We start from the raw sequence: 107,984 nt of genomic DNA, 5'->3' as shown, positions 1-107,984 counted from the left end.
ATTTTTATGGCTGCTTCGTAGCGCATGAAAAACCATATCTTTGGTTTTTTGTTCATTGAAATCGGATAACAAATAAAAAAGTTATGGGTTGAGGCATTTTTTATCAAAGAGCCTGTATACTAATCGACAGAATGTATTCTTTAATTGGAGGTTACCTCTGTTGAATAATAATAATAATAATATGATCAACAAAGAAAGAGATAAGGGGCGGCCATAGCGGACAAAATGTCTGCAAACGTACGGTGTAACTTAATAAACCTGTCGATTTTGACATTTGCTTGAAATTTATTTAAACAATTATTTTCACTCGAGAACACAAAATATTTACGTCAGAAATCTATTTTTGAAATGAGTACGAAGAAAATGGTGACTAGGTTTACCATAAACAATCTCTGTGCATCCGTTGTCTTTTTTTCTTTTGGTTGATCATATTGTTCGAGCATCACTTTTTCAAGTGTGCGGAAGATGCAGATTCTTTATTAAGTTTTCTTAAATTGGAAATGGCGTTGCTGTGATTATGTTCAGCGATCAAATTAATTTGTAATGTAATCCATGTAATCCATGGATTTGAATCCGTATACAATTAAATTCGGTGTAACTTTAACCACCGTTGTAATAGTTTACACGAAATGTCGACTGTCAAGACCTAACCTGTGTTTCACGCTGTGTTTATTGGAGCGTTGAGTTCAAATAGCCACACACGATTTCGGATTCATGGATGACTCGATTACAAATTAATTTGATCGCTCGACACAAGGGTTCGTACAGTCATTTACAACGATTGTATAAATAAATGTGTGGTGAAGGAGGCCGTGGTTTTCTTTTTTCCAAATGTAGGTCGTCCTTTTGGTTGATAATTTTTTTGCTGTGATAATTAACTTTCCCTACCTCTTTCAACGGTTTCTGAAATTCGTATTGATAGTCACTCTTTCGTCCTGGATTTTGACAGCTGATGAAGCTACGCCATATGTTAACAGAAACAAAAGCAAGCTAGACCACACATTTTTTTGGACACACATTAAAAGGGTTCCTATAATCGATATCGCCATAGCTCCTGAAATATTTGTTGCAATACATGGTAACTAAGGAAAGTCGCGCATCTTATTCGTTTTATAACCTAACGAATCATATAGTGAAAACAGGTTTTCATTATCAAGTTTTTTTTCTTTTTTGTGAATAATTAAAACTGGTTTGTCGAACCAATCATTAATTTATATTTGAATAGAAGTAAAGGCTTAAGACTAATGTTCACCCGTTGATGTCTAATAGATTCTGTTAATGAATATCACTGACAGTATACATTATACTCTGCTTTTGTTATCTCTCACTGCACTAGATCGCAAGGTTTTTTCCTTTTCAGTCTTTGGGTTGAACCGTCATTTACGAGTAGTTGTGGGGCCTCTGGGTTGATATGTTGACTAAGTCTTTGTTTATGTTTGTGGGCTAGGTGTTTTATTTTTTCGACAACTTACGGAATGTTTAAGTTCCGATGCGTATCACTGTTTCTTGCATACCACGGTGCATCAACAATATTACGGAGCACTTTGTTTTAAAAGGTCTGTATCATTTTTATATAGCGTTGACTAGTACAGTCTCAAAGCTGTATACCATATAGCCAAGACGGCTTTAGCGGCTGGTTGTATAATAAGACTTTCTTATACAGGGTATCTATAAATGATTGTCTGGTCCAACTTGCTAAGAAAACTTGTCGAATTTTGAATGTGCCGCTTAATATGTACTGAATGCCACATTTTTAAGTTATGTTGTTGGTTTTTAACCTGAGACAAGTTTCAACTGTATTTAATATCTACACCATCAACGGGGAAACAGTAATCCTCCCATAATACTGCCACACCTATTCAACAATTGGCATGAGACCAAATCCTAATGGACAAATTTTGATTACCCCTTGTCCTTGTGTGCCACTATACAATACTGCCTTTTTATCTGCTTTCACATTTTTTATACGACCTAGACTGGATTGCCAAATATGGTACTGACTCCATCTTTTCTTCCAATTCATCAGATGCTGGTGCCCATCCTATTGATTTACCCTCATTCTGGTTGTTAAAAACCTGTTCACAATTCGTCCAATGTAAGTTAACACAGAATCATCGTGATTGTTGTCGGTATTTCATTTTTACAAAAACAAATAATGAATATGTTCATTCATCATTAATCATTGATAAATCTTCCAGTTGGAAAGTAAGAAACAATGAACGTGTTCCGTTCAATACAATGAACAATCTTCAAGAAAATAAAGCTACAATAAAACACAAAACATTAATAGTAGTTTTTGTAATTTGCCTCCATTTTGATTCTCTAATAGACATATTAACGAACGCGACGTCATCATCTGGGATATCCTTATAGCCATTATTTCACGGAACATTTTACGAAAATTTTTAGGTTGGCAAAACTTGATTCGTCATGCGTGTCAGTTTAAATTACAAAATGTGCAAAGAATTATTTATCAGGATTTATCAAGCAACAAATTCGCGACCGTATTTTTGGGAATTTCACGTATTTCAGCGGGCGTACATGAAAGATTACACAAGTCAGCACTGATTTCGATGTTTGCATAAAATTGACAGTTTTTGAACAATTTCGACCCCCTGATTACGAAAATAATTTTGGTTTTGGGCTATCACGTCTAGTTTTTTCACACTACGTTTTTTCTTAAAATGAATATTCTGGAATGTTCTGGAATGTTCACCCAGAATGAATGAATTATTTCAAAATTTCGATATTGTAATATCGGACAACAATATGGATATTCGAAATTTCCTTGTTTTATTTGCGAGTGGGACAGCCGGGCACGAGACAAGCATTGGACTCAAAAGAAGTGGCCTTTAAGAACTAGACTTGTACCGGGAAGCAATAATAAAAAATAATTTAGTTCTACCCTAAAAAGTAGTTTTAGGTACCACCAATGCATATCAAACTCTGTTTGATGAAGCAGTTTGTAAAGCCTCTTGATAAAAATGGACAATGTTTCAAGTATTAATATACAAAGTTACCAGATCTCTTCAATGCCAGATTAAAAGAGGTTAGGACCTCAAATAAGATCTTTGTGCAAAGGTAATGGTTTTCAAAATTCTATGAATGTTGTTGAAAGGAATGCCTGGACGACATTTAAGAACGTCATAGAAAAATTGCCTGGCAATCACAAAGATGAAAACTACGAAAATATTGTAAGAATCATGTTTAAAAATGTTCACATCTTGGGATGTAATATGAGTTTGAAAGTGAATTTCCTCTTTTCGCACTTAAATCTTTTTCTTAAAAATCTTGGTGCTGTCAGCGAGGTACAAGGGGAAGGTTTTGACCAAGATATAAAACAAATGGAGTGGTGATATCAAGGAAGATGGAGCGTATCAATGATGGTAGACTTTTGCTGGATGTTACAACGCGATGTACCCAAAAAAAAAAAACATACAGCAGACAATCAATTACAAGAAGTTTCCTCACAAAGCGTCAAAGATGCTATTCTCATAAGAAATAAAAAATTTAGTTAGATTTTTAACCAAGAATTATTATAAAGATCTTATTTTCCGAAATAAATAGCTCATTTTTTGTGTGTTAATTGTGAAAAAACCTGACGTGATACAAAAAAATGAATTGTATTTTTGTAATCAGGGTTCCAATGTTATACAAAATCAGTTATCAAAATCAAAACATCGATTAAAAAGTTTTGTTTTGTAGGCCTGTGTTATCTTTTATATTCGTGTTTTGTGACAGAATTTGGATAAAACAAAAGGCGACTTTGAAGACTTGATCAAATTTTCACTTTTAAAATTAAGACATTACCAACCGCCACGAAAATCCCTAAATCGAGGAAAGTAAACATTTTTGTTTAAAAACGGCTTAAAAAGGGCAAATTACAAAAAATAGTACAAAAATTTAAAAAACTCGTTTCATAAGACCTTGAAGCACTCAATCTTTAAAATAACTCGTGGCTACGCCACTCGTTTTTTAATCTTGAATTCGTGCTTCAAGACTGGTCTTATGAAACTCGTCTTTTAATATACTATTATTTAACGAGTATGTGTGTAAATTCACACTCGTGGGCCTTAAAACTCATGCCAAAAAAGGCCCAATTACACACGAACGAGTTGAATAGAACGTTTTTTTGTTCGACGAGTCCCTTAAAGACTCCAAATCGCTTAAAATCTTTAAAATTAGCTTGACGTTTCGTTTGGACAAGTTGTGACATTTATCAAAATCCGTTCACACAGGAGAAAATTCTCTTAATTCTGACAGTGTCGAACAAAAAAAAACCTATTTCCAGTTGATTTATATTTATTAGTTGTACATTTAGTTGAATATTTTTTTCTAACTCAATTCTAAAACTTTGCCAATCTGTTGCTCTGTTAGTTAAAGATGGTTTCGTTTCCTTTTTTTATTAATTGCTGCGAAGGGTTAGAATTACAGGTGAATGGTCCGAAGTGAGATCGAAGTTATCATTCACGCCTATGCAATTTGGTGCTACTTTTTTATATAAAGAAATCTAGAAGATCTGGTGTTTTTTCTGGGTCTGGCAAGTATGTACAGTTAATTTCAAAATTATAGAGTATACCCAAGGCGTACACATAATTTTCTACAGTTACATTTTTTGTCAATGATCAATGTCAATTTTGACAAACAAAATGCCTAATCTAACCGAAAATGCGAAAATGCTCATTCTTTCCAAATTAGAAGAAGGGTGGTCGATCCGGAGGGTAGCCCAGTATTACAACACCGCGAAGAGCACCGTGTAAAGGATAAAACAGACGACGTTTTATGTTGTCAAACTTACCTGACCTATATAAAACATATGACGTTCAAAAGGCATCTTTACATGTGAAAAAACTATAGGGATAGGGCATTCTTTTTCACAGAGTACTGCTTTTAATTCTCAACCTTTGGTCGTGGTAATTCTTGAACCCCAGTTCAGAAGTTTGGCGTTATCATATTCTTTCTTGAGGTTCTGGCTAGATTGAAAAGTTAATATAAAGATAGGTTGTGGTATTCTTTTATATTTACCATTTTCTTTGATTGTTTTTCTTTTGTTCTCTACATCTGTAATTAGAAATCCTCTTTCCTTCAGTTCTTGTTGCATTTCCGTTCGTTGGCAGGATGAGTGTAGGTGTGTTTTAGGATTACTCGCAATGGTCTGATTAACTTGTTGTCATAGGAGTGCCACTTAATGCTCTTTACTACCGTTCAGTGTGTACACGTACATTCACCTTTACTTGATTATTATTTAACATATACTCCATTCTTTATCTTGGTGAGTGGTCGATACGATCAAGCAAGCTATGGGTAGTTTTGTAAGTTTTACTTTTTCCACCAAATTTGTGTGTCGTGTAAATCAAATATTAACTGTCATCGCTGTCATTCAGATTCAGAATCTTCGTCAAGCATTCATGTCCAAATCTCGCGATCTTATGTCGCGAAATGTAAATATAGAAACACACCGTATAAGCCGTACACATCGATTCTTAAATTTAATCGTTGCCGATCTGAAAATTATCGGCGTCCGTCGTCGGTCAATTCGACCGAACATTATGCCCGTGCCGGGCAATATTGCAAAGAAGTTTGGGTTTGAGAAATTAACCGGATTCTTAAACCATAAACCGGACCTAATTTGACCGGAAAGTGTGTGACCGGTCTAGAACATTTTGAAATTCCCAAGTAAGTTATTAAAATTTTAGAGAACGATGCGATGTGAAGATGATTCGTTTAAGGTTATGTCTCGGTGCATGTAAATTATGAGCAATTTAACTTGGAAAAAATAAATAGAAAGACTTTGCGGCGTCTCTATAAGTACATTATTTGAATATTTTTTAACAACTACCAACGCACTTTTCCATAGGAAATTTCAAAAATCCCAAAATTCAACTTGACGGTTGAAAATTTCCCTAAGACCACTCACCAAGATAAAGAATAGAGTATAGTGCTTTTATAATTATTTTTTTCGTTTTTATTCGTAAGATGTGTATTTAGTTGATTATATTTGTTTATATTACTAATTATGACTGGTGGTGGTTTTTGTCATTTCGTTTCTAGTTTTCTTTTCACTTTGTTTTCCTACAATAATTATTCTTTCTTGTTTTTGCAAAAAATATAAATCACTTTGTTTTTTCTCTTTGTAGTAGATATTGGCATATAATATTAACAATAATGTACTAAGCAAATATGCAAAACATAATATTGTTCAACAATTTAATTAGTATCCCTGTCACGTTCCTATTTGTCATTAGATGTAACATTGAGATTAGTTAGTATTAGAAAGCAATATAGAAACAATGTTTCAAAAAAGTATTCTTTAGCAAAATTTTGAATTTCTGGGGCATTTTGTGGGTATCAGAACCGTCAAGTGTTTAGAGTGTTGTTACTTGAACTCCACGCTCCAATAAACACAGCTTGAAACACAGGTTAGATCTGGAGATATCAAGAGATCGTTTGATATAAAAATAAACTCTTATAAAATAGTTGTCGAAAAATTTGAAATTGAATTAATTTAAATAGCTAAGTGCGTAAGTTAAGTATCAAAAATTCGTAACGCATAAAAAAATCAACTTTTTATTATTATTATTATTTGGACAAGTTGACCAACAGGATGTCCCAATTACAGGTCAACCAAATAAAAGACAAAGCAAAAAAAAAAGAAACAAAACGATCAAACCACCAAACAGGCAATCAACAGAACTATTCCAACCCATACCAAGCAACTAGCATCCTATTTCAGGTCTCTAATGAGAGGGTTGAAATAGCACCTCTTAATAGCATCGATGCCACAACAAAATATGTCCACCATATCCTCAGTGTTCTGATAATAATTGATCATCATCCGGACGACCGGCGACGAGAGTTCAGTATTTGTACTATTCCGGACACGGAATCTTGGCCACAAATGACATTTAACTGACAAATAGGTGTGAATTGGCCTTATTGAATATAACCCAACTTTTGACTCGATAATGCAATTTCCCTGCTTTTTTGATGTCACAAGAAAAACTTCAAAGTGATTTTTAATAATTGTCATTTATTAATGACACTAATGCTTGGTTTACATAATTTTTTTAGAAATGTCTAAAAAATGTTGGCCAAGATTCCGTGGCCGGAATAGTACGTCTGGTCGGAAGAAAGAAAGTGTTTTTCGTGCGACAAGCTGGACGATTTACCTTAAAAGTAACTTGCGACAACAAATCTGAACAATCAACAAGGCCTTGGATCAATTTGAACAGCAAAACCACTGAGTGCTCAGCACGTCTCGACAGTAATGATGACATTCCGAGTTGTCCCAAAAGAAGATCATTAGGATAGCCTCTGGATGGGTAACTACCAGTTAACATATGTACCCCGTTCTTCAAGAATCTGCGCTGAACATATTGGGTGATTCAAAATGATTGTGGCCAAGTATGGCAACTATGTACGAAAATGTATGTGGCAACTGTGTGAATGAGGTAGAGTTGACATTTGTATGACATTTCATAACCGTGCATTTGATTTTTTCAATTCCATTACACATTGATTTGACAACTTACAAAATTGCGCGACTATGAACTGTCAAGGAAATATCAACTCTACCCTCCCCACACAGTTGCCACATAAATTTTCGTACATAGTTGCCCTACTTGGCCACAATCATTTTGAATCACCCAATAGGTGACCAAACTATAGAAGCGTACTCCAAGCGAGATCGAGCGTAGATGAAGTAGAGCAGCTTTAACGTGTCAACATCCGAAAATGCTCTGCCGTTTCTTAAAATAAAGCCGAGAGACTTAAAGAGGAGTTGATATGGTTAGTGAACGACAGCCTGGAGTCAAAAACAACACCAAGATCTCAAACTGAATTACTGCGAGGAAGTGTTGTACCGTTGATGCTATAATTATTGAACAGGAGAGGTTCCGTTTTCGTAGTGAAACTGACCAGTTTGCACTTGGCGCAGTTCAGAAATAGATTATTATCAGCGCACCATCGGACGATGTTGTCATCCTGTAGTCGTAGGGCGTCATCATGGCAACCAATCATGGAGTACACCTTCATGTGTACTGCACAGGCCTCTAACATGAGACCGGACAGAAAGAGGAACCGCGAGAAGAGACGGAAACATCACCCAATTCAGTATGATCGTTCGCCGCATCTTTTAGTTGCTATTTGTCATTGAACATTCGATCTCTTAATATGCTTAACTGAGTTTTATACGCTGTACAATTAGTGGTATCCCATGCAGCATGGCTGACATCGATATCTGGATGTTTAGCCTTCAAAGAATTAATTACGTTAAATTGGTGGCCGTGCAATTTTTTAAAAGATGGTCTGACAACATTTGGGACATGTAGGTTCATTTTGAGAGCAATGCTGCGAAAGGTGATGAAAGCGAGAGCAGTTGAAACAACATCGAGGATCGACAGCATCCCAGACCCTACAATAGCTGTGTCCGACTAGCAATTTATCAAAGTCCAAATAGTATATTAAAAGACAAGTTTCATAAGACCAGTCTTGAAGCACGAATTTAAGATCAAAAAACGAATGGCGTAGCCACGAGTTATTTTAAAGAATGAGTGCTTCAAGGTCTTATGAAACGAGTTTTTTATACTATTTTTTGTAATTTGCCCTTTTTAAGTCGTTTTTAAACAAAAATGTTTACTTTCCTCGATTTAGGGATTTTTGTGGCGGTTGGTAATGTCTTAATTTTGGGTGCACCGAAACTGCCGTCATGGTCAGGATCGTTCACCGAAACTGCCGTCACGGTCGTACTAACCCTACAAAGGGTTCTTAATCCCTTCAATCAGGTGTGGTAGGTGGGTATTTTAGTTAGTTTTATTTTAACTTTCGTGGTAGCAACACCTCAACAAGAAATTAATATGTATGTTTAGTGAACGAGGCAGTTGATTTCAACAAATTTTATCATTATCGTTGGCCGATGATTTTGAAATTTGGTACAGGGGCCTAAACGTTAATTATAAATTATAAACAACTTTTCTTAATAACTTTTTGTCGTATTTGTTACATAAAAGGAACTTTACAGAAAAATAGAAAAAAATTTTTTTTTGAAAATTTTCAAGGCATACTTGATTTTTCAAAACAAAAATTATGTTAGAAATTAGTCTTTAACCAAACAAAGTCACAAAAGTCGTTTCACATATCCGGGCACACTGTAGATTTTATGTGTCGTGGTGACATATTTTACGCGGATGGAACATTTAACTTCTGCACTAAGTATTTCCTCCAATTATTTGTATATGTGAACGACAAATGTACATATTTTCCTAAGTTTAATTTTTCCAAGTTTAAATTTCAACATCATTATGACAAAAATACTCACGAAAAGAGATAGAGACCATACATTTTTATGCTAGATCGAGCGAGGTTAGATCATAATGAAGTATAATATATATTTGCTTGAAGCATAATTTGACTTGCAATTGGGTACGCATACATTTGTGTGGCATGTTTATTTTTTCAATTACTGAAATTAATTGTCTTGTCAAAAAGATTTTTGAATGAACCGTCTTTCTATGGAAGTGCCAATATTTTTTAAACTCAGGGTGCTATGGAATGGCCCACTAAGAAATTTGGCAACACAGCCAGTGTCCTGGCCTGTAAAAATATGTAGAGACCACGTTGATTATATTTTACCTGCACATTTTTCTGACGGCAGTTTCGGTATGGGATTAACTATCCCTTTGACCGCGACGGCAATATGGGTGCGCCCTTAATTTTAAAAGTGAAAATTTGATCAAGTCTTCAAAGTCGCCTTTTGTTTTATCCAAATTCTGTCACAAAACACGAATATGAAAAATAATCTTTCATGTACGCCCGCTGAAATACGTGAAATTGCCAAAAATACGGTCGCGAATTTGTTGCCTGATAAATCCTGATAAATAATTCTTTGCACATTTTGTAATTTAAACTGACACGCATGACGGATCAAGCTTTGCCAACCTAAAAATTTTCGTAAAATGTTCCGTGAAATAATGGCTATAAGGACATTCCAGATGATGACGTCGCGTTCGTTAATATGTCTATTAGAGAATCAAAATGGAGGCAAATTACAAAAATGGATTTATAAGACTTGAGATCCACCTCAAGAACGGCCTGGAACCGAGAAGGATTGTTGCGCAATTTACAAAATTTGATAAATTTACAGATGTAATTCGTTCCAAAAAGCGATTTATTTTGATTTACAACGTAATCCAATAATTATTGTTCTTGTTTTATAGAATCATCAGTAGACGAAACTCTTATTTTTGGCTTTAAAGTGGATAACTGTTTAAAAGTGTAGTTAGGCAGATTATTAGAAATTATATCTTTTATTTTGTTGGAATCATCGGAGTTATCGCACGTGATTATCACGCTTCCATCACGACCATCCCTAACCTTGCTTATTTTAATATTAGATTTGACCGGATCGATATTAAGCAATAGCTCTTTTTTAGTTACAGAAACAGACTGATGACTATCAATTTTAGGTTTGAGAATCACAGAGGATTTATCAGATGCGATTTCAGCATAAGATGGCTTGACAGCCTTATTCAACGAGTCGGACTGTTGCTCTGTTTTTGGCAGTTCCATATCAGGACTGATAAGTTTTTCTACCAACGTCATGCACCTACTCACCGATTCTATAATCCGATCCATCTTCGACGATCCCTCAATCACCAGACATTCGTCGCACACAAACCTAAAATTTTTGAGCGTGCTTACAAATTTAAACGGGTCATCCTTTAACTCCAAGCATTTTATGTGCTGCTTGATCCCGCATAAAAAACATCCAACACATTTATCAAAGTTCCTCAGTTAGTCCAGTCAATAGAGACATAAAAATGGCTTCACCTTGCAAAAGGTACAGAAAAGTTTATACTTGGCAGGTATAGTTCTCCCAGAGCTGCAGCGGTTTTATGGCAGGGCAATAGTAATTATTACGCCTGTTGAGATGCCGATAAGCGACATAAACAGACCCCTGTCAATCATCATTTTCATTCTATACCTGTCAGTTTACAGGGTAGTACTTGGACGAATTTACGATTAGGGGTTGTACATGCGGTTTAAACCTATTGTCGGTGTTGTTAACGTTTATACAATGGTACCCTGCCATAAAACCGCTGCAGCTCTGGGAGAACTATATTTTCTATTGGGCATATTATTAATGTTGCCAAGTTTGCGACTTTGGGGGGTTGCCGCTCGCCCCGCCATACTGGAGAATAGGGGTGGAAAATCACATTTCTGCGATTATTTCATTATCCGTGCAAGATATGTCTATCTAAGTTATCATATAAAATATAGAGCGTACAATTCTCTATATTTTTTGTTTTTTATGTTTTTTTTGTCAGATCAATAGTTTCGTAGTTACAGCATGTAGAATTCGAGAATTTCTTTTATTTTTGTACTTTTTATTTTTTTGCACACCACCACAGAGGTAGAGCAATAGGGTGCGGTTTTTTTTTACGTAGTGTCCCCGGTGGGCATAGTCGACGATGCAGTAAAAGTTTACTGCTTTACTCTTTTTGATCTCTTTGTAATGTAGACGGATCCAAATGATCTGGATCGATCGATATAGATGAACTGAATTTGTCAGAGTTTATGAATTCGGGAATTCGTCTTGAGAATTTTCCTCTTGTTCCTCGGGGTCATCAATTAATCATCATCAATTAATTAGTCTTTCTTTTATGTTGTACAAAATGGCGTTAGTTTCATCATGTGGAAATCAATAAAGATGAAATTGTGTATGTCCGAATAGTAAACAAAATAAAATAGTTAGAGTTTAGAGTGTAATTTGGTCATATACAGGGGTCCCCAAAAAAGATGACGAGTCCTCCCTTATTAATAGGAGGATTTTAAGGATGAACTGGAGTAACATTGAAAAATGGCGAAAATTGCTTAAAATTGATGCAATAGTCCTTTCATACATTCTGAAGTACTGTGCCAAATTTAAAAAAAATTGATCTAGGAATTTTAAAGTTATTACCTTTTAAAGTTTCGGGATATTTTACACGTGTTCTTATGAGAAATCGAGCAATGGTCGCATAAAAATTGATAAAAAACATATTTCAAAAAGGCCAATTTTTCTTAAATTTTTCACACATAAAGTATCGATATCGTAGAATTTTCTAATGAATTTACAAAAAAAGTTGGTCGAGGATTTTCCATGTAATCGCTAATTATATGTGGAAAAACACGGTTTTTGAGGTTATGTATCTGTTTTAATTTCAATAAAAGTGAACAAAATGCATATAATTGACGTCGGTATGCAACATTACACTCATATCGCACGTTTTACTACAGTTACGTTAAGAACTTTAACAGAAATCAATGAAAATTGAAATTCAGTGTGCTTCTGTTTACTTTCACGTACAGTCTTAGTCAAAAGATTGTAAAATCACATGTAAGTAATTATCTAAATATCAAGAAAATAAACACAAAATTTACTTGCAACTCATTACAATTCGTTTCCAAAAATTAAAAACTTTTTTTTCAAATATTGATATCTCGTAATAAACGTTTCATAGCATAATAAGAATTCCGCAACTTTTTGCTGAGATTGTTACTCCAGTTCATCCTTAACTATTTATACACCAAATTAAATGGTTGTGAATAGGCTACAAAAGGGCTTAATAAATTCATGTAAGGTAATGGTAATGGTAATGGTAAACTGTGAAAATATTTTTTTCGGCCTCCCAATCTGGGAAATATAGCGTTACCTAACACTTTAGGTCAAGGGAGGTGCGATTTCCCGTACAATGTCAAAAATTTCTAGTGGAATGTGGGAAAAATCTAGTGGAGTACGGGAAAAATGTGCGGACACCGTTGATTTATTCTTTTCACAGTTACTTTAAAATTAAAGTGTCCATGCGTTACTTTAATTTAGTGTAAAAAAACACATTTCCCTGTATAATTTTTCCGATAAATGTGTTTGTTTAATTTATATCGATCGAAAAAGAAAATAATCGTAACAGGGAAAATACGACCTATTGGGTTGGCAGCTGTATATGTCAAAAAGTTTGACAATTGTCATAAATATCTGCAAAATTGCACAATAAAACTAAACCACAGAAGTTGATATATGGTTTTGTGTACCTACTTTATCCAGTACAAGCTGTTAGTGCTAAAGTGCAACTGGAAAATAGAAATAAACAAAACATTCTAACCCCAAAATCTTGTATTCACCTGAAGAAAGATGATTCGTTTTCACCAGGAAGTAGTGGTTAAGTACAAGACATTTTAATAATTTGCAACATTATTAACATAATTTATTTTGTAAAATTACAGTTGTAAACATTATTGTTACAATTCTCCACTTTAGAGAACAATGCAGAAACAATTTGGTAACTGTCAGCTTTATTACTTCTGGGTTGAATCTCAATATGTTGTACTGGTGCTTCTCTTACGGTACTGATGATGGAATTCTCAATGTTGGATGGTTACATTGGAAGCAACTGCTAAAAATTCAAGTAGATTAAAGCACTGTATCGAAGTTTGTGACACAACTCACCATTGTTTGAGCTGTAGCTGCAACACAGTACATTTTGTTTTTGATATTGAAGGAAGGCCATCAGTCATCACGAATCATTTTAGGAACTTCAATCTTGTGTCCATAGGGCAATCAAGGTTCAAATATTTGTCAATTTTATTTGAAATTGTTTTATTAATACCAATTTAACCTGACTTCCATATATTTCTTCAGTTTCAACCCAGTTTGGATTGGTAATGGCAAACGATCTACAAATATTGGTTTTTGTGTCAGTTATCAATATAATATCTTCTCTTGACATTTTCCATTTTCACAGTTTATAACTCCTTTCGGAGACAGGCACCACAAACACCTATTACTAAAACTGTCTGTAATAAAATATGGTTTATTAAAAATTTGTGAATTAAAGAATAGTTATTACATACTTTCGTGAGAAAAAATTGTCCTATGTAACGTTGTTTCGATTTTTGTGGTAATAATTCAGAATTTAGTCCTGCCGCTAGTTGTACTGCCTCTGGTGTCACATTTAACTCGCTCTATATTATATACTAGACACTCGATTAATACACTAAAATCAAATGTTGAAGCACGACCGTGAAAATTTAGCCGCCAAATAATTTGTTAGGAATAAAACAAATGAGCGGTCACGGTCGTCAAGGAATTGATTCCACAGCATTCGATTCTTTATTGACGATGTCAAATTCTACAATAAAATTAGTCTTGATTTTTAAAAGATTTAACATTTTGGTCAGCCGAAAAGTCTAATACAAATGTCGTACGGGACGTATTTTCCGGCCCTCCAACTAATCAGGCACTCCGCTGCGCCATCGTGCCGGAAACCAGTTGTCGTGCGGGAAAATTCACATCCCGTACTCTAATGTAAATAACTATTTAGTAATTTTGATAGAGATTTTTATTCTGAAAACAACAATGTATCACAATCACAAGTATACACTTATATAACAAAAAAAAAAGTCAAAAAACGCTACTATCGTCTATGCACCCCATTTTGCGCTAAACATTGGCGGCATCTTTGCGCCCTATGTTATTATTTGTCATTTATTTTTCTTACTAACAATTTCGTTATTACACGTTATTACACGCGCAATGCATTTTGATAGCTTCTCACTTGGAGCTCGTCATTTGTTTCAAAAGTTTGTTGTTTTCAGAATAAAAATCTCTTTCAGAATTTCTAAAAAAAAGTATGTGTTCCCATTCGAAAATTTTTTTTAACAGTTTAACCTTCAAACCCTTATACGTGGATTTAGTAGGCCATCTTGTAGCCTATTCACAACCATTTAATTTGGTGTATAGATAATTAAAATCCTCCGATAAATAAGGGAGCTATGGACTCGTCTTTGTTTTTAGGGACACCTGTATAATATGTACAATAAATGGTGAAATTTTGTCGGAAAATTTTTCAGATTGTACGTGAGTTTATTGTATAGCAATTTATCGAGTGGCATTGTTAAAAAATCACGAGACATTAGTCGAGTGGTTTTTCACCAATGTCACGAGATAAATTGGCAACAAACTCGAGTAAATCAATCGTAAAATTTTTCCAGACAAAATTTTATCACGAATAGTATTTGGAGGACTATTTCATGAATAAAAACGTTTCTGTTCATTCATTTTAGACACATTTTTTACTTTTTATTTGATTGTCATATTAAACCTGTTGCTATGACAAAAATTTTGAAAACCCTCTAGCTTCGCGATTTCATTAGACCATACCTGCAGCTTCGGGATTTCATTGGACTATAGGATCTGGCAAAACTTTGATTGGATTAACTCAAAAAATTGTCAGAAAAAATTACTCGTCCTACGGACGGACGTAATTTTTTCAGAGGCATTGAAATGTCAAGTTTACTTCGACAAAAAAAAAGCTCTCGTGTAATTATAAGTGAAAAAACACTGAGCAGTGTTTTTTCGCTGTGAAAAAACAACGGGCAAATTTTTTCCGCGAAAAAAATTATGTCAAAATCAAACGTCAAATTTATTAGATCAAAATGAAATGTCAAATTTATATTAAATTAATATTAAATCGATACACACGTGTAACAAACAAGGCCCTAAATATACCGGGACATTTTTTTAACATTGAACATAGTCCATACTTATTCCCTATGTTCAGTTTTAAAAAACACAGGTCAATACATGTATGTAATCACGTAACCAAGGTAACGAAAATAAGTACTTGACAGTTTAACAAAATGGTCAAGTTGTTTGAAGAAGAAATACACATAATGCAGTTATTCTGTGCCAATCAGAGCATTAGAAATGTGCGTGACATTTCCAATGCAACACATGATGGACCAATTCCATCAATCCGAACAATTTTTAACATTATTTCAAAATCTCTGGTGTTCGGTATAGTTTGTTGCATAGCAACTCAAATGCATTGATCTGTGTTTTTTAAAATTGAACATAGGGAATAAGTATGGACTATGTTCAGAGTTAAAAAAATGTCCCGGTGTGATTAGTATTACATTCAACATTATTCTTTACTAAAATAATTGCTGGTACTAATGGTTGCGTACATGCGTCAACTCGATAAAAAAAATGTCGGTAGATTGTCAAGTCGAATACAATTCGGGGTCTAATTTTTTCTGCAAAATTTGTCATTTAAGACATTTGTAGCTTTTACTTTTGGAAAATTACAATATTCGTTGCAAAAGCTACTCATGTACAATGGCCGGTAAAAAAAACCAACCATCATTTAAATGTCAGTATCAAAAAGCATTAATTACACATTTGGATTTTGACGTAACACAAAAATAATGGGTAATTTTTATTGCCGGCCATTGTACTTAAATGACAAATTTTATTGGAAAAAATTAAACCACTTATAGTTGAATAAATCTAAAATTAAAAACTGAAATATTGTCGCTTATAATTCAACTTAAGTACAATTTTGTGTTTTAAACATCTTCAACATAAAACACATCAAATAGGATATAGGTTTGTAATATTTGACTATTACGATTTTATTTTCAGCTTTACGCGGAAATTTTTGTATTGTAAAACTAAAATGTTATGTATTATGTTATTATAATACTTATATAAAATTTTTAACTTACGTACTATTGCGGGCAAAAAAAGTTGGACATCAACGTCATTGCCTTGACTTTTAATGTGAAATAACCCTTATCTGATTCTAACTCTACTTTGAATTGATTGACGTTGTCATTAAGTATTATAGGTTGTAGGGAATAATTGTAAGTAAGCACGTAGTGAATATTTATTTAATGCAAAGTTCCAATCAAAATCTACGTTCATCAAAAGAAGAGGGCATTTGGAAAAGGAAAATAGGAGTATAAAATAAAATTTTAAACTGTCACATGAAATAGTGTCAAAAAAAAAATGACAATAAAGCTTGAACCACATTGAATTTTTCAAAACTGACAGAAATTTGATGTCCCACTTTTTTTGCCCGCAATAGTACATAACATTTTTGTTTTACAATACAAAAATTTCCGATAATAATGCGGAACCTGGAAAAGTGCCCCGAATGCTTGCAGCGTTTCCACGTTGAATGGCAATTCTCTCGAAAGAGAATTTCATTAATTTAACTGAAATAATTCCAAAACTTCTGTTTACAAAAGTGGAGCAGGAGAATTATTTGCCATCTAATGTAGCTGTTAGTATTTTTAAACCCGTGACAAAGCATCAATTACTAAAAATGGCAAATACAAATTAGTTTTATTTGAAGATGTTTAAAACACAAATTTTTAAATAGGTTATACTCGGGGGTTTGTAATATTTGACTATTACGATTTTATTTTCAGCTTTACGTGAAAAAAATCTTACAAAAATTTAGTTTCTTTGAGTAAATTGAGAAAGACAAAAATTATTTGTTTAAAATATGTAATAGTTAAACTTTTTTAGATTTTTTTGTTGCAGTTCAATACGTAGCGTCGCACAGTGGCGTGTTTTGTACGAAGCTAAATGAACTTACAAAAGCATCCTAAAATAAATTTTAAGCAAATTGCGATTTACGACTGTAATGGCTCTTTAAATTGCATCTATTATTCCACATTGAAGTGGAATGTTAATAAAATTACAGGACAAGACGTTTCGTGCATATCAAAACACAAAATTATTTAATAACGTCCAAGGTTACACACAGATTGTTAGATATAATTTTTATGTACTCTACTTCTTAGTTGTATATTTATTGTCTACAAAGATTTTTATGCCGAACAGGAAGAAGAAAATGAGGCGATTATTTTGTGAACATTTCAATATTTGACGTTTTATTGGAAGTTGAATTTAGTCGTTTTAAAGTTATTTTTTATCGACACTGCCAGAATTTGAGAATTTTCTCCTGTGTGAACTGATTTGGAGCCTTTAAGGGGCTCGTCGAACAAAAAAACGTTGTATTCGACTCGTTCGTGTGTAAATTGGGCCTTTTTTGGTACGAGTGGGCCTTTAAAACGCTCGTTTCACTCGCGTTGAAGAATGGCCCACTTGTGAGAAAAAAACTACTATTAGAGTAGTAAATCTAAATCATTCACAGGACAACATAATGGGTCATATGCATAAACCATTAGCAAATGCTTTTACTTGTATTAGTGAGAAATAGAAATACATGGACTCTATTAGATAGAAAAAGACAAATATATAGTATAAGCAAATGCTTATTCTTATGCATACTACCCAAAATGTATGTAGTATTCGCTCACAGTGCTTACTGATGATAAAAATCACAAAATTAACGAATCAGTTTATAAAACTAAAGTACATTTTAGAAAACAACTAATGGACAATTTATACATTATTATTTGTTTCAGGTTATAAAAGACATGTCAGTTTTCGTAAATACAAATATGATTTTTTGTAATAATGTGAATATGTGCTTTTAACCTAAAGTTAGTTCTATAAACCGATTGCTGAAAGATCAACTGTTGATTAAATAGATATACGAGTGTCGGTCATTCACGAAACTCGGTAAGGTTCGATAAGGCGTTGCAAATTCAAAACCATGACCACCGTCATTGTTGAAGCATTGTATTTGCCGTTTCGTTAACGATTTGTAAATTTGCAAAGTTTCGTGAATCTCCCACTTAGTCAGTACAAGTATAAACTATTCACGATTATTTCAAATTCGGACTATCTATGAAAATCTGACATTTTAGTTGGCAGTATTGTGATTTGTCTTAATAAATCTATTTTAGGTTATAATTCAACCGAACACTGCTCCTAAGTTGTTACATTTTTTTAAATAATTGAACGCATTAGGAACAATAATCGTAAAATTGTAATTGAAACGAAACATACATATTTGTAGGGCAGTTCTGGGTAAATTCTTATTAACTAAATTAATGACGGAATTGACAACAATGCGAATATTTAAAAACGGAACATCATATGACAGGACCTGACGCTAATCTAACAAAAAAATATCGCGGCCTCCTGCGTGTTTAAAATAATCGTGAACGGCATTATACATACTTACCTACTCATAGCACAGGAAAATATAAAAAGATTCACTCAGTTAAACAATACTTTACAAAATCAAAATATAAACGTGCAATTACTGTTGTTCATTGAAAATATTTAACATTTTGTATCACAAAAGCAATTGACTTGAATAGGTATAAAGTTGATACGTTAATTGAAACTTGGTTTCGGATCCGTACGCCACTGAATGCATAATTCAAATTTCTAGATTTTTTTTAACGCTTGGATGACAAAACATTAGGTATGGTTTATCTTAAATTCTTTAAAAAGAAATTAATAGTCATGGCTGAATTTCGACTTTTCAATATCAGCAAAGTAATTTTGATGTTAACAAACTAAAGGAAAATGCAAAATTCACATTTCTGAAACTAGAAAATATTTTCCCAACACAAACAAACAATTAAAGGAAAATTCCAAACTGATTACCATTTTCCTCTTGACAGTTCGGTAATGTTTTCAGAACTCAGTACGAACGTTATATAGACACTTTTGGCTAGATTGTTCTTATTTTATCCCGGATCCTTTCTTTCAGTGGAGTGGTAGTTGGTGGATTGAAGTCAACTTAGCTTTTGAAAAAAAAAAACTCTGCAAAAGTTTATTGGAGTGAAATCGGATGATCGCGCAGGCCTCAATAAATTCCCTTCCATCAATTTGTACTTGTTGCATTGCTTTATAAGTTTAAAAAATAAATAAATATGTATACAGGGTGTTAGGAAATGGTCTCCCAAGAAGTTTAGGGTGAGTTTATCAGGGAAAATGTGATCGAACACCTTTATACCGTTTTTGGATAAATTAAGCCGTTTTCTGAAAATAAAATTGTTGCCTGCTGTTTTGGGACTGCTAAAATATTGCTTTATGCAAGAAAAAATCTTATACTGGGTGCCCCAAAATTCGCGGAACAATTTAGCAGTACGTTGTTAAGTAGTCATTAAAATATCAGGTAAAAGTGTTTAAAAAAATTAATCTTCTTTTTTGTCGAAGATATGGACCTCTTTGTTACACTAAGGGCCGGTTTTTCAATCGATAATTAACACTTTGATTAGCTAATCGTTACTTCTTGATTCATTTCAAATTAATCATGGATAGTGTTTTTCAAACCAAAATTCAATATGATTAACTAAAAACTAATCGAAAGTTTGTTACGTTGGTATTAACTTTTCTGATGCTTTTCTGTCAAATATGACAACTTGGCGGTTTGTGATTTGTGATAATTTCAAATTTGTAATTTTGGTTTATGGTAATTTTAGTTAAAAACCATTTCTTGGATAAGTAAATGTATTAAAGATGTAGGATTTATCAAAATGAAAGATCATTTTGTAGTTAGCATGGCGAGTACAAGTGTGAGTAATTCAGCTAAGCGATCTGGCAGTTTCTCTGAAGAGGAAGAGCAATTGTTTGTGAGCCTAGTAGCACAAAATAAGCATATTGTTGAAAATTGAAAAAAATAAAAAGCACAAAACAGTTTCACTGGCTGGAGATTTGTGTGCACCACAAAACTCTCCAACCACGAATGATCCGTTGCATAAAATCGCAGACTCAAAAGCAACTAATTTTGAGGCGAATTGACAACTGTTACAATTTACAAAATTGAATTAACAAACGTTGGTGGCCACTTTCAACACTAGCTGTGACTTGCTTTTGTTAGCTCCTTTTTAATTTCAATCTCTACTTTGCCTTTATATCATCCCTTCGCAATAAATCACATTTGGAATTTTGTAATATTTTGAGGTTAGGCTTTCTTTTTTTTGTAGAGCGGCATTTCGTATTTTTACAAGGGTAATGCAAAGGTAACTAGATGTAAATCATTTTATTCCACACTGTATAAGCTTTGATTTTACTGACTTGGGGTATTACATGGATTATACAAAATGATCTTTCATTTTGATAAATCCTACATGTTTAATACATTTACTTATCCAAGAAATGGTTTTTAATTAAAATTACCATGAACCACAATTACAAATTTGAAATTGTCAAATTGTCACAAATCACAAACCACCAAGTTGTCAGATTTGACAGAAAAGCATCAGAAAAGTTAATACCAACGTAACAAACTTGCGATTAATTTTTAGTTAGTTAATCATAATTGAATTTTGGTTTGAAAAACACTATCCATGATTAATTTGAAATTAATCAAGAACTAACGATTAGCTAATCAAAATGTTAATCATCGATTGAAAAACCGGCCCTAAATGTGGCAACATTAAAAAAAAAAACATTCTGTATCCCAATAGTCTGCAAATATTTCATTTTTGTTGTATCCATGGAAATGAGAGAGAAAAATCAGAGCCATGTTGCCGTACGTTATTTGTGGTAAATCGGACATAAAATTACTACAGTCGTTTTCAGTAACATCCGTGCTGTCACTATGACACTATGTTGGCATTACTTGCTGTTTCACTTTAGTAATTTCGAATTTCCTAATCTGGCAATTTAGCTTGACGCGGCAAATTGACAAATTCAAATTATTTTCTATAATTTCAAACAAATGAAAGAAAACATGTAATCTGATTTGGATTCCGGGGGTGACCTAGTTTAACCATGTTTTACACCATGTTGAAGACTGAATTTTACTATTTGATGTTGATGTTTGACGAAATAGCAATTTTCTTTTACCATAACCTCAGTTTCTTGTTTGACATTTTTTTAACTAGGATTTGCTTATACTCTGAATCCTGGTTATGAATTAGTATGTACAATCTGCACCAACATATTAAAAATGACACTGACAGCACGGATGTCGTTGAAAACGACTAAAGTCCGTTCAAAAATCAAAAAACCACCACCTGTTGCTTTAGGTTGGTAAAATTTAAAAGACCCTAGGTAGATATTTTTTCATACTATGTTGGTAACTATAAATTATGACATTTATTTGATTCAAAATAAAATTCAATTGCTTTGAATTTCGTTCATATTGTTTTATTAGCAGCACGTTTCATTTATTTATTGATTCTTATTATTGTTACTTAAACATGCCCAGAAAAACATGACACTTAATAAAGATTTAACCTCAAAATTACAAGTCTCACCAAATTTTACACTAGACAGCGTTGCCGATAGTAATTATCGAGGAAAATGCGACGTTGGTGGTTTTTTGATTTTTGAATGGACTTTATATGTATTTGGAAATGCTGGAAGTAATGAAAAAAATAATTGCAAACCAATCGTGCAGAATTATTATGCCACTGGCTAGTAAAAGATAAATAGTCAAAATCTTTTTTCATATTTAAAATAAATGAGATCAAAGCTGCACCTTTTGAGCCCCCATATCTTCAAATTTAAGAGGTATAGAATTTTTTAATTATTATTTTTCTCATTATTTTCTAACATGAGTTGACATTGCCCCATTGAGTTGTTCCGCGAATTTTGGGGCACCCAGTACAGGTGTCCCCAAAAAAGAAGACGAGTCCATAACTCCTTTATTTATCGGAGGATTTTAATTATTATCTGTACCTACACCAAATTAAATGATTGTGAATAGGCTACAAAAGGGCCTAATAAATTAAGGTATAGCCCCAAGGCTAAACTGTCAAAGTATGTTTTTTTCAAATACGAACACATAATTTTTTTAGTAATTCTGATAGAGATTTTTATTCTGAAAACAACAGTGTATGACAAGTATATACAGGGTGTTTCTGAAATACGTGTGTTAATTTTAACCAGTGGAAGAACGCGCCAAATCATGGAACTTTTGTCTATAACATTTTTACGGAAAAGCAATACAAATTGATTTAAAATTTGGAATAAATTAACTCTCAAAGTGTGTACCCGCCTACGGGTAAGGGCAAAAATTTTCTGTTGTGATAGAAACAGAGCTTTGTTAAAAAGTTCCATTGTTATAGAAAAAAAAATAATCAAAATTTAGATTCTCATGGTTACAAAAAATAGAAACTAGTTAGTCACACAAAACGACTCGTTTGGTAAAAATTGTGGGGCAAAAAATCTTGGAATACTTTTACGAATTTTACAAAATGTTATAGAGAAAAGTTTCATAAATTGGCGAGTTCTTTCACTGGTTAAAATTAACACACGTATTTCAGAAACACCCTGTATGTACTTACATACCAGAAATACAAAAAAACGCTACCATCGCCTATGCTCGAATTGCCCTCCATTTTGCGCTAAACATTGGCGGCATCCTTGCGCAATCCCTTGTGTTATTATTGGTTATTTGTTTTTTCAGCTAACCTAAATTGTAACGCAATGTATTTTGATAGCTTCTCGCTTGGTGCTCGTCATTTGTTTCAAAAGTGTAATTTTTTTTTATTTTTTCTTATTTGAGGTTATACTTGTGATACATTGTTGTTTTCAGAATAAAAATCTCTATCAGTATTACTAAAAAAAATAAATATGTATTCGCATTTGAAAAAAAAGATAGTTTAATCTTGAACCCCTTGGAGCTTTAACCATTTAATTTGGTGTATAGATAAATTAAAATCCTCCGATAAATAAGGGAGCTATGGACTCGTCTTTTTTTTTTGGGACACCAAAATAAAATGTTTTTATTTTATTATTAAAATGATTGCTTGGTAACGATTCGAAATTTACTACTGTCAGAGTCTACTCTTTGACTTAATCTATCTTTTATCTGTTACGTGCGAAGATTACAATCGTATACAATTTCCGAATATTCTATCGAGGAGTATGCAGATAATATGCATTTTGTGTAGCGGAACTGTATGAAACAAATGCGCAGTATCGCCGAATTTTGGTCACCCTTCTTCGCACAAACGCTTGTGACATTTGACGTTTATTTTTCTAATCTCTCTTCTTCACCGTCTAAAATACCCGCATTTTAAATTTCATAAAAATCCGTTGTCAAAAAACCGAGATATTAGGCTCGAAAGTCTTAGGTGAGACAGCCTGTATATAAACTCATTATTTATAATTTAGATGAAAATATATATATATAACATACAAGCAGTTAATGAAGAAACATTTATTTACATTTTTAATAAATTGTATATTGAAACAAAAAAAAATCTAATCTAATCATCACCTTCTATTTATTTGTGATAACTGAAATATGAAATAAATGTCTGGGATATTATTTTGTTAATAAATCTTGAAAAAACTGGATCAATTGTTGTGTGAAACTTTGTCGTCGACACTGCTACAGTTATAGTTAAATTAAATTCAGCAAAAAGAAATTTTACAAGTAGCTCTGATTTTTCATCCGCAAAATTTACATCAAATCACCAGCCAAAATAAGTGAGTGGCATTTCGTGGTAATTGCGGCCAATCCATGGAGCAACTACCTCATTAGTCATTCTCATTAGTCATTAGTCATTATTCTCTGCCAATGCTCTCTTAAGGAACAAAACTTTAACATTGCTCTCCAGTTTACATATTTAGGCTGTTTTGTATCTGTAGTTATACTGAAACAGGGAACAATTTGTTTTTCTTCAAACGTCTGTAAAATATGACATTATACTGCCGGATTGATAATGCTAAAGTGTCACTTCATTGTTATGGCATCTGACGAGCTGACCAGCGGGTGTAAAGTTATTATCTCCGCTGAGGAGCGGCTGTAAAGTTATTATCTCCGCTGACGAATAAACTATCTGGCTTTTGTAAATCATTTGAAATTCCTAACTCAAATTTTAACAAATTCGTTTCTAAATCTGACATATTGAAAGCTGAAGTGAATAAATAAGGTTTAATCAAGAAACTTTACATACTCGTATGTAATTGCAAAACGTATTTTCAAAATCTATCCAAATTAAAACGGATGATTATAAAAAGGAATTTCCGATTTTGTTCACAGCGTTGTTTATACTAGTCATAGTCATACGAGTAGTAACGCTTTCCAAAACAAGCTATATTAATTTATCAGCCTACCCAATCTTTTGTCTGGTTTCTTAACATTTCTTAAATAATTTGTTATGAAAGTTTGAGGAAAAATAGTGTATGTTATTCGGAGCAAAAAATAATATATTTACCTTGAAATTTCATGAATAGCTGCTACAACCCTTATTTGATTTCTACTAAAAGCATTACTTGATTCATCAGTACTACTACACGATGTAGACATAATTAACACTCTTGGTACTCTTTGACACGATAATATTTAGATATAACATACAGTCTGATTTTGAAAGTCGTGCAGATATTTTAACCTGAGGTAGTACGTGTTAAAAGAAGACAAAATAAAATGACCCAACTTGCCTTATACAAATGTTAATGGTTTATAAGAGAATAAACGGAATCACTTTGTTTGGGAAACGCTGAAAAATTTCAAATTTGGCGGGCAGTTTTGACTTACGACCAACCTAAAAAAATCAAGTTTTCATGTCATTCGAGGTTATGTTTGACTTTTATCGTTTAAGGATGAACTGGAGTAACATTGAAAAATGGCGAAAATTGCTTAAAATTGGTACAATAGTCCTTTCATCCATTCTGAAGTACTGTGCCAAATTTAAAAAAATTTGATCGAGGAATTTTAAAGTTATTACCTTCTAAAGTTTCGAGATATTTTACACGTGTTCTTATGAGAAATCGAGCAATGGTCGCATAAAAAGTAATAAAAAACATATTTCAAAATGGCCAATTTTTCTTAAATTTTTCACGCATAAAGTATCGATATCGTAGAATTTTCTAATGAATTTACAAAAAAAGTTGGTCGAGGATTTTCCATGTAATCGCTAATTATATGTGGAAAAACACGGTTTTTGAGGTTATGTATCTGTTTTAATTTCAATAAAAGTGAACAAAATGCATATAATTGACGTCGGTATGCAACATTACACTCATATAGCACGTTTTACTACAATTACGTTAAGAACTTTAACAGAAATCAATGAAAATTGAAATTCAGTGTGCTTTTGTTTACTTTCACATACAGTCTTAGTCAAAAGATTGTAAAATCACATGTAAGTAATTATCTAAATATCAAGAAAATAAACACAAAATTTACTTGCAACTCATTACAATTCGTTTCCAAAAATTAAAAACTGTTTTTTCAAATATTGATTTCTCGTAATAAACGTTTCATAGCATTATAAGAATTCCGCAACTTTTTGCTGAGATTGTTACTCCAGTTCATCCTTAAGTTTTTTGAGTTTCATCATGAATTTTCGATAAAATTTATAAAATACTGCCTGCAACTAATTCAAAAAACAAGTAAAAAGGCTGTAATTGTGAATAAAGTAAAACCATAAAATGAAACATCAATGATAGGTCCCCTGGGTTTAATGCCTGAAGATTTTGGAAGTGCGCCAAACTACAAACTGGAGAAACTCCCAGATTTCCTGCGTATGGGTTCCTGGCTGATTTTCAATTTCGTGAAGAATTTCCTCTTATGCAACTAAAATGGGATCTTCTCTTGATCTCTTGAAAGTAATGAGGCAGTGCATCATCGTGAAGTTACCACATTTCTCCTCGAATTGCCAGAGGGATTTCCTCGAGTAATTCTGGCAAAACTTCGTTTCAAAATTTAAGATAACCGTCTCCATTCAAACGGCGAGGTAACACATACGGAGCTACGAGGTGATTTTCGACAATCCCAACCCACACGTTATGGATATCGCGAAGAAATTGTTCCTCTGCAACTAGATTGCGACCTTCTCCTTGGCCGCCAAGACTGTGCTTATTCATTTCGAAACGCCCGAAATCGCGAAGATGCTACACAACGTTTACAAGGGTTCGTGCCTTGGAAAGTATTCTTTGAAGAAACCTTTCACCGTAGATTTACCATAATCAAAACCATATCAGTTTTCTCCAGGTCGGTGACCTAATTTTGAATTAAATTTCAACAAAGTCTACTCTGATTTTTTTTGACCCATTTTTTCATAAAATTCAGCAGCTCCCAAACTTTTTTTGAAAAACGGCTCAATCGTTACCTATTGTGAAGTTCTATCACTGGTTAAAATATCTCCACAACTTTCAAAGCCAGCCTGTATAGCATTTACAAAAATCCTTAGGTACTAAAATACTTCGGAAATCATTGTATGTATAGGAAATGCGTTCAAAAAAAAAAAATTGCATTTACATGATTGTAAAGGATCGAAGGTGGGATAAAACATAAACTTATGTTAAGAAATGTTTATTTATAACTTCTTCAATAAGAACAACATTATATTTTATTGTATAACTGACCTGCCTTATGCAGTTATAATCTATGCTTGAGTAAATTAAACAGTATACGGAATGTTTATTGTTATATGTATTTGTTTATACTATACAGACTGATTCACATAACTTTCCGACCCCAAACGAAATTTAAATACAGCCAGCAATATGTTTTTCATTCATAACTTGATCCAAAAACATACATTATTTTAATCTTTTGTATGGTTTGGCCATCCCTCACGAAAGTCTCAGTTGTAAAAATTTTAAATTTTTTATTTAAGAAACTGACTCATTATTTATCAATATCAGATCGATCCTTTCGTCATTGGAGGACATTTTAATTACCAAAAATTATTTCAGAATTATACAAAATGGAACTGTCAAGTGATTGTCAATAATGCCAGGAGTGTCCAGATTTCATAGTAAATAGAGTTATCAAGTTATCACTGAATAACGTATATTACTGGCTGCATTTAACTTTCGTTATGGTCGGAAAGTTATGTGAATCAGTCTGTATAGTATACTACCGTGTGAACAACAATTACTGATTGAGTTGGCAATAAATTCTGGTGACTTTTGGTAACTTTTATGTCATGTTCCAACGAGAAAACCATTTTATTAATAAAAGAATACAAAAACCAAGACGTTTAAATATGAAATGTATACCAGCTGTCAATGGTGTCAATAAAACAAACCGAAATAGGTACAATTCAGTCTTGAAAATTTCATGTAAAATTTTTTATAGCCAACTGAAACAGTTATTGTTGCTCACCCTGTATAAGTAAATAAAAAGAATTCTTTTTAAACCTTTGGATGATACAAAAATCTCTATTTTTTATTTATAGTTTTGGTATTGCAAAGACAAGTCAAATTCATTTGAAAATCACAAAATTATCACTATTCACCATGTTGCTGAAATAACAGCGACTGACCGTTGACGAGACATAATAAGAATAGAATAGTTTGGTGACATACGATAAGTAGTGTGTTTCGTTCGTTTAAAAATGTTGATCCCTAATTGATGGGTGTTTTTATTCTGTATTTTACAGAAGAAGTGATATTGTTAATAGATTTCGCTTATCTGAGAGATAGAAATACAACCACATAAGCCCAAAATATTTATGTACAGATATAAAGATTTCAAAAAAGGTGATCATGTGATGTGTGTTCAGCATGAATTAATCGGATACTTATCGTTTAATTTAAGATATAAAATTAACTAGAACCTTTTCTTATCTCACTCATGTGATCATTTTTTAAAAGATAAATTCGTTTCTTAGGCTCGCATATTTGCGAATAATATATGTACAGGGTCATTATAAATGATTGTCCCATAGCAGTAGGCGTTGGTGAAGTATGTAGTTGAATGTGCCGCAAGCCTCATAACATGAGTGAGACTAGTATCGCCGACAAGTGGCGCTACCGCCGGTAGTGGAAATCTGTCTATTATAGTCTATTTTTCCTGGTATTTACAAAATGCTGCAACGAAATGCGACCTCCCTATTGGTTACTCTATTCCACTAACCAATAGGGAGGTCGTCTACCAGGAAAAATATACTATAGTTTGTCTAACGTAACGAGGCTGGCGGCACATCCAAAATTTGTGTGGGTTTTCAATGTCAACTTCGATGGGACAATCATTTATAATGACCTGTATATTAAATAAGAGTGAGTAACAGAAGATTAAATTAAAGAAGTTTATAAAAAATTTCTACTGAAGAGTGCAGGAGCTGCAGTTGCACTCTCCTGAAGCCATCGTTTAAAATCAAATCTAAGTAGGCCATAAGTAATTGTGTGCAATATTTAGAAGTTTGATTTCTACTTACATACCTAAGTTAACATACCTACTCAACAATATATTAACAACAGACTAGAACTACAAATCCACGTTCTTTGAAACGTGTTAATACTATTCAAATACTAGAAATTGTATAATACATATTCGTCTAAATTCTAGTTACCCGCCTGATGATTAAAACATTTGATTTCTAAAATATCCACATTTTTATTAACCGTTTTATAACAAGCGTTGGATTACGTTATTCGGACTCGTCGTCATCTAAAGTCGTCATCGACGAAATACTTGGCACGCACTGTAAAAACAACAAATTTCAATCTGAATTTGCGTCTACAAGACATTCTTACGTCACTAGTTGATATCTTAGGAGCACCTAGGGTAAGTTCGGGAAAAATCCAGGGCTTTCTTAACGGCTCACGCTGTGATTCTTTCCAACACTCGTAACCTTCAGCTGCCTTTTTTAATTGCTTCACTACTTTCGGTGCAAATTTTTGCGTGATTTTATTGACCAGCCAAATCGGTAGTTTACCCCTGGGGTCGGTTTGCGAAACGTACCCTAGAAAACAACCATTCCCTGTTGGTCTAACCACAAATCCTGTCAAATGTGAAATTGCTCTGTAAAATTTTTCGTAATAATTCAGACCTGACCCGATTTTTGTTGTGTACCTTATGAAACCTTTCCGTGGTGGATAGTCCTTGTGGTTGATTGAATGGTTGAGAATGAGTTTTTCATCACCCAAGTCCAGCCAGGATCTTTGCAAAACGAAGTCTCGGTTTTTAACAGGGGCAGGACAGGATACTGAAAGCAACAAATAGTATTTTTTCGAGTTTCAAGATTTCTATAATTTGTTACTTTCCATAAATGATAACAATTTAATTATAAGTATAAAGATTACTGTGTAGAAAATGATTTGAATACCAATGCAGCATTTACAGCTGTAAATGCAAGATTAAGATTGTACGAGATGTTAGACATACAGGGTGTTATTCAAAGTTGTACAGATATTTTAACCACGAGCTACTGACTTCATGCAGAACTCGGAAAAAATATTTAAAAAATTCTATGTCAAAAAATAAAATGACATTTATTTTTTTAGCTACAATTTTTTTAAATTGCTTTTAGTTTTCTACGTTGTCTTACAACCTCGTAGGTAAGATTTCAGCACAATCTTAAGGAGTTATTATTATAAAACAAATAGAGGTACCTAAAATAGTTCGTAAAATTAAAGGATTTAGGTGACTATGAAACGTCCAAAAGGATTAATTCAAATAATCTAATAGTTATTTACATTACAAGCTGCGAAAGTTTACTTTTAGGTGCGCGGTGTTTTTAAATTGCCGAGGCGAAGCGTAACGTAACCGAGGTGATTTAAAAACTCCAAGCACCTGAAAGAGCTTTCGCAGCGTGTAATGTATTAAACTTTCTCCCCTCGCCATTTTTAATAAAATATAATGATTCAGTGATTATAATAAAATTAGTATAAGGCAGCTTGTTGTTAACGTTACTTTAGTAACAATACAAAAACATCATTCAAATATCGTTGAATACTTGGTCAGGTCAGTTTAAAATGAATTTCATTGAAGCAGCTGCATATATTGCGTGCAGAAATGTGTTGCGGGACAAATCCAAAGACCAGTATGTACAATCAAGCTTATGAAATGAAAATTTCATTAAATGGTGTGCAGGGCCCGAAAGTTTTTCATGCTTAGCAACCGATGACCTAGCATGTTTTACTTTCGCTTTCGATTGCCTTATCAAAATAGAAAGTTACACTTTCGTAGGGGGGGAGAATGAAAATGATATTATAGACAAGTCCAGGAGAGCCGGTACGAAATTAGATAACAAGTAAAGATAAAATTCCTATAAATTATCATCGAATTACCAGACATACTAAAAGAACTTAAAGATAAAATAGAATTAAAAGAATTTGGTTTTGTTTATAAGAGAGGTTTTTTAGAAATCTTTGATACAATAATATTTGGATATTGATTAGATAATGAATCAAAGAAATTAAAGTACTTAATGAGTAATTATTATATAGATAATTTATATGGATAATTATACAGTTAATTGTTTTTGTAATCACGGCGGCGCGCCGCGGCGATCCGAAAATTCTGATATTGTTATCAGAATTTTCGAATCAACCCCGTGATTACAAAAACAATTAACTGTATACTTGTGCTCGTGTTTTTGATATGTTCATAAAGCGGAAATATGACTCTTCAGTTATTTACATACAGGTGTCCCAGAACTGCCTCCCCAGAGAAAAAAATGGAGTATTTGGGTAAATGTGATACTGTGAATTTTAAAGAAAAAGAGTCCTACCTCAAGCGATATCGAGAAAAGACATCCTAAACTTGACCAATCATTATTCCACATCAGAATACGTCAAAATTCCAAGTAAACTTTTCGATATCAAGGATGAGCTTTTGGAGTTGGTTTAATTGAAAATTTTTATAACTCGGTTATGTGAGCTACAGGAAAATTTATTTTAGACATCTTGGAGTGTCTTTTGCTGTCGGCACATGCCTGTTTTCTATGGGGAGGCACTTCTGGGACAGACTGTGTAATTATAAGTTTAAAGAAAGAAAGTATATCTACAGTTCACTATAAAGTAAATGATGACAAGTTTGAATTTAATCTTGAGGAAAGATAAGAACTTGAATTGTTAGACCAGTGCAGAGACCAAGTTGAAGATATAAAATGTATATAAAATCATTAACAAATGAAAAATGTGTGACCTAGAATTCAGCAAAGCTTCATGATGAGCGGACAGAGTCCAGGAATTGGTCATATTATAGTTTTCCATTTTTTCTGTTGGCTTTTCGCATTGATATCTGTTTGTTTTGTCTCTGTCGTTCTTGCATTATTAACTGATTCCTTTCTAAACTCTAAATTGAAAAGAAATGAACCTAATTTATTAGCAGATAATGAAACAACTTTGGCATGCAGAGCACTAGTCCCATCGCCTTCGGCATGCTAAGTACTAGTCCCTAGGCGGCGTAGACGAGTTGCTCCAGCGGGTTTTATAGCAGGTAGTGAGGTAGTGAACGATAAGCGGTGGCGATAAGAATTATCTGGTAATTGGGAAGTACATTGTCTTTCCTTGAATATTAAATTTTAAAATTTCTTGGTAATTATGCGGATGTTACAGACAGACTTCTTGCAACCAATGACTGAAATGGTACTGTAAATTCCAGAATTTAGGTTTAGCCTCTGGGTATAGCTAAATTTTATATTGACAGGCAGCCGAATTGCGAAAATGGATAAAACACATTTTTGGTTTGCCATACTTACCTCCAGAAGATGTTGGGGACTGCTTTTTAGAATTAATGGAAGTTATTCCTATGACTATTTAATTCATATGTAATTTAATGTTCATTAACCAATGAAAAAACTTAATTTTAGTCACTCATGTCAACGGGGCTTTCGAATTCGACTCGTGCAAGCACTCGTCAAATTCATATCCCAGCACCGTTGACATTCTCAACACCACCATAAAAATGATCGGCATAACATTGACTACTCGTCGTTTTTAATAAGTGAAAATTTAACAAAATTTGCAAATTATTTAGTAGGTAATTATTAATTACATACTCGTAGATAGAAGATGAATGCGGTTTCAATCCTCATATGTGGGCTGCTTCTTCAGCGGGCACATTTCAAACCACAAATGAAAGCTTTCATTCTCATTTTAAAAATAATTTTTATGGTAGTCATTCTTCTATTTATACAAGATGATTCACAAGTAATAATGAGTCCGATGGAATTGAAAATGCAACCCACAATACATGTGGAACGTAAAGCTGGACGCACTAATGGTGCAAAAATTGTTAGATCCAATATACAGAAAAAGCAAGATTCTTTACATAATCTGATTGCGGATAGATAAATAGACTACAATTTGTAAATGTAGTTATTATAATTTACCCTTGTAAATAATAAATAAGAAATAATAATTTTAATTTAATCCGGCTACGACCTGTCGAATACCTGCCGCAGTAATCCCCCATAACCTCGGGAGGCACTCGTCTGTTGATAAGAGTTATCCAGGTAAAGAAGTGACCACTGGGAGGAACTCGATACGTTCCTTTTAGGGACGCTGTGAACTGGCTTTGTCGGGCTTTTAGGGATGCTTTAGTTTTCTGTATGTTCTCCATTTATAAAAAGAAAAGACCTTCAATAGGTTTATACCACAATTTGTTATTTGTCCTGTATAGGGAATTTGAAACAATAGACAGAATGATAAAAAAAAGTAGGTATGCTTCGTCCAGGGAGATTTTAAATTGTATTAAATTAACCCAACACTAAAAATGCACTAGAATTCATTAATTTGAGCATCATTTCGGGCAAAAATGTTACTGCTTGGAGGATGTAGGTATTTCAAATTTTACGTGCGCTAGGTGCTAGGTACTTTCTCTGCGTAGAATTTAGTGATTTTTATGTCAACCAATCTCCGGCTGGACAAACTAGTATAACTGATTCCGCTTTTAACTCAGCTGATTTCATCACATTTTTCACTATTTTTTCTTCCGTTGTATTTGGTATAAAGAGAACGAATGTATGGTACAAATAAATATATTATGGAAAGTTTAGCAAATTATGTTATGCAAAGGTTTTTGGCTTCACCATACTGATCTTCTCAATTTTAGAATGTTCTTTATCAGTTTTTGGCTCTATAATAGTAGTTTATTTAATAAGTTCGTGTGTAAATTGGGTCTTTTTTTCTCACAAAACGCGAGTCAAACGAGCGTTTTAAAGGCCCACGAGTACCAAAAAAGGCCCAATTTACACACAAACGAGTTGAATACAACGTTTTTTTGTTGGACGAGCCCCTTAAAGGCTCCAATTCGCTTAAAATCCTTAAAATTGGCTTGACGTTTCGTTTTGACAAGTTGTGACGTTTATCAAAATCCGTTCACACAGAAGAAAATTCTCAAATTCTGACAGTGTTGAACAAAAAAATATTAAAATGGTGTACTTTCGTTTAAATAAATTATAAGGGTTGCGGTACGCGAATACAGTTAATTTCAAAATTATAAAGTACACCTCAAAAATGAAAAAATCGATTTATTACAGTTTTTTCCACATGTAAAGATGCCTTTTTGAAATTTGAACGGCATATTTGTTATAGAGGTTAGGTAAGTTTGACAACATAAATTGTCGCTGATATTTTAGAACACCATTATATTGTCTGTTTTATCCTCTGCACGGTGCTCTTCGTAATATTATAAACACTGGACTACCCTCCGGATCGACCACCCTTTTTCTAATTTGGAATGAGCACTTTCGCGTTTTCGGTTAGATTAACCATTTTCTTTATCAAAAGTGACATTGACAAAAAATGTAAGTGCATTTCACACTGTTGAAAATTAGGTGTACTCTATAATTTTGAAATTAACTGTACCTACTTTTAATGTAAAGTTTCCTTACATCTAAAAAGTTTAGAAACCCTTATGAATACTAATAAACGTCCAACATCTGTCACTATTAATCAAATTTTAACGCAAAAATGGTTTTAATTCATGATTGAATCTTACTTTCGTAATGGTGTTTTCAATAACGGATAATGGATGTACACTGTACAGCGTCGTTAATTGCTTGTTTAACCGCGTTTCGGAAAAAAATTCCAAATTTAAATTGAACAGGTATATGCAACCAAAAATACTTCCATGTATAATCTATTCATTTTGATTGTGACCACTCCCTAGTAACTTTTCAGTTGCTAGGTTATTGATAGGGAATTTTAGATAACACTAAATCCAGTCGCAGTTGGCAACTCTAGGAGGCGCCATTTTGGCAGAAACGTCACGCTCACAGAAGACGGAGAACGACTTGCGCAAACGTCTTTAGACGTACACTGTGCGCATATCTATAAAATTGAGTTTTGGTCAAAATTTTAGAATTCAAAAAAAAAATGCCACGTCGTCTTCTTAAAGTTATGACCAACCGGTTAATATTGACTTGTTTCGAGACATTTATTGAAGCCAACGGGAAAACAACTCACAAAGACGAACATCACCAATAAAGTTAACTCTATTTGTGCTTTTTTGTTGTACATTTTGGCTAGTAAGTGTTGTAGTTTGATACCTTCTGCCTTTTCATCCCCTGTAAATCATTTTTTTGAACTTTCTGTCTGATTAGTTTTTATCTGAAAATATTTGTATTAATCAATGTTAATTGAAAGTTCTGATTTCCCCAGGCATTTTTCGCGTTTGTCTTAGTGCCAATTTCCCTCGTTCTTCATTAATATCGAGAATTGCATGAGGTGATTTCGAAGTTTTTACGTTAAATAATCTGTACCTGGATATAACCCCACTTTTCAACAGACGTGATCACAGAATCAGACAGACGTTTTTAGTTTCTCCTACTTCAAATATTGATTTCCGTTATTAATATTGCTAAATATATTGAAATCATTGCTACCATGGTCAAGTTTTGACAATTCTGACATTTTCACATCATGTTCACACCACACAAATATTTAGTGTAAAACGTATGCAGCACACAGCTAAACAGCGCCTACTATGTTTTTCGTTGTGGTCACAATCAAAGTGAATAGATATTACTATGGCAGCCAAAAAATTTTAGCCGTCACTCTCTTGACATTCACATAAAGTGTAAATAAATTTTTAGGAACCGTAACCCCACTTTCAATTCTTGTCATTTTGACATGAATATTGTTATTCTGCCAATCAATTAAAACTGTTTGAAGCTGAGATTTTCCAAAATTCCGACATGAATGAACAAAATTAAAGCAGTCGTACTATTGCGGGCAAAAAAAGTGGGACATCAACGTCATTGTCTGGACTTTTAATGTGAAATAACCCTTATCTGATTGTAACCCTACTTTGAATTGATTGACGTTGTCATTAAGTACTGTAGGTTGTAGGGAATGATTGTAAGTAAGCACGTAGTGACTATTTATTTAATGCAAAGTTCCAATCAAAATCTACCTTTATCAAAAGAAGAGGGCATTTGGAAAAGGAAAATAGGAGTATAAAATAAATTTTTAAACTATCAGCTGGAATAGTGTCAAAAAAATGACAATAAAGCTTGAACTACATCGAATTTTTCAAAACTGACAGAAATTTGATGTCCCACTTTTTTTGCCCGCAATAGTACATAAATAACCTGAGGTAAACGTTCTATGTAGTAGAAAATGACAAAATAATTTCGAGCTTTGAAATTTACCACCCAAAAAATCCAATCATAATCAAGACGGTAATCATAATGACAATAAAGTATGGATTACATTGTTTTTTCGTTAATGACAGAAAGTGGCGGCTAAAATTTTTTGGCCGCCATAGTACTCCGAAGCATCTGAACCTAAAGAAGATCAGACCAAAATCTAAAAGTTTGATCTAAATAATTGTTGATCGCACGGTATTTTGTACACTTCTGTTTATGGAAAAAGCATACAAGTCTTGAGGGAGATTTTTGTAATTTTTTGTATTAATGATAGTATACTCTCGTGTCAAAAATGGATTACTCCCTAGAATTCGAACTTTTAGGGAAATAACGTTTTTCATGTTGTGTGTAACTAGAATTTTCAAAAGTTATTTTGAATCTCTAAGGTTGGTTACTTTGAATTGAGAGATTAAATCCAAATAAATATGCCGCCAGTAACCAAAATTGATTGTGAAATGAAAAATCATCGATCACTTGGCGAGAAATTAGTCATTTGCAAGTGTTACAATTAATTTGCTGTCTTACATTTTTGGGATATCTTTTGTTTGTCACCAGAAACCACATAGCCTCCAACCTAACCAAATTTATGGCAACCTAGTAGCGAATATCCCTAAATCCTAGGGAGTAATCCATTTTTGACACGAGAGTAGTAATTATAAGTATGAGACTTAAAAGAACCCATAATAAACCTTGAAAATAAAGAATAATACTTATAGTACATTAGAGGGGGCATTAAGTACACTTTTACTGACTGAATTTCAATTATCTGCCACTGACAATGACAGTGACATCAGGTACTATGGCGGACAATAAATTTAGGCCGGCAAACTTCTGACATTTCAAAAAAGTCAATGCAAGCGACCATTTATTGTCATTATGACTGATGTGTCAGTTTGTCAAACTGAAGGTTTTCAAGCTGTTTGGCGTTTCCTTCTGCTTTTTTGTAACTTACAGTGTTGCGCGTGAATCAAAGGCGAATAATTATTCTATGATTTATTGAGACACACACTAGATGTTTGCCGATCTCTCGCATACATGAATGACTTACACTTTACACTTGATCTACTGTCAAGCTCTGAATTATAAGTGTACAAAAATGACTTACGCTTGCTCTAATGTCAAGCTCTGAAATGCAAGTGAAACTTATTCTAAAACTACCACTATTATATAACTCCGAGCGCGGGGGGTAGGGTGGCAGATGGCCGACGCCTCAAGCCAAGTTCAGGTAAACTGAACATACAGATCATGACGCACTAACATAACTGATTTGTAAAGTAACGCTTAAGGTATAAGATTATATGGCAGCACTAAAATTATCCCAATAATGGAAACCAATATTGGCGTTGAGATGGTCGTCTCGGCTCGTGCAGCTGCATCCCTTTTCCTTGGTTCAGGGCAGGGATTAAAAATTTGTGATAGAACATGTTTTTGATGTTTATTGTAAATTTTGTGATTGTAACGAAATTCCCTTTAGTACTTTGTGTCTTGAAAACAGTAAAGATGATTTGTAATAGTATTGTAATATTTAATAAATAAATATAATTTCATCGGTACGCATTTGTTTTGAGGCCGGCTCTGGAATTCACAACAGAGAATTGCTTGAAGCATGATTTATGGTTGGGCTGACCGCCTACTGCAATTGCCACAAAAGGGACGTTTATCTCCGGTCAAATACTTTTAAAGGGCCATATAATCTTATACCTTAAGCGTTACGTTAGTAGCACTTCTCTCTGGTGCACGCTTCTTTTCCCAATTTTAATTTTGATTATTGCTGTCATGATGACAAGAACGACAAATATCGAAAATGGGGTTAGTTGAACATAATGCCAGCTTCACATTTTGATGTCAACTCAATGACAGGCCGGCCTAAATTTATTATCCGCCATAGTACTGGTAAATCTGATTTACACAAGCAAAATGTATATGTATGCTTTTTCAGTGAACAGAAGTGTAAGAAAAATAGTTTCTGAAAGTATTTTTCGTGTTCGTTTCCTGAGATACATAACCGGGAAAGTGGTATATAACTAAATATATAAACTTTTCCGGTTATATACCTAACTTGACATCTGTCAAAGATAACCTCAAAATGTACAATAAATCAATGTTTTTAAGACTTTGCCTAAACGAACAACACGAAAAATGTTATTCAATATTCGTGGGCTGTCAGTTTTCAGGTATTCGGCCTGTTTTGCAGCACTTGCCTGACGCCTCGTGCTTCAAATTTCGGTCTCATACCTGAAAAGTGATCTGACAGCGCTAATCATATGAAAATAACTACTTCCTACTACGTATCTAGAAAGTTTCATCTACTGCCCTAGCAACACACTTGTAATCGAAAGTGAATCCTATCTTGCGTGTGGTTGCTAGGAGATTCCTTACGGGACGAGGAGACTTTATTTTATTTTGTGACAATTTCGATTGAGGTACGGTCGGTGGACAAATAAAACTGGGACACTTAAAATTTAATCAATGTAAATTAGACCATTGAATTGTCAATATATTTGTCAGTCTCTATACAGGGTGGTCCAACACTTACCATTTTTGCGATTACACGTTTAATAATTGTCCAAAAATTCTGAAACTCGGTAGGCACAATCTACAATTAATATTCTATGATTGAGCATGATCAATTTTTTTCAATTAAATTTTTGTGATGGAGCTAACTTTATAGCGATTTAATATCAAATTGGTCCAAATATTGGAAGCTTTTTTTTGCTCTACTAGTTACAGAACTCCTCACCTTTTTGATTGATCCACTTCCGACTTTGAATTATAATTAGGTAATAGTGAAAATTGCGATCAAATATCAAGTTAAAGAAAGCTGGAATCCAAGACCGTTTATGGTAGAGCTGAATAGGACAGCTCGTAATGTGATGGCCCCCCAATAAATCTTTTTGACGCAGGGCTGTCGGCTCCCCCGAAACCATTTTTCAGGTCAGTACTGGTGAAATTCCAGTTTATGATAGAAACGATTCGCAGCAAGTAAAGGATTTTTCTTTAAATGAAAAATAGATATTTTAGAAAACTGAATATTCAATAATTTCAACTTCATTACGTAATTTATTTGAAAATTTCTTCAGAATGTTTGCCGAAATTGCTAGGCGCAAAATAGTCGAGTTCGGCCCTGACAGGCTAAGTACCTGCAGTTTGGCGATGGGGTATTGTAAATCTTACTTCTGGTTTGGTTTGTGATTAGGCACTTAGTGTACAATTGCGGCCACGGAATTTTGGTCGTCACTTGTCATTCCATTGACATGAGATGTAAAGCGGCCCTTACGTATTCCTAACCTCACTTTCTGCTATTTCAAGACTTGTCATTTTGACGCTGACTGACTTGCATGAAAACGCGCTTCCTCATTGCCTGCAACAAGTCAGGCACACACATATTTACATGTATATGCAGGAATAAGGCAAAAAGATTCATTCCCCTCGGATTCAAGACAAGACTTTCTTGGATCTTCTTGAATCTTAGCTCTCTGTAGTCTCGGTAAGATCTGTGCACCCTAACGCAGGTGCGCATGTGCTGCATAACGCCTTTCATTAAATAAGCACAAACATGCCTTCCTGCACATAATGCGATATCTTGTAAAGCTACTTTAAGAAACGATCAAACAATGATATTTTATTAACCTAATGTTGACAAAGAGAAAGAAAGCGTAAATAGGTAGGGAGGATAAATATAAAAATAAAATAAAAACATAATAAATAGGTAGGTATTAGAAACATGCAAAGAAACTAGTATTTTGTAACTGCCCGATTTGCGTCTAAAACTTTTCTTAGTCTATTGGGCATGGAAAGGCATAGATTTCTGATGTAGTCCTGAGGTAACGCGTGCCATGCATCAGTGATCGCAGTAAGGAGTTCCTGTCTATTACGATAAATTTGTCTCTGTTTTTGCAAATGCCTTACCAAAAAACCCTACATATTCTCTATCGGGTTCACATCTGGACTACGACTGGGCCAGGCGAGGACGTTTATATTTTGATCCTGGAACCATGTTGCTACCCTATGAGACGTATGCACGGAGCAGTTGTCCTGCTGAAAGATAAAGTTTTGATTGGGATAAACCCTAGTCACTGAAGGGCGCATCACATTTTCCAGGATCCTAATATAAACGACAGAGTTCAACCGCTCTTCTACATGGAGCATTACCCCAGGACTAACAGCAGAAATCCACCCCCATATGTTAACAGAAAAGCGACCGAATCGTTCGGTCGGTTCAACGTAGCGTTCATCATATCGGCTGTTTCGTGGTCTACTACACCCTAACAAGACCATTGTGCGACGACTGGAAGACCTTTTCGTCTGAGAACACAACCTAGCAGCTGCGTGGTTTCGAAGTTCAGTATTCCTCAGACGACGACGTGAGGTTTTGACGGAGCCCGGGAAATTACTAATATTCACTGCTGCAGTAGCAGTAGTAAAAGGACTGTTTCGTATCACAGTTAAAAGTTGTTCGTCTTGATTACGTATAGAAATTCGACGTCCCCCGGAACCTGGACGTCGTTCCACTGTTTGATCTTGCCTCCATTTTTTAATAATTGCACTTAGGTATCGTGCTTCTTCCTATACCCAAACGTTCCGAAATTTTAGAATGTGATAGACCATCTTGGAACAGGGATATTATTTATCTGCACTTTATTAAAATAGGGTATTGGTGCCATGTTCGCAACTATTTGAATGAAGTATGACAGTGACAAATTTTTAGATGTCAATTCCAAAAGTCAATCATAATGACAATAAAGCATGGACTACATCCATTTTTTTTGAAAAGTGACGGCCAAAATTCCGTGGCCGCGATAGTAACTGCGTCATAAATTCCTGTCAGTTGTGCGGCACCTTCTTTAATTGCAAATAAATCGGCAATGTGATGCGTTTTAATTTTTTTTATTTTCAGATTTCTGTTTTCTGTATTAGTTTGAACCTATTTAGATTAAAAAATTTTTTTTGAATTTTGATTAATTTCACTTTATCGCCTCTTGACGCGAAACCCAATTGATAATAAATAAAATAATGGGACAGGCTTATAGCTCCATAATGTGTGTCTCTTCCTAGCCAAGCGAAAAATTTTTTCGATAGTTAGAAACCGCGTAATCGCAAAAATGGTAAGTGTTGGACCATCCTGTATAATATGTCATACTAAAGTTAACCTATTTGTGATAAAGTCGTAATTAAACGATGCAAATTTGTAAATTTTGACTTATGTGTCTGTCATTTTTGTCCCAGTTTTATTTGTCCATCGATGGTACCCAAATCATTAAATGGAAAACAGCAACACATTTTATAATAATATGTAGTTTAATTAGTCCAATTGAATACAACAAAGGAAAATTAATCTACTTATTCACATTTATTGTGATTTATGAATTGTTGGAAAGTTAGGTTATATCGCTCACCCGACTTGACAGGCGACAATGAGCCTAACGTAATTCCAGCGGCTCTTTCAATTCCGTCACATTCCATATTTTGCGGGAAGACTTGTTGCATAAATACCAATAACCGCAAACTATCAAACTAACATTATTACGGATTACACGCACTTACACAATTCACGCCGTTTGAAGACGAAAAATAAAATGTTTGTAAAAGCTGTTGCTATGGTTTTTACTTCCAAGATCCAAGGACGGTCGCGATACGGCACGATTTTTGCTATTTTTTTTTAACATTATAAAATGTTGGTGCTTCGTAGTAGGAAAAATTTAATACAATACACGATGCGCAAGTTTCTTCTTTCACCGCGGAGGTTTCACGGCCCTCGGCTGTCGCCTCGGGTCTTGAACTACCTCCTTGGCAAAAAAAGTTCACTTACGCATCTGGTAATGTAAATAACTATTCTCGCAAGGTTATAATGTAGCTGTATTTCTCTTTTTTAGACCAAATTCTATTTTTTTTAATTCTTGTTTTCGACATGCTAGTATTGTAGATGTAAACCGTACAACACGTAATAACTTTCTTACAGTCATCTTGGGCATTAACATGCCTACTTCAATTTTTTCAATGTGCACTATCAATGTCAATATTTATAATGCTTACACACTCACTGGAGTAAACTCCTTCGCATAGAATTTCTCACTTCCTAAATTTCCTAAACTCCTAAATAAAATTGTTGGTTTGTCGCGCGGGGAAGAGTGTCTGTCTATGGCTACCTTTTACAGGTAAAAACTTTACCTTTGTTTTAGTCGCATATACCGCTGCTACCAGTGCTACCACAATTATAATTAAACTAATTTTTATTTATTAGCGTTTACTTTTCTTTAAATTAAAAAGTGAATCAAACAAATTATGCAACAATACATTTAGAAATTGGAACTCGTACTATGCCGGCCAAAAAATTTTGGCCGTCATTGCTTGTCAATTCAAAAAAAAATATTTGTAATCCGTACTTTATTGTCATCATGATTACCGTCTTGATTATGAACGTAATTTTTTGGGTGGTAAATTTCAAAACTCAAAATTATTTTGTCATTTCTACTACACAGAACGTTTACCTCAGGTTATCTATGTACGATTGCTCTAATTTTGTTTATTCATGTCGGATTTTTGGAATATCTGAGCTTCAAACAGTTTAAATTGATTGTCAAAATGACAAGAATCGAAAGTGGGGTTACGATTCCTAAAGGTTTATTTACACTTTACTTGAATGTCAAGAAAGTGACGGCCAAAATTTTTTGGCCGCCATAGTACTATTTACCGAAATTGTAACGCTAATAACTATTTGGTAATTAAGTAGGTACGTACTATGTTGATAAAAGTTTGGCAACTTTATTCACATTTTAACATCTTTTTAAAAATATTTCCTTTTACAGTTGTCAAAAAGGTATAAAAATAAAAATAAAAGCCTAATCTGACCCATTTAACTAACCTAAAGTCGAGTTCATTACTATCCGTTTTACTAAACAAAAAGTAAAGTTGGCAGATTTATCTAGTACTGTTTGCTTTATCATGCAGCTTTGGTCATTGTCCGCAGAAACATTCAAACAATTTTTATACGTTTGAGAATTTATGTGCTATACTTAATTAGATATTGTTGCGTTATTTGATTAACCCTGTTTTCTATTTGTCAATGATTCAAAAATGAAAAGTGCATTTTAATAATTCATAATTAGAAATTACTGAATGTACAGATGTAGTGTTTGTTTCATTTTCTTCAACGTCATCGGTAGTTACAATAATAGAGCAACATAATATCAATTTAAAAGTAACAAAAGAGACCAGCAGAACATTCTGCAATTAACCAAGAAACGTAATCATTATTATTGTTGGAACTAACCACTTTTAATACAGTATTATTCACGTAAGGTGACGAGCCTGACCAAGTAAAAATGCAACCCAAAATACAATTCATAAAGCTATCTCGATCCCTATTACATTATCATAATGCACATAAAACATAGATAGCTTTTAACGTCAGCCTAATGAATGTCAAGTTCTGACAGAAAAATACCTCTCTCAACAAAGTATGATTTAATAACATTAATAAGCAATTAAATAAAGTCACAAAAGCAATGGGTAAGTAGGATCAAGCATGATTTATGGTTGGGCTGACCGCCTACTGCAATTGCCACAAAAGGGACGTTTATCTCCGGTCAAATACTTTTAAAGGGCCATATAATCTTATACCTTAAGCGTTACGTTAGTAGCACTTCTCTCTGGTGCACGCTTCTTTTCCCAATTTTAATTTTGATTATTGCTGTCATGATGACAAGAACGACAAATATCGAAAATGGGGTTAGTTGAACATAATGCCAGCTTCACATTTTGATGTCAACTCAATGACAGGCCGGCCTAAATTTATTATCCGCCATAGTACTGGTAAATCTGATTTACACAAGCAAAATGTATATGTATGCTTTTTCAGTGAACAGAAGTGTAAGAAAAATAGTTTCTGAAAGTATTTTTCGTGTTCGTTTCCTGAGATACATAACCGGGAAAGTGGTATATAACTAAATATATAAACTTTTCCGGTTATATACCTAACTTGACATCTGTCAAAGATAACCTCAAAATGTACAATAAATCAATGTTTTTAAGACTTTGCCTAAACGAACAACACGAAAAATGTTATTCAATATTCGTGGGCTGTCAGTTTTCAGGTATTCGGCCTGTTTTGCAGCACTTGCCTGACGCCTCGTGCTTCAAATTTCGGTCTCATACCTGAAAAGTGATCTGACAGCGCTAATCATATGAAAATAACTACTTCCTACTACGTATCTAGAAAGTTTCATCTACTGCCCTAGCAACACACTTGTAATCGAAAGTGAATCCTATCTTGCGTGTGGTTGCTAGGAGATTCCTTACGGGACGAGGAGACTTTATTTTATTTTGTGACAATTTCGATTGAGGTACGGTCGGTGGACAAATAAAACTGGGACACTTAAAATTTAATCAATGTAAATTAGACCATTGAATTGTCAATATATTTGTCAGTCTCTATACAGGGTGGTCCAACACTTACCATTTTTGCGATTACACGTTTAATAATTGTCCAAAAATTCTGAAACTCGGTAGGCACAATCTACAATTAATATTCTATGATTGAGCATGATCAATTTTTTTCAATTAAATTTTTGTGATGGAGCTAACTTTATAGCGATTTAATATCAAATTGGTCCAAATATTGGAAGCTTTTTTTTGCTCTACTAGTTACAGAACTCCTCACCTTTTTGATTGATCCACTTCCGACTTTGAATTATAATTAGGTAATAGTGAAAATTGCGATCAAATATCAAGTTAAAGAAAGCTGGAATCCAAGACCGTTTATGGTAGAGCTGAATAGGACAGCTCGTAATGTGATGGCCCCCCAATAAATCTTTTTGACGCAGGGCTGTCGGCTCCCCCGAAACCATTTTTCAGGTCAGTACTGGTGAAATTCCAGTTTATGATAGAAACGATTCGCAGCAAGTAAAGGATTTTTCTTTAAATGAAAAATAGATATTTTAGAAAACTGAATATTCAATAATTTCAACTTCATTACGTAATTTATTTGAAAATTTCTTCAGAATGTTTGCCGAAATTGCTAGGCGCAAAATAGTCGAGTTCGGCCCTGACAGGCTAAGTACCTGCAGTTTGGCGATGGGGTATTGTAAATCTTACTTCTGGTTTGGTTTGTGATTAGGCACTTAGTGTACAATTGCGGCCACGGAATTTTGGTCGTCACTTGTCATTCCATTGACATGAGATGTAAAGCGGCCCTTACGTATTCCTAACCTCACTTTCTGCTATTTCAAGACTTGTCATTTTGACGCTGACTGACTTGCATGAAAACGCGCTTCCTCATTGCCTGCAACAAGTCAGGCACACACATATTTACATGTATATGCAGGAATAAGGCAAAAAGATTCATTCCCCTCGGATTCAAGACAAGACTTTCTTGGATCTTCTTGAATCTTAGCTCTCTGTAGTCTCGGTAAGATCTGTGCACCCTAACGCAGGTGCGCATGTGCTGCATAACGCCTTTCATTAAATAAGCACAAACATGCCTTCCTGCACATAATGCGATATCTTGTAAAGCTACTTTAAGAAACGATCAAACAATGATATTTTATTAACCTAATGTTGACAAAGAGAAAGAAAGCGTAAATAGGTAGGGAGGATAAATATAAAAATAAAATAAAAACATAATAAATAGGTAGGTATTAGAAACATGCAAAGAAACTAGTATTTTGTAACTGCCCGATTTGCGTCTAAAACTTTTCTTAGTCTATTGGGCATGGAAAGGCATAGATTTCTGATGTAGTCCTGAGGTAACGCGTGCCATGCATCAGTGATCGCAGTAAGGAGTTCCTGTCTATTACGATAAATTTGTCTCTGTTTTTGCAAATGCCTTACCAAAAAACCCTACATATTCTCTATCGGGTTCACATCTGGACTACGACTGGGCCAGGCGAGGACGTTTATATTTTGATCCTGGAACCATGTTGCTACCCTATGAGACGTATGCACGGAGCAGTTGTCCTGCTGAAAGATAAAGTTTTGATTGGGATAAACCCTAGTCACTGAAGGGCGCATCACATTTTCCAGGATCCTAATATAAACGACAGAGTTCAACCGCTCTTCTACATGGAGCATTACCCCAGGACTAACAGCAGAAATCCACCCCCATATGTTAACAGAAAAGCGACCGAATCGTTCGGTCGGTTCAACGTAGCGTTCATCATATCGGCTGTTTCGTGGTCTACTACACCCTAACAAGACCATTGTGCGACGACTGGAAGACCTTTTCGTCTGAGAACACAACCTAGCAGCTGCGTGGTTTCGAAGTTCAGTATTCCTCAGACGACGACGTGAGGTTTTGACGGAGCCCGGGAAATTACTAATATTCACTGCTGCAGTAGCAGTAGTAAAAGGACTGTTTCGTATCACAGTTAAAAGTTGTTCGTCTTGATTACGTATAGAAATTCGACGTCCCCCGGAACCTGGACGTCGTTCCACTGTTTGATCTTGCCTCCATTTTTTAATAATTGCACTTAGGTATCGTGCTTCTTCCTATACCCAAACGTTCCGAAATTTTAGAATGTGATAGACCATCTTGGAACAGGGATATTATTTATCTGCACTTTATTAAAATAGGGTATTGGTGCCATGTTCGCAACTATTTGAATGAAGTATGACAGTGACAAATTTTTAGATGTCAATTCCAAAAGTCAATCATAATGACAATAAAGCATGGACTACATCCATTTTTTTTGAAAAGTGACGGCCAAAATTCCGTGGCCGCGATAGTAACTGCGTCATAAATTCCTGTCAGTTGTGCGGCACCTTCTTTAATTGCAAATAAATCGGCAATGTGATGCGTTTTAATTTTTTTTATTTTCAGATTTCTGTTTTCTGTATTAGTTTGAACCTATTTAGATTAAAAAATTTTTTTTGAATTTTGATTAATTTCACTTTATCGCCTCTTGACGCGAAACCCAATTGATAATAAATAAAATAATGGGACAGGCTTATAGCTCCATAATGTGTGTCTCTTCCTAGCCAAGCGAAAAATTTTTTCGATAGTTAGAAACCGCGTAATCGCAAAAATGGTAAGTGTTGGACCATCCTGTATAATATGTCATACTAAAGTTAACCTATTTGTGATAAAGTCGTAATTAAACGATGCAAATTTGTAAATTTTGACTTATGTGTCTGTCATTTTTGTCCCAGTTTTATTTGTCCATCGATGGTACCCAAATCATTAAATGGAAAACAGCAACACATTTTATAATAATATGTAGTTTAATTAGTCCAATTGAATACAACAAAGGAAAATTAATCTACTTATTCACATTTATTGTGATTTATGAATTGTTGGAAAGTTAGGTTATATCGCTCACCCGACTTGACAGGCGACAATGAGCCTAACGTAATTCCAGCGGCTCTTTCAATTCCGTCACATTCCATATTTTGCGGGAAGACTTGTTGCATAAATACCAATAACCGCAAACTATCAAACTAACATTATTACGGATTACACGCACTTACACAATTCACGCCGTTTGAAGACGAAAAATAAAATGTTTGTAAAAGCTGTTGCTATGGTTTTTACTTCCAAGATCCAAGGACGGTCGCGATACGGCACGATTTTTGCTATTTTTTTTTAACATTATAAAATGTTGGTGCTTCGTAGTAGGAAAAATTTAATACAATACACGATGCGCAAGTTTCTTCTTTCACCGCGGAGGTTTCACGGCCCTCGGCTGTCGCCTCGGGTCTTGAACTACCTCCTTGGCAAAAAAAGTTCACTTACGCATCTGGTAATGTAAATAACTATTCTCGCAAGGTTATAATGTAGCTGTATTTCTCTTTTTTAGACCAAATTCTATTTTTTTTAATTCTTGTTTTCGACATGCTAGTATTGTAGATGTAAACCGTACAACACGTAATAACTTTCTTACAGTCATCTTGGGCATTAACATGCCTACTTCAATTTTTTCAATGTGCACTATCAATGTCAATATTTATAATGCTTACACACTCACTGGAGTAAACTCCTTCGCATAGAATTTCTCACTTCCTAAATTTCCTAAACTCCTAAATAAAATTGTTGGTTTGTCGCGCGGGGAAGAGTGTCTGTCTATGGCTACCTTTTACAGGTAAAAACTTTACCTTTGTTTTAGTCGCATATACCGCTGCTACCAGTGCTACCACAATTATAATTAAACTAATTTTTATTTATTAGCGTTTACTTTTCTTTAAATTAAAAAGTGAATCAAACAAATTATGCAACAATACATTTAGAAATTGGAACTCGTACTATGCCGGCCAAAAAATTTTGGCCGTCATTGCTTGTCAATTCAAAAAAAAATATTTGTAATCCGTACTTTATTGTCATCATGATTACCGTCTTGATTATGAACGTAATTTTTTGGGTGGTAAATTTCAAAACTCAAAATTATTTTGTCATTTCTACTACACAGAACGTTTACCTCAGGTTATCTATGTACGATTGCTCTAATTTTGTTTATTCATGTCGGATTTTTGGAATATCTGAGCTTCAAACAGTTTAAATTGATTGTCAAAATGACAAGAATCGAAAGTGGGGTTACGATTCCTAAAGGTTTATTTACACTTTACTTGAATGTCAAGAAAGTGACGGCCAAAATTTTTTGGCCGCCATAGTACTATTTACCGAAATTGTAACGCTAATAACTATTTGGTAATTAAGTAGGTACGTACTATGTTGATAAAAGTTTGGCAACTTTATTCACATTTTAACATCTTTTTAAAAATATTTCCTTTTACAGTTGTCAAAAAGGTATAAAAATAAAAATAAAAGCCTAATCTGACCCATTTAACTAACCTAAAGTCGAGTTCATTACTATCCGTTTTACTAAACAAAAAGTAAAGTTGGCAGATTTATCTAGTACTGTTTGCTTTATCATGCAGCTTTGGTCATTGTCCGCAGAAACATTCAAACAATTTTTATACGTTTGAGAATTTATGTGCTATACTTAATTAGATATTGTTGCGTTATTTGATTAACCCTGTTTTCTATTTGTCAATGATTCAAAAATGAAAAGTGCATTTTAATAATTCATAATTAGAAATTACTGAATGTACAGATGTAGTGTTTGTTTCATTTTCTTCAACGTCATCGGTAGTTACAATAATAGAGCAACATAATATCAATTTAAAAGTAACAAAAGAGACCAGCAGAACATTCTGCAATTAACCAAGAAACGTAATCATTATTATTGTTGGAACTAACCACTTTTAATACAGTATTATTCACGTAAGGTGACGAGCCTGACCAAGTAAAAATGCAACCCAAAATACAATTCATAAAGCTATCTCGATCCCTATTACATTATCATAATGCACATAAAACATAGATAGCTTTTAACGTCAGCCTAATGAATGTCAAGTTCTGACAGAAAAATACCTCTCTCAACAAAGTATGATTTAATAACATTAATAAGCAATTAAATAAAGTCACAAAAGCAATGGGTAAGTAGGATCACGTCGGTTCTGTCATTGTTCGAAAACATTTTTAAATACTAAATATGAACGAAAATTGCAATGACAGATGTACCTTGCAAACTAATCGAATACCTACTTACATTCCTGATTTAATTTTTAAATACCAAAACACAATGAATGCTTTGTAAAATGTACCGGGTGATCAAGAAGGACTGTTTAAGTTGGCAGTACAATTAAGAAAATTTTTTAATTCGGTTATTTATAACACTGCAACCGGATATGTTTTGTTGGTTTATTTGACAAATATCTGATGTAGGTATAGCATTAACAACGACAAGCCATCAACAACCGAAAGTTACTCATGTTATACGATTTAAAATACAATTCAGTGTTACCAACTTAAACAGTCCTATTTGATCACCCCGTATTTTGGGTTGCATTTTTACTTGGTCAGGTTCGTCATCTTACGTGAATAATCCTACGTAACAATTGGAGCCGTATGAATCAATCAAGGAATTGAATATTGTTTCTGATGATCAACTAGGTTCTCAATTTTTTTTTTTCATCCTACGTTCTATATTTTTCCGATTGTCTACATTTTCTGTTGTTCAGTTCTGTTTCAACTGCATTTCCCGATGATGTACTTAATCCATTTATAAAATATGATCAAACAATAATGATACTTACAAGCGTAGTAACCGACGTCATTGTTAGGGTTGAGGTAACCTATTTCTATGGAGGCCAGCATGTGTTCGTCCCAGTCTTTTCTGTAGTCCGGGTCATGTAAGACATCGAACATGGTGTTAGCTGATATATTATGGAAGACCGTTTGAACTTTGACCATTTTAAAGTTACAATTCGAGGTCATCTTGGTCCACACCTGCGAAAAATTTGAAATTTATCAGTGGCGCCGTAGTTATTTCGTCGGACGCTTTCGAGATGGCGCTCCGGCGACCTTATCGAAAGAATCGACCGATCGCACCTCCTTGGATGACACGCGGCTTACGCATCGTCCTCTCTTCCTCTTTCACACACGACATCGAACACAAACAATAAACAATAACCGAACACGTGAAAATTACAGACCTTTACGTCCTCCGCTTTGTCGTACTCCAGCCTCCAGTTGTTGTGGTCGTCGACGAGCTTCTTCAGCATGTCAAAGTCGCTGTCCTCCGCAATCTTCACGACGCCCGCCTCCATTTCCTGCAACAAGCACCGGTGAATGCGACGACACGGCGTCCCGACGGCGACGGCCGGTTCATTTTCTATTCTTGCGTCGCGGCGCCTTCATCGTGTGTACGTATTATCTGCCGCCCCACGATTGTGTGCTGTTGTGTTATACTATCGATTTAGTTCTAGTTTGCAGGATTTTTGTTGTGTCACGTCTATTATAACAACATATCTGCTGTAGATACGCGCCGTGGGGTTAGGGGTTCGATAAGCGTAAGCCGCCCCCGCACGCAATTAATTAATTCATTTCCGGAACAGATGCGATCCTGCTGATGTTGCAAATATGAGATGGTGATTTTAAACACGACTAAAATTAGGTGGGTACTGACCTAGCGTACCTGTTTTGTTGCACTTTGACGCATTTTTGCATTTTTTTGTATGATTATTGTTGTCACTGCGTTTTCATTATGCGGATCTTTTCTATTGGCTCCCTAGACACCGAAACGTGTACAAGTCCGAGGACCGACCAATAAGACTTGATCCGGTCAGGATAACTTTGCATGACCTGTCTACGGTGCTTGGAATATATAATTTACTCAATTTTAAATTAAAATGTTTCTTTTTATTTATTTTGCCTTCATTTGTGCTTCAAGGTTGAGTAAAATTCATTTTAATTGAGGCCGTTTCTGGCACACGATCGTGCTCTTGCAACAGTTTATCAAATCACAAATCACAAATATTTGATTTGGACAGAACGTAAATTTATACTTCAAATGTAAATACACATGTCTAGATACCTACCGATTCTTATCAAAATAAGTATCACTCAGTATTGATTCGGCGGCAATGTTAGTACAAGATATTTTTTAAAGAATTTCTCAAGAACTTTTGTTATGTCGTAACACCTTACCTGTTGTGTTCTGTAAATGAAACAATGCGGAGTTCTTAATTATGTATTTCTAAAAATAAAAGGAAAAATTATCCGTTTTAACACTAAAGATAACTTATTTTTTTAAACTGCTCCATTTCTGGACGTTTTCAGGTAGGCCCGACTCTTACTTTGACCTAGTAAAATTTATTTAGAGGTTTGCAAATTAACTACCCTTAAAAAATGGATTTGATCAGTTTCCAACTCGGTATCGAATAAGACAATCTTATCTGCTACTCATGACGATGTTTCTCTCTTTTTTCATCTTGAAAGAAGGGGCAAAAAAAGAATTCTATTTAGGGAAAAAGCTCATTCAAAAGAAAAATCTCTCCAAGAAAGATGTGCATTGCCGAAGAAAATGTCACTGGTGGGAAATAAGATTAGCGGCGAAAAAACAAAAAAAAAACAGTTTTGTCGATTTTACAAGAATATTTTGATGGCAACAAGCTTAGAACAAGATAAAATAGCTTAGATTATTATCGATTTGGGAATTGAATCAAAAGAGATGGTTCATACTCAACTATGGTGATTACTGAACTTCATTGATACACCATTTAAATTAAGAAATGCTATTAAAGAAAAACAGTGTGACAAAAACATAAATCCAATGGGGAATGACGTTACAGCTTTGAACTAACCTCAAGAGAGTACTGTTTCTCTTTGAAATTAAAGTTGAATGTATAGTTAGCAGTAGGAAACGATATTTGGGAACGGCTTATGCAGGAGCGCGTTCATAAAATATGGGCGAAGGTAGAGTGTGGGGAATATCACGTGACTGCAGTGTCACTCCGGCATTGTAAACGGAATCGGGTAAACGCGTGTTTTTTGTTTTTGTAAATGTCAACATTGTCAACTCACATTTAATTGTCATCTATTTAACCACCTGCTTAAATAGGTAAATTGCGCACATGGTTAAAATGGGCGCACTCGAATTCCCGTCTGACTTATTTCTTGTCATAAAGTAATGCAAGAATTCCCGTCAGGTAATTATCAACTGATATAATCCATAACTCGAGTTCCCGTCAAGGGTAAAAGAGCGCTTCAATCCCTTACTTACCTACCTCTCTAGCCGTTGCCAGGTACCATTGTTGTTTACCATTACGTGGACCAAAAAAAAAATTTTTTTAAATTTTAAAAAGTTACAAATACCCTGTGATCAACAATGATATACCTAGATAAGGGGCAGCTGTGACTTTGACAGTGTCAGATTTTTTGTATCTGTGCTAAGTCAGCTAATAAACATCAAACAACTGTCACTATTAACCAAATTTTAACGCAAAAATGGTTTTTACTTCAGAACATAGAAGATTCATCATTGAATCTTACTTTCGTAACAGTGCTTTCAATAACCAAGATTTTTTCTAACGGGAATTCGAGTCTAGAATTTGTGATGCATTTTTGCCTTGACGGGAATTCGTGTGCAGGATTAAAAGGGCTATGTCCAAGCCCAGGTATAAAATATTATGCTGACGGGAACTCGTGTGCACCGGTTAAAATTGTTCAGGGGTTTTGGCCAGGTAGCTGCAACCAAGGGATTAGCATCGTTCAAGTGTTGCTCGCATTTCCGACGTATGTGAGTCATTTTATTCTATCACTTCAGTAAAAACTTTTCCTCGGCGCATCCAAATTACTTTAATTTTGTAAATGTTCTTATTACATTTCAGACTAGCGTCTAAATAAAAATTAGAAGTGCCAATATTGAGAAAAAAACTACGTGGCAAAATAATAAAGAAGCAGTTCTTAGAGGAATGCATTAATTTATATAAGAATAATTCTACTTCTGAATCACATGGGTTCCTGAATGTTAAATTTGACAAGTGTGCGCAATTTACCATATCCCACACTGATCAGGATTGTCAAAAATATCGTTCTTCATAATTTCCCTCCACCAACCACCACCCGGCGGCACGGCAATTTTGCCGGAGTACTATTGCGGGCAAAAAAAGTGGGACATCAAATTTCTGTCAGTTTTGAAAAATTCGATATAGTTCAAGCTTTATTGTCATTTTTTTTGACACTATTCCAGCTGACAGTTTAAAAATTTATTTTATCCTCCTATTTTTCTTTTCCAAATTCCCTCTTCTTTTGATAAAGGTAGATTTTGATTGGAACTTTGCATTAAATAAATATTCACTACGTGCTTACTTACAATCGCTCCCTACAACGTACAATACATAATGACAACGTCAATCGATTCAAAGTAGGGTTAGAATCAGGTAAGGGTTATTTCACATTAAAAGTCAAGACAATGACGTTGATGTCCCACTTTTTTTGCCCGCAATAGTACATACTATTGGGGGCAAATTACTTTGGTTGTCAAAGTCAGTTGACTGACATAAAGTTGTAAAGCAAGCATTAGGACGGTTAACCTTATTTTTTACTACTGTCAACCACTGTCACTGTCAAACTTATCATTGCAAAATGTTAAATACCGAAAAATGGACAACTGAAGGAGATATTCCAAGGAGGAAAAATTGAAAAGGTTTCCACAAGGCAATTTGGCCCATGGACTACCCCCAGAATCAAGGGAGATAATTCTAAATTTTTGAATTGTGGATGGTGCCATATTTTTGACAAGAGAAAATTCAATAATTTGAAATTGTCATCACTATCGACTGGCCACTATGCCTGGTTTACATTAATTTGTTTTGAAGTGACAGAAAAATGACGACCAAAGTATTTTGTCCCCAATAATACACTATTACGGATATTACTATCAAGTAATAGTGCAGTGCTAATCAACATAATTACCGGCGTCTCGCCTCCACATTTTGACTTTGTTGTGTTTTATTATGTTCTGTGTCAATGTTAAGGAACTTCCTCACGATATGACATGAGTATTGGGTGATTCAAAATGATTGTGGCCAAGTATGGCAACTATGTACGAAAGTTTATGTGGCAACTGTGTGGATGAGGTAGAGTTGTCATTTGTATGACATTTCATAAGCGTGCATTTGATTTTTTTGATATCATTACACACTGATTTGACAGTTTTCAAAATTGCGCGACTATGAACTGTCAAAGAAATATCAACTCTACCCTACCCACATAGTTGCCACATAAATTTTCGTACATAATTGCCATTCTTGGCCACAATCATTTTGAATCACCCAATATAATAATATACCTTTTTGAATTTCAACTACCAATGTGTTACCTAAATCCAGAATTTTTAAATTTTTAAAAAGAGATTGCGGTACTATTCCCGTTGCTGAAATTATAAATGGTAAAATCGAAATTTTTTCTAAATAAAATATTTATTAATTTTTGTGTTATATGTCTGTGTTATACCGAGCGATCATTTAAAAAATAAATCGAGTTTGCTTTGGAGCCTACACCGTAAAAAAATTTTACAGTACGGATTAGGTGAAATTCATTTACCCATTATCCGTAGGGTAATTTTTTAGAAAATAGTAAAATTACATTTTACAGTATTTTCGATAAGCGAAATTACAAAGCAGGACTGTATTTTTGCTTTTTAAATTTACAAAATATTTTAATTTTAAAGGGTAAAATTAGAGAAAATAGTCATTTTAAAAGGTAATAATAAAAATGATTTTACTAGACCCAAAATATTTACTAGGTAAATTTGAAACAGAACATTGATTTTATCAAGTAATTTTACTGTGAATAGAAACAATCCACTTGTAATTTGCTTCTGAAGAAGTTTCTAATTATTTTAATAACCTTGGAAATTATTTGTTCAAAGAAAAATCACATTATTTATGTATATAATAATAGTAGTTGATTTAACGAGTTCGTTTCACTCGAGTTTTAAACTGGCCCACTCATGCCAAAAAAAGCCCAAATTACACAAGAACGAGTTAAATACAACGTTTTTTTGTTTGACGAAACCCCCCCCCCTCAAGGCTCCAAATCGCTGAAAATTTTTAAAATTAGCTTGACGTTTTGTTTTGACAAGTTGTCAAATTTATCAAAATCCGTTCACAGGAGAAAATTCTCAAATTCTGAGTGTCGAACAAAAAAATAATATTCTACTTCAAAATTTGCAAAATTTTTTCACACAGTAGGCATTAGGTTCATATTTTGAATGAAAGAAAAAGAATTTAAATAAATAAACTTTATTTTGATTATAACTACTGTGTTATACAAAATATTACTTATATATTACGTATATAAATTTTTCGAAAAATTATGTAGATATACAGTAATTTATGAAAACAAGAAAAAACATCAGTAACTAATCTATCTATACTCAATGTTTAGAACGGAAAAAAACTTTCTTTAAATTCTTCAACAAAATTAGTTCTCCTACAAAAACATAATACTAGTAAAGAATAAATTATAACAGTCAGTAGGTACCAGTGACTGTAAGGTTGACTTTCGTTTATCACTATTCTTACGGAAAAACGAACCCACCTCCACCCTGCACCCTGATTAGTCCTTTTGGTGTTTTGACATTTTAACAACTGACCAGACTTCCTAGTTTGAAAATAGTATAGGAAGTTGTTAGTGGAGGTTATGTTCGAAACCATGCAAATATTTATGTTCAACTTGCGACTCTCCACAACACAATACCAACAACACGCAAAACTTAGGTTAATGAATTAGTACTTATTGTAATATTATTGTACAGGGTTATTCTAAATGATTGTAGTCGAAATAGACCATGCCCATGTTATTACATTTTTGCCGCTTTCATGTGAACTGTCAGTTTTGTCGTTGTCACTGTCATTTTTTATGTGATAAGTGCGGTGATGAGATTTTTATTTATTTTCGTTAAGTTAACCATTGAATCCAGACATATTAAGTTGTTTTGCACCCAATTTAACTCACGTATGTACTCACTTATTCACATCATTTTGATGTTTTTTTATGTGAAGCGGCAACCATAATTTTTACATTCAGTTTTCACGCCTACTTCGACTACAATCATTTAGAATAACCCTGTACTTACCTGTACTTTCGAGAATAGTAATGGAAAAGCACTATTAAAACTATTGATAACACCTCGATTTTCTGGCGGTCAGTGGCGGTTTTGTCAGTGCGTAACAAGCATGCTCATTAAACGATCGATTCCAGTACGAATTGAGGTAATTTTACTATTTTGTTTGTATTTTGAAACGTAAAATTAGTAAAATTAATTAAAATTAAAAATAGAGGTAAAGGTATACTGTAGATTTATACTTTTCAATCAAAAATAATGTTTTTAAGGAAATTGTTAGTTCAATATTATTATTTTATGTCGAAAAAAAGATTCTACATCAATATTACCTTAAAAATAAAGTAAATTTTCATTTTTAATGAAAATTCGACAACGCAAAATTAATACAATTTTTTTCAGTGTATGCTATAGCATGGGTTGCCATAGGTAACACGCCGACTCGATTTATTTTTTAATTGATCGCACCGTATTATGTGAATTTGGAACAGCTATATCTAAAAGATATGCTTGCTTTTGTTGTTTATTTAAAATAATAATGTCTGGTCTGTTATGCTTAATGTGAATGTCAGTTAAAACTGTTCGATCAAAATATAATTTGTAATTGTCATTTTCCAAACAACTTTCTGGTTTATAACTATAATAATAATTTAAAAATTATTCATTTAAAATTAAATTCACATTAAAATTTTTTCTGTGCTATTCAATGTAGATTCACGTGACATAAATATTATGGGCCATTTTTAATTAGTGGTCCTAGGTACGTACCTAGAAGGGCCCGGAAAATCCAATAATCCATTTGTTATCGAAACTGTCAAAATTCCTGGTACACATTCTAAAATTTCGAGTACGGACCATCATGCTGTAAACGTTCGGAGCGTGCCGAAGCGACCGAAATCAAGTAGTATTTACGACATCTTTACGGACAAGCCATAAACCATTGTAAGAGGCAATCGGCTTATTTTATAATGAGTTCCAAATATCGTTTCCTACTACTATACAAATGGGTTTTCATATTTTGAAGTAAATAATTTAGACAAATTTTGATAAAGAATTTTATTAGGAAAAATTTTTGTTATGCTTCCGTCAGTAAATAAATGTAATGAATTCATTATTATAATAGGAAGTAATTGAATAATAGAATAACTGAAGCATGCACAGCTTCACTGAACAACGTTTCGTAAAGAAGAGGAAGTGCTTGTTGGAAGAGTCTGCCATGCAGTACCTGTAAGTACGAGTGTTGTGGCGAAATCACACAAATCACGACGTTTTATTAAAATGAGAAAGTGTTGCATGTAAACTTGAAAGTCTTCGAAGAAGAAAATATTGAGAGATCTGCATTTCGAAGATACGCATGGAATAATTCGAAACCAGAAATGGCGACTAGATTCGTGATATCAAAAATGTATTCGCACGAAAGAAAAATGTAACGAGAAGGCTCTTTACCGTGAAGAGGAACAAAAAAAACAAGGAATAAAAAAAAATATATATGCTGTGGCTAGACTGCGACGAAAACCTAATTATTTCCAAAGGAACAATGAGGTATTAGGGTACCTATCCAGAAACTTCTAAGCGTAAATACCTATTAAGTACTTAAAAAATTAAACAACAATTAAAGTAAATATTCGCCGGTATTGGCAATAACTTCCAACCATCTTTGTCCCAAAAGCTCAATTCCACAACGATAGAAGATCGGCTCTTTCGTCCCGAACGATTCTTCAGAAATTTCGCAAACCATCGCCGACAAGTAGACTCTTTTATCGTCCCCACATCTTCAATTCTACATATACGAGTATTTCTTATAGCTGCTGCCGCTGAATGTCCACATTTAAATTCATATACTCGTAACATTAAATTACGATTTCGTTCTTTTTCCATGTAAACAATCAATTACCAGAATGTAACCAACTGAAAATTATTTAACTGAGAAACATCAAATTGTTTAGACAAGTGTACTTCGTATTTTAAAAAACTAACAAAAATTACCAATTGATTTTACATTTATTTTGTATCGAGAAACAGAATACCACAAAAACGCTCAGAACTTTCTGGACACCCTAATATTAAAAACAAGATGATCCCTTTTAATGTGAACGTGATGACCTCGTTTGGTCAAATCTGGCTTCCTCACGCCTACGATTATATCGTGTTGATAAAGAAAACAAAGCCGCAAACTGTGGCGATAAACTCTTTCGAACGGATTTAGAATCCATTTGCTAGAAAAACAAATCAAAAAATCAACTGGTGAAAGAGCCGTGTGTGTAACGTGTAAAGCTTTTGACATTAAAATACAATTTCTCAAGTTTTGGTTCTAAGTTAATAGCTAACATTTTTGTTATACAGATGTTCCACCTAAGATTTTTTCAAAATAATAGAGATATAAAACCTCTCTATTATTTTGACATTTTTAGCCAAATTACATACCTACGTTGATTACTAAATTAAATCACATTATAAACGGTATCAAGTGGTCAGCGTCATTAGTATTTTTGGTTGCGTACAAAATAAATTCAGAAATAAGCCTTATGTGACTTACCCTGTATTTACATGTGAACGTATCACGGTAATCTACGCAAATATATTCGAACTTTTTCGACAAAAACACTAACATACAAATCAGTAAACATTTTTGTTGTTGTTACTCTTGCGTTAAATAGTCCTCAAAAATAATATTTTTGATAGTATTCAGGTTTACTTTTATGCTTGTAAAATTAGAGGGACATAAAGTGAGTCACTTCTAAGTACTTTGAAAATTTTAACAGACATTTCACTGGAGTCATATATTTAAAATTAGATAAACAAGAGAGATATCAAACCCTTTTATTTACATAATTGTGTCATGCGTATTTAACATGTTTACTCGTTAGTATTTTTCTAGGTTATTTCACTTAAGCTTATAAATAAATGAACATTCTCGGTACTGTTCTACCAATTTAGATCTAAAACAATAGGTAACTACCTAATAACGATTACCGAGTGACGTATAAAATTTACCTAGAAATCTACTACCGAGACTAATATGCGACAATCAATTGTACTGGATATGAAATCATTTGATTGAGTCATATTTTTTGGGTATTTGCCAATATTTAAATATACAGAATACTCACGATATTTTCGATCGATTATTATCGTTTGCGAAACGCAATAATCTAAGTGATAGTAATCAATTTCAAATTAATTGTGAGATCGATACGCTATTTTACTGTTACTAATAAATTAACGTACCTAAAAGAAAACTAGTTGAATTTCGTGGCTGATGATAATACTATTTAAGGACGGCTGGCAATAAATGTATAAATAGAAATGCAAATAAATGCGCTACCTGTGATTTATTTGAAAAATGCGATTTCGCCATTAACACACGTTTTTATTGTTGTTCCGAATTTTTGGCTCTAGTTCACCGATTGCGATTACAACAAACATTCCGCCACAATTAATAACCATGTAGTAACTTAACAAACAGTAATGCATGTACATATTTTTTTACGGTAGGGAACATTTCACGCAGTTTGTTATTTATTTGATTTTTATAGTTCAGTGGGTGATATTTTTTACGCCTAATCTTACGTCACCCAACAAAAATATTGCCATAACCCTAAATAATATGTAGTAACGACAATTTAAGTATCGATGTGTCAAACACAAAAAATCAGATACGAACTTCAAAAAATTAAGCGAAAATTTGTTGCAACTTACTTTCCGCGCATCCAAACAATAGCACATGTTCTTGCAACAACACCGAGTTAACTTTAAAACAATTTGACCTATCAATTTACAGTGATATAATAAATTATGAATGAATTGTCACGATCGGTTTTGTGATTGTGAAGCTAACACAGTCGACCTTACTAATTAATATTGCGTTTTTATTAGTGCAAGCCGGATTCGCTCTTCTCGCATAAGGACGCTTGAAATTTGAGTCTAACACCACACCCAGTGCACTTTTCACGTGGCTTTTCCGACCACAATAATGCAGTTACACTTCATTGTAGACAGAAGTTGAAAAACTGTCGCACACTCGGTTTGTCAGTCGGACCGAAAAATGTCACCACAATTTCGCGCACTCACAAAAACAAACTGGAAGCAAAGTAAACCGAGAGGATGCTAATAGCGTCGTTGTAAATTTTATTAGCAGAAATTAACGGGGAACTTACCATGTTGTGGGGCTGTGTTGCACTTTTTTGCGAACAGTTTTTAATTGAAAAAAATTCACTTACATTTTATTTTGACATTTTATTTTTTGACTGTACTTTACGAAACATTGTCGCGAGTTGTCACTTGCGTGTTGTGGGTTTTGCACTTATTGCAGGGCCCGTATATTACTTTATCAGGCCGTGATAAGATTCAGTACTTTCTCACTAAACCGAACATAGTATAACAAGTGACGCTTCAGTGCAGATGGTTTTTTATTTTTAGGTGTCTATCGCCGCATTTATCTACAACTAGGTTCTTTTACCTTTCATTTTACTCTTACATGAATCACTTTGTTGTTTCTAGTCGAAATTGCGACATTCCAATAAGCGGTGAGTACTGACTAGGTATACACTAATTAAACCGTTTTCTAATTGCGACAGCTTTGCCCATGCCATTTGAGTTACTAAACAGCAAACCATGTAACAATGCTAAAAGGAACATTTCAATTTTTCTGTCACTTTAAAAGGGACTATAAATGTAGGTTTAGAAAAGATTAAATAATGTCTGTAAATTTATTAAATAATAAATGTATTAAACTTATCAGCGTGGTTGAACCATTCAGCTTCGCTACAGAATTAATGTTTATTATTAGATATCAGTTTGTTTTGTAATCACTAAAGATTATTTTTTCAAACTTTGTATTAAAATGTTTAAGAGCGAGATTATATTGGGTGATTCAAAATGATTGTGGCCAAGTATGGCAACTATGTACGAAAATTTATGTGGCAACTGTGTGGGTAGGGTAGAGTTGATATTCCTTTGACAGTTCATAGTCGCGCAATTTTGAAAACTGTCAAATCAGTGTGTAATAATATCAAAAAAAATCAAATGCACGCTTATGAAATGTCATAAAAATGACAACTCTATCTCATTCACACAGTTGCCACATAAATGTTCGTACATAGTTGCCATACTTGGCCACAATCATTTTGAATCACCCAATATGTATGAACATATTGATATATTCTGTTTCTGAGCCCGACTGAGGCGCTGACAGATTCCAGTGCGTTCAAAACATTTCATGAATAATTAATTATAAGCAGCCGAGACCATTCTACTGGTAGTAAAATGTTACAATTCAACTTTTTGGATTTCCTGCTCTAAAGTAAAGGGTGATTCAAAATGATTGTGGATAAATATGACAACTACCTATGACATAGTGTGTTAAGCGGTGATTATTATTGATTTATGACAACCCGGTTTTACAACTTACCGGCATCGAACTGAGAAACGGAGTATAGCTGATATGCTGGTCAACAAATTAAAACCACCTTGATTTCATACTTTGCAACTTAATCACTGCAAGCTACAGTTGGTTGCAAAAAAGAACGGGAAATGAAAATTTTCCTAGTGTAAGTTTGGTTTTGTACATTTGTTGTAATTTAATACTCAAGTTAATTAACATAATGTCGGTCAAAATCTGTCACTTCAAGTTGCACAAGATTGCCGTACTGTACAGGGTGTTTTTGAAATGCGTGCAGAAATTTTAATCACGAGCTACAGGCTTTATGTAGAACTCGGAAAAAATATTTAAAAAATTCTATGTCAAAAAATAAAATGACATTTATTTTTTGAGCTACAGTTTTTTTAAATTGCTTTTAGTTTTCTACGTTGTCCTACAACCTCGTAAGTAAAATTTCGGCACATTTTAAAAATACACCCTGTATATCATGTTTTATAAAATGTACGCCAATGCGAAGTAACCTATAGGAAATATGCTTTAAAACAAGGAAACCGCATTGGTGTACGTTTTATAAAATATGATATAGGTACAGAGTGGATTTTTAAAATGTGCCGAACTTTTACCTACGAGGTTGTTTGACAACGTAGAAGACTAAAAGCAATTAAAAACAATTGTAGCTCAAAAAATAACTGTCATTTTATTTTTTGACATAGAATTTTTTAGATATTTTTTCCGAGTTCTACATGAAGTCAGTAGCTCATGGTAAAAATTTCTGCACGCATTTCAAAAACACCCTGTATATTCGTGTTTCTCTATTTTTTTGAGCATTATTGGAATTATCATTTAATGACGAAACATTTTTTACGTACACATCATGATAACCTTTGGCTCTTAGTTTCTCACATGGCTAAATACACGTCACTCTGTTGCAGTGTAAAACTGAGTGAGAAAAATGGGCAAGCAAGATTCCCAACTCGATGAAAAAATTCAAGAATGGCTGGCTTGGGACAAGAACCCGACCACTTCCGCAACAATCAAGAAGTTGTTGGAGGAGAAGAAGTTTGATGAGCTTTCCGAGAAGCTTCTCAAACGTTTGTCTTTTGGAACAGCCGGTTTGAGAGGGAAAATGGATGCAGGGTACTCGGCAATGAATGATTTGGTCATAATCCAGACGGGACAAGGTTTACTTAAGTATTTGGAACACTGTGATAAGAAACTGTTAAAAGGTAGTGGGATTGTGATTGGATACGACGGACGACACAATAGCAAAAGGTAAAAGAAAAAACCTTGAGGTTTTGTATTGATTTATGGGTGGTTGAAGGTTTGCTGAATTGACAGCAGCAATTTTTCTTCATGCCGGATATCCTGTCAGACTGTTTGGTCGCGTAGTGCCGACACCTTTTGTGCCATTCGCCGTGTCAAAATATAAAACTGCCATAGGGGTAATGGTTACTGCTTCTCATAACCCAAAAGAGGACAATGGATATAAAGTATGGACCACACAAGTGTTAAAAATTGGTGGTTACTGTTAGGTTTTAGGTGTATGGACCAAACAGCTCTCAGATTGTTTCACCAGTTGATAAGGACATCCAGAGAAATATTTTAGAAAATTTGGTACCCCTAGCAACATCTTGGGATACAGGAATACTGAAAAGTACCAAACTTCTTACTGATCCTCTTGAAGAAACACTTGACGGCTACTTAAATGTGATCAAAGACACAATTTTACCAGAACATATCGAGTACAATAGGAAAGCTAAAGTACTTTTTACTTACACCGCCATGCACGGTGTTGGGTATGGCTACGTCAAAAAAGTATTCGATTTGATTGGCGTCCAAATGGTACCTGTAGAGAAACAGAAAGACCCTCATCCAGATTTTCCCACAGTAAAGTAAGAAAGATTTACACTCGTTTTTGTGTAGTCTGTTTGATTTGTTGTAGATTCCCAAATCCTGAAGAAGGTAAAAGCAGTTTGGAGCTTTCTTTTAAAACTGCAAATGAAAAGAATAGTAGAGTGATCATAGCTAATGATCCGGATGCTGATCGGATGGCTACCGCTGAGAAGAATGAAAAGTAAAATAAGGGTTTAGGTTTTATTTAGTGTTAACAAGTTTTTGTAGAACTGGAGAATGGAAAGTGTTCACTGGAAATGAGCTGGGTGCTCTATTAGGGTGGTGGTGTTTGTACTGTTTTAAAACAAAATATCCGAATGAAGATTTAAAAAACATATACATGATGTCTAGTACAGTCAGTTCCATGATATTACGGTCAATGTCACAGAAAGAAGGTTTCAATTTTATCGAAACGCTCACCGGTTTCAAATGGATGGGCAACAAAAGTTACGAATTGTTAAAACAAGGGAAAAAAGTCATTTTCGCTTACGAAGAAGCTATTGGATACTGTTGCGGTACAGCCGTTTTAGACAAAGATGGGATTTCGGCGGCTTTTCAAGTAGCTACTTTAACCTCCTTCCTCCACTTTCAGAAGAAGACGTTAAGTGAAAAATTGGAAGAAATCTATAACGAATATGGATACCACGTGTCTCGCAACTCATATTTTATTTGTCACGATGGAGAAAAAATTAAGCGCATTTTTGAAAGAATTCGAAACATCAGTGGACCTAATACTGTAGGGTCTAAGATTAGTAAATGTACATATGTGAGTTTAGTTTGTTTTTTCAGTATCCGTCTGGGATTCTGGGTGCTAAATATAAAATCAATACAGTACGAGACTTAACTACAGGTTATGATAACACTCAGCCTGATAACAAGGCTGTACTGCCTGTGTCTAAGAGCAATCAAATGGTCACTTTCAATTTTACAAATGGTCTGGTTTGTACGCTTAGAACCAGTGGGACAGAACCAAAAATTAAATATTATACAGAGATGTGTGCATCTCCTGATACCACGTAAGAATGTTTTTTTAATTATTAAGTTAAAACTGATTTTTCTATTTAGTGACCGTCAAGCTATTGTAGCCACTCTAAATGAGATGGCTGACGGACTTATTGAAGAATTACTACAACCAGTTCAAAATGAGTTGATACCAAAATCCGACTAAATGTTACCTCTAACAAGGCCCCTTAAGGATATATAATTAACATACTTCTGTGATTTATTGAAATAGTTAATTCTGGTGAGACAAAAGATGTTGTTTTTTTAATAAACAAATGGTATCTGTATATATTTGTATTTTTTAGGGAGAATTTATAGTTTGTTTTTTTTAGTTTAAATTTCTGATTTTTTTCTGATCTTGTTCCGGGAAATTGATTCATAATTTTTGCTTTCGAAGGAATTTTGAAGTAAGCGCATTGTCCTTTGCAGGATTGCAAAATATTTTCAAAGGTTATGTTTGAGCCAGGTTTAATTCTTATGCCGGCACAAATCTCTTTCCCGAGCCTTGCTTGCGGAATTCCACAACAAAGGAACTGACATGACTCTTTAAAATGATTTGTGTGTAAATGTTGATTTCCTTTTGGAAAAATATTGTGCTCACCTCTTATCACGATCTCAGCTAACCTATCAACAACTAGTCCGTATTTATCATCTTCAAGAATGAATTGATCTCTTTAGAAATAAGATTGGCGTAGATAATTTTATACTTACTTGATATTAAACAAACCCTGTTTTAATCAGCTACCCTGCCCCATTACATGGGTACCATTTTCAGCAATCACTTTCGTTTCAACATGTTCACTAACTTAGCCGATTGTTGCTATACTTTGTCCAGGGAGAGATTGGTTGACATAAAAGTCACTAAATTCTACGTAGAGAAAGGAGTAGCTAGCGCACGTAAAATTTGAAATATATCCTTCAAGCAGTAACATTTTTGCCCTGAAATTATACTCTAATTAATGTGTTCTAGTGCATGTTGTAGTGTTGGGTTAATTTAATACAATTTAAAATCTCCCAATCTCTCGTTGGACGAAGTTTAGTAATTTATTGTTTGACATAAGGGTCATAAACAAAGTTGAATTGATCAAAAATATGTAGGTTAGTATTAAATTTCAAATTTGTTGACAATTGCTTTGATAGGTCATACAGGGTCATTATAAATGATTGTAGTCGAAGCAAACCATACCCAAGTTATAAAATTTTTGCCGCTCTATACAAACATAACTTTCATGTGGCGTGAACTGTTACACTAGTGTCAATTGTGTATTCACTATTCACTTATTGCTATAGAAGAACAACTCAGAGGTCGCGTTCAGGGAGCTTTTGCCACAATTGTACTCCTGAAATGGTTACTAAAATAATCCTAAACTGAGTCTTTTGCGACGGGTACGGTTATGCTTTCAAATGAATGGTGGTCACTTTGAGCACTTGCTCTGATTGTATTTATTTTTTGTTTCATAATTGCTTTTGGCTTACCTATGTTATACCTTTTCTCCTGTTTTTTACGATAAGTTCACGTGCATTAGAATAAACAAGGTTGTTTTCAGAACCGCCATTTGTTGTTTTATTAAAAAAAATAAAAATAGATTCATTTCGTGCGTTCATTTAAATGTATCCTCAAAGTTGGCGTGGGAGAGTCGATTGAGAACGCACCACTCGTGTAAAAGCGTAAGATTTAAGCTGATCCTTGATCCGTTACCCGTATAGTGCGTTCACAATCGAGTCTTTAACGCCAACTTTGAGGAACGCACGATATGATCGATGGCGAGTGTGACATCTTTGAATGACATCTGCCTTAATCTAACATGTTGATACTTTGGCAGAAATGTCATTCTGACAGTGTGATAACTGATATATACGCTTAGCAACCGATTCTATTAACATTAACACCTGGAGTTCCCTTTCTGGAATTGGTGGATCTTTCACATCTCACAATTTTGTTATGCAACCCATTAATTTTTCTTCGTTTGCGTTCTTGGGATCTAGATTGTCGTCGGCATTGGTCAGTTTTCTCTAGGGAGCGAGTACTAGAACACCTGTATAGGGTGTCTCAGCTAAGACTTTCGAGCCTATCTATATCTGGGTTATTTGCCAACGGATTTTTATGAAATTTAAAATGCAGATATTTTAGACCGTGAAGGTCCAATTAGTAATAATAAAATTACCTCAAGTTAAAAAATGTACTTTTAACACATGTTTCCTTTATCGAAAATTATGCGCGATTATTATTAGATTGTTAAATATTAAAAAATAGGGGTCTACACAAACAATTAAGTAAATCACTTGTCTGATTCAACGAAAAGATTAGATTTTGTCGTTAAAAATTTAATGTAAAATTTGAAGGTATCTGAGCAGTTACCTTTTGAAACAATTGAGGATTAATTGCCAAGCAACATTTTGTACACCCTTTAAAGTCTGTCAAAATTGGGCGCGCTTTATTAGAAACGTCAAATTGTGAAAATTTATTGAAAATACTTTAAAAATAGACTACAGCGGCAGAAATTCCAATATTGTTGAAAAAGGAAAAAAAATTGCCTATGGAGAGTGTCGTAAGAACTTCAATGAGTTGAATGACGTTTTCTCGTGGAACACTATCCAAATGTAGGCTTTACAAAATGTAAGGTTAAGAGAGTCGTCAATTTATTTGAAGACACAGGAAACGTACTATGGCGGACAATAAATTTAGGCCGGCCTGTCATTGGCTTGACATCAAAATGTGAAGCTGGCTCATTATGTTCAACTAACCCCATTTTCGATTTTTGTCATTGTGACAGCGATAATGAAAATTAAAATTGGGAAAAGAAGCGTGCACCAGAGAGAGAAGTGCTACTACAAATCAGTTATACTAGTACGTACTAGTTACGAAAAGGGCGAAGGAAACGCTAAACAGCTTGAAAACCTTCAGTTTGACAAACTGACACATCAGTCATAATGACAATAAATGGTCGCTTGCATTGACTTTTTTGAAATGTCAGAAATTTGCCGGCCTAAATTAATTGTCCGCCATAGTACGTGAACTAAATTATCTTGCTAAAATATCCCGATCGTGTTTTAGTCCTTTATGGAAGAATTAAAGCATCCAGTATAATAAATTACGTCCAAATGTTGTTTTTAACTTTGTAAGTGTTTGTAAGTTTAGCAAGATAAGGGATGACCAAAATTCTGCAAAATTGCGTGTTTGTTTCATACGCGTCTACGTTTTTGCATTTGCAGCCACGTTTAACGCAGTTTTTTGCTTTTTTCTTGCAGACCAGACGTCTTTCAAGGACGAGTTTTTCCCTACAGAATTTTTTATTGACGATCATTTTTTTATGTAAATATGAATTGACTCAACATTTTAAAAAGGCATGTAAAAATTACGTTTTTAAGACTTGGGTGATTGCATTAATGGGATTTTATTCTTCACCCTCTAAAATATGTGTATTTTAAATTTCACAAAAGTCCGCTGGAAAATAACTGAGTTATTAGGCTCGAAAGTCTTAGCTGAGTCTGAGACACTCTGTATAATCTACTGAACTGTGTAAGTTGCATCCTATAAAAAACAAACTCGGATTTGAAACTCCTAAGTTGCCTGAAGAATGCATTCGATTTGTTATTTGTCCAAGGATAACTTTGGTTTTGATTTTGAACATTGTCACAACTACATCACCATCTCGTAGAGACCTGTTTAGCTAATATTCTTCGAAAAGTACACTCGTTAGCTTTTTTATGGATCTGTATTTACCTTAGCATATGTTCCACCTAAGGCTTTCAGGTGTTATATACAGGGTGTTTGACTGTTTGGTGTTTAAGGTAACAAACTTTTCTGAGATGCACAGCTAGGCTTAGTGACATTTTTTCAATTTGCATTTTTTATTTTGCTGAGCTAAATTCTGTTTTCACTGTTTGAGAGCCACTGTTCGTATCTATAAACACGTACTTAATTATTAATACCAAGCTAATAAAGATTTCTAAAGGAAAATGCGTGCCGCCTTCATAATTTTGAAATCTGCTGAATCTCAAACAATAATTCTTCAAATTGAAAAAATGATTACTAGAAAATTATAACATACAAAAAAATTTTACTAGAATAAAAGTTTTATTTTGTCCAGTTCTTTACACAGGAGAAGTTTGTTACCTTATACCCCAAACACCCTGTATATAGATATTCTGGTGAATGAAGAAAAAATTACTGGTAATAAAATGCCCGATTAATAAAAAATGTAATTTTAAAACATTTTCTTTTATTTGAATATACACAAAACTAGTATCCGATTGTTACTACATAGTTAGAAAATATGTGTCTACACAAAAAATTTAATCAAATTAACAGTTTCTACTTCAAGGAAACATCAATTATTTTGTTAAAAATGTGCTAAAATTTATGAGATATTCAAATCAAGTCGCTTTGAAACAATTGAACGATTCTGGAAAAATTAAATGAATTGACACATTTTTTCCTCTTTTTCTTGTAGTACGACTACCTCTAGGGGACGAATTTTTGCTGAAGTAATTATTTATTGTTGTTCTACAGTTTAGTACTTTAGTATACAGGGTTATTCACAGAAGATGACGAACTTGACCAGGTAAAAATGCAACCCAAAATACACTGTACAAAGCATTCATTGTGTTTTGGTATCAGGAATCCAAACGCTTTATGATAATGCCGGATAACAGGGATCGAGATTGCTTTGTGAATTGCCTTTTGGGTTGCATTTTTACCTGTATATCTTAAACGATTTAATTCACAAATAAAAGGAGTTAAAATGGCATTTTTAAGACTGGAGGTACTGTCGCGAGCAATAAATTTTGGTCGTCAATGTCATTTCAAAATTTGGTTAGATTATCACAAATTAAAAAAAAAATCCCTGCCTGATTATGCCCACGTCAACAAAGTGTCAAAAAATTGAGAAAAAAATGACAATTAATGTCATACAACATGATGATAGGTTATGATATTTACGACTGTTTTACAATGGAGCATTTTCGATTACGTCAAAGAATGACCTTGACGACCAAAATTTATTGCTCGCGACTGTACATACCTATGGAGTGTTTTTTTAAATTTCACCTCATAGTAGGCGTTGAAGAGTCGATTGTGAGCGCACTACACAGGTTACGGATCCCGAATCAGCTGTTTAAATCTTACGTTTGCCAGGAGTGGTGCGTTCACAATCGACTCTTCAACACCTACTACGAGGTGAAATTTAGAAAAACACCCGATACTTGAGTAACGCAATATTAATCTGCACCCTTTAATTATCTCTCTGTTAAATTTCACAAAAATCGATCCATAAGTAATAGAGATATAAGACCCAAAAGTCTTAGGTGGGACACTTGTAGAATGTAGCTGCTAGCGGCGGAGCTGTCAAGACGTGGTAGATTCCAAGAAGTTCAAACAAAAGAATGAATAAGGGAATGAAATATGTATAATCTATTCATTTTGATTGTGACCACTCCCTAGTAACTTTTCAGTTGTTAGGTTATTGATAGGGAATTTTAGATAACACTAAATCCAGTCGCAGTTGGCAACTCTCGGAGGCGCCATTTTGACAGAAACGTCACGCTCACACATCTCACAGAAGACAGAAAGAACGAAGAACGACTTGCGCAAACGTTTTTCGACGTACACTGTGCGCATATCTATAAAATTGAGTTTTAGTACAAAATTTTAGAATTCAAAAAGAAAATGCCACGTTGTCTTCTCAAAGTTGGGACCAAACGGTTAATATTGACTTGTTTCGAGACATTTATTGAAGCCAACGGGAAAACAAAGACGAACATCACCAATAAAGTTAACTCTATTTGTGCTTTTTTGTTGTACGTTTTGGCTAGTAAGTGTTGTAGTTTGATACCTTCTGCCTTTTCATCCCCTGTAAATCATTTTTTTGAACTTTCTGTCTGATTAGTTTTTATCTGAAAATATTTGTATTAGTCAATGCTAATCGAAAGTTCTGATTACCCAGGCATTTTTCGCATTTGTTTTACTGCCAAATGACCATTTCCTTCGTTCTTCATTAATATCGAGAATTGCATGAGGTGATTTCGAAGTTTTTACGTTAAATAATCTGTACCTGGATATAACCCCACTTTTCAACAGACGTGATCACAGAATCAGACAGACGTTTTTAGTTTCTCCTACTTCAAATATTGATTTCCGTTATTAATATTGATAAATACATTAAAATCATTGCTTTATTACCATGGTCAAGTTTTGACAATTCTGACATTTTCACATCATGTTCACACCACACAAATATTTAGTGTAAAACGTATGCAGCACACAGCTAAACAGCGCCTACTATGTTTTTCGTTGTGGTCACAATCAAAGTGAATACATAGATATTACATATATTGCAATTATTTTAGAAAGTCTAAAAGGGTTCCAAAAAAAGTATGGCCCTATGTTTACAAATTTTAATATTATTCGTTATTATTTTATTACCATTAAGCTGAGCGGAGATCAGATGATCTATCAGCTCACACGTAAAAATAAGAAGGGTTAAAGTTGGCTATCCAGTCTGTTTTTAAATACACCCACCCGCAGAAAAAGCGGAACACCATTATTATTTAATCTATCGTCGCGGTGTGCGGTTGCTCTTTTTCGACCAGATCCAAGTCGTCTTGAGTGCTGACCAGTCTCTTAAAACCTTCTAACAGCTCTAAGACCAGTAGCAACCAGTAGTAAGAGGAGCCTCAATATCATTAGCTGCATAACGAATGCTACGACCATCTTCAACCAAAGCTAACGCTCGGAGATTCCGGATGAGTTAAAGTAAAAATGTTATAAGTACGACACTAGGGGAGTTAGGTGACATCCAGGAAGTCGTGGGGTTGTCTAGTAAATTTCTGTGGAGGCCACGATTGGTTAGGGCCGTTAGCGGAGGGGGACCTAAGCCCTGCCGGATGCGGCTCAAGGATGTTGACGCGAACCTCCCTCGCGGTTCTAGGGACCTCGTGGTTTGTCGGTAAATGGTTGGTTGGGGAAGGCGGACCTAAGCCCTGCTCGATGCGGCTCTGGGATGCTCATCGTACAGCCCCGAACGCTTATATCACTCTTTCTTGGTCGGTAAAATAGTCCGACGTTCATTTACCCGAGTATCTAGAAACGTCGCTGGTCTCAAGCCGATTCAGATTATTCTTCTGAGTCCCCTCGCGGCCGAGAGTTTGTTACCTCCAGCTCTAAGCTCCTGTCGGCGTACCTTGACCGCGTAGTTACTAATTAAACTTGAAATTGTCATAACTCGAATTGTAAAATATGAGTATGTAATGGGATACGGTTTTGGAGAGGGTTTTTATCCGTCCCTGTCTGTGATAGCTGCATTATAAATTAGTCACTTGTGTTTTTTTTTTGCAACCTTTAACTTGTCATTTTTGTTGTCATGTACCCGTTCTGTTTGTTTTAAATGTTGCTGTATTAATATTGTTGTTTGTTTTTGCAATGGCCTCAGCTAGTTAATTTATTTTAGGCTCTGTTATACTTGATCCCCGTTAATTTTGGATTCGTTTCATTTGTTCGCCGAAAATCAACGTTATCACAGGCATTTTTCAATAAAAATTCACATGTGTGTTTTATTTTGCGGTACTCTTCCAACTGGAACCCTCATCGTTTGCATTCCGAACCTTTTCCGCCAAAAGAAAATCACAACGTAGGGCTCCTCCGCTTCGATGACGATCACGACCACATTTGTTTCTGTTTGCGCAGGTTCGAATATTTGGCGGAAAGAAGTAATGTATTCAGATCATTACAGGGTCATGCATTTTTGTCTCGTCAAATTCAGATACGGAGACTTAACCTATGTTAGATGAAGCCAGAATTAAGCTTCTTGAGGAGCTGCAAAAAAGTTTAGAGAAAGGCAAGGGTTATTCGATTACCTCGATGTACAATAGGTATTGTGATCTGGGAGGACAAACTTCTAAGTGACATTTAACAGAAATCTTAATCAAATATTGTGGATATGAAATAGACATCCCCGGTTCAACGAAGAATAACGAATCTGTCATCATTATTTGTTCTAAAGATTCCAAAGAAATATATCTGGTGTTTTTTAAAATTTCACCTCGTAGTAAGCGTTGAAGAGTCGATTGTGAATGCATCACTCATGTAAAACGTAAAATTTAACAGCTGATCCGTGATCCGTAACCTGTATATTGCGTTTACAATCGACTCTTCAACGCCTACTATGAGGTGAGATTTAAAAAAATACCCGATACATTCGTTTTCATCTTGAGGGTTCTGCAATTGGAGATGCAACGTTCGTGTTTTTAACGGTATTTCTGAGTTTTCTTTTATTCAATTCATTCACTGCAAATGCTTAAACGTAAGCAACTTTATCCTCGATACGCTTATTTGGATTGTAACTTTACTTGTGTGAACGTAACAACATACCTATGATTACATTTACAATTCAAAAGAATGGCGCACTTGTAGAAGCAATAACCCTAACTCCACCGGATCCTGCAGATGCATGGGGCAATAAGAATGCATGGAAGAAAGTGATCCATACAATCTAAAGTAATATTTTATGAGTGTGATTTGAACATTTTATGCCAAAAATAACGTAAGTATAAGCATAATATAAAACTCTTGCATTATTATTATTATACAGACATTCACATAACTTTCCGATCCTAACGAAGTTTAAATGCAGCTAGTAATACGTTTTCATTCATAACTTGATTAAAAAACATGAGTAATTTTAAATTTTTGTGTGGTTTGGACATCACACTCAAAAATCTCAATTGTAAAAATTGTAAAATGGCAGTAAACGACAATATATTTTTTTTTATTTAGGAAACTGATTCATCATATATCAATAATTCAATATCATATTGCCCCTTTCGTCATTAGAACACATTTTATTTAACAAAAATATTTTAGAATTATACAAAAAAGAATTGTCAAGCGATTGTCAATAATGCCAGGAGTGTCCAAATTTCATAGTAAATAATTGTATCAAGTTATAAGTGAATAACGTAGTACTTACTGGCTGCATTTAAATTTCGTTAGGGTCGGAAATTTATGTGAATCAATTTGTATTATTGGATATTTACATTAGAGATTTGAGTCCACAATATTATTTTTAGTGATGTTGAAAATGCCAAAAAGTCCAAACAAGTAAATATATAAATTATTGAAAGTTTTATGGGTAATTAATCAAAGATTATATTATCATTGCATAACCATATTATTATTTTACCCTATCAAACTAGGTTTGTATCTTTAGTTTGATGGTAAAACGTGAAGCGACGGTAGAGAGGGTGCTTGATAGACTGGGCACACGGAATAACTAAGTAATTTTGTCATTGGTTTTTATTAATTGCTATATCTCGCTTATTATTAATGATAAAAACATAAACGAGATATTGTTGTAATCATAAAGGACAACACAACAACTTTATAAAAGAAGATTTTTTTTATTTAAGGTTGCTTTTTTTGAAAAAATGGAGTGTGATATGGACTATTCATCCATGTTAGTAACTCAAAAAATTTAAATAGTAACCTTTTACAGAGGACTCTCTTTTGACCAATTTAAATTTAAGCTATTTGGGGCTAATGCCTTCGATTTCGCTACATGCGAACTTTTAGCATTCTAGGGTTCACGGAATGACAATTTAAAAACCTAAAATGCGTCTGGCACTTTCTCCGTAGCTGCGCGTGGAGTCGGGGAATTTTGAACACTATGTAGTTCTACACATACTTACGTGTACCTACTGATTATTTGCTTACGTCCTACGCTAAATGTTATTTGTTGAAACAAGACTGGCAGTTGATTGACGAGTTGTTTATTTTTAGCAATAATGAGCATTATCATTTGAAAAACTTTAGTAGAGTTATGTGTAATAATTATAATTAGCAGCTTTTACACAAAGAGCATTTTTGTCTAAACATTTGTCTATAGCAGTCCAACATTTAACATCTAAGCACCTAGATCTTATCTGCCCCATTGACTTAGATAACATGAATTGCAGTTTATGAATTATTCAGTCCAATAATAAGGGTATATCGCTTGCATCGAAGAATAGCCAAATAAGGGCTTTTAATTCTATGACTGTGATGTTTTATGAATATGAATACGTAGTCCAGTCAATATAAACATAAAAAAAGGGTCCGACCTTGCAAAAGGTCATGTAGTTTTGATTTTTTAATATGTTGTTTGGATCTCAGCCAAGAGTAAAACACCAAATTTGCAACTTCGAAAGACTTGTGCGCGTTGCGTGGTAGCCAAAGAACAGCAAAATTTTAGCACTATTTTCAGTTTGCTCAATATCTCCTAAGATATGAGTCTTACAGAAAAAGTTGAAGTTACCTTTTTTAAACTTAATTAAATTCGCTACAGTTTGAGGCCCAAGCGAACTTTGTGCATGCAGCAGTTTCCGAGATAGAGCTCTTCAAAAATTGGGTATTTTTTCCAAGAAGTGAAATTTTTTTGTTTACGTCTCTTATTTTATTAAATATCGTCAAAAATACTCGCCCCATGAGAAAAGTCATGGGCAATGAACTTGAAGTGTATTTATTTAGCTTTAAATTGAGATCTGACGGGCAGCTGCAGGTCCAATGCTTCTCTCAAAAGTGGCATATAACCGAAAACCTCGAAAGATGGAATTTGGGAAAAATAAATGAAAACAAGTTTTCAGCGCATCAAACATCACGTATAGGGCCTAAACCGATTTAGTATGTGTGGTTAACAACTTGAAGAGAGTCTGTGAAGTTGGTGGAGAAATACTGCCGTCAGCGCCAGACTTGTTCTTGTTCTGATTGTATGGAAAATCATCGAATGTTTATATTGACTGGACTAACGATGCAGTTTCTGGAGATAATCGAGTACTTTTTTAAACTTCTTGGTTGACGGAGTTATTTTTGCGATACATACTACGATCTGTTCAAAAATCAAAACCCGTTATATGATGTCTGTAATTTATTGAAATAGTAAATTATGTTACATAAGTGGCGACAGATAAATGCTCCGAAATATGCTTACCAAACAATCAAAAGTCAAAAGCTCTGTTTTATAAACAGATTTTCAGTTACACAGAGTTTATTATCATTTCTTTCAGTTTAAATTTTTGAACCTTTCCTGACGTTGTTCTGGGAAATTCGTCCATAATTTTTATTTTCGATGGAATTTTGAAATAAGCTAGTTGCCCTTTGCAGAAACTGACAATAGTTTCAGATGTTACATTTGATCCAGGTTTAATTCTTATACAGGCACAAATCTCTTCACCAAGTCTTGCATGCGAACTACCGATGACCTAAAATATATACATTTGTAATTGTAACAGTTATTTGACATTGACAGTGGGAGAGCTCACGTGGGTTTCTAAAATGTCTGGATGTGTATTTAAGAACTCTTCAATTTCTTTTGGATATATATTTTCTCCACCTCTTATTATCATTTCTTTAAACCTACCAACAATTTGTCCATATCCATCTTCGTTAAGAATGAATTGATCTCTACATAAATGAGATTTAGTAACGTGAATAGTTTCGCACCAGAAAAGAAACAAACCCTGTTTTTAACCACCCATCCTGTCCCATTACATTTTTTGTTGTTTCTTCATCTTCCCAATAACCTAACATATTACTGTAGGTTCTTACGCAAAGTTCACCGGCGGTACCACAAGGTACTAGATTACCATTGTTATCAATCACCTTCGCTTCCACATGTTCACTGACACAACCGACTGTTGATAGTATTTTATTGTTTGTATCTGTCTTTAAACCTTGAAATAATGCGCCACTGGCCTCTGACAAACCATAAACTGACTGCAAGAACATTATTTAAGAATTATGGTTTTACTCAGCAATGAGTCAATTTACTAGAATTGTTTTTAAATTTAATACTCTTAGCATTTTTTTCATCAAATCGGACGTACATAGAGCTCCTCCAATGGAAGCTATTTCCAGGGATATCTTCAATTTACGTTCTTCTTGTAAATGAACTAAATCAACGTACATGGTCGGAGTTCCGACTACAATAGTACATCTACAAATAAAGAGCGCTCAAATTCATTTGTAATCGAGTTATCCATGAATCCGAAATCGTATGTCGTTACTTGAACTCCACGCTCCAATAAACACAGTTTGAAACACAGGTTAGATCTCGGTATATCAATCGTAAAAGACATACGGATTCACTTTCATGGATGACTCGATTACAAATTAATTTGATCGCCCGACATATGTATACGAGTACACTGTTAATTTGATAATACACATTTTTGTGACGCTTACCGTTCTTCCTTTATTGCAGCGAGCGATTTATTTGGATCATAACCGTCCGTTGGTAGAACTATAGTACTCCCATGAGACAGGGGAGCCATTATAGCAGCCACTATCCCAAAAATATGGAAAAACGGCACCAGGCTGCAGATTGTGTGTTCTTGTGACAATTCGTTTCTTTTACCATATAGATATCCATTATTGACGATACTGAAATGACTGCAAACAACTGCTTTTGGTTTTCCAGTGGTACCCTAGATCAGAGAAGGTATTGGGAAATATACCATGGTAACCACATATCACATATCAAAGATCCACCAACACCGCAATTCACGTTGAAAATGCACATGGCAACGCTGTTGAATTTTAATACAGAGGAAAATGAAAAGAGTCAGGTTAATATTTTTAATTCGAAACATTCCCTGTTAAGACAGCTTAAACATTTTTGTTAAAAAAATGGATATGTCAATATAGCAAAATTAGACTGGCGTTTCAGTTGTGATAACACTGATGAACATAAGTCAACAGGTGGTGGAACTTTGTATGTGAAAAGGATGTACACATAATAAATTTACTTACGGAAGTGAACTGTAGGTTGCAGGCTTCGTCTGGACTGATTTTGTTTTGTAGATTATGAATGTATGAAATGTCGTTGTTATCTGCCAAATTTATAATTTCTTGGAAATTATAAGTACCCCTATAAAGAATAAATAAACAGTAATTTAATAATTATTATTAGGTACGATAATGATGTACCGTTTTTGGTCTTCACTCATTGTTATTACTGTCCGTAAAGCGGGAACCCTAGCACTTTTAAGTTTTCCGGGATCACATTTCTTTAATTCTGGGGCAATCACGAGCAAAGATTCATAATAATCTTGACTTCTAAACTTATTGCCACATACCATCGTTGTTATTCCAACTTTATTTACACAATATTCAATTTCAGATGGTTCATTAGCCGGACTGAGACCCACCTCAAAAAGAAAACAGTTTTGCTACAAATTATAATAAGACTTTTAAACTACCATAATTAATCCTGCTCTTGCACACGCAAGTTTTGTGATGTACCATTCTATTAAATTTGGCGCCCACAAACCTACACGATCTTTTCTTTGTAAACCAATTTTCGTAAGCCCAGCCGCTAATTTATCTGCTTGTACCAAGATCTCAGCAAAAGTTAAAGATTTGTTCTGGTGTCTAGAAATTATCGCTTTTCTCTCACTAAATTTGCAAGCTGCTTCTTCCAAAAGATTACCGATGGTGATGTAGCGTAATGGTTTTTCTCCAATATTATGTACGTAGCTTAATTTAGTTGAGTAGTGTTTGTATTTTCTGAAATTTATCATTTGGGGATAATGAATTAATGAGGTAAACTTATAAATTTACCCATTTTTCACCAATCCTAAGAAATGCACTGTACGCTTCAACATTTTAATAATGATGCACCTAAACTGGTAACTTTATTTTCATTTACCTAATGAAGGAAACTGTTTTCCTTGACCTTAATTACACAGTCGTTAATGGCATTTACAAATCAAAACAGTTGGTAGTAAAATGTCTATAATAGACTTTATCGTATCTTTAACAATTATGATCACTTCATGTTACACATTTATTGCTAATTATGAAGTCGATAATATTCGAATAACTCAGCTTCCTTAGTTACTTACAATACATTAGTTACTCATAATAATACATTTGTTACGCGCTCATAATACGTTAGATACAATGATACGATAAAGCTTTGAATACGACTCGAATATTAGCAATTTAAACCATCTCGGACGTTGCTATGAGCATGACTCGGCTAGCGCCTCGTTACCTCGCAACGTCCTCGATATTATAAATCGCATAATATTCTCGTTATATTAATAGTTATTAAACTTAAATTAGGAGTATAGTCCATGTTACCATGTAATACCCCAAGTCGGTAAAATGAATGCTTATATTTTTAATTATAAAATTCATGTGCGTGATAATATGTTATGCATAATATTATATATAAAACAACAAGATTCAATTAATCTAACAGAGATACGTTTTTTTTAGTAGTTGTCCGTTTTTTTTTAGTAGTTGTCTGTTTCATCCAAAATTCTTATATTAGACAAGGACATTTTACTGACTTGGGGTTATTACATGGACTTTAGTAGTTTATTTAACGAGTTCATGTGTAAATTGAGCTCGTTTCACTCGCGATTTAAACCGGCCCACTCATCCCAAAAAAAAAACCCAATTTACACATGAACGAGTTGAATACAAGGTTTTTTTGTTCGACGAGCCCCTTAAAGGCTCCAAATTGCTTAAAATCTTTAAAATTAGCTTGACGTTTCGTTTTGACAAGTTGTGACATTAATCAAAACCTGTACCACACAGGGGAAAATTCTCAAATTCTGACAGTGTCGAACGGAAATAATAGTATGTTACACACCAAGGTAGAGAACATATTTTTCTAAGCCGAGCAGAGACGCGAAGCGTCGAGGGGAATAATGTAAACGAGGCTTAGAAAATGTTCTCTACCGTGGTTTATATATAATTTTTTTCACTACTAGATACGTCAAAAGCGTTTCTGATAATAATTATTAATTAAATTATTTTGTCTGATGCGACGATCCGAGTTGTCATTTTTCAACGGTTTTGTTGTTGTCGTCGGCCTTTACAACGCTCGTTTCACTCGCGTTCACTGGCCCACTCATGCCAAAAAAAGGTATAGAAACGAACAAATTACGATGACGAGTGGCTCCATAATATTAACAACTAAATTATTCAGTGCAAAATACATTTGTTCGATACCTCCCTAGAAAGTGGGTCTGTATCCATGGTTACCAGTGGGTGAAGGTTCCACTTTAGCTCATTCTCTTTCACTCACGCACTTTCGCTCACGGACTTTCGCTCACGCATAATTGAAATTCGATTTTATGAAAAAGAATTTGTATATTGAAAATAATTACATGCCAATAATAACTATAACAATTCATCATTTTACATAATTCATCACAACAACAGCCACCGAATATGCCCATCATCGGGACAACTTTCTGAAGGATCCCCTCTTGGTCCGCCGCTTCCAGTACAAACTTGCAAGCATCGTTTCTTGAAAAAGTTGCAGCTTTTTTGCTGATAGTTTCTACATTTTGTTTTCAAAAATGAGGTGAGACTGCTGAACCTGTACCATTTATTATATTATCACGACCGCGCTGATGCTGCTTCTATACATATTTTTAAAATATGCCATCACATTTTCGTCTTTTCCTTGATCCGTTTCTCGCTCTGCCATTGTGTAAATATTTCCAATTCTTTCTGGTATCGTAATTTTGATATCGTAGACACCATTTGGTACTTCGCGGCATGGCACTTGCCTCGTCCAGGACATCACCAGGAACATAGAATTCTTCAACATTCATTTCCACAACGTGTACACAATCGCTTTATTGATTTTATAAAACTTCGTTTATTTTGAATTTTATTTTTTCCATAGCAACAGATCTCTTCGAAAATGTGATTTATTTATTTAGGTATTTTGATTTTATTTAAAATTTTGAATGTAAGGTTACAGACTCATTTTCCAAGGAGGTATCTAAGGTATCGAACAAAACCAAATACAGCACTTGAGAGTAAGGGCGCTTTTGTTCACTTGAATTGCGTGTTCGGCCACGACGCGCAGCGGAAAGCTTTACCTTCTTCTCTCATAATGTAAATAACTATTTTCCACTCCTATGTTTAAAACGGCATTTATTGCATATGTTTCCATGACGAAGTTAGTTGTCACTTGTCAACTGACGTTTATCAGGTTCGAATTTTATGTTTAAATTAACGTTGAATACACAGAAGTTACGTGTTATATTTGCGTTGTTCATTTGATCGTAGAAAAAGTATAGTATGCAACTCGTTTATAAACTTCTCTAGAAGTCTAAACTCGCTCCGCTACGCTCCATTCGTGCCGAATAAAACTCGTGTCTAAAGTGCTGTTTATAAATCTTGTTGCATAATATACTACTGAGTGACTATAAATGATTGAAGGAAAATAGTGGATTGGCAACACTGATGCTGTTGGTAGTGCAAGTCTTCTCGTGCATCATATGTCAATCATTTCTATTTAGGTTAGGTTAAGTCACGAAGTACATTGTCGATTTAGATTTTTTTGACGTTTCTTTCAGTTTTAAAAATTGCGTGTGTCATGCTAACGATGTTGCCAACTAAAGATTTCAAATGTGTTGCCAACATAACAAAATAATTTGCAATCATTTATAGTCACTTGGTGACTATTACACAGTGTAGGTGTAAATATGTCCCCGTTCCTCATAACTTTTGAAACAGACAAGATATAGACATTGGAGAAACACTGGATAAAATGGTATCGCGTTTACTGCTATTTAATAAAAAACAACATTGAACCGTGAATCCGCAAAGATGACTCAGGGGTCACTATCAACTTTGAACTTGGAGTTACAATCATTTCAATGCAATCTAATAGGCATACTGAATATATTGTTTACTCTCGTATTAAAAATTATTTTTCAAACAAAAATTATATTCAAGAACATGTGCCTCCGCCTTATTTTAGGCCCACACGAAATTTCCTGGACGAAATACAGTGAAGGACAAAAGTAACGCAACAATTCGATAAATCATTAAACAAATATTTTTATTATTTTTTGAAAAATTTATTAAAATTTAACATAAAATAACATTTTTAATTTACAATGGGAAAATTTCCGATAATAATGCGGAATCTGGAAAAGTGCCCCGAATGCTTGCAGCGTTTCCACGTTGAATTTTTTTAGTTTTCAACAATTTTTTTTCTCAATTTTTTTATGTAAGGGGTTGAAATTTTTATATTGTCAGGTTGACAGTTAAAAGACCTATCAAAATGATGACGAATAAATTTAGATTACTATTAAAAAAAAAAGATGATAACGTCATTACTTTGACAAGGAACATCTGTATAAGAAAATGTTACGTCAATAAACATAAAATTGAAGTTAAAAATCGACCTGCTTTTGTTCTTTTTTCAAAACTCAATAGTTTATGATTTATCGAATTGTTGCGTTACTTTTGCCCCTACTGTATATCCGAAGTAGATGTGGTCCAAATGAATGGTGTAATCATGCGCTGGATTTAGCTCTACCTTGCTGTAATTAAAATGTTGGACTAATTGCAGAAATCCCTATTTTCGGGCGCTAGTTCTTCTCTAAATATTTATTTTGTTACGGTTTAAAGGTTCCGAATCGAAATGTCAGTGTTTAAAACTTGCTCATGTGTAATTAAAATGTGGTAATAATTATAGAATCGCAAATTACCCCAGAAATATTGGACAATGTGCATAGATAAAGTATCATAAAGTGAAGGGGGTATATTTTGAACATTTGTTCACATGAGCACATTTATAGCTATTTATTATACAAGTGTCTTATAAGGTAAATAAGTCACGAAAGAAATGTTTAGCCACGAAGGCTTGCTCGAGTGGGCTAATTTTTCTTGAGTGACTTGTTTGCTGTTAAGGCACGAGTGTAATACCTCCTCTAAAACATCATCAAAACCCAAAAATGTATTTTATCTTTTAATATAAATGTTAACGTAAGCCTCGACAAATGATTTCATCTGAGATTCCTATTTCATATAATTCTAATTTTATGTGTTACATTTTTTGATGTTAAATTATAAAAACAGTTTAATTATGGATTCATAAGTCCACTAGTGTTTTCTAGACCACATTATATATTCAAACTCGGGATATTATGCCATCATAATAAACAGGTGTTGGATAAAATATATATATTTTTTTAATAGTTTCATGATTTTGTTAGAAAATATTTCTCTAGCCTGAATTCTTCGTGTAACAATTAATTCGCCATTAGTTTTTAACCGACGATGAAATGAGCAGGAAATTTCATCATTGTGGTAGTGTCTTTACAGTTTTGAAATTGAATATACAAACAAAGACCTACCACACACTTAGGTACATGTTGTCTAATATGAATTGTTAGTTCCATAACATTAGGGTCACACGATTCAGATAGATGAGCAGTAATAGTTATAAATTGTTAAAAGAATAAGAAAGTCATTTCCGTTTATGAAAAAGCTGTTTGGAATATTGTTGCCCAATTGACCATTTTTACAAAAAGATTAATGCGTCATGTTGTCATTGGGTTTATGTTTACACAGTGCGAACATAAAGTTTGGAACAAAATTGACAATAGCATTATGTGACGTTTTTAGGAAAATCGCTCGGACAGGTCGATTTTATTTCGAAAAATACCATCATATGACGTGCAACTTGATGTCATTTTTTTTGCGCAATGACGTCATCACCAATTTTTTTTAATAACAACCCCCAATTTTTTTACTTTTTCTGATAGACCTTTCTACCTAAACGATGAATGTAAAAAATTCGTACCTTACATAAAAAAAAATTGAGAAAATGACAAATTTTACTTTAAAAATTGAATTTAATTGTTAATTAAATTATAATTTTAATTTTAACTCTCTTTTGAAGACTTTGCGGAAATAATAAATAAAAAAAGTGTTTATTTTAACCAGTCCTATTGGTGACTATAATTATTTAAACATTAAGGGCCAGTTTATAGAAAGAGAATTAAATATTTAATGCGCGATTATCCAATGAATCCGAAACTTCGATTGGTTCAACATAATCACGTGTTCAGTTAATCTCGCATTTGATTACGATTACCTAACTTAATTTCGCTTCTGTAAACTGGCCCTAAGGAAGGTAAATATTTACCTTCCGATTTGCTTATAATATTTTCCACTCTCAAAATTATTTTGAATTGCATAGCTTCTTTTTGATCAATTTCTTTTAAATATTTGAATAAAATATTAGTATGTCTGTTGCCGGTTGCTAAGGGTTTCATCACATAAAGCGTGAATATTAAAAGCGTCGCCGTCGTGTCAAAAGTTTGTAATAGTATATTAGGTAAGTATAAAGAACGGTAAGGACAATGTACCAATCGAAGACAAATGTCGCGGCAAGTTCGCTAATGTTATTTCATTACAGTGGCAAGGAAGGCCGACTACAAGAGCCGTGTGAGTTTCCAGAAAGTGCTAACATCTCGTCTTCAACTTCTGTCTACATAAATGAAGAATTTCCGAAACCAACGACCTCAGTATGTAATCAAGAAGACAAGGAAAATTCGGGGTATGAAAATTTTCACAATACTAATGTCGCGGCAAGTCTGTTATAGTATATAACGGTATTAGGCCGATATGGGTTATATAACAGATGAGGTTGAGATTTTATAATCAACCGAGTCTGTTATATCCATATCTCCGTATGTTGTTTTATAGTTTTCTTTATACCAATAATACTTAACATTTAGCGATGATTTATTTGTAAGACTGACATTTTTCTTTACTTCAAAAATTAAATTTAGTTGTCATTTGTGCCGTAACCGTAGCAACGGCAGCAAAAATAACGGCCTCGGTCTGATAATTTTGAATAACGGCCTATAATTTTGAATAACGGCCTAGTCTGTTATAGGTGTCATATCAATCAAGCATTGAGTACTGATAAATCCTAATAACAGTATGGTATAAAGAAAATGTTATTTCATTCCAGCGCCAAGGAAGGCCGACTACAAGAGCTGTATAAGTTTCCAGAAAGTGCCCCACTTCTTGTCTTCAACTTCTGTCTACATAAAAATTATTATAATAATTGATTATATTGAATAAATTTACTTACGGTTCTAGAACACCAAAAATTACTTACCGTCGGGTTTATGGTTAGCAACGAGTAAACATAGCTTACCGTCTTGAAAACAGACGTGGTAAACAAGCAAATAGAGTATAATCGCGCGAAAATGAATTTGAACAAAAGTGAAAGAGAAATGGAAGTTGCTGAGGCTGCAAACGCTGCATGTTCCTTCCTTCTGCCGAAGAAATCGAAGGAATACAGGGTGTCCCAGAACTGGCTCCCCAGAGAAAAAAGGGAGCTTTAGGGCGGATATATTAACGTGTATTTTGAAGAAAAAAAGTCCTATCTCAAATGATAACCGAGAAAAGACATTCTGAAGTTGACCAATCAGAGTTGAGCACCATTAAGGTGAAATAATCGCAATTTTGCGTTGCCTAGGTTTCCTTTTTATCCGTAAACCTCGATAATTCTGTCCATTAGATTTGGTCCACTACATTTATTAGAATGATTGTTTACGTCAGTTTGACATTTGTTATACAATTTCGCTGCGATATTTAGTTCAAGTGTATCATTTAACATGTATTCTTCCTCCGAGTACGTAGATATGATTTTTACTTTTGCACGATGTGGGAACAATGCACGTGAAGCAGTAAGGTTGTACCGTGAACAATTTCCGCAAAGACAAAATCATCCGGATCATAAAACAATCCTGAAATTAATCGCTCGGAGTCGAGAAACGGGTCAGATGCAGCCAGTTTGAAGAGAAGTTGGGGGTGCTCCAAGAAATGTAAGGACTGTCGAACACAAGGAAGCCGTATTGAATGTCTTTGAGGAAGACGGCACCCGGAGTATTCGAACAGTTTCTCATGAAATGGGTTTATCCAAGAGTTCGGTGCAGAGAGTTCTAGCTGATAACAGGAGGTATCCGTACCACTATACACGAGTACAACATCTTCTGCCAGAGGATTATCCAATTAGGGGAGAATTTTGTCTATGGTTAATAAACCAAAGCGATGCTGACCCACACTTCTTGTCACGGATACTGTTTTCTGATGAGTTGCTATTTTGCCGGGAAGGTTGTTCCAGTTATCACAACCTTCATATCTGGGCAGAGGAAAATCCAAGAGAATTATTTCCCAGAGGTTTTCAACATAGGTTTTCTGTTAATTTGTGGACTGGGCTATTGGGCGATCGTTTGACAAGTATACCTGTGGTGGATCCTTCCATTTGTTAAAATTCCGAATCTCCTGCTCTAGATTGGACCGTTTGAATTCCCCGCAAGATTAACGGGGGCAAGATATGCTCAGTTCATTGGCACAGAGCTACCTGATTTATTTAAAATTGTACCTCTTGCTTATTTTAGCAGAAACGTTCGTTGAGAGTTCGAATTCAGGAGGCTTTTGTTTCAGTTACTGAAGAAATGATAACTAACGCTACTACAAGAAGTTTGTTACGTAGAGCACAATTGTGCATACAAATGAATGGTGGTAATTTCTGCTCTAACATTATTACCTGTTTCAATAAATGGTTCTTTTTAGAATCGCCATTTTTATTGTTTTATTTCGAAGTTATTATCTTTTACAATTGTCAAGTCTTGATGTTGATGACAGATAAACGTCAACGAATTTTTATATCGGAAAACGTCAAAATTCCAGTTGCCCAAACATTTTATTGATTTGTGCGATATCAGAGATTTTTTGTTGTTGTTTAGTAACCGATCGGATTTTTTAGTAATACCTGAGGACGAGCTTCCGGGATTGGTGAAATTAAAAACTTTATAACTCGGTAATTTGAGCTAGCAGAAAATTTATTTTAGTCAATTTAGAGTCTCTTTTGTTGTCGGCACATGCCTGTTTTCTCTGGGGAGCCAGTTCTGGGACATCCTGTATATGTAAGTGTTTTATCAATTATTATACATCTTTTGGAGCAATTCATCAACATCTTCGAGAACGTGGAAAATTTGAATGGTCTATGACAGTTGCAGGACGTGATAGAACAGTTCGTATGTGGCATTAGAGGAAAATGTCTTGGATATTGTTGCTAATAATCCAAGAACAAGTGTTCGAACTGTTGCACACGAACTTGGAACCAGTGTTTCAACAGTGTGTCGAATTTTTAGAGAACAACTTTTACACCCTTTTAGATTTCAAAATGTCCAGGATCTGAATCGTAATGACAGCCCTTTCACAATGACGTTAACGTTATGTCGATGTTAAAACGTCAATGTTAACGTTAGATCTAATTACATGTATTTTAATATTTTTTTTTAATTATTTCCGTTGGCTAATGTTAGAATGTAACGTTAGAAATCCAGAACATTTCTGGGTCTAACGTTAACGCTAACAATATCATGTAACATTAACTTTCATCATAACGCCATTGTGAACGGTCTAATTTTGAACAAATTGTACATAGCTTCTTTTTATGTTTGAACGTTACATCAATAAATTCCATCCGATTGCTTTCGTTGTTGGCTGGTAAGACTTTTTAGTCGATTATCTCCCAAACTAAGCGTTTTTGACCCCATATACATTGAGAGTTGTAGTTTTATGAGTAAGTAATAAAACTAGAGGTCGCCCAGTGGTCGAAATTCGACCCTTATTCATTAAATTTTTAAGTTTGAACGTTATTGAGGTTTTTTTTATCAAAGAGTATACCTCTATAATCATTGCATACAATTTTTTTGATTTTTGTTCTATTATGTCAACTGCGAGCGTGTGCAAATACGTTATTATGCATTAATTTTCGAGTTATTTGAAAAATACGAACGATAGAAAAAATGATGTACGAGTATAGCTTGACTAAGCCATATTTCAAAAACCTTAACGCGTTTTTTGACATTTCCTTGGGCTTTTTAAATTGCTATACTGGCCAGATTTTGCCAAGGTTACACAGTTAATTTGCCTATGTTTTTCAAATTATATAAAATTTAAATAATAGTTATTTTTGTATTAAGTGCGCAAAATGATTGTTTTTTGTTGGCGCATGAGAATGAGTTTTTGGTCGAGACCGTCAGGTCGAGACTTCAATCTTATTCGAATGCGCCAACAAAACAATCATCTTGCGCACGAAATACAAACACTATTTTTTCTACAACCGCTTTTTAAACTTTTGCTAATAAAACTGACACTTACTACAAAACGATCAGACATCAGACGAATTTTTGTAAAATATTCCTTGGGTGTTTTAAGTTTTTTTTTCACTACTATTCTCAGAAGGCGACCAAGGTCAATAATGAACAGCCGTCACCTAGCAACGAAAGATTTTCTTTGATTTTATTGGTTAACGTAGACAGACGATTTTCAATTTTCATAGCAACCGTTGAAAAATGAGAACTCGGATCGTCGCATCGGACAAACAAATTTAATTAATAATTATTATTAGAAAGGGTTTTAACGGATCTAGTAGTGAAAAAAATAATATATACACCACGCTAGAGAAGACAATTTTAAGCCTCGCTTCTTTATTCCCCTCGAAGCTTCGCTTCTCGGGGAATAAACTACCTCGGCTTAAAAAAATGTCTTCTCTACCTTGGCGTATAACATACTATTTATTTTTTCACCGTAAAAACAGTGAAAAAATATTAAAGCATCCAAGGAAACTTTTTGACAACTATTTTTGATCTATCAAAAAATTACATACTTTGCAACTCGATAACGATGCAAAAATGTCACGTTTTTTTGACGGTTGTAGAAAAAAAAATTAATACAAAAGATGAAATAAACAATACGTGCTTCGTCTGTTTTTATATATTTTTTACTGAAACAAAAAACCGGGCGGTTAAAAAAATAAATGTCCATTGAACTTAAAATTTTAATGATTCAAAACTTCTGTGTAGACCATGTTTTTCGTAAAAACTCTTTCATCGTTTGCTAAATGCCCTTGGCCGTTATATTCGGAAATTTAAAATATCAAACCATTGAATGATCGAACTCAGACTAGTTGCGACGCACAATTGACCATGTGTAAAAACTGACTGGCTCAATAAAATTCCAATTTTTTCGAATGTTTGTTTTTGAGACTTATTTATTGTCATAGCAAATGCAGATATAATTAGAAATTGAGTTCTTTGAAAGTTAAATGGTAAAATAGGAATATGTTAAATTTATAGGTGGAATCACAATTCTCTTATTGCGTGCGGTTCCAGTTAAAACTTCGCAATTCATAGAATTACGATGCATAAACTTGATGCGCATTCTTGTTCCATTGACTAATGCTTCCTTTGTATTTAAGTTTCTGATCAGTAAAACCATGCAAGTAACATTCAGTACTAACTTATGTGGTGGCAAACTACTAATAGTCAAAGAATTTTGTATTTCATTCCGAAGATTTTTTTTTATAAATAATCTAAATAAACTCCTTCTTGGAGTGAATTTCACAAAGCATAGACGATAGCAGCGTTTTTAACTTTTTTTTCTTTGTATTTTTGGTATGTACTGTCGCGAGCATTAAATCTTGGTCGTCAAGGTCATTTTGAAATTTACCGCTACTGTCACAAATTAAAAATTTTGCCTCCTTAATTAGGGGCTAATATCAATAAACCGTCAATTAAAAAAAAATTGTCTTAGTTTTATTCTAAACATTCAAAATTATGGCCCCAATATCGTATTTTAAAAATTATTTCGCTGATAGAGACGGATGTGTCAGAAGCTAGGGTGGCAATCCAGTTGGGATTACCAAAAAGGTGACAAGATCTTGACAAGACAAGGCAAGTAAAATTTATTAGAGGTTATTCCCGTTTCACACTAAAGCACTTTCCATTGCGCCGAAGAATGACCTTGACGATCAAAATTTATTGCTCGCGACTGTAAGTGTTAGTGATACATTGTTTTTTTCACAATAAAAATCTCTATCAGAATTGTTAAAAATAAATACCCAGCGATCCAAAAGTCTTTCTATTAAGTGAGTCATGACATTATTATAATTACACCATAAAATAAAAAAAATGTGAAATTAAAAATATCAAAGGATACGGACAGACTAATAAAACATGTTTTTTTGTTCGACCTTCGACACTGTCAGAAATTGAGAATTTTCCCCTGTGTGAATGGATTTTGATGAATGTCACAACTTGTCAAAACGAAACGTCAAGCTAATTTTAAAGATTTTAAGCGATTTGGAGCCTTTAAGGGGCTCGTCGAACAAAAAAATGTTGTATTAAACTCGTTCGTGTCTAAATTGAGTCTTTTTTGGCACTCGTGGGCCTTTAAAACGCTCATTTCACTCGCGTTTTAAACTAGCCCACTCATGGCAAAAAAGGCCCAATTTACACATGAACTCGTTAAATAAACTATTTACTATTTAATTTTCATTTAAATATGTCCCAAACATGCTGCAGCCCAACGGCATTCGTTTCCACTGTCATGACCCACTTGACAGAAAGACTTTTGGATCGCACGGTATGTGTTTGCATTTGAAAAAAAATTTTTTTGACAGTTTAACCTTGAAGCCCGTGAGGCTGCTTTACGTGAATTTAGTAGGCCATTTTGTAGCCTATTTACAACCTTTTAATTTGGTGTATAGATAATTAAAATCCTCCGATAAATAAGGGAGAAGGGAGCTGTAAACTCCTCTTTTTTTGGGACACCTGTATGTTATAGATACATTTTTTATCTTTCTGCACTTCTACATACAGGATGTTTCTGAAATAAGTGCATTAATTTTAACTGGTAATAGAACTCATCAAAAGGAACAACTTTTCTCTATGCCATTTTGGCGAAAAACGTTGCGTAATGGCTTAAAAAAATAGGAAAGATTTTCCTAAAACCGTTCATATCTCCAAAACTGAGCTACCTAAAAACGTGAAACAACCAGATTCTTAAGTGGATTTTTTGGATTTTTTTTGCTATACGGGTAGATTTATTTGAATTTCGATTTCGGCGTTAAAACACGTTTTCTGGATGAAAATGAATGTTTTTTTCATATTAGCGCTGATCTCAATTAGCCATTGCAGTATTTAATGGCGTAAGGCTATTTTAGTGAAAAATCTCTCCAATTTTTTTTGTAATTAAACATCGTTTTTCGGCAAAATGGTAGATAGAAAAGTTGTTCCTTTCGACGAGTTCTATTACCAGTTAAAATTAATGTACTTATTTCTGTTACACGTTGTATAAACTTTAACTATGCCAAATCTCGCGCTACTCCGTGAGCGCAATTTGCTTAAAAAGGGGTACAAAGTTTTTCCTTTACGTATTAATATACAGTGAACGGCAAAAGTAACGCAACAATTCGATAAATCATAAACTGTTGAGTTTTGGAAAAAAGAACAAAAAAAAACAGATCGATTTTTAATTTCGTAACAGTAAATTATGTTGACAGGATGGTGACAGGATAAATTCTCCGAAATATACATAATTATCAAATCAATCATGAGCTGAAAGCTCTGTTTTGTAAACAGATTTTCAATTACACAGAATTTATTATCATTTCTTTCAGCTTAAATTTTTGAACCTTTCCTGACGTTGTTCTGGGAAATTCGTCCATAATTTTTATTTTCGAAGGAATTTTGAAATAAGCGAGTTGTCCTATGCAAAAATTGGCAATAGTTTCAGATGTTACATTTGATCCAGGTTTAATTCGTATACAGGCACAAATCTCTTCACCAAGTCTTGCATGCGAAGTACCGATGACCTAAAATATATACATTTGTAATTGTAACAGTTATTTGACATTGATAGCGGGAGAGCTCACGTGGGTTTCTAAAATGTTTGGATGTGTGTTTAAGAACTCTTCAATCTCTTTTGGATATATATTTTCTCCACCTCTTATTATCATTTCTTTAAACCTACCAACAATTTGTCCATATCCATCTTCGTTAAGAATGAATTGATCCCTACATAAATGAGATTTAGTAGTGTGGATAGTTTCGCACCAGAAAAGAAACAAACCTTGTTTTTAACCACCCATCCTGTCCCATTACATTTTTTGTTGTTTCTTCATCTTCCCAATAACCTAACATATTACTGTAGGTTCTTACGCAAAGTTCACCGGCGGTACCACAAGGTACTAGATTACCATTGTTATCAATCACCTTCGCTTCGACATGTTCACTGACACAACCGACTGTTGATAGTATTTTATTGTTTGTATCTGTCTTTAAACCTTGAAATAATGCGCCACTGGTCTCTGACAAACCATAAACTGACTGCAAGAACATTTTTTAAGAATTATGGTTTTATTCAGCAATGAGTTAATTTACTAGAATTGTTTTCAAATTTAATACTGTCAGCATTTTTTTCATCAAATCGGACGTACATAGAGCTCCACCAATGGAAGCTATTTCCAGGGATATCTTCAATTTACGTTCTTCTTGTAAATGAACTAAATCAACGTACATGGTCGGAGTTCCGACTACAATAGTACATCTACAAATAAAGAGCGCTCAAATTCATTTATAATCGAGTTATCCATGAATCCGAAATCGTATGTCGTTACTTGAACTCCACGCTCCAATAAACACAGCTTGAAACCTAGGCGATCTTTTGAAACACAGGTTAGATCTCGACATATCAATCGTAAAAGACATACGGATTCACTTTCATGGATGACTCGATTACAAATTAATTTGATCGCTCGATATGTGTATATGAGTACATTGGTAATTCGATAAAAACACATTTTTGTGACGCTTACCGTTCTTCCTCTATTGCAGCGAGCGATTTATTTGGATCATAACCGTCCGTTGGTAGAACTATAGTACTCCCATGATACAGGGGAGCTATTATAGCAGCCACTATCCCAAAAATATGGTAAAACGGCACCAGGCTGCAGATTGTGTGTTCTTGTGACAATTCGTTTCTTTTACCATATAGATATCCATTATTGACGATACTGAAATGGCTGCAAACAACTGCTTTTGGTTTTCCAGTGGTACCCTAGATCAGAGAAGGTATTGGGAAACATACCATGTTCACATATCAAAGATCCACCAACACTTCGATTCACGTTGAAAATGCACATGGCAACCCTGTTGAATTTTAAAATATAAGGAAAATGAAAAGTCAGGTTAATTTTTTTTCATTATACCATACTGTTAACCTGCTTTAACAGTACTCTCTCCTCAATTGATATGTATTGTGTGTCATATTAGTCACGGCCGTTATTAAAATTCATCAGGTCAAGGCCGTTATTTTTGCTACCGTTGCTACGGTTACGGCACAGATGACAAATAAATTTAATTTTTGAAGTAAGAAGAAATGTCAGTCTTACAAATAAATCATTGTTAAATGTTGAGTATTACTAGTATAATGAAAAGTAAATAACGATATTCGGCCGATACGCAATTAACAGACTCGATTGATTATAAAATCTCGGCTCCGTCTCTGTTTTACAAACTTCAATCTTGTCTGTTATTTGCTACATATCGGCCTTATGACGTTAATAACTATTAATTCGAAACATTCCCTGTTTGTTAAGACATTTTAAACATTTTTGTTAAAAAAATGGATATGTCAATGTAGCAAAATTAAACTGGCGTTTCAGTTGTGATAACACTGATGAACATAAGCCAACAGGTGGTGGAACTTTGTATGTGAAAAGGATATATGTACACATAATAAATTTACTTACGGAAGTGAACTGTAGGTTGCAAGCTTCGTCTGGACTGATTTTGTTTTGTAGATTATGAATGTATGAAATGTCGTTGTTATTTGCCAAATTTATAATTTCTTGGAAATTATAAGTACCCCTGTAACAAATAAGTAAACGGTAATTTAATAATTATTACATATTACGATAATGATGTACCGTTTTTGGTTTTCACTCATTGTTATTACTGTTCGTAAAGCGGGAACCCTAGCACTTTTAAGTTTTCCGGGATCACATTTCTTTAATTCTGGGGCAATCATGAGCAAAGATTCATAATAATCTTGACTTTTAAACTTATTGCCGCAAACCATGGTTTTTATTCCAACTTTATTTACACAATATTCAATTTCAGATGGTTCATTAGCCGGATTGAGACCCACCTCAAAAAGAAAACAGTTTTGCTACAAATTATAATAAGACTTTTAAAGTACCATAATTAATCCTGCTCTTGCACACGCAAGTTTTGTGATGTACCATTCTATTAAATTTGGCGCCCACAAACCTACACGATCTTTTCTTTGTAAACCAATTTTCGTAAGTCCAGCCGCTAATTTATCTGCTTGTACCAAGATCTCAGCAAAAGTTAAAGATTTGTTCTGGTGTCTAGAAATTATCGCTTTTCTCTCACTAAATTTGCAAGCTGCTTCTTCCAAAAGATCCCCGATGGTGATGTAGCGTAATGGTTTTTCTCCAATATTATGTACGTAGCTTAATTTAGTTGAGTAGTGTTTGTATTTTCTGAAATTTATCATTTGGGGATAATGAATTAATGAGGTAAACTTATAAATTTACCCATTTTTCACCAATCCTAAGAAATGCACTGTACGCTTCAACATTTTAATAATGATGCACCTAAACTGATTTCTTTATTCTCATTTTTTATTTATATTTACTGTGAAGTTTTTTTTATTTAAGGTTATCTCTGAAACAAACAAATTACGATGACGAATGGTTCCATAATCATAACGTTAACAATTAAATTATTCTGTGCAAAATTTAAGTTACAATATTAAAAACCAGTAAAATTTATCTTCAACATTTTAGTATTTTGTAAAGGTAATAGAGCAATTACGAAAGTATGAAAATTATAAGAAGATAACAAAAAATGAAGAAAAATCAAGAATGTTTATTCCTTTTTAGTATAATTAGTTACGTTATCTATAATTTATGTTTTATACTCGTAGTTTGTAATTTTTTTCTTCTAGCTTGACCATCTCAAAGCATGATTAATGTGCTGCTGGTTTATTTTTTAATCCATTCGTTTAGGAGTGTATAGTGGATTCCAAAAACATCCGTGCTGTCAACTGTCAGAATTTGTGAAAATTTATTACTTATTCACAATTTACTCGGCTGAAAGTTGAAATACAACTTTTGATTGAAAGTGTTCCATGCTTTATTTTTTATGAGGTTTCTGTCAAATTTCGGTCAGATCAAAATTTATTTTGGCTGTTGTTGGTTTGTTTAAATTTTAAAAAGATACAAATATTAAACAGAAAGACCAGAAAATCTCATTAGAACAGTCAATTGCTTACTTTTCTTTGGCTTTAAATACCTACTGTTCCCTTTTGTTTTTACATTTTTTTTTTCGAATTGTTGACAAATTGTAATTGACACTGTGGCATAAAAATGTAACGGGTTTGTATTACTGCAAGGTGGTCAACCAAGTATGTACATTAAAATTGAAAAGTACTAGAATAGCTTTGTTAATAATAATAATCAGTGTGACAACTTGACGGAACTTGGATAGTTCGGATGTTTTTGGAATTCACTATATGAATTTTGTTTAATTTATTTCAAAATAATGAGCAATTAAGTATTAATTGCGTGATTTTTTCTATGACGATTAAAAAATATATTAATTAGGTACACAGTGCAGATATGTCTCCTCTTTTCGTAAGTTTTAAACCAGACAAGATATACCTAGACATCGGACAAACACTGGATAAAATGGTATCGCGTTTACTGCTATTTAATAAAAAATAAAATTGAACCCTGAATCCGGAATCAGGGGTCACTATCAACTTTGAACTTGGAGTTACGATTGTAACTGTAAATTCTTTGAATGAATCTAGTAGACATGCTGAATATATTGTTTACCCTTGTCTTAAATATAATTTTTCAAACAAAAATTACATTCATGAACATGTTCCACCGCCTTATTAAGCTCATATGAAATTGTCTGGACGAAATCTATACAGGGTGTATCTGAAATACGTGTGTTAATTTTAACCAGTGGAAGAGCAATTATTAACAATTTATTAAACTTTTCTCTATAACAGTTTGCAAAATACGCAAAAGTTTTACAAGTTTTTTTGCCTTTCAATTTTTACAAAACGAGTCGTTTTATGTGATTAACTAATCTCTATTTTTGTGTATTGTCAGTTATATTGTCGAGCGGGGTAGATTGAGAACGGGGGAAGGGAAAGAAGGGGGCACACTACGGAACCCGACGTGGAGTTGCTGTCGTAGCCTTCGCGGGACTCCTTCATGACGGAAAACCCTCGTTCGGGGTGTCCCAAACCAACGTGTGAGGTTAGCTTGTCGACGCGGGGTAGATTGAGAATGGGGAAGGGAAAGAAGGGGGCACACTACGGCAACCGACGTGGTGCTCCTCCATGACGGAATATCTGGAGAGTGTTTTCCACAACCACGTAGGAAGTTAGGTCGTCGGCGCGAAGACAGATAGCAACTGGGGAACGGAAATATGGGAGGCGCACCGAAGGACCCGTTTGGGATTGCCGTCGTCGTCTTCACGGGGCTCCTCCACGACGAAATACCCCGGAGGGTGTTGTCTTCAACCAACGTGGGAAGTTAGGTTGGCGGTGCGTGGGCAGTAGCATCGGGGGAAGGGAAATATGGGAGGCGCACCGAAGGGCCCGTCTGGGGTTGCCGTTGTCTTCACCCAGCTCCTCCATGACGGAATACCCAGGAGAGTGTTAACTTCAACCAAGGTGGGGAGTTGGGTTAGGTGTCGTAGGGGCTTAGGCGAGCGCGTCGTTAGTGTAGGATTAATAGATGGGGGGGGCGAATGCTAGAATAACGTCGCGAATGGGGACCACATGTTATCCGGAAGAGCTGAGAGTTAGAGGAGCGTATCTAATATTCAGCTAGACCCTCAGTCTTTGCAAATGCGTCTATCGATATTTTAAAACGACCTTTTGCTTCCTTCAGTGGTTTATTGCCCGCTAATAAAGATTGTCGTAAAAGTGGTGAGTAACCGATCCTCAATAATCCGCAGGTACCATCGAGAGTTTTTGTTACAGCGTAGGTAAATAATCCCCTAGTAATGAGACCATCATAAACGAGCCAAAATGTTAACTAGTGCTTAAAAAGTCGTTTCAAAATATCGATAGACGGACTTTAAATTTGAAGTCTTGTTTGTTCACTCTCGAGTCACATGTTTTACAACTTTGGCGATTGAAAAGATTATGGTGTGCCATCATTTGTGGATGATTTTTGAAGGTTGTACTCATCCCATTTACAGTGGCTGTTAGTAATGTCATAAAATATAATTACCATTAGTTTCACGGTGCCGCTTTGTGTTTTTATTTCAGGTTCAGATTTCGAGCGGCTGTTGTGACTTTTTATTTGTTGTATATTTCATTGCACCTTAACTAAGGGGAACTTCTTTAAACTACCCTCTCATAGCGATTGGTAGAGAAACCGTGTTGTTATGTATTTCTTTGTCTGTGTCATGCGAAGTCGCACCGCTGAATTTATTAAATGATCTGGTTCCAGATCAATCACTGCTGTAATTAAAAACGAGAATGTCTTTATTTCTGTATTTACAAATTAAATACAGGCCATTTTGCATAAAAACACACAACGTAGGGTTTCTACAGTTTCCATGACGATCACGATCTCGCACTAACATCATCTCCTAACACAAAGAAACCTGGTCTCAACAATCACGGGGATGAGGTTCTTGTTCTTTCCTTCGAGGACTTAGTAAACGGTTTCAACATTACCATGATGACGGTGTCCTTCACTCAAGTCGTGGAGTTCAGGTTGTGGTCTTAACGCGACCCCGAGGGATGGTTTGGTGGATAGTCAACTAAGCCGAGGAAGATTAATTGCAGGCTCAACACATCCACAAGCGTCGTTCGTTGTCATGACGGCGCCTTAAATAGGTGCGGAGCGTCGCCCACTTGCTGTAATACGATGCCCATAGACAAAATAAGAACATATAGAACGCAAACTCTCTATACATTTTTTGGGCACACAAGGCCATCTGTATCAAAAAGCTACGCTTATAAGGCCGTTTCAATTTTCGATTTTTCCATATAAACTTTGTTTCTGTGACATTTCGGGCGGCAGAACCTTTTTGCGCTCCATCTACCGATTTCGAACGCAATTGATTGAGACTTTTTCCACTTTTTCTTTGAGGTTAAGTGCTTAAAACGTCAATTAAAACATGAATGCAATAAAATATCCAAGATCCGAGCTTTTTTTGGACACATTCTGGGCTAGCAAAATACTAATAAATTAGAATTGCAAAAAACCATGAAATCATAACACAAGGTAGGTTAGAACAATTTATAACTTTAACAGTTTGTTTGTTTGTTTTGGATTGCACATTTCCTCTTTAATAAATCTGTTTTTTCTTGACAAATATGTATTATCTAAAACTGGTTTCAGCGTTGCAGTTATTATCAGCTCGCAGATCTGATTTTTATGTACCAGACAAGATGAAAGTATTGGATTTTCTAGCAAATGAGGGCCCAGTACCTCAACCATTTGGTGGAATATACTGCGCAGAAATACTATCTACTTGAATTGATTTGGATGTCATTGGAACACTTGGAATGATGAAAGACTCTACAGGATTTTGGGGTACAGGAATTTCAAACGGAGTTTCAGTGGGAAAAGCCTAAAAAACAAAAACACTAATAAGATGATAGTAATTAATACCTGGAGGTTCCTGATTAGGACTTTGAAAAGTAATAAGTAATTAATCGAAAAATGAGAAGAGGAAGCTCATTTTGTTTTCTCATATGTCGTGGTTGACTTCGCTTCTATGTATATTTCATGTAGCAATAAACACTACAAGTCTTTTTTAATTATAGATACTTACAAAAATAGGACAAGGAACTGCATCTTTACATAAGCGTCGTCTTTTGGGGGTTGTAATGTAATTATAGAGACTTGTTGAAAATGCTGCTCACAAATTTCTGAGTAATCCTTAATTTTTGTAGTCTTTTATATTACAAATACAAATTAAAAGGTTGTGCTTATCATTGTCTCCATAAATTTGCTTACCGCAAACGTTTCAAAAGCTACGAACCATTTTTGTCTTTGTTTCATATTGCTGCGAATTTCAAATAAGCGAACATCTTTTGCCCCACAAATGAAACACGCTTTTACCATTTCATGTAAAATAGAAGGGCAATATTTTAAATTGCCGCCAATATTGTAGCTTTGATTCGTTGATCGGCCACCGAGGGCGCGCAATAAGGTTCTGTCTTCTTTTGTTTTATGGCCACTCTGCAGAAACAATTATTATGTACATTGAAACGGCCTTATAAGCGTAGCTTTTTGATTCAGATGGCCTTGTGGGCACAAAGCGTTTACCGCCATCTCTTATCCTGGTGACGGTGCAAAATCACAGCCTACTGGATGAGTTTACCTTTTATTTGATTTTTTTTATCATCGCAAATTTTCACAACAAATTAAAACACCAGCAATACTTTCGATATTTTATTTTCAACCGTTTTTGATACAATTCTGCTTCATTTTTATAAATATTATTCCTAAATGCTATCGTTCTCGTATCCTACCATTTAAAATTAAATTTTACACCTTAATGTAAATGTGGTTAAATGAATTATTTTACCAATAATTTTATCTTCAATTTTATTTTTAAGTGAACGAAAAATTAATATTAGGTACTTATGTTTGAATTACCGTTGAAATTTTGCTTTTAATATTATCGGCCGAAATTATGTTACTGACAATATAATTCATGTATCACGTGATCATGAATGATCCAATGAAAACGCGTAAAAGTCCTTAGTTGCATGGCTATCACAGCGATTATAAAAAACAAAAAAAATATTTTCTTATTTACTTTCGTCGTTACGATTTTTGATTGAAATAAATTTGTCAATTTGACAAATAAATGAATAATTTTGTATTTCATTCATTATATTGTCTCATCGAATATAACACGTGGTATGATTAATCATCGATGATATTAAATTCCTGAAATTGAAGCAGGACATTTCACTCGTCCTTCGGACTCGTGAAATCTCCAGCACAATTTCACTCATAATATCATCGATAATAATCATACCACTTGTTATATTATAGCTGAATATAATTTTGAAAATATTATGAATCTTATTAACATTTGTTACAAACTCTAAAAAACTCACACTTGCCACTTTCTGCTAAATTTTAGTATAAATCCAAAAATCCTTCCAATGTTTTCATAAAAAAAATTTTATGGAAGGAAGTGCTGTTTTTTTAATCCAAAAAAATTTCCAAAGTAGGTACATATTGCGCAAGTGTAGGACTGCTTTCTGCCAAAATTTTGTGTGTCCCGGATTTTTGTAAACTCCACAAGCAAGAGGTTTCTCGCAACGTGGGCGAAATGTCCCCCCCTCCAGATTATTATCAAAGAGTTTGTCAAAAAAGTTATTGTTTTTGAAGTTCTCAAGTCTTCATCATTTAGGTTGGTTCTAGTTACCTGTTAGTTAAAATATATATTAGATTATTAACAACAATGTTATTAGAAATTACCACAGTTAACTAATAGCGTGATAGTTGAATTAATCATGATTATGACGACTCAAAACTTGAGTTGCATAGGACATCTTTTGGATCTTATCTGCATGTCCGTAATTTTGTGGAGGGCTCTTAATTCGCCCCACGCTGAATCATAAAGATAAACCTTCACTATATGGTCCAATTTCACACTTAAAATTTCTTCGTTTACTTCCCAAACCAAATCTTTTGTTATCCTATAATTTCTAATTCTTTTAATAAGATATGGTGTATCAAATAATGGTGTAATCTCTTGGTCTTGAAGTATTATTTTTATTTCAATTTGTTGACTGTTTTCTATATAAATTTTGCTTGATTCTCTCAACAACAAATTTAGCAATCTTAGCAGCAGTACTACATTATTTGTGAACGTGACACAGCCTCATTTTGAATCACAGACAATTAAACTATAGTTTAATTGTCTGTGTTTGATCGTTATGAGCAGACTTTTTTGGATTTCTTTGCCGAGGTTTTTAGTGATTTAGTGAACACCAGGTTGCATAAATATCAACCAGATTCTCAAAAGTTTTCTGCTTTTTACGGATCTGTGAAACATATCCTTGAATAATGTGAAACTGTTTAGAATAGTATATTATTATACGAATGCTTTAATGGAATGAGTGTGATAATACGTCTTATTAAACGAGTGTAATATACTATTTTATCTACTTTGCTTTACTAATTCCTCTGTTTTCACTATTATTACTAACCTTCCTTCAGTGCGGTGGGTTTCTTCAAACTGCAACCCATGACAAATAATAATAAATACCTATCTTCCACTTTTCTGCGTAAACAGGGTTGAAAATGAAAAAAATTTAAAAAAAATGAGGTTACTAAAAATAATGACTTGACAACATTTTTATTTTTGTAAATAACAAAATTAACGAAAGGCAGTACTTATCTCATGTTAAAAAATTGTATAAAAACAGGAACGTAGCATATTTAATTAAAAAATAACGGTTTTATTTTCCTAGTCAAAAATTTGTTTTAACTTAAATTTCTGAATTTTTCCTGATGTTGTTTTAGGAAACTCATCCACGATATGTATTTTGGAAGGTATTTTAAAATGTGATAATTTCCCTTTGCAGAAATTTACTATATTTTCAGATGTTACGTTGGATCCTGGTTTAACTCTTATACAGGCACAAACTTCTTCCCCAAGTCTTTCATGCGGAAGGCCTATTACCTAAAATTGCATTGTGCTTAGAAAATATAACGTTCTTTCTTTGAACAAATATACGAAACAAGAAATCAACTAACATAGGTTTCCAAAATATCTGGATGTGTGTTTAGAAATTCTTCGATTTCCTTTGGAAATATATTCTCACCACCTCTTATAATCATTTCTTTTAACCTTCCCACCACCTTCCCATATCCATCCTCTTCAAGCACAAACTGGTCTCTAACAAATTCTCATTACTTAAAAAGATATATTGATAAATAATGAACTAACCCAGTTTTGAGCCATTTGTCTTGTCCCATCATCTCTTTTGTTTTTTCTTCGTCCTCCCAATAACCTAGCATATTGCAATATCCTCTTATGCACAATTCACCCGCAGAACCACAAGGTACTAGATTCCCTTCTTTATCGATTACTTTTACTTCCAGATGTTCACCAACATGCCCAACTGTTGAAACAGCTTTTTCCTCGTTTTCTGTCACTAATGAATGGAACACCACAGCAGTAGTTTCAGTTAATCCATAGACCGACTACAATCAAACAAGAAAATTCAATTACGTATTCTTAAAAGTCTTAAAAAGTGTGACATACCTTGACTTTCTTCACATTTAGTACATTCAACATTTTTTTAAATAGATGAGGTGCACACAGTGCCCCACCAGATACAGCAATTTCTGGCGATATGTTTTCCTTGCGTTCCTCTTGTTTGTGAACTAAATCGACGTACATGGTGGGGGTACCATGGATTACAGTGCACCTGAACATAGAAGAAAATTGTATTATTTATAGATTAACACGTTAAAGTTATACTTTTCTTCTACGATGGCGTCTAGAGATTTGTCTGGATTGTATCCGTCGGTTGGTAGTACCAACGTGCTGCCATGATTTAGCGCTGCCATTACGGAAATTACAGTACCAAAAGCGTGAAAAAATGGTACTTGTAGACATATGGTGTGGTGTTTCAAGTTCAATTCATTTCTTTTGCCAATATAAAAACTGTTATTGACCATAGTGAAGTGAGAAGTTAAAGCAGCTTTTGGTTTCCCAGTCGTACCCTAATTATTTTAGCCATAGTAGATTCGCTTTTTTAAATTTGGACGCTACTTACTGAAGTAAATTGAAGATTGCAAGGATCATCTGCCGTAATATACTTCTGATACTTTTGTATGTTTCTAATACTGTTTTCGGTTGCTAAATCTAAAACTTCTCCAAAGTTGAAGACCCCTCTAAAATCAAACAACTTTAAAAATTGTGATTACTTTTTTGAAATTGTATCAACATTTTTTTGTTTTCACTTGTCGTTATCACAGTTTCGAGAGACGGGACTTTGTTGCTTCTAAGCTTTCCTGGATCTGATTTTTCGAGTTCTGGAGCTATTGTAATCAATTTCTCGTAGAAATCTGCATTTTTAAATTTATCAGCACAGACTATCGCTTTTATCCCGACTTTGTTGATGCAATATTCCATTTCCGGAGGTTGGTAGGCCGGATTCAAACCCACCTACCACAAGACCACAAGTAATTGACGCTAATTATCTTACATGTAGTAATGTAATTACCATGATCAGACCAGATCTTGCGCAGGCCAGCTTCGTGATGTACCATTCTACTAAATTTGGCGCCCACAGTCCCACACGATCGTTTTTTTTTAGCCCCAGTGTTCTGAATCCCGCCGCCAATTTGTCTGCTTCGACCAAAGCTTCCGCAAAGGTTAGAGATTTGTTTTGGTGTTTGGAAATGACGGCTTTTCGGTCACCAAACTTCCATGCTGTTTCTTTTAAAAGTGTGCCGACAGTAATATGACGCAGCGGTTCCTCACCAAGGTTATGTTTGTAGCTGAGTTTTGTGGAAAAGTGTCGACATTTTCTGAAATTTGATTTACACTTAACTAAATGTCAGTATTGTATACGCACTTACACATAATAATGGAAACATTTCGGCGAATAACTAACGCTAACTCGTTTCAACATAGTTAAGAACGAAATAGATTAAAAAATGTGCGCGGTACAGATATATCAGTCAGCTGTTAATTATTTATGTATCAAGATAATAATTAAATGATAATGAATAATGACGAACCTCTGTTAAATGATAATAATAATTAAACATATGTGTTGGATGCTCTGAACACTACGTGATAGATAACATAAGTCTAGTACAAAAATACATTGCCGCAAATAATGCCTTTGAACTAAACCAATGTGAATGTATACAGTTAAATATAAATACAGAGAGTAAAGTGGGGGAGTTTTTGTTTATTATCTTTCAAAGAACTCTATAGGTACTTATTCTTTATCTAACTAAAAATGTAATACTTACATAATCGAACATAGACAAAATGTAAATGTCATAATTACTAAATTATTTATTTTTCAGAAGAACTTTGGACCAAAAATCTTCAAAAAGCCTTATTTTATTCCAATATTTAGACCGTGAAGGTGTATAAGCAGTTTGTTCTAAAAAATACTGTCTGATTGTATTGTAATTTGAACCTTTTGTTCGATAAGTAGGTACTTATAAAATGTTTGATCATTCATGGAAATGATATTCTTGTTTATTACAAAATTATATTAGTCAAAATCAGAGGTTTGGTAATTAAACAATATAGGGTTCGTTTAATTCAGATGATTATAACAGAAAATCGTTTTAAATATGAATTTGTTTCGATTGTTTGAGAGTCATACTCTCAATCTATACGATTTGTATTGATTGATGATGATTTGGAGAAGTTTTGTGTCACCTGGTATAAAAATATACTGTTTTGAATTCAGAACACAACCATCTTATTATTAAAACACATACGTTATATTTAATAAATGTATCTAAATATTAATGTCAAAATATTAATGAAAAAAAGAAGCAGTAAAATAATAATGATGTCTGATTCCAGACAAAACAACAATAATTTGGAATTATCTAAGTAGTCGTTAAATACTACAAAATCTATTTAATTCTGGAGTAAACTGTAAAAGAATTGATGCAAAACAAACAGAATTATATGTGGTACGATAATATAAATGTCATAATATTTACTTTTCTGATAGATATTGCGCTTTGCTACTAATTCAGTTTTATTAAAATAAAAGATCAGTAATACAAATAAAATAAAATGGAACCCGTAAATATGGTGTATGTCACATGTCGCTATCGCATAGTAAATATTTTTGCGATGAACGTTGTAAAGTGAATGAAGGGATTAAAGAATTATTTAATAAATAATAATATCTATCGGTACGAGAAGAAAAATAATATATTTTATACAGGGTGTTTCAAAACTGCCACCAAAACATTACAGAACATGGTGAAATATGCTATACTGAACAATAAATCATTAAAGAAAAGTTTTTGTATGTCTCCAGAGATAAAGAGTTGCAAAGGCCGGAACAAAGAGATCGTGTATCTAAACATTCTATGTGCGTATGTGTATTCATATTATTTTAAGATGGGCATAGGGACATAACTGACATGTTCCATTAAAAAAAAAACTGTTTTCCTTCTTTTACCAGGCTTCTAAACCATCGTTTTATTATATTTTTTTTAATTTACATTTGAGAACATGGATTTACCTCACAATTTGTAATATGTAGATCGTTACTATGACAGTACACTATAATATGCTCTGTAACATTTTTTGGCGTTAGTTTTGAAGCACGCTGTATCATAACGTAGTTTTGCTATACACAAATTCAAGATTATACAGGATTATGGACGGCTCATAAGATTTATCTGACTCGAATCTACGTTGAATATCAAACAAAAAATTAAAATTCGAATTTAGTCTTGGACGAATATTTTTTAAATTATTATTACTATTATCAAAAATAACATTAATGACAATCCTTGTTACTTTCTGACTTTACTTAAGTTCGAAAAGTCACTCTTCAGCTTAGTTGCGATGTTGCAATAAATTCAAAATTTATGAACAACATTTTTAAAAATGAAATTAGTACTGGAATATTTATTTTATTTGTTGAGTTATGTGTTATTAATACTAAAATGTATTTGTCCATTACAATTGAAGCAAATTTACAAGTTTGGCTGTTAATAACTCCATGAGTGGAGTTAACACTAAATTGGTACTAAAGTTTTTTCCTTCTATTTCATTATAGAATCATGTGTTGTAAATATTAATAATTAATTTTAATACACCCTGTATATGGGAAAAAATAAATAACTCATGCCGAAAAAAGTCCAAATTAGACGTACTCGTTAAATTAACTACTATTAAAATTTCATTAGTAAAAATAGTGTCTGTAACTCGTTAATGACTCAGACCAATAAAGATACGTGACTTGCTTATTTGACGTTGAACACAGGTCAAACTACAAACTGTAAGTTCTTTGTACTTGATCAAGTATAAATATATTCTTTATCAATATGTGTTGTTTTGAATTGAGGATACAATTTTACTTTTAAAAGCCGTGACAAATTACAGGAAATTTCATACTAGATAGACTCCAATTAAAAATAAAACCAATTTGCTGGATTTTAAGAATGAGGATGCTAAACTGAAGGAGCACTCCGAAATGTGCAAACTAATCTCTAAATACATTAGTTAATAATATTGGTGTAGCTTTTACTGCACTAGAAAAGATAATTGGTAAGTAGGTATTTAGGTATTGTGACGCAGTTGTCGGTCGGTAAAATCGCCCGCTATCTTGCGCCCCACCAAAGCCATTTCAACCCCGCGAAGAACGCCGACGCAAATCACAACGGCGCGAATTCTTTCTTTTCTCGCCAAAAAGTCGACCGAAACACCTCGAGCTACTGTTTCGCCGTGTTGAACCAGTGTCCGGGCGCTCATGTGAAATAGCGTCCCGGAGGCGAAGGTCCATCGACCGCTAAATCAACCGGCGAAAACAGGGATCACGATCCGCTGCGGGATCGGACCCAATAACGTCCAAGATTGTACCATTCACGATTCGAGATCATTCTAGATCATCCAACAGCATCCTCCATCACGCGACATCTTCACCTCCAGCTCGGCACCACCGGGCACCGCGCCGGCCAGGGAGGAGGCGAGCCCCGACTCCGGAACAGCTCCGCCAGGCGACTATAACACCTGCTAGTAATTTGTACGGTCCTCCTCGAATCCACTTCTCGGTCGCACTGGACCATCCGACGAAGACCGCAAAAACCGAGCGAGGAGCGACAGGTACTCCACGAGTACTCTGCGAGGTGCCGGAATCTGGCAAGCCGCCCCTGTACCAGGACTAAATAATAAATGTATTGTCCCCACATTTATGCGTCTTTCTTTCCTATTCCGCTCCCCGATCCGGACAACTGAAGTTTGTTTGTGGCCGGCCCCTTTGGGTCGTAATAGTATCCAAACATATTTCCTGTTGGTTTGTCAGAGCTTGAGCTTGAAGTTGAAGTAGACTATACAGGGTTAGTCACATAAGAGTTACTTCGAATTTTTTGTAAATGCAATCCAAAATACATATATCGTCAATCGCTTGCTTCATCAACTTTCAAAAATTAAACATGTAATCCACGATTACTTTGCCTGACAGAATTTGTTGACTTTTATCAAAATTGCCAGGTTAATTGTCATCATGATCGTTACGTCCAAAAATACCTGAATCGAATTCACCCAGTCCCTGAAACGTTTAGGATACCTACTAGAAAAAGAAATTGATACAGAACTATCCTTCAGAAGATCCCGTCAAAGGACAGCTAGACTGAAGGGACATTAGGTGGGGATGTGCAGCAACGCTATTTCGTTCGACCGTTCTGTGGTTCGACCAGGTCCATTTATTAATAAATAAGAGTGGTGGCTATTGGTTGGATATTTGGACCGCGCAAGTTTCCCCCACCAAATATCCCTTCAGCCGCTAACAGAACTCTACTAATCCTGAAAATGAAATAGCTGTAATTCAGGCAGTCGATGAAATGATGAAGAACCTGCTATAAGTTTGTCCAGCGAGAGTCATTAAATTCTACGTAGAGAAAGTTGTATCTAACGCACGTAAAATTTGAAATATGTATATCCGTCAAGCAGTAATATTTTTGCCTTGAAATTATGCTCAATTAATTTATTGTAGTGCATTTTGTAGTGTTGGGTAGTGTTGGGTTAATTTAATAAAATTTAAAATCTCCCAATCTCTCGCTGGACGAAGTTTACCTGCATCTAGAATTGTAGGTTAAATATCAGTAGCTAGACAGCTAGATATAAGTCAGTCATCGTTAAGGCGTATTCTTTGCGATAATAAGTGTCACCCCTACCACATTTCTTTAGTAGGTACAAGAACTGAAGCCCATAGATTTTCCGAAACAGATCCAATTTTACCAGTTCATGCAATGAGTACGGGAACTTTTTCGACAGCGACGAGGCCAGAATTAGTAATAACGGGGAAGCAAATCGTCATTAATATAGACAAGAAAATCTGAAATGGATTAAGGAAACTGTAACACTAGTTTACAAATAATTATTTTTTTTGCATTCGCTCTCTAAAATGAGTATTTTGCGGACTCAAAACACGCCGCAAAATGGATCTTTAGCGGCCTAGTACGCTAAACATCGTTGCTTAGATACAACTATCTCAAAACTGACTATTAGACATTTACAAATGTTCTGTTAGTAGTTTCTGTCTGTTCTGTCACAAATGTTTAAATTAGTTTTAGTAGTTTAGAGAACTCGTGCAAAAAAATCTTGTATGCACCACGTACGCAAAAGGTTTTAGGTGACTCCTCTCATTAAAGACTCGGCTCCTACGTCGCCTCGTCATTAATTACGATTCGTCCCCTAAAACCCTATTTTGCGTACTTGATACGAGAAGCAACTAATTAAATCGCATTATGTCCAGTCGAGGCCAAAATTCAGTTTGAAGTGGATTTGTAATCCTCTATAACTACTTTACAGCCCTACCTAAAGAAACTGCTAAAAATAAAATTATATCTCTATTTAATTTCAGTTTGAATTCTGATGCTTGCATCAAG

The 107,984-nt window shown here is 34.2% G+C and overlaps 5 protein-coding genes and 4 long non-coding RNA genes across 14 annotated transcripts; 3 read left to right on the top strand and 6 right to left on the bottom strand.

The window, feature by feature from the left end:
- Positions 1–13,017: 13,017 nt before the first annotated feature.
- Positions 13,018–13,793, top strand: LOC138126285 (uncharacterized). The gene is made up of 3 exons (XR_011157729.1): positions 13,018–13,195; positions 13,261–13,599; positions 13,676–13,793. It is a non-coding gene; the product is annotated as an uncharacterized lncRNA (long non-coding RNA).
- LOC138126286 (uncharacterized) lies at positions 13,211–14,326 on the bottom strand. Its single transcript, XR_011157730.1, has 2 exons — positions 13,888–14,326; positions 13,211–13,830 (listed from the first exon to the last, which is right to left on the bottom strand). It is a non-coding gene; the product is annotated as an uncharacterized lncRNA (long non-coding RNA).
- A 12,627-nt stretch (positions 14,327–26,953) lies between these two features.
- On the bottom strand, positions 26,954–60,692 carry LOC138126280 (START domain-containing protein 10-like). Of its 4 annotated transcripts, none has more exons than XM_069042004.1 (6): positions 60,545–60,692; positions 50,473–50,589; positions 50,074–50,266; positions 29,460–29,592; positions 29,141–29,408; positions 26,954–29,088 (listed from the first exon to the last, which is right to left on the bottom strand). In XM_069042004.1, the coding sequence occupies exons 1-6, from the start codon at positions 60,545–60,547 to the stop codon at positions 29,035–29,037; spliced, it is 768 nt and encodes a 255-aa protein (XP_068898105.1). In that variant the 5' UTR covers positions 60,548–60,692; the 3' UTR covers positions 26,954–29,034. The 4 variants fall into 4 exon arrangements, with proteins under 4 accessions (XP_068898105.1, XP_068898104.1, XP_068898102.1 ...); XM_069042003.1 differs by lacking the exon at positions 60,545–60,692 and adding an exon at positions 60,087–60,233; XM_069042001.1 differs by lacking the exon at positions 60,545–60,692 and adding an exon at positions 59,713–60,042.
- On the top strand, positions 50,728–64,949 carry Pgm2a (phosphoglucomutase 2). 2 transcript variants are annotated; one of them, XM_069041992.1, is made up of 8 exons: positions 50,728–50,933; positions 62,700–63,039; positions 63,089–63,257; positions 63,307–63,659; positions 63,710–63,841; positions 63,889–64,396; positions 64,450–64,676; positions 64,726–64,949. In XM_069041992.1, exons 2-8 carry the CDS (start codon positions 62,720–62,722, stop codon positions 64,826–64,828), a joined length of 1,812 nt encoding a protein of 603 aa, XP_068898093.1. In that variant the 5' UTR covers positions 50,728–50,933; positions 62,700–62,719; the 3' UTR covers positions 64,829–64,949. The 2 variants fall into 2 exon arrangements, with proteins under 2 accessions (XP_068898093.1, XP_068898092.1); XM_069041991.1 differs by lacking the exon at positions 50,728–50,933 and adding an exon at positions 60,758–60,913.
- Positions 64,950–70,426: 5,477 nt separating this feature from the next.
- On the bottom strand, positions 70,427–70,833 carry LOC138126748 (uncharacterized). The gene is made up of 2 exons (XR_011157943.1): positions 70,630–70,833; positions 70,427–70,557 (listed from the first exon to the last, which is right to left on the bottom strand). It is a non-coding gene; the product is annotated as an uncharacterized lncRNA (long non-coding RNA).
- Positions 70,834–75,542: 4,709 nt separating this feature from the next.
- On the bottom strand, positions 75,543–78,607 carry LOC138126513 (medium-chain acyl-CoA ligase ACSF2, mitochondrial-like). The gene is made up of 9 exons (XM_069042264.1): positions 78,254–78,607; positions 77,893–78,199; positions 77,621–77,841; positions 77,444–77,561; positions 76,877–77,118; positions 76,463–76,628; positions 76,152–76,408; positions 75,955–76,096; positions 75,543–75,894 (listed from the first exon to the last, which is right to left on the bottom strand). The coding sequence occupies exons 1-9, from the start codon at positions 78,295–78,297 to the stop codon at positions 75,670–75,672; spliced, it is 1,722 nt and encodes a 573-aa protein (XP_068898365.1). The 5' UTR covers positions 78,298–78,607; the 3' UTR covers positions 75,543–75,669.
- A 12,200-nt stretch (positions 78,608–90,807) lies between these two features.
- LOC138126514 (medium-chain acyl-CoA ligase ACSF2, mitochondrial-like) lies at positions 90,808–94,016 on the bottom strand. Its single transcript, XM_069042266.1, has 9 exons — positions 93,894–94,016; positions 93,533–93,839; positions 93,261–93,481; positions 93,084–93,201; positions 92,148–92,389; positions 91,714–91,879; positions 91,403–91,659; positions 91,206–91,347; positions 90,808–91,145 (listed from the first exon to the last, which is right to left on the bottom strand). Exons 1-9 carry the CDS (start codon positions 93,935–93,937, stop codon positions 90,921–90,923), a joined length of 1,722 nt encoding a protein of 573 aa, XP_068898367.1. The 5' UTR covers positions 93,938–94,016; the 3' UTR covers positions 90,808–90,920.
- Positions 94,017–97,326: 3,310 nt separating this feature from the next.
- Positions 97,327–98,338, top strand: LOC138126141 (uncharacterized). The gene is made up of 2 exons (XR_011157654.1): positions 97,327–97,622; positions 97,740–98,338. It is a non-coding gene; the product is annotated as an uncharacterized lncRNA (long non-coding RNA).
- Positions 98,339–100,709: 2,371 nt separating this feature from the next.
- LOC138126140 (medium-chain acyl-CoA ligase ACSF2, mitochondrial-like) lies at positions 100,710–103,517 on the bottom strand. Of its 2 annotated transcripts, none has more exons than XM_069041817.1 (9): positions 103,365–103,517; positions 102,605–102,911; positions 102,326–102,546; positions 102,155–102,272; positions 101,857–102,101; positions 101,638–101,803; positions 101,320–101,576; positions 101,127–101,268; positions 100,710–101,052 (listed from the first exon to the last, which is right to left on the bottom strand). In XM_069041817.1, exons 1-9 carry the CDS (start codon positions 103,394–103,396, stop codon positions 100,837–100,839), a joined length of 1,704 nt encoding a protein of 567 aa, XP_068897918.1. In that variant the 5' UTR covers positions 103,397–103,517; the 3' UTR covers positions 100,710–100,836. The 2 variants fall into 2 exon arrangements, with proteins under 2 accessions (XP_068897918.1, XP_068897917.1); XM_069041816.1 differs by lacking the exon at positions 103,365–103,517 and adding an exon at positions 102,963–103,104.
- Between the last annotated feature and the right edge of the window lie 4,467 nt (positions 103,518–107,984).

The sequence above is a fragment of the Tenebrio molitor genome, chromosome 3, assembly GCF_963966145.1.
Source record: "Tenebrio molitor chromosome 3, icTenMoli1.1, whole genome shotgun sequence".
NCBI classification, from domain to species: Eukaryota; Metazoa; Arthropoda; class Insecta; order Coleoptera; family Tenebrionidae; genus Tenebrio; species Tenebrio molitor.
The sequence above is the reverse complement of the archived record's forward strand: the minus strand, read 5'-3'. Positions and strand labels throughout refer to the sequence as shown.

What these genes read in the sequence shown, in the direction of transcription:
- LOC138126280 (XM_069042000.1), bottom strand. Translation starts at nt 58,998, where the DNA reads ATGTTAGTGTTTTTGTCGAAAAAGTTCGAATATATTTGCGTAGATTAC. An exon ending in ACAAAGCGGAGGACGTAAAG is followed by an intron (nt 50,267 to 50,472) that starts GTCTGTAATTTT and finishes AATTTTTCGCAG; the next exon opens with GTGTGGACCAAGATGACCTC. An exon ending in CTAAGATATCAACTAGTGAC is followed by an intron (nt 29,089 to 29,140) that starts GTAAGAATGTCT and finishes TTGTTTTTACAG; the next exon opens with TGCGTGCCAAGTATTTCGTC.
- LOC138126514 (XM_069042266.1), bottom strand. Translation starts at nt 93,937, where the DNA reads ATGTTGAAGCGTACAGTGCATTTCTTAGGATTGGTGAAAAATGG. An exon ending in CAAGAGCAGGATTAATTATG is followed by an intron (nt 93,482 to 93,532) that starts GTACTTTAAAAG and finishes TTTCTTTTTGAG; the next exon opens with GTGGGTCTCAATCCGGCTAA. An exon ending in ATGAGTGAAAACCAAAAACG is followed by an intron (nt 93,202 to 93,260) that starts GTACATCATTAT and finishes TATTTGTTACAG; the next exon opens with GGGTACTTATAATTTCCAAG.
- LOC138126513 (XM_069042264.1), bottom strand. Translation starts at nt 78,297, where the DNA reads ATGTTGAAGCGTACAGTGCATTTCTTAGGATTGGTGAAAAATGG. An exon ending in CAAGAGCAGGATTAATTATG is followed by an intron (nt 77,842 to 77,892) that starts GTAGTTTAAAAG and finishes TTTCTTTTTGAG; the next exon opens with GTGGGTCTCAGTCCGGCTAA. An exon ending in CAGACATTTTAGAAACCCAC is followed by an intron (nt 75,895 to 75,954) that starts GTGAGCTCTCCC and finishes TATATATTTTAG; the next exon opens with GTCATCGGTAGTTCGCATGC.
- LOC138126140 (XM_069041816.1), bottom strand. Translation starts at nt 103,015, where the DNA reads ATGTTGAAACGAGTTAGCGTTAGTTATTCGCCGAAATGTTTCCATTAT. An exon ending in CAAGATCTGGTCTGATCATG is followed by an intron (nt 102,547 to 102,604) that starts GTAATTACATTA and finishes GTCTTGTGGTAG; the next exon opens with GTGGGTTTGAATCCGGCCTA. An exon ending in GACGCCATCGTAGAAGAAAA is followed by an intron (nt 101,804 to 101,856) that starts GTATAACTTTAA and finishes TTCTATGTTCAG; the next exon opens with GTGCACTGTAATCCATGGTA.
- Pgm2a (XM_069041992.1), top strand. Translation starts at nt 62,720, where the DNA reads ATGGGCAAGCAAGATTCCCAACTCGATGAAAAAATTCAAGAATGGCTG. An exon ending in ACATCAGTGGACCTAATACT is followed by an intron (nt 64,397 to 64,449) that starts GTAGGGTCTAAG and finishes TTGTTTTTTCAG; the next exon opens with TATCCGTCTGGGATTCTGGG. An exon ending in TGTGCATCTCCTGATACCAC is followed by an intron (nt 64,677 to 64,725) that starts GTAAGAATGTTT and finishes TTTTCTATTTAG; the next exon opens with TGACCGTCAAGCTATTGTAG.